The sequence below is a fragment of the Lepeophtheirus salmonis genome, chromosome 5 (genome assembly GCF_016086655.4).
Source record: "Lepeophtheirus salmonis chromosome 5, UVic_Lsal_1.4, whole genome shotgun sequence".
Taxonomy (NCBI): domain Eukaryota; kingdom Metazoa; phylum Arthropoda; class Copepoda; order Siphonostomatoida; family Caligidae; genus Lepeophtheirus; species Lepeophtheirus salmonis.
In genome coordinates, this window is record NC_052135.2 from 56,526,576 (window position 1) to 56,670,754 (window position 144,179).

Genomic DNA, 144,179 nt, shown 5'->3' on the forward strand with positions numbered 1-144,179 from the left:
TGAAATGTCCGGCAATGAATTTAGAAAGGGAATAAATTTACCTATCCACTTCTCATTCATGGCTATAAATAATAATTTAAATCCGGTGAATTTTTTAGCTGGTCCGTTTTTTCGGAAATGGTAATCTGAAGAAGAAATTTTACTTTCCTTAGTAGTTGTCATTATTATTTAATTCCTGAGTATTGAACATCCTTCCCTAAATAGACTCAATTATATTCAAAACCTGATTGAACATTCGAGTATGCTCATAAAAGACGGAGCGTACCCCTGTGTATTTGTTGCAGAGCTATAATTGTAAGTCCTTGTTGGACTCAGAGTAGAATTGAGAATCGACATTGGAATCATTCTAGCAAATGCTGTTGTTTATTTCCTTCTCCCCTTCCTCTCTTGTCGCAGCTTATTGTAGCTGTTCCAATGAAAAATCACTAGCATGATTATTTCTCTCTTCCAAAACATTGCTCAACATTTGTATATATTGTTTCTTTTTATAATATGCCCATTGTGCACAGGGTTATCATCATTAGTTATAGACGTTTGAACAATCAAAAAATGTATGAAAATAGCTGCCATTATTTTTTTTTTATTTAGGTTTAATTAGAGCACTTATTGGTCATTAATTACATTGATGTATATTAAGATGCCTGGTTGACCAATTGTACTCAAGAATCAAATCCTACAGGAAATAAATAGAAGAAGCTGATGAAATTGGTACTGTGAACTTGGACAAGTTCAAACAAACACAATCACCATTGATTTGAGCTGAATGAAGGCCTGGGAAAGCTCTCACTAAGACCAGAGATTAAGCATTAAGTGCCTCTATTGGACTGAATTATTAAATAAATACTTACACTTACAGGAGAGACACTATCATTACAGATTGACATTTAGATAAGTTCAAATAAATCATTAAAAATCTTTAATTATATTTTATTCAACGATTCACATTGGTGAGTTACGTCGTTCTCTATATTGTATCTCGCACCCTTTACTCCAAAAAGAAACTCAAAAACTTCCAAAAATCACTAGATCCTTACACAATTCTTTCCAACAATGGAATTATTATTTAATAATGATTGGGAATTGTTAGCTGAACAAGAGAAAACAACCCACGTTCGGAACACTGATAATCTTTGTATTTGGAGCACATCTCAAGGATTTTATATTTAAACTTATACAATTTTATGAGCTGAATCCGATTAGCACACTTTCATAAACATAAATTCCAGAATGGCCAAGATATTGGGGTTTAAACTTAGCTAACAACAAAAGTAAATGTCAAGTTTTATGTAAAAAGGGTAACGCCGTGTTATAAATACATACCTCGTAGATGGATTAATTGATGATGATGTCACTGTCTGATATCTATAATGATTGAGTACAGTTTGTTCATTGGTTATTCTTGTGTGTCCGATTAGGACAGAACTGGATGAAGCATCAAAATTTTGGGACCGATATATCCCCAATAAATATTTATAAATCAAAAATGGTAAAATTACCTCATTTCATGGATTATCGGAGTGATTGTATTATTTGTAATTAACCAGTAAAACTTTTACATTAAATATTTTTACATAAAAGCCGTGTACTTTTATGTTATGTGATCGATAATTAGCAATATCGTATAAGTATGCTACTTCTGCATGACTCAAACAATAATATATTAATGAATTATAATAGTTAAAGATGAGTGTGAATGTATGAAGAAAGCTGTTGCAGCAATTGACACTACCTCACACGCGCCATGTCCATTGTCCATACTTTATTAAAAAATAAAATTTATATTTAAAACTTTTTTTTTTTTTTGATGGACTATAAAAGACAAAGCTCGATCTGATTTGGTAGTCAGTCTTAATTTGCATTGATTGCTCATTACTTATTAACTATCCTTCATTTGGTAAGTTCTTAAAACACGCTTTCATCTTTATAAATATTTAAGACCCGTAGGATAAGAAATTTTTCTTATATAATTTTACTACTCCAAATTTAGATCAATCATGCCCGGACACGATAAGAAAGGAAAACCTGGTGAGCCAGATCCAGATCCAGAGCCATATTTGGTTATTTCCATGGAGATGAAACGTGAAGACATGTTGAAGCCCTATGATCCAAAGAAATCCGTTTGGGCTCCAGATGGCAACGGTGGATTCAAGGAGGGTTTGCTCGTCTCTGATGAAGATGGAAAGGCTCTTGTGATGATTGGTCACGAGGTAAACAAAAATTGTCTTATTTAGGAGTCTCTTGGAGATTTTGTACTAAGGGCATACAAAAAGTTAATAACGTTTCGTTAGTAGTTGTAAATTGAGTTGATACAACTCTGTTTGAAAATTATTTTAATTCGAAATCAAGGCGATTCAATTAATAATTGCTTTTAAAATGTTGCTCATTTTTTGTATGCTCTGGCAGAATATGTTGACATTAAAATCCGATCGATATGTTGTCTTCAAGTTAGTTGGTACAGAATCATATTTCATATAATTATTATTATTATCAGCCGACTTATGGGCATATATTTAAGGTTAAGAAGACGAACATAAAATAATTTTAATTTTTGGGAAAGAAAAAGAACTTTCAAAAGACAAAATTTGATTTGTCGTAAGATACTCTCATTTTTTTAAGTATATAAAGTTAACAAGCAAAATATTATATCCATCGGTCTCTAATTGCATGCTCCACGTACAGTTTTTGTAAGTGGGGGGGGCAATAACAAAAACAAAATTTGCTGATATATGATAACTGTAAATTCTAAAAAAAAGTGGAGAGGTTATACCCCCTCTATTATCCTGATATAAATGTACAAATATTGATGGCATCCTAAAATAGTTTTAATTATTACTTCTAGAAAAAAACCTTTAAATCCGAAGCTGTTGGTCAAATTAATCCTCCCAAATTTGAAAAATGTGAGGATATGGCTAATTTGACTTACCTTAATGATGGTTCAGTCTTCCACAATTTGGAGGCTCGTTTCAAAGCTAAGCTCATTTACACCTACTCTGGTCTCTTTTGTATTGTTGTTAATCCCTACAAAAGATATCCCATTTACACTCCTCGTGTGGTCAAGATGTACTTAGGCAAAAGAAGAAACGAAGTACCTCCCCATTTGTGGGCCATTACTGAAACTGCCTACCGTAACATGTTACAAAATAGCAAAGATCAATCCATGTTGATCACTGGGGAATCCGGAGCAGGAAAGACTGAGAATACCAAGAAAGTAATTTCCTATCTTGCTATGGTTGCTTCATCTGGCAAAAAATCACAAAAGAAAGTATCTCTAGAGGATCAAATTGTGGCTACTAATCCTATTCTTGAGTCCTATGGAAATGCCAAAACTTCAAGAAATGACAATTCCTCTCGTTTTGGTAAATTCATTCGTATTCATTTCACTCCCAACGGTAAATTGGCTGGTTGTGATATTGAGTCTTATCTCCTTGAAAAGTCTCGTATTACTCAACAGCAATCAGTTGAGCGATCCTACCACATCTTTTATCAACTCTTGCAACCCTTCGTAGCGGATATGAAATCCAAATGCTGCCTCAGCGATGATATCTATGACTACCAATATGTATCACAAGGAAAAGTATCCGTGCCCTCAATTGATGACAATGAAGAATTGGAATTCACAGATCAAGCTTTCGATATTATCGGCTTTACTGAAAATGAAAAATGGGATTGCTACAAGATCACCGCTGCTGTTATGTCCTTTGGTGAAGTTAAGTTTAAGCAAAAGGGTCGTGATGACCAAGCTGAACCTGATGATCTCACTTACCCTAACAAAGTTGGAGAACTTCTTGGTGTTAATCCTGATGAACTAATGAAATCTTTCTGTAAGCCAAAGATAAAGGTCGGAACTGAATGGGTAACCAAGGGTCAAACTTGTGAACAGGCTACCAATGGAGTTGGTGGTATTGCAAGAGGTTGTTTTGATAGGCTATTCAAATGGCTAATTATCAAGTGTAATGATACTCTAATTGATCCTACCATGAAGAAGTCCCACTTTGTAGCTGTCTTAGATATTGCTGGCTTTGAAATTTTTGAGTACAATGGCTTTGAACAAATCTCCATTAATTTTGTCAATGAGAAACTTCAACAGTTTTTTAATCATCACATGTTTGTCGTTGAGCAAGAAGAATATGTTTCTGAGGGTATCGATTGGGCGATGGTTGATTTTGGTATGGATTTAGCTGCTGCTATTATTATGTTTGAAAAACCAATGGGTATATGGGCTATTCTAGAGGAAGAATCTCTTTTCCCTAAGGCGACTGACAAGTCCTTTGAAGAAAAATTAAAGGCTCAGCACTTGGGCAAATCTGCTCCATTTGCAAAGCCTCAATCAAAAACTGATAAGAATGCTCATTTCGCTATCATTCATTATGCTGGTATTGTGTCTTACAATGTTACAGCGTGGTTAGAAAAGAATAAGGATCCTGTGAATGACACAGTTGTTGATGTCCTCAAACGTGCCAGCAATGAGCTTCTCGTCTTCTTATGGAGAGAGCATCCGGGACAGTCTAATCCACCAGATGATAAGGGCAAGAAGAAGAAGAAGGGTGGTGGTGGCAAAACTGTATCCTCAGTCTATTTGGTACAGCTCACTGATCTCATGAATACCCTTCATTGCACTGAGCCTCACTTTATTCGTTGTATTGTACCCAACACACATAAAAAGCCTCTTGAAGTAGAACCTCCTTTGATCATGCATCAGTTAACCTGTAATGGTGTACTTGAAGGAATCAGGATTTGTATGAGAGGATTCCCAAACAGAATGTTATACCCAGATTATAAGTCCAGATATCAAATTCTTGGAGCACAAGAAATAGCCACTGCAAAGGACAACAAAACTGGGGTCTATGCTCTCATGGACAAAATCAGTTTTCCAAGAGAAAAGTACAGACTTGGACATACAAAGGTCTTCTTCAGAGCTGGTGCCCTTGCTCAGCTAGAAGAAGATCGGGATTTGATTGTTTTGAAACTCGTGCGATGGATACAAGGTCAATTTCATGGTTTTATCAGGAGAAAAGATTACAAAAAACGATTCGATCAAAGAGAGCTCCTCAAAGTTATCCAAAGAAACTTCAAAAAATATATGAGCTTGAGAAATTGGGGATGGTTCATCATCATTCAAAAGACTCGTCCTCTTATTGGTCAATTAAATATGGAAGAAGAACTAAAGAAATTGGAGGAACAGGCGAATGAGGCATATGGAGCTTACACTGAGGCTTTGAGTGTGACAAAGGAGCTTGAAGAGTCCAATTCCACTATCAAGGCTGATATTAATGGTTTGTCTAAACAGCTTGAGTCAGAGCAGGGTAATTTGAGTCAATACCAAGATCGTCAAATCAAGGCCAATACTCTTAAAGCAGAGATTGAGACTGAATTAGTTAAAAAACAAGACCTCCTCGCCCAAGAAGAAGTTGCCCGCCAAGAAATGGAAGTTAATAGGAAGAAAATGATGGGAGATGCTCAAGTTTTGAAAAAGGATATTGAAGACATTGAGATCGTGATTCAAAAAGTGGAGCAAGAAAAAAGTAACAGGGATCACACCATACGAAGTTTGAATGAAGAGGTAGCTGAGAGTGATGAGCTTATCAATAAAATCAACAAGGAAAAAAAGCACATTGGTGATAATCAATCTAAGGCTGTTGAAGATTTGCAAGGGACAGAAGATAAGGTCAACCATTTGACATCAATCAAGTCTAAATTAGAGACAACCCTTGATGAACTAGAAGATTCGGTTGAGAGAGAAAAACGCCAAAAGTGTGAGGTCGAAAAAATTAAGAGAAAATTAGAGAGTGAACTACGTATGACTCAGGAATCTGTGAATGATTTGGATCAACAAAAGAAGGAACTTGAGGGTACCATCTTAAGAAAAGAAAGTGAAGCTTCAAAACTGGCTTCTAAGTTGGAAGATGAACAGAGTCTTGTTTCCAAAACTCAAAAGCAAATAAAGGAATTGCAAGGTAGAGTGGAAGAATATGAGGAGGAGCTTGAAGCTGAAAGACAGGCTCGTGCTAAAGCCGAGAGACAGAGATCCGATCTTGCTCGTGAGATTGATGAATTGGGAGAGCGTTATGACGAAGCGGGAAGTGCAACCCATGCTCAAACAGAATTAAACAAGAAGAGAGAAAGTGAAATCCACAAATTAAGACGTGACGTTGAAGAAGCAAATATTCAACAAGAGTCCCTCCTCTCAAACTTGAAGAAAAAACATCAAGATGCCATTCAAGAAATGATGGAACAGATTGAACAACTATCAAAAATGAAATCGAAAATCGAGAAAGATAAGGTTAAGATCCAGCATGAAATTGCTGACGCCCGAGCTGCAACAGATGAAATTATTCGTGCAAGGTCATCTTCAGAAAAGTCAAATAAAAACTTAACAGGTCAATTGAATGAATTGAACAAAAAGCTGGAGGAAGCCAATTTGACTCTTGGAGATTTCGAATCAGCCAAGAGGAAACTTGCAGCTGAGAACTCTGATCTTTTGAGAGTGGTTGGGGATATTGGAAACAATGTCAACATGCTCCAAAAGATGAAAGCATCATTGCAATCCAACCTCGAAGAAGCCAAGCATATAGCTGATCACGAATCTCATGAAAGATTTATTCTTGTTGGTAAATTCAAAAATCTTGAACATGAACTTGATGGAATGAGAGAACAATTAGAGGAGGAAGTTTGTGCAAGAAACGATCTAACCAGACAGATTAGCAAATGTGAAGGAGAGGTCAATCTCTGGAGAAGCAAATATGAAACTGAAGCCGTTGCAAAATCTCAAGAGTTGGAGATGTCAAAGATGAAATTAACTTCCCGCCTTACAGAAGCAGAGAGCACCATTGAGAACTTGAATAGTAAGCTTCAACAAATAGATAAGTCTAGACAAAAGTTACAAGAAGAATATGATGAAATGTCTTACAATTTTGAGCAAGCTCAAATTCTTCACAATCAAATGGAGAAAAAAGCGCGACAATTTGATAAGATTGTTAATGAATGGAAACTTAAGGTTGATGGTCTCTCGATGGACTTGGATGTGAGCCAAAAGGATTGTAGAAATACATCATCTGAGCTATTCAGAATCAAGTCGGCATATGATGAATATATTCAACAGCTTGATGAAGTTCGCAGAGAGAATAAGCACTTGAGTAACGAAATCAAGGATATTATGGACCAAATCAGTGAGGGTGGAAGATCTATCCATGAAATTGACAAAATTAGAAAAAGACTTGAAGCCGAAAAATTGGAACTGCAAGCAGCCCTTGAAGAAGCTGAGGGTGCCTTGGAACAAGAAGAGAACAAAGTTCTTCGTTCTCAACTAGAACTTACTCAAGTTCGTCAAGAAATAGAAAGAAGGATTCAAGAAAAGGATGAAGAATTTGAAGGAATTAAAAAGAACCAAGGCAAAGCTGTTGAAGGAATGCAAATGGCTCTTGAAAATGAGAGTAAAGGAAAAGCTGAAGCCTTGAGAATGAAGAAAAAATTAGAATCCGATGTTACAGAGTTGGAGATGTCTTTAGAACATGCCAACGCAAATAACATTGAAACACAAAAATCTATCAAGAAATACCAACAGCAAATCCGTGAATCCCAAGCAAAGTTGGAAGAGGAGCAACGTGCAAAGGACATGGCTAGAGATGAGCAAGTTATATCTGAAAGGCGAAGTCATACCCTTCAAAACAGCTTGGAAGAAGCTCGTACTCTATTAGAACAAGCTGACAGAAATAGACGAACCTTGGAACAAGAATTATCTGATTCTAACGAAGTATTGAGCGAGTACACTGTTCAAAATCAAGCTATCGTTGCAGCAAAAAGGAAGCTTGAAAATGAACTGCAGAATCTCCAGGTATGTTAAAAAATATATAGCTATATACCTATGTATATTTTTCTAGAATCATCTAATTAAAAATTTTTAATACAATAGGCGGATCTCGATGAAATGAATGCTGAGGCTCATCTTTCCGATGAAAAGGCTTCAAAGGCAATGATTGATGCCGCTCGTCTTGCTGATGAACTCCGAAATGAACAAGAACACGCCTCAAAATTGGAAAGAGACAGAAAATTGATAGAAAGTCAGAGTAAGGATATCCATATGAAACTTGATGAAGCAGAAAACGCTTCTCTAAAGAATGGTAAGAAGGCTATGAACAAAATGGAGACAAGAATTAGGGAACTTGAATCTGAGCTTGATGCTGAATCCCGTAGAATGGCTGATGCTCAAAAGAACTTGCGTAAATCTGAGAGAAGAATTAAGGAGCTTACCTTTGCATCTGATGAAGACCGTAAGAATCATGAGCGAATGCAGAGCCTTGTTGACCAATTGCAATCAAGAATCAAATCCTACAAGAAACAAATAGAAGAAGCTGAAGAAATTGCTGCTTTGAACTTGGCCAAGTTCAGACAAACACAATCACTATTGAGTTCAGCTGAAGGAAGGGCAGATCTGAGTGAGCAAGCTCTCGCTAAGACCAGAGCTAGAGCACGTAGTGCCTCTATTGGACCTAATTATTAAATTAATGTTTATATTTAGAATAATAACACTCTCGTTACAGATTGAAATTTAATAAAGTTCAATTAATGCATGATAAATATTTACTTATATTTTATTCTACGATTCACATTGGTGAGTCGGGTCGTTTCCTTTATTGTATCTTACAACCTATCTGTTTCAAAAAAGCTACAGACAAAAAAGCCCAAAATCCATTTACAGGTGTTTGGCAATTCATCTTCCTGCTAGGGAATTATATTTCAATCATTATTGGGAATTGTTCCGAGCACCTTAGCAAGAGTTAATTCGAGTTTAACCAACCACACCACTGATAAGGCAGAAAAAAAGCCGAAACATCGCCATCTTAACACATAATAGAGTGTGTATTTTTGTGTTAGTGAGAGGATACCGTAAAGTGCGTGCGAATAAACAAAAATGGTCTAACATGGATTAAAATATCACAGTACCACTTAATTGTTATTGAAGTTATTTGTTTATTAGATGACCGGAAAATTTGCCCAGGAATTTTCGCTCTAGGAACTTTCACCTTTATATATATATTACTGCATGAATGTAGCTTAAAATGGATCTTACTTCACTTGAAGTCCCTTGTAATTAATTTTTTTACATGGAATAACTTGAAATGAGGGCACTTTAATTCATTTTTTATACTCAAAATAGAAAATATCAAACATGGATGTTGCAGCTTTTTATACAGAGTTCTAACCGATTTCTTTATTAAAGTTAAACACTATTATATTTGTGGTTATTTTGTTATTATAAAAAAATAAAAGGTCTTAATTGAGAATAATAAAGTACTTTCTAATTCAATAGCTATAAAAAAGTTTGATATTCTCTATTTGAAATATATTAAATTGAATTAAATACACTCATTTTACACTAATGAATGCAAAAATGATTTACAAATATCTTTAATTGGAGCGATCTCCATTTTAAATCATGTGGGAAGACATGTTTTTTCCATAATATATATATGAGGGAGAAATATCTTAGAACCGTTTATTAGTATGAATTCTTAAGTAGATAAATATGTACAATAAAAAAATTTGATTAGAAAAGTCTCAAAAAATTAAAAGTTTGTTGATACAAATCGAAACAATAAGTAAAAAAACAAAATGAAATCTTGGTTTTAAAATAGATATTATTAAACAAACAAAATACTTGAGCTACAATGTTCAAGTGTTTATTACCAGAATTGCACACGAAATTTATTTTTGTAATTAATAACAAAAAGTAAATTAATTAATTATCTGCCTTAAAAACACTTTTGAAGTACCTACCTATTATATATTACTACAATTTTAATTCAATGCTAGTTTATATTAGAGTTATAAAAAATATAACCAGTTATCCAAGGGCGCCCGCAGGATTTTATTTGTGAGGGGGCTTGTTTTTGAAATTTTTCAAAAAAAAATAAACAAATTAAATTTTTTATAAAAAAATTTCAAAAATTTAAAATATAATTTTTTGAAAAAAACTTTCAAATATTAAATTTCTTTGAGAAAATATTCGAAAATCCATAGGTATTCACAGAGAAGTTAAATTTTTTGGCAAAAATTGAAAAATTTAATTTCATTCTAAATATTAAACTTTCTGGTAAGAAAAGAAGTTTTTAAGGGGGATACAGCCCTTCCAGCACACCCCTTGTGGACGCCCCTGTTAGCTGTCATAAGCTATTAAATTACCTGCAAGCAGCGATGGCAGGTCGAATAAGGAAATAAACACAAATCCCACAACTAATCTACTAAAGACATAGTACGTCGTTACCTTTATTTAATTACGCAACCTATTCGAAATAAAGAAACAGAAAAATGCCCAAAATTATCTGGTATTTAAACAAATAGGTCAATTATACCAACTACTATTTATCTATTACATACTCCCAGACAATGATTGTCATATGACATTTATCATCAATTTGTAAAATGAATTATATGTATATATTTCATAGTATTAAAATTCGACTACATGGTATTTTATTCAATACTGTATCATAATATCGTATAGTTAGGGGTATTTGCACGATTACATTTGGAAAAAAAACATATATTTATTATTTAAAATGACCTTATTTATAGAAAAAGTCGATCCGTAAACAAAGTAGGACTTCGGACGATTTTGGTCGCTTCCGTGTCAAAAAGCTTAAGAGAATTCATCGTCAATGGATTTTTACCATTCTGCTTGACACGCCAAAAACGTGTTGTCGATTTTTCTATTTAAATTGCACAAAATACACAAAACTGCTTAGTTTTTTTGTTCCTGATTAATGAAGACGAGGTTATGTTATGGTAAAAAAGCATAATGAGCAACTGATGGAGTAGATTAACATCCTTATAGGATTTACTCTCCATTAGTGGATTTTTGTATTAAAAACTATTTGTAGGGGGATAGGATGAGGCCAAAGAAAATTGCAAGCGTTTACATGAACTAATCTATTATTATTTAAAAAAAAAAAAACTACAGACCCAGTCTGTTTGCAGAAAAATATTGAAAATATGTCAAAAGTAATGTTCGAATTTACGTATTTCGAACAACATAATATGGTATCAAAAATTTCTGAAATATTTTTATGCAGGAGATGGAAAAGTGAACCAAATATTTAAAAGAAAATAATATTCAATTGATTACATCAGGGTGTGAAATATCCTTAAAATTATGCCCCCTTTCGTCCAGCCTCTTATTGATCCTTCAAACAGTGTTTCTCTGGACTCAAAATATCCTTACGATGCTCTTGTTTTCCTCTCCAGCAAAGATCCGCTCCACGATTTTTTCGTGCAACTGGTCCATAGTCAAATATCTCAATAAGGAGACGGAATCAAAACAAACTTATTCTTACACAACATTAATTAAGATTTAATGCAACCTCTCGCAAAATTTTAACTTTTTGCGACAATTAATGATAAAGTTACAGGGCGCCAAAGTCGTGCACCAGCTACTCGTCTTCCCGGCCCGGTACATAACAATAGTATTCTCGAAATAAGAATGTAAGATCCTGAGCATCATTTTCGGTATCTTAGGATATCAAAAGATCGTATTAATTCAATATATTGCATTCAACATTTGCATAAATACAAAATACTAGATGTGAATATTTATATCCTCTAGGTTGGGCCCCTTGTTTTTCGAAATTGATTTTTGTGCTCTTCAAGTACTCCTATAACAGCAGCTGGAAGGTTAGAAGAGAGTTGGCAATATCGTAAAAGTTTTTTTTATATCAAGCATGATGATAAGTGATGAATGATTCAAATTTGAAAAAAATGATCACAACTCTGTGACATTTGTACATATCATCGACTACAGTGGCATTGGACTGGAAAATATTGGCAGAGTAGATTATACATTGTATAAATGTGTATGTATGAAAAAGAAAAGGAAAGAGTGTTCTTGTGTTCACTTAGCTTTAAGGTTCAAGTTGACGTGACTATGGTTTTTACGCACGTTTTGAGTTTGATGATATGACCCCTCAGGAGGCTTTGCCCCCCGCCTCTCTTCACGTTGTATCGTAAACTCTCCTACTCAGTCATATCACACGTTCTGGCCATATACATCCTACTTTAAACTTTAAATATCGTGTCTCTTTGAAAAAGGTTATGCTGAACAGCTGAAAGGACGTAGTTAGTAATTACGTCATTTCAGCTGTTGTAGTTACTATTAAAGACTGGTTTAAGGACTGACAAATTTAATTGGGAGCGGATTTATAGGACTGCAGTCTTTATTGTTATTTTTAAACCACTCCAATACAAAATACTCAGATATGCAGTGCGTTTTTAAAAAATGCGGAAAATTTACCGAGCTACAAAAATTGGATATTTTTTTAAGGCCTAAGCTCTACAAGGCAAATATATACTTAATTTAAAGGAGCATAAATAGCTTTTAAATTATACCATATTAGTTTGGAATCAGATTTCTGGTTGACCCTTGAGATCAGAATAAAATTAATTTTGTATTAATAAGGGATTTAAAATGCAATTGCATGCTGTGATCATATACTAGAGTCTATCCGTCAGAACTTTAGTTGAAAGCAAAAGCTGTCAGATGCTACAATTTGCATCATTCTTAGCCCCTGGGATCATATCCCGATGACACTTTCAACCCAAAAGGTATATTTTCTCTAATACGTTCAAAAAGGAATTTCTGAAAGTTTGTGCTGAGTATAACTTTTAAAATCCTATTTTATAAAATACAAAAAAAAAATATCAAGGCTTTCAGACGAGTTTCTTCACGTTAGATCGGAGTTCCCTTACTTAAGTTACGAACGAAAATGAAAATAACCCGGGAACGTGTTGCAGCTCTCTTAGCCAAAGTCAAGGACATTTGCAAGCCTGAAGATGTTGGTAAGACCCTTTAGACAAAGTGAAGCAACTTGCAGAGTTAGGAGAAGGGTTCAATCACAAGTCTGGGTCGGGCTGACCTTCCAATAAGACTCCGGTCTTTTAAACGTATTAAGGAAAAATACATTTTGGATATAAGTGTAATGGGAGTGATACATCAGGGACATAGAATAAGGTGATTAGTCGCATCTGACAGCTTTTCAACTGGACTCATGTTTTCAGTCGGATAGATCCTAGTATAAGGTCACAGTAAGAAATTGAATTTTAAATTCGTTAATGATACGGAATCAACTTCATTTGATCACAAGGGTCAACTGAAGCGATCCAAATAATATGGTATCATTTAAAATATCTATTTAAGCTCTTTTTAATGAAGTATAAATTGGCCTTGTCGATCTTTTGGTTTTCAGCAAATTACCAATTTTCTAGGACATGTTAATTTTTTGAGCTTTTTTAAACCACACTGTAGATATTAAATTAGTTTAAATAAAATTTTGGAAAATTGTCTGTGGAAATTTTTTTCAAATAAAAATGTAGGAGGGCTTTATACAAAGGTTTTAACATACGCATTTTGGATCCGAAAATGATGATTACTTGATCTTCATTAAACTATTAGTTTAAGGGAGTAGTTCTCAACATTTTCATAATTGAAGAACCTTATATCATCTTTTGATATCATACGACATATAAAAGATGTACAAACAAATGTGTTATGCATTGTTAGTAACCAGGTCAGGTCGTCTACGGAGTAAATAGATAGATAGAGCTTCATGTTACTGCACTATAATGAATATAATTAAAATATTACCCCAGAAAAGAACACTCATTAATTTACATATAAAACAGGTATTATATGTAAATAATAACATTGGTATATTATATTATTACACTACTAGCGGCAGTACCTGGCATTGGCAAGATATATTAGGCGTCAAATAACAGACAAACATTGATTTAACAATTAGAAAATAACTCCCTAACAGATCCATGGTGTGACTCTCCCTTTTTTATGAGCACACTCACACGCAGCTATTCACTCAATACTTGGACGTTCTCTCCTCAAGAATAAAAAAATAATAATAGCAGCTTGTGAAAAAAAAATATTAATATAATTTGATGAGCCAGGGATTACTTCAACTCGTTGTTAAAACTCTTTTAAAGCCCCATTCATTTTTTTTATTTTTCTAAAAAGTACTTCTTTTATATACATATAATAATATATATAAATATATATTAGTTTAAATAAACGCCTGCAAGATTTTATTCATTTTATACCGTGCACCCTGTATTGCTTTTTTTTTTATTTATACTGTATTGGTATACGAATAGTGATGAAAACTTGAGTACAATGGGCATTTAAAAAAAAAACGAAAATCAACATGGTAATCCTTTCAATTTGAAGAATGTTTTGGAGGAGAAAATAAATAATACTCATGGGGTTTCAGTGGATCAGCTACAATCAGCTTTGACAAGGGAGGAACGAGAAAAGGATACAAATAAGGTCATTTGCTGGAATTACGCCGATGTCGATCCCCAACTCTACTCTGAGTCCAACAAAGACTTACAGTTACAACTCCACAACAAATCCTCAGGGTTACGCTCCCTCTTGCATGAGCACACACAAATCTTCAATCAGCTTTTGAATATATTTAGAAAAGGATGTTCACTATTTAGGAATTAAATAATAATGACAACTGCTGAGGAAAAGAAAATTCATTCTTCCGATTACCAATTCCAAAAAAATTCACTATATGAATATAGTTATGTTATGTTTATGGAAGAGACCGTTCTTTTGGCACAATATCTCTATGACAAACTCTCTTCGCAATCATTACCCTACGGGTTCTTATAGCTTAAAACTCCAAAAGTTGCATTTGTCAAAATCATACATTATAATATGAAAGGGCCAGACATTGCTGCTTACCTGGAGGTGGAAGAAGACCTCTCTTTCAGAATTTTCTGTAACAACATCGAGCTAAATAAGATCTTAGTATTACATTGTATAAATTCAGAAAATAAAATTAACTCCGTCACTGAAGCCATCAATATTGCTGCTTTTCTGTGTTCCACGGACGGTCAGACAGAGAAAGAGACATTTGACAACATTTGGGAACAGCTTCTTAACTTTTCTAACTCAGCAAAAATGGACGGAAAGGAAAATCAAACTTATAAAATGGTTTTATTTTTTACAACAACAGGAATGGCCAATTTTTACCAAGAAATAATTAGCATAGTATATGCACCAATTGAGGATGACGGAAAGGAAAATCAAACTTATAAAATGGTTTTATTTTTTACAACAACAGGAATGGCCAATTTTTACCAAGAAATAGTTAGCATAGTATATGCACCAATTGAGGATATCTGCCTCAAAAATAAAATCTAGTTATTGAAAAAAAAATAACTATAAGTGAATTCTTCATCTTCTTATTGTAAGTCATTTAATACCATTATAGAATATCTCCTAACTATAAAATTTTATTTTCAGGATCTTCCAAAAACAGCAAGGAATAGTATTTTATATATATCCCTATTATTGTTAATACCCTAATGGAAAATTCTACGGAAAGGAAAATCAAACATATAAAACGATTTTATGATTTACAGCAGGAATGGCCTCTTGAAGAAATAGTTAGCATGGTACATAAATCAATTTAAGATATCTACCTCTAAAATAACAAAATGATTCTAGCTAGTGCAAAAAAGTGAATTCTACTCGTCTTATCAAACTGTGATGCCTATATCAACAAAAATAAATTAGTGAATATACTTAGTTGTACTTCAGTGAAAAATTGTTTATTTAAAAATATCCAAAGGATAGTACTGAAACGTAAATAGTTTCCTTATTTGACACAATTCAACTTATTCAAGTCGATCCATACAAAGCCGAATAAAGAATAATTTCTATAATGTTAAGCCTGAAAGTAGATCAATATGATATGCAAATTGAGAACATTATAGGGAAATCGATTACTATAGACTCGATTGACTTTTCTATATATAACGTGTTCATTGTAAGAGATGTGAAGGCTCTCGCATAACAATGGTCAAAATTTATGGAGGAGAAGGAAGAAGGTAGAAGGAATTTATTCTGGACCAATTTTTAAAATATCGAAATACATCTATTTGCATCCTCTTGATCCATATTCCTGTTGAACGGAAGTTTTCTCTTTTTCATACGCTTTGAGTGTGGAAAGTGTTGAAGCAGCATCATATCGTAGTCTAGACCCCACTTTACCTATTACTTATTTACTAGTTTTTGAAAAGATATATATATATATTTTATAATGTGCCACAGACTGAGAATACTTAAGAATTATAAATTTTTATTAGAAGAACAATAAATTACTTCGTAATATTTCAAATATCCCACGGAATTTAAAACGTTGTATTATTTACTTATAACAAAAACATTAAATTCCTCATTTAAAATTTGGATTGCAACTTGAAGAAAATCACTATTTACTTGTACGATATATGTTGGCACATATGTATATTAATAAATACATAATATTAAATATCGATTATAATTTGTTTTGAAAGTTTTTCAGTTATTATCACTACGGAAAAAATATCCTTAGCACATCAGGTCTTTAATGATTTAATAGATATTGTATATTAACTGAATAACTCTGAACCAATTTTCAGAATACCTTAATCAGTAGTCGGCAACATGAGAGGTTTTCTTCCGACACTTCAATTTAATGTCTGGTATTTCGCTATCAAATTAAATTTAAATAGAAATAAACAGAGGTTTACTTCTTGTTAAGCTGCCTTTTGAAAAGTTCCATTGAATTTGTAGAGGAAATTTTTTTTCTAAAATCAAGATCTTAAGTCATATCGTATAACATTTTGTTGAAAGTAAAGAAAAAAAAACATGTTTCCATTAAGAATAGAAACTTTATTATATACAAAAAATAATTGTGAATTCCTTATTTATTCCACTAAGCATTCAAAATAAAATGCATTTTAAATGCTTCGGACAGAGCGTTTAGCATTCAAGAAAGTTTATTTTTTAAATAGTTAATAACATGGCCCTCTCACCCTGAAAGATTGCCGGCCCTTAGGTAGAAGGAATTTATTCTGGATCAATTTTTAAAATATCGAAATACATCTATTTGCCAAAGTTTTGCGATTATGAATAAAAATACTATCTTGTTATCCATATTATTCTGGCAACTCCAAAAAAAATAAAACAAATTGGATTCGTTTATGTATTTATTGGTGGAAATGATTTGAGGGTCAATTCAATTGAAAACATTTTTAATTGTATTGTAGTTAGGAATCATATATTTATGTAAATGGTAAAATGAAAAGATCTGTAGAAAAATCAGAGAGGTTCTTAGGATGGATTTTTGGGTGAGGGATGATATCCTATTCTAGCATTGAGTCTTTCTTCTCTTGTGAGTTGAATATCAACCTCAATGTCTTGTGGTGCAGGATGACCCAGGGCGGCCTCTTTCTTTTTAGCTTCTTTTTTTTATATGTTCCTCAAATTCAATGATGTCCGTCAAATCGGATTCAATCCGAGTGGGTTCTCTTCGTAGCATGATTATAAAAATGATCTAACTTTCAATAACGGGTACAGAGATCTTATCCATTAAATCATCAATACGGTCCTGAAGCTTAGGGAGGATTTCAGGGGAAATGAAAAGATGTGTGGCGTCCAAGTCTTGAACAACAAAACGAGTTCCTAGTTCAGCTCTTTCGTCCAGATAAAGTAAAAACTGTTTCATAGCAGGGTCACACTCCACCAGCACACCTCGGGTCACATTCACCATAACCAGGATTAAAAATATCGATAAAGTAAAGACCACCACCAGAGTCTCATAGGATGATTTCAATTACTTGGCCTTTAAGAATAAATATTAAATATTCGCAATCAGTAAAAAAAAATAATAATTAATAACTCACGTGACGTAATGATTTAATGTTAATATACAGCTAGTGTCAACAGAAAAAGTAAATATAGAGGCGACAAGGATTTCTACTTGGCTGGTTGGCTTTTGTAGGCAGTTTAGAATAAATATTTTGTTCCATATATATTTAATGCAGCTATTGTCTTTGGTTTTCTAGTAGATATTATATTAAAATCCGGCGAAAAAAAATCAGCTTATTAAATTGATGGCTATTTCGGCTAAATTATACCTCATTAGCATTACAAAGTTAACAGCTGAAAATAATGGAACAGTCTTCGTATTCCATAGACCATTTCACAATATGAATATATTTTTATTTCTAACTCTATACTGAGACAAGGAATACAAAAACTACAAACTTGTATAGTATTCCCGGGCTGGGACATAGCAAACATAATAGGCCTAATAATACGTCACTGAAGGACACATTTTGAGTCTTTCAACCTCTCTACTTTGAAAGAATCATATTACGTCATTATTATAAATTCAAGCAAAATTAAATTCCAGTTCAATAAATCCATTTTCAGCTCAAGAACTAAAATAAAATTCTGAAGAGTTGTTTCTAGAATTTCGTTTCTGCATAAGAAACAAATTAATAACTATTAAATATGAATTATAATTGTTCTTCGATGAATATTGAATGTTCTTTTTGCCACGTGACCAAACATGTCTTATCTTCTTTATTGTTGTTATTATATTCAAATAAATAAACAAACCTATGTCATAGGTTGCGTTATTTAATTAATTCTATCTTGCTCAATAAATAATAATAGACTACGAGCTTCCCGTCTCTCGTTTCAGATCAATAATTTCATTCAGGAAAAATGAGTTCGCTTATTGGTTATTCCTTGTTACGCCGCTTATCTGTAGTGCCAAAGGAGCTGTCAGCTGGTAATTATAGCCCAACTAAACAATAATTACATAAATTTGATTCTTTTTAATTTTAAATTTATGTCAATAATTATTAATTAATTATATATATTTATAAAATGTGATTTGAGAACATTTTCTCCTTACACATAGACTCTATATTTAAAGCATGAAAAAGTCATAATACCAGTATAAGCTCTAATGTAACATTTTGATAAATAGAAAGAAGCACATGCTTAATTCAATCTGATCACTCTATAAATATATTTATGTGGCCTGTCAACACAAAAGCAAGTTAAAGTGCTTTTATTAAAATTGAGTGTGAATTAAATTTTTATTCTTCGACGAATTATCGTCAATTGACAATTTCTATTAACCAAATATTCTGTTTAACCCAAATTACACTTGAAATTGATCGTCACAATAAAAAAAATGAGAAATTGTCTGATAAATTATAGTTGAAAGGTCATATCGGGGCCAATTTAAGTCTCCTTAATCAAATAAAGGCTCTAAGCTATAGCTAGAATTCTTTGGTATCTTAACCCGTCCTACAAATTTGAACACAAAGCTTATAATTGACTCAAAAATGTCTGAAATATTGGACTGTGTGCACATTATGTATCAATTACAGGACTAAATTGAGATTTTCTTGATTTTTGTTCAATATTGTTTTAATATTGACTCACCACATATGTGTCTTTTTAATAAATAATGAGGTATTAAGTATTATATTTCCTTATTATGTATATTTATTAAAAGAGCGGTATGTTGGACTCCATTATACTTAATCTATAAAAAGGAATCATAAATATCCCTTAATTAATAATTTTCACACTTAGAAATTGTTTCCAACCTTTTCAATCCCAATCATACTTTATTTTTAAATAACAGTTCTGACATCATTTAAGCTCTATTGATTTGTTGGATATAATATGTGCTATGTCAACATTAAAAAAATCTTGAACAAAAATTAAGAATGGGGAAAAATCCGATTTTTTTACTTCATAGACATATTTGTGTCATTAAAGGCTTTGTATTCAAATTTTGTGGGATGAGCTAAGATACCCAAGAATTTTAACTATAATTGAGAATCTTTAATTGATACTAATATTGGCACCCATATAGTAAAATCGATCAAGTTATCATTATTTTAATGTGACGATCAATTTTGGTTACATTCATTGCAACTTGTGGCTCCTCCAAAGAGTTAATCAGAATTATTTTGTAATTACAAATTGACGGAAATTTGTCACAGAATACAAATATAATCCAAACTCAATTTAAAAAAAATCATTCTAGCTTGCTTTTGTTTTATTGGTCACATATATAGAGTGAGTCACTTGTCTCATTTAATTATGTACAGAAGGTATTATTCTGGTTTTTTCCTCCAATTGCGCACACGTATCAAACATCAACGTGAATGAATTAAATGAGCAACCATATGGACTTTTTAGACTAAAAACGGATAATCCTTGCTTCGTTCCTTCCTTCCTTTCTTTTCTCTACTCTACTCTTGAAAGCTTATTTGAAATTAGAAAGGCTTATTATTAAGCGAACGCATGGACTGGCTCTTCTACCAATAAAAAAAATGAATTATTCAACTCTATACTATACTGTTATAAATGAAGTCAATTTAGTATTTTGAGGACTCAGTGTGGTAGTAGTATTATTTGCAAGACATCATCCATTTTATACTTACCTGCTTTCATGAGTTATTTGAAAGGATAATTTTATATATAAAAAATAAATAAAAACCCTTGGAAAGTTAGTTGATCAGGAAACTTATATCTACTGGGAAAGTCGGTAGTTGTTCTTACTGCTATTTATTCCAACCCTCCTACTGACTCTCTTTTTCATTTTTCACAACTTCTTCCTAGAAAAATCACAAGGAATATGGGTAATTTTTGAACATCTGTAATCTATTTTGGCCTACAATCTATGCTGCATATAATAAATTGTATGTACTTACCATAGATTTCAAGCTATATTTTCAAGAAGAAATACCCTTCGTAAAGAAGAAAATATAATGATTAGAAGATGTGAAATACGATGCTGAAACATCTTATTTCCTTATACTTTATTCTACTACTTGTATTCTCAGATGGGAGGGAAGTATATTATCATAATCAATTTGCTTTACGTATTCCTTCTGGTGATCCATATCGAATCGGTCAGAGACACGACCTAAACTACATTGGACCTATTTTAAATGACTATCATTTATTTGAGGTTCATCATATTCATAAAAGATCTTTAGAACCACATGAGGATCATCAGTTCCATGAAGATGAGGACATTACGTGGTATGAACAACAAATTGAAAAAAATAGGATTAAGAGAGATAATGATGTAGAAAGGACAGACACTATTTTTCAACCCTCGGATCCACTTTTTGAGAGACAATGGTTTCTCAATCAAGGTGCTCATGATGGAAGTGACATGAATGTCGTTGAGGCATGGAAGCTGGGTATAACGGGAAAAGGTGTTGTTGTAACAATTTTAGATGATGGTATACAAACCAATCACCCAGATTTAATAGATAATTATGATCCTTTGGCTTCTACGGATATTAATGACAATGATGATAATCCTATGCCTCAGGACGATGGAGACAATAAGCATGGTACAAGATGTGCTGGCGAAGTTGCAGCCATTGCATTCAACGACTATTGTGGTGTAGGAGTGGCTTATAATGCGTCGATAGGAGGCGTGAGAATGCTCGATGGAGTCGTAAATGATGCTGTTGAGGCTAGGGCTCTCAGTTTAAGACCAAATCATATCCATATTTACTCTGCTTCTTGGGGCCCAGAAGATGATGGTAAAACTGTGGATGGGCCTGGTCGCTTAACAAAAGAAGCTTTCATTAGCGGAATCTTAAAAGGTCGATCAGGAAGAGGCTCAATTTTTGTGTGGGCTTCAGGAAATGGTGGCAGGAGAGATGATAACTGTAATTGCGATGGTTACACAAACTCTATTTATACACTATCCATAAGTTCTGCTACTCAAGGAGGCTATAAACCCTGGTATTTAGAAGAATGCTCTTCGACTCTTGCTTCAACATATTCTAGTGGAACACCAAGTCATGATGCGAGCATTACAACTGTGGACCAAGATGGTAAATTAAGACCTGACCGATTGTGCACATCTTCTCATACAGGTACATCCGCATCGGCTCCTATTGCAGCTGGAGTATGTGCACTAGTTCTTGAAGCAAATACGAATTTAACTTGGAGAGACTTGCAATATTTGGTTGTTGCATCATCAAATCCATTGCCTTTAATAGGTGAGTCAGGATGGTATGTGAATGGAGTGGGAAAACACTATAGTCATAAGTTTGGTTATGGTCTAATGGATGCAGGTACTATGGTCAAATCAGCATTGAATTGGAAATTAGTTGGACCTCAAATGGTTTATAAATCCGAAAAAATATACCCTAATAAAACACTACGAAAAGAGTCACTTGGTGAAGTTGTTTATGCTTTCATTTATATCAAAGAATCAAACAAACTTATGAATCACTTGGAACATGTGCAAGCAGTTATTAGTATAACTGGAAGTCCTAGAGGATCTTTGGAACTTGTGTTAATATCTCCTTCTGGAACGAGATCTATTCTTTTAATGAAGAGGTCAAAAGACACAAGAGACGGTTCTTTTGAAGATTGGCCCTTTTTATCTGTCCATTTTTGGGGCGAAACTCCTACTGGAAAATGGACTCTGGAGGTCATTCGTCATGAAGATATTCAGCCTGAGAATAGTAATAGAAAAGATGGAGTACTTAAGGATTGGCAACTCATATTTTACGGGGTTGAGGACAATCCTTTGCGTGATAATGTGAGAGCTAATAATAGCAATTTAGGAGAGCAAGTCGAGTCATATGATGAATATGAAGGCTTGTCAAATGACACGGTAGGTGTAGAAGTGTCAACATCAGATTGTGATAACTCAGAAAAATGTTTAAAGTGTAAAAGCTTTATTTTTAATAACAATTGTGTTGAAAATTGTCCGAACAAAACATTTCCTGCTCAAGGATATTGTAAACCCTGTCATTTCAAATGTAATACATGTTATGGACCTCAATTGAACCAGTGTTTGACATGTACTGTTCCGTATCTGTTTCTACCAGAAAGTTCTTCGTGTCATAAGGTCTGTCCTTCCAGCCACTTCTTAGAAAAAGACTACAACATTTGCCTACCATGTTTCAACTTCAAAAATTGTCTTCAATGCCATCAAACAACAGGAAATTGCATTTTGTGCAATACTGGTTTTTTTGTCACTCCTGAATCATATTGTTCTCCTTACTGCCCATCAGGTTTTTATTCTGATTCTAAAGAAAACCAGTGTTCAACTTGTCACACTGTTTGTGAGGAATGTTTTGGTCCTAAACAAAGCCAGTGTATCAGTTGTAAAGATGGGAAATTTTATCACGAGAGGACATGTCTTGAAAAATGTCCCTCCAGCCACTATGAAAATAAAGATCTTAAGGAGTGTACTCCTTGTTCGAAAGGTTGTTTAGAATGTCCTTTACATCCAAGAAAGTGTCAAAAATGCGAAGAAAATTGGATCTTACTTGGCAATAAATGTTTTCCTGCCATACCTAATAAAAAAACGTCCTGTCCCATGGGAAGCTATTATGATTTGAAAAAGCTAGAATGTTCTTCTTGTCATGATCAATGTCAAAATTGTTTTGGTCGTGGTCCTGATCACTGTATAACATGCAATAAGGATAATCCTTTTCATCATATTTCTTCTTGTCTACATACGTGTCCTTCTTACTTTACTTATCCAGAAGGCCTTCAATGCAATCACTGTCCCCACTCATGTCGATCATGCACTGGAGCTAAGCAATGTAATCTATGCAATTCAGGAAGTGTTCTTACGTCAGATGGAAGATGTGTTGCAAAATGCCCTCAAGGGTATTTTCCATCAATTGAATCCCTCAAATGTGAGCCTTGTCATAGAAATTGTAAATCTTGTATTGGAATCAAGGAAAATGAGTGTATTTCATGTTTGGATTCCTTTGTTCACGCCCCTGATGGTTCTTGCCGGTCAACCTGTCCTGATGGGTTCTTCTTGCAAGAGGGAGAATGTCGCCCTTGTCATGGTCGTTGTAAAACCTGCTTTGGCCAAGAAAATGATAATTGTTTGTCATGTTTCAAGGGGCTTTTATTTGAAGGTAGTACATGCTGGGCCTGCAAATCTGGAGAATATTATGATGATATAGCTGCAAAATGTCTTAAATGTCATTTGTCGTGCAGACAATGCTTTGGTGACTTGGCTAATGAATGTCTTTCTTGCAATAACCATAGAGCTTTTAATAAGTGGAATAATACCTGTGAAAAATGTTGCATGACTGATGAAAATGATTGCTGCGAATGTAATAAATCCAAGACTATATGCGTCAACCCTAATTTGAACAATAGTCGGAAGCGAAGTTCATACACCATTGGGAGATCATATCAACTTAACAATAACCAAATGAAGAGAAATGAATCTGGAATATTTTATATATTTACAGCTTCAACGATTTTATTTGTTGTCCTTGTATATTTTATTAGAAGAAATCGATATAAATGTCGAAGTAGATTTTATAATCATTACCAAGGCTATACAAAAGTTGCATACGACAATATTTCAGATCATGTGTACCTGAGTAATGAAAGCAATGAGTATGAAAGTGATGATGATAATTTAGTTTTCATGAATTAATATGACTGTGATAGTCGAATGATTATATTTAAATTTAAGTCATAAAAAGATATATATTTATATATTGTACTTTTAGTTATTTTCATTGTATTTCATATACCTACATGAATAGATGTGTTCATCAAATACAGTGTCCCAATATACATAGTGTGGTCAATCAAAAAATGTTATTATTTATTATTCTTTACTTTTAAGTCATTTTGCCTGTGCGAAATTATAGGAACAGATTTATTCGACCAGCCCTGTACGACTTCAATCAGCGGCAAGAGAAAATCAATAAATCCAAGAAATTATTAAATGAATCAGAATATTCAAGAAGAGCATTATTCTCTGATTGGAATTATGATGTAGAGTTGTTTGCTCTCGGGGCACGACTACGAGAAAGTTTTAACTTTGAGCTAGTTAGAGAAGCTTTGAGAGATCCTACGTTTTACTTGGTTTCAATGAAGGAAAAAATTGATTTAAGTTTAAAAGACTCTGAGGCGTCAAATACAAGACTCGTAGAATTGGGAAGGGAAGTAATATCTGCATCACTAAATGATTTTTTGACTAAAACATTCCCTAAAGTACCATCAGACGGAATTATTGCCTTCCAAGAGTACCTAATGTCACCATATGTATTAGCTTCTAAAGCGTTACACATCGGACTCAAGGACCTGGTGGTGTCTCAAGTTAGTATTGTGGATTATTCAAAATTACTAATAATTATTTTTTCCCCTGGTAACTGTTCATAGGAATATCCACCAAGCAAAAATACTTTGTCAAACGCTTTCTGTGCTCTTATCGGAGCTCATAGTGAGAGTGGGAATAATCGAAGACAATCGTATCAACTTGTGGTAGATTTAGTTGCAACTCAAATCATTGGAATGGATTTACATGATGTTTGGAAAATTCAAAATCCGATGGATTACTTATCGAAAATACTCGCTGAAAATAATATGAAAGAACCAGAACCCAGACTTCAATGGGCTAGTGGTAAAAATACACTTTTGGCGTCATATCACGTAGGCATATATTCCAATCAAAGTTTAATTGGAGAATGTGAGTAACTCACTCAAGTATTATATTTTTTTACACGTATATTTAATGTTTTTTTTAAGGTACTGGTGAATCCATTGAGACTGCAAGGGATATGGCAGCACTTGATACGCTTAGAAGAATGTTTGATACTGATTTATCAAAAAGGGATATTTTCTTTCATTCAAATCATGTTGAACCATCGTCGTTAGAATCATAAATTAGATTGCCATCTCTGTTTTTTATTCTTACTCTGCCATTGGAATATTTGGTCTCCTGTTTCCCATCGTTATGTAAAATTTTAACTGTGCCATCTGTGTATTGTCGTTTCTAAATCCATTGGAATACAAGGAAGAAATACTTATTTAGAGTTAGACATATTTTCAAAGGATAAATATCTTACTTTATATTCAGGCATATGCGTTTCAACTTGTCCGTTAGGAAAAGAAATAACTTTGTGTCCATCGACTGTTACATTGACTCTTGTCTTGTCGGGAAATATAATTAATTCAGATTTATTAGGTAAAACCTTTTTCACGGATCCATCAGTGAATATAATTTCATGTGTTCCGTCTTTGTACCTTATTTCCTGCTGTCCACTGAAATACAATTTATAAAAAAATATTGTGTCATCATTCCCATATCAAAATCTTACTTTTCAAACTTGAAAACTTCCTTATCTGTGTAGGTCAGATGCCACGTTTTTGTCTTGGAGTAGTAATATTGCACAATTTTCTCGGATATCTCATTAATTTTTACATCACCATTATAGTAATACACCTTTATTACGTCATCCTTACACTCCTTTCGATTCCCATTGGCGTAAGAAACTTCCACAGTTCCATCTGAATAAGTTTTTTCAGTTGTTCCCTTTGTAGTGTCGTGCTTTACGTCAACCAGAGTAGCATTGTCAGAAGTCTTGGATGCTAAGGAATTATCAACCAATGTAATTTCAGAGTCGAGAGACTCAACTCCGCTGTAAGTAAAGGGGATGGCTTCGCTATCAGACTCTAGTTTGGTTTCAGAGTTATTTGCAGGATTTTGTCTGAACCTCAAACTAACATCTTTATTACTCTCTGCCTGGTGTATTTGGGTACTTCTTTGATAATTGTGTATTGGAGATTTTATCTTATTCATCTCAACCCGTGTTTGACTCTTTTGTAAATCAATACTTTGAGTTTTAGAAGACAAAGATTCTTCATTGATTTTTTCATCATCAAGGCTAATTTCTTCGTCAATCTCATCTGTGCCCTTTCCAACTTTTTTAAATTCTTTATAAACCTTTTTAAAAAAAGTAAGTATATTAATATTGTAACCAGGAATTTTAGGCTTAAATCATGAATATACCTTAGAAGATGGGTTCTTCAGTTTTAACTTGTGATTTTCTACATGAAGATTTTGATTTTCTTTTTCCAGCGTTTTAATTCTTTCTTGCAATTTTTTGAAGGTATTATTCCAACGAGACTCTTTCTTATTAAATTCTTCCTTTAAAATCTTCATCTACAAATAAGATGGTAATTTTGTAACTTAAAGTTGAAGTGATTTTAAATAACAAACAAGGACTAAGTTTCTTACTTTACTCTGAATAAATTGAACTTCTTTTGATGAAACATTAACCTGAGAAGCATTAACTTCTTTTTTGGTTTTTTCGAGCAATTTTTCATCCCGTTTAATCCTTCGTCGTTCCTCATCAAGTTTTTTTTTCTCTTCTACTTTAGCTTTTTCAAAATTCTGAATATCTGTGGCGAGTTTTCTTTTTTCAGTCATTAAATTTGCTTTGAATTTATGTAGCCTAGTATTTTCATCTTTGTATTTAATTATTTCTTTTTCCAAATCAGAAATTTTTGAATTGAATTTTTGATTATCTTGTTTTCCCGTACGATCTGTACCGAACGTTAACTTTGCACGGGACAATGGACTAAAAAGTAAACTTGTATTGTAATATAATAAACTATAATTGAAAAATTAATGTCACCTATTTCTATCCTTTTTATTACTATCATTGTTGATGAACGAAAGGATATTTGGGGTTTCACAATCAAATGGAAGATTGTTTTCATCATCCTTGGAGGAAAATGTATTTGAAATATTCCGCAATTCTCGATCCTCGGCTCTATGAGACTTATATTATAAGAGATTCAATTAATGAGGAAAATTTATACTTATGAGTAAGAGTGTTATCTGACTCCTCATTTAAAGAACTATCTTGACTTAGGGATTCGTTTATATCATTTGCTAAGATATATGTGTTCCTTGACTCATTACTATCTGTTAAAAACCTTGGATTATTACAATGTCTTATATTGATATAGCAATACAACATACTTATTCGTTTAGGCGTTGAAGTTAAAGAAGTTTTGGAACTAGCGGATTTAATTAATTTTCGTACAACGGATGAATTTGAAGAAAATGATATATCAACTGCAGCTTCTTCTAGAATTTCGAAAGCAGCAAGCTCATCTTGCTCTTGCTAATTCATCATTCATACAAAAACGAAAATTGACATTAATTCTTTTACATGTAACTAAAATTTTAATTTAATTAACCTTCTGAAGAGTTTTTATTTTTTGCATGAAGGATAACTCCACAGAATCACAAAGATCAGTTATTTCATCATTATTGTCGTTATGGATGACTGAAACTTCATGTGCTGGACGAATTATTTCCACTATATATTATAAAAATGAAGTTTTAATGAATAAATTAATAATCACAACATAATTTCAAATAATACCTGACTCATGAATAGATATTTCGCCTTCCTCATTTAATTCCTGCTCTTTTGTTGAACTTTTATACAGCAATTTTTTGGGTGTGAATCTTTGAAGACCCGAACCCTTTCGCAGAAATACATGTTGAACAGTATTTTCTGGAGTTACTGAGGCTTTTTCGAGGGAGAAGGGATCCTTACGCAATTCTTCTTCTAACAATTGTTCAAAAGTTTTATGAACAACAATGGGTTTTTCATCGTGTGCTTCTTGAACATAAGGAAGTTCCTGTTCTATGGTCGTGTCATCCTCTTCCTCATCTTCTTCCGAAGACATTGAGGATATGATAGAAGACTCATAGTCATGATTATGGACTTCTATTTAATCGTGAAGTAATAAATGGAGAGAATTAGAGTATTTTGAAATAATTAATTAATTACCTTCATCAAAGTGAACGCCACTCTTCTTTTCCTCATTTAATTTCATTTCCTGCTCCTTTTGCCATGATTTAAGTTCTTGGAGTCGATGTAGAAGGAAAAGGGTATTATTTCCGTCCTCCATCACACTTGAGTCCATTAATATTCAATATTTAGGATAAGGGAACTTGAGAAAGCAGGAGAATCCTTTAGTTTACAGGTAATGTCATTATGAATGCAACTGATTCAGAATACAAAACTAAACTCATTATGAGCTGGAATCCATCTGTCAAACTAAGTGAACTAAATAAGTAGGATAGCCAGGAGAATTCAATTCAACCATCTTTTCCCTCCTCTTTTTATCATTTTGTAGCAACTGAGGATCACACAAGTGCTGCGGCAGGCGCTACTTATAAAAGGTATATATATTTGACATTATTGTCAGATATAATCACTTTAGTCTATCAATTGTCGATCATTGATCAAATTGTTCATTTACATACATATCAATTAAACCAATACATTTTTGTAATAATATATATATCTATTTTATTTACTTCAATCATGTATGTACGTACATAAATTTAACTATCTACAATTCTGTAAAAGCTTCTTGTGTTGTTGCTTTCAAATGATCCAGTATGATACCTACATTTGTGGATATGGACTCTTCTCCATCCAAAAGATAATAACCTTCTCTCTGAATTATCCTTCCTTTGTACTCCTCATGATAGGGCCAGACCACAGAGTCAAAGTAACCAGGAGGGTCAGGTTCAAAGGGATAGTAACTTTTACGTGAGCGTCTTTCTTTGCATAAATCATATTCTAGTTTTATGAAAAATCGAATATCACAAAGGGACTCCGTCAATGGGTCATCGAAAATGGTGATACCCTCCAATATATTAAATGACTCTAGAGAACGGTGCTTCAAATCATCATTCAACGCCCGGATATCAAATGCAGATTTGACTTCCCAGTTAATATAATTATTGAATTGAGGACATTTTTGATGTCGTAGATCATCTTCTTTATAATAATAATCGTCTTGAGAGTAGATGCGAGTCCTTTTTCCTATTGTTTCGGACATGGAACGAGCTATAGAGCTTTTACCAGAGCATGTAGGCCCACTTATACCTATTAGAATCCCTCGTACCATACTTGATTGGTAGTAGTAATATGGCGATATTAATTACACAATTGCTCTTATCAGTTGTTTGAAGGAAGGAATAGGCTATTTCGAATAGTTGTACTTGGGTCGTATTTGATAAATAAAATAATAAGATACTAGTGCAAATTCAAACCATTAGATATTGTTGCATTTATTCGAATCAAAATAGATGCAATTTATTTAGACTAAGGAGATAAGCCTAGGTTATAACTGTTGGATTGCTTTATCATTTCTAATATCCGCATATTCAATCGACAATAATACAGCCCTTGCATATGTATGACAAAGAAGGTTGCGTTAAATATAATTTAAATATCCATTCAGTTTGTTTATTTTCTATTTGAGCTGCTGATTTTTGGTTCATAAATAGATAAATAAGATAATAAATAATTGCATAATCTTTATGATCGTTTCTAATTCCTCCATGCAGAATTGAGAATGTTATTCTTGATCTGGTTTCAGTAAGATTATTGACATTAGTTTAATTTGCGAACATTTTTTTAATATAATATTAATAAATAATTAGTTTTTCCCACGTTATTCCTATGGAAATATATTCGACGAATTATTCGTTATATTTATTTTATATAATCAATTTTTTTATACTTACTTCATAATAAACTTTTTAGAATGATGTGCAATTGTTATTTTGTTTTCTAAACTCAAAATTAATTATTTCATTTATTCTGTCCATAATAAATCTATCCCATCATCTTTGTTGCTTATGAAAAAAGAGATTAATTATCTCTAAAGTTGTATATCGAAAAAGATGCAATCCAACATCAGATCTCTACGGTTTCCACCCTTAAACTTTTATTCATCTATTCCCTCCTGGACTCACTACAAAACTCTAGAAATAACTCCGGAAGCTTCTTCTAATCAAATCAAAGAGGCTTACTATAAACTATCCAAACTGAATCATCCAGACTCTTCTGTCAAAGACGAAGACAAAATAAAGAAATTTCATGCAGTTACAGAAGCTTATCGCATTCTCGGTACTCCACAATTAAGACGTAAATATGACATGGGGAATCTTGGACTTGAGACATCACTTGCTGAAGTTCACAAAGTGACTCATAAGGTATGAGATTTGATACTAATTACCTTATTATTATAAAAAATTAATTAAATTTTTTTTCGTCCTGCAGTTTGAATCTCAAACTTTCTACAAGGATCGCTCCGCTTTACAGCGAAAATTTCGTAATAATCCGCATATTGACGATTATGTTAGTAAAAACAGAAACTCGGAATTTAGATACCAGCAAGCAAATATAAAGAATATACAGGATAGGACTGATGCATCTAAAAATTACAGGCAAGACGTGGCCTTGGGACGGATCATAACAAAAACCATGATTTTATCTATTTGTTTAGTACTTATTGTATCACAAGTTCTTAAGTAATGACTAACATTAAATCATTATTAATTGATAGACTGTTATATAATTGCCATTTCAGTTTTTACATTTGGTTCTTTGTCAAAGAGTTGCAACTATATATTAAATTTGTTAGTATTTATTTACGCATTAGTTAACCTTTCGCAAATGGAAGGAATTGTTCTGTCAAATAAATTAATTGTTAGTTTTAGTTGTTTATTTAATCTATCTTTGAGTTTCGTTGTTAAATTATGATTTATCTGAAGAAAATATACTCGATGGTAATTCCATGTTTTGAGATTTCAAATTTGAAAAATATAATCATATTATAATTGACTAACTTTTCCCCTGGATATAGATAATACTTATGCATGAAAATTTGAGATCAAGCAGTTCATTAATTGCAGATATTTTTTAAATCTTAATTTGGCAAAATTAAACATATTTTTCTAAAAAAAGGCGACGAAACTTAGAATCTCACTTCAACATCAATCACTCGCTGATTTTTTATTGAATTATGTTAAAAATTTGTGTATATCTCCCCTTATAATGTATTAAAAATATCATTTTTTCCCACTAGGGGACATTGAATATTACTCCATAACTAGAGATGGGATATGTGTAAGAGCCCTAGGAGAAGGTGTGAGCAATACATATGATATTAATAAATTACAGACTATTGTTATTATCATCTGCCTGTTATATGATATTGGGGGGAGAAAATGAATTACTACTATAAAGAAGAGAACCTTTTACATTTAAAATAGCATTATTGCAGGGAAAATATTGTAATTATATTTAAATTCATATATATTTATTTAATTATGCATTTTTAAAACCGCTTATAACAAAGATGGGCAAGAATTTTTCTTTCAGAGGGAGATGTTAACACACCGATGACTAATTAAATAATGAACAAAAAAGAAGAAAGAGCACACGCAACAACTTTTTTTCTTTTATGATGATCGCTATATTTAGTTTTTTCTTTACACACATCCCATTTAATCGTTATACGATCTTATTTCCATGCTGTAGATAAAAATTAACAATTATAATTCAAAGAATAATATATTTTTCTCAAATTATACTAATTTTCTTGTCCATAATCGATTAAAATATATATGAATAAATCTAACCATTTTTAGTGCGTATTATTTGGATATAGTTCAAATAACAATGTTTATCATTTGAATCAAGTAGTAAGCAATGCAGAGGTTAAATCTTTTATATTCTTAAAGCCATTTGATGAAGTTTCATTAAGATTTGGTTGGTAAATTGTCCATTTTATGTAGTAAAAATATCAACTTTGAAGCCCAAAATGTCGTCTCCTACAATTATGATGGAATTTACGACGCAGGTAAATTTGTTCTATATTTAACTTCTCAATGAGTATCTTAATTTATCCCACAAATTTCCTAATTGAGTGAAATAAGTCCATGAAATATTGGCTGTGTGAAGTAAAAAAATAAATCGGAATTGTCTTATTTTCTTCATCTTTGTTCAAGATTGATTTTAAGTTGAAGTACCACATATTATTTGTTGTATACAACCATATAATGGTTTCTAGTATCCAACATTAAATTCCCATTTCCCACATGAACACAAAAACCTACTTTGTATATAGCAATTAATCATGGCCAATGATATAGACAGGAATTACTAAAAGTTAAAAATTAATCTCGTCTTAATCTTAAGGCTCGTCGCATTGTACTCCTTTAGTAACGGTTGAAATAAAAACAACATTAATTATATATTTTTTTTATTAAGTTCACTATAAGTTTTAATGGAGCTACCCCTCCGAAATTAGGAAGTACACAGATAATATAATATATATGTGTGGCGATAACATAAACCAGCTGGGATTTTTTTTGATGAAACAGAGAAAAATGCATTATAAATTTTTACTTCAATGAAAAACCGAAGATGATTTTTTTATGAGTCAAATACAATATTAAACCACTGAAAAACTGTAATATTATGATTCATATTTGTTTAAATTTTTACATGAACATATTATAAACAAGTAAAGTCAATTTGATCGCGCGGTATTTGAACTTTCAATCAAATTTTGATGTCATCAATATAATCAATTTCAGCTTGTTAGGCATGTTGTTAACAACTAATCCCTTTGTTATTTTCGTTATTCTCGCAACGTGAATACTTATACACTCATCTTAAAATTTGATTTTCACGTCATTACGTCTCAGTATCTTTTATGATCAGTGATAAGAAATACCCGATTTTTATCAGGTTCAGTTAACCTTAAAAACTGCGGCTCCTAAGGACTCTATCACTTTTTGAAATAAATAAAAATAAAAGTACTCATATCGACGGATACGTCGCAATATTGAGAAAAAGTATCTCAGCTTGCCTTTATATTATCCCCACACATATTTAAAAAAAAAATGAGAGGGAAAATATGCATCAACCTTCTAATAAATTGAGTGACGTCAATCCACTTAATAATATAGTTTTATTTCGTGATCCTCTTTTGGGGATTATGAACAGTAATAAGTAATTGATTAATGCTTTAATTATTTTACACACTCTGGAAGCTTGAAGACGAATATTGAGGGTGTTCATGAGAAGATAAAAAAATTCAAATGTATAGTAAAATAACTTGAACAGTAACTACATTGGAATTTTTTTATCTTCTCATGAACCATCATAATCTTTTCGTATCGCTTTCGATACTAATATTCATTGATGATATGGATTGCATTTGCTTGGACTGATTTCTGATCTCCATAGAAGTAAGATATAGCGCATGCAGATGTCCTCGAGAGAAGCTGACAAGCCATGCGGACTTATGCCGTCCACTTCCAATGACAATGAGATGCACTATAGATAATTTATGATGGATCTTAATCTCTCCGTCATCTGGACCCAAAATGTTCCTAAAGAAAATGTAAAAAGTTTATCTTTTCATTAGGAAATTGAAAACCTTTGTCGAAGAGATGATTCGGATGAGTTAAACTAGATGAGGGGCATCTAGAAATTTGTCAGGAAACATCTGCTGGATTTACAAACGAGAATTTATCCGAAGCAATTAATGAAAGTTATTTTACCAGAATATGGTTCCGAGATCAAACAGTATCGCAAAAACCTTTAATCATGCTCTTTCTAGCTTCAGGGTTATGAAATTAAGTAAATCCTTATATTCCTCGGACTTATTAAAATCATGAAAAATGATTACTTCCATTAATTAATCAATCCACAAACAATAACAACATGGTATCTCTTATTTGGACCAATTAGTCTTTTGAGTCACTTATCATATTCATATTTCTTCTTAATATAAATTTCATTGAAGCAAACAACTGCTATTTTGTCAGAATAATTTGGATCGGCTTGGCTCACTCCCCATAAGATGTCTTCCTGTAGAACTGGTTTAATAATAAAGGCTCGCAACCATCTTTTTGGGTTATTTTACTTGGTAAAGGCAAGACTTTTTGGGGGGGCTTACGTACTCAAATGACCGGTTTCTTATGGAACTAAAGTATATTATTTACATGATCATAAAAACCACTTTTTAAAGAAATAATAATACTTAAACAAATAAATTTTTACTTCCAGTATAGTGTTTCCTTTTCGTTATTGACCAGATTTGCATCCAACTCCATTTTGATGAGAGCTTATAATTAATTACTAGGATTCTTGCTATCAAAATACTTAGTTCTTGCGTTTTTATACCGTTTTCCCCGTGCAGATTTGATTGAAGAGTCACTAGGTATATTAATGTAAAGAATAACACCTGAAGAGACTAAAATATAGCTAGACTGAAAACAACATGGAAATATGACTACAATTTAAAAATAAATAAAGGAGAAAGAGGAAATCCAAGGAGGTCAAACTTACATTACATGTTTTAAGACAAGGACAACTAAAGAGAGTGACATAATTTTTTTCATCTGTACACAAGAGGGAAATATATATTACAAGAGAAGAAATAAGTTCATTTTGTCTATTAATATATTTTTTTAAATAATATTAATAATACAATACGATGGAAAATTATTTTGGAAGCCATTAAAATATTATTTTCTGTTTTTTGACGACGAGAATCATTTCAAAAAATTTCTTAATTGTCAATTCTGATCCGATGAAAATTATTTGAATCAAACATTTGAAAAATATGGCATCTTCCATCGAAGTACATATTGGGCCCATTGAATGATTGCAATTGAAACATTTTATATATATAATACTTTTTAAATCCATAAGCTTTTTGAGAATGAACTTACAAAAAAACAATTCATGTACTTCTGGAATTAATTAGGAAATGTGCAGACAAGATACTTTTCACTATATGACGTTATATATAAAAAATCCTAATTTATAAATTAGGCTTTGATGACTAGTGATCCTCTTCTCGAAACCATATTAGGATTACATAACTTTCAAATATTTAGATTATTGATGATTACATAAATTCTTATTGTATTTTCATTTTCGAAATTCAAAATTTCAGACCATTAGGGCATATTTTTTTTTAATGAAGTGTGAAATTAACCCATAAACAAAGAAAACTAAATTTTTGGTGTTGAAATCTTTCCTATCTGAATTATATAATATTTTTAAGAAGTTTACACTCTGCTTTTATTTATTCACGAATTATAAAATCTGTTTCTTCGTTTAATTTATGATTTCTTCAAGTTAAAACATGTTTCTTTAGAAACTCATGAAGATAATTTCTCAATCTGCTAATTTTTTATCCAAGTAGATTTTTTTCTAAAGAAATATATTTGGGAAGTGATGTTATTGGTTGAATTCGTTTTTTTTTTCTAAATAATAAAACACACATTGATTTAGTCCAAGCTCTACAGTAATTTCACCTTTTATTCAACGAAGAGAAAATATATAGGGAAGACAGAAATAGCTCAATGTCATCAATTCTTGAAGCCTTTGTAAAATCAATAACGTACTTGGGGGTTTAATTGCCAGGTAATTTGCTCTTTAACGCTCATATTTGAAGTTGTAACTTTTCATCATCCATTTAAAATGAGATATCTTCTGATATGTTTAATATTGACTTAAACCCCTCAGCGTAGATGGATGAGCTTCATTCTATAATTTTAGAAATGAAGGAGACTTTATAAAGTTTTCCTAGTTGACATAAGAGTTTCCTTGGCATCAAATATTTTCTCTATATGCGGAAAAAAATTCAGATACGATTTAATTATTAGGTTCAATAATATTTCAGGGATATCTAGATGCTAAATAAAAGAGAGTGAGATTGTCTTTTTCATTCAGAAATATGAACCCTTAAGGAATGATTGTATTTTGTATCTTTTTAAAAAGCTTTCTCCAAAGTATTGATATTAATCATTTTGAAGTTCTAGACTCCTTTTATATCTTGATGATGAAGTACTGGATGTTGCTAATCATATTCACTAAAATGCTTAGAGCAAAAAAATACATTTTTATTAGGTGGCTTCGATGTTGATTATCAATGAACTAATTTATTCGAATCCATATTTCTCATAACTGTTTTTGCTTGGAAATTTAGCAAACGATATTTTTTGGGAAGGATATTTTGTAATTTGACTCTAACATCTTTGAAAACAACAATTTTCGCCAGTCCAGCATGAAGATTTATTTATTAATATAAAAATGTAGAATTATCAAAGTAAAAATGAGCTTAGACAAAATAAAAATGATGCTATTCTAACAAAATGAAAGTTTCAACTAGGATGATATCAACTTGTTCGGCTTAAATTATCAATCCCTCTTGTGTACGCACTCTTGAAAAAATAAATGTGTGTTGCTGTCCTTCTCTTTAGTTGTCCTTATCAAGGACTACTAGAGAGAAGGACTGGAAACAGAATTGAGTTGGCTGTTGACTGTAGTCCTTTTACTTATTTTTAGTTGTGACGTCATAAATGTGATACAATAACAAACAAATCAAAGAAGAGAAAACAATAATGAATTGAATATGAGGACTGCAGTCAATAGCTGTCTCAGTTTTGTCCCCCGTCCTTCTCTCTAGGAGTCCTTGAATATATATGTTAAGAAAAAGGGATAAGGTGAAGACACAACAAAAGTATTTTCAACTGTTATAAAAATTACCTTAAAATACTCAAAATTGAATTAAATACACTTTGACTTTGATTTTTAAGCAAACAAAGCTTTCAATCGAACTTTTTTTTATGTCACTTGTACCGGCACCCTAATTTTCCTTTTATTTTAAGTTGCCAGGAACACTGAATTAAATGTCAAATAAATATGGGGTTGACGGGAGTGCAAACAATTTCTCATATTTATAAAATAAATAGGAGGTGTCCACAGGAGGTGGGCTGGAGGGGTTGAAGCCCCAAAAAATAAAGGAATTTTGGCTTTTTACTTTTAACTTTTTTCGTCATTCGGGCAAATTATACAGCAGAGCAAAAAATTACACATTTGAATTTTTTTCAAAAAATTTAATATTTAAAATTTTTGTGAATATCGGTAGATCTTTGAATTTGTTTTTCGAAAAAAAAATCATATTTGAATTTGTTTTTCGAAAAAAAATCATATTTGAATTTTTTTCAAAAATTTTATTTTTGTGAATATCTATAGATTTTTAAATTTTTTTTCATAAAAATTAAATTTTCTGTGAAAAGCTATAGATTTTTGAAACTTTTTTCCTAAAAAGTTTTGTGAATAACTATTGATTTTTTAAATTTTTTTCCCAAAAAAATAATATTTGAAATATCATGTTGGAATTTTTTCCCAAAAAGTTTAATTTTATGTGAATAGCTGTAGATTTGTGATTTTTTTTTCCAAAAAATTAAATATTTGAAATTTTTTCAAAATTTTTATTTTTTGTCAATGGCTATGGCTTTTTGAATTTTTTTCCCGTTTCGAAGAGTCATTTAATTGATATGCATTACATTTTTCCTTCAAAGGGCCCTGACGAGATATAGAAATCTCTACATACAACAGGTATTGTTACTAGAGTTATTGATCCGGATCAAGGCAAAAATGTTTAAGCGAATATTCCTAGAACCAGTTTCGAGAATTAAAAAGTAAATGTCAAAACGTTTCAATAAATTATTATCAAATTTGTTGCTTATATTATTTATTTCAATATCAAAAGGGAAACGGTTCAAAATGACCTCTACGTTTATTTTAGTGCTAAAGTCATGTGACAGTACAAAACGCCTTAAAGAATGTTGTTTGGAAACTATAAAAAACCTTGAGATATTTAACATGGATGAGAGACATTGGTTAATATTAAAAAAAATCTTACAAATTGAATATTACACAAAATAATATGTATTTATATTTGTTAGCAAATTGATTATATACCGAATATTGTGGATATAAATAGTAAAGTAATTGCAAAAGTTACAAGGTTTGTATCGAAGGTCACAGAACAACTTATCAAGTGTGTCTTTTTTCTCAAAACTACATATCATCAGGACAACTTTTTTAAATAAACAAAAATGCAGTGAATTTTCGTTTTAGATGTTTTCATTAATTAGTTGACTCTAGTATGATTTAAAGAAGATGACTACGTATTATGAACTCAAAAAATGTATTACATAGAATTTTGATTTCTATATAATTTATATTAATCTAGGACCTTCCTTTATAATTCGTTGTCATTCCACACTCAGTAATTAATATAATTATCAATTCAATGTATGTAATAACTAGTGTTGGATCGGTCTAAAAAGTCTGGAGTCTTATTAGTCCACTCCTGATTAATTTTGTCAGTCAAAGGACCGGTATTTATTGGTCTTTTATGGTAAATCTTAAACAGGTTAAATGACGTAGTATTTATGGTACACATTTTATTAATTTCAATCCGAAATAACACTTATGCAAAATCACGGAGGAAGACAACTAAACATCTTCTTTCTGAACAGAACAAGCTCTGACGGTTGGAAAGAGCAAAGAAAATTCTAATTCTTTTCAAGGTGAACAAAAATTCGGCCAAAGTTTTGCTCTTTTTTGAGGGAAAAAAATCACTGTTGATACCACTGTGAATAAGCAGAACACCCGTTACATCACTACCGAACATCAAGCAATATATCAGCTTCAGTGAGACATGTCTTCAGAACAAAAAATCCAGTGGCCAGCACAGGGGAAGTCTGCCCTCCCATTTTTGTGTAGAGGAAGGATCAACTCAATTCAGGTGCTTACATTGAACATCTGGATAAGAAAGTGCTACCTTGGGCCGTTGAAAAATTCGGGGACAACTTTGTTTTAACTCAAGACAGAGCTCCGTTTCATCGCCCCGCTAAGACCCAGGCCTCCCTGAGAGACAACTTTTTGGACTTTTGGCCACCTCAACATATGGCCACCCTCCTCTCCAGACGCGAACCCTTTAGACTATTCTATCTAGGTGTGTCTGGAGGAGAGGGTGCTACTCCTTACAGGAGTGCCCAGGCTCTGGAGGTTAGAATTAATTTTATTTTCTTAAGCTGTTATCATTATTTAATTCCTGCGAAGTGAACTTCTTTCTCTGCTACATACAATCTGTCATTGATAGTCATGTAAGTCTTGTGTATTTTTTAGCTGACCCGGTTTTTTTGGATTTGGTAATCTGGAGAGTAAATTTTCATATATACTAAGCATTGTCGTTATTATTTAACTTCTTTTCCTACTAAATTCAAAACCTGATTGAACATGCGTGTGTGATCAAAAAAGACGGAGAGTAACACTGAGGATATATTTGGGAGTTATTACGAGTGTAAGTCCTCATTGGACTAAGAGTAAAATTGGCAATATCATTGTTTAATTCCTTCTTCCACTCCTCTCTCGTCACAGCTGATTATAACTGATCTAATGAAACATCATGATATATAAGCTGCTCCTCTTCAAAACATTCTTCAAATTGTCAGGGTTACCATACTGATTTTGGGTTTCTTTTTTTTTTTAACATGCCCAAAATACACACAATTTTCGTCACTAATCATTGATCTATTCGAAACATTTGTGTCTTTTTGTAAAAGAGGGATAGCAGAGTTATCATTTTAAGTCCTTGTTGTACTCAGAGTAGAATTGAGGATCGACGTCGGAGTAATTCTAGACTATGTCCTTGTATATTCCCCCTCCCCTCGTCACTGCTGCTGGTAACTGATTTGATCAAACGTGATGACAGCTGAGCTGCTCTCGTCCAAAACATTCTCCAAATTGTTAGGGTTACCATGCTGATTTTCGGTTTCTTTTTTCAACATGCCTAAAATGCTACCAATTAACATTTTTACTCTCCGTCTTTAATGCGCACAGACACTAGTGATTTCTTTATACTTAGATGCAATCTTTTCAAAAATTAAATAACAAAAATACTCTTCAGATTATCAACTCTTTAACGTCATCACCAAAAAAGAAGCATTGGTAAAAATTTTCATTGCATTTTTTATTTCACTGGGACATTCATGTTTTTTTTTACAGACTCCAGTTTTTTATAGGGGTTTACATAACGGTTGAGATGTCGTTTCAGAATTAAAGTGCATTTTAAAGAGCGTGCATAGATTTTTATGTATAAAGCTGAAAGAAAATATATTTCTATACATACTTAACTGTCTGTGAACTGAATTCACAAAACCTTAAAATTAAAACATACTTTCAAAATTGTAAAAAATTATAAGATTTTATTTATAAAAATACATTTGCGAATACAAAAAAGGAAGAAAAAAATCAAATAAATTGCAAACTTTTGCAGAAATAAAATTGTTAGACTTGTTCAGCTGTCGGGTGGTGCGACTGCATAATTTTTTTTTGGGCTACTAGACCCACTACAAAATTCAAAGCATTATTGGTTTGCATTCGAACGTAGGAAAACTATAGTGTTCCACGAACGCTACTTAAAATACGGAAGTAATAGACTGGAGGAAAATCTAATAAAGAAGACGATTAGATTAAGGGTTCAATCATACACTGAATTATATTTGTAAGGGATTACTTATTTAAAGGATATACATAGATTGATAATAATATATAAATATATATACAAGTTTAACTCTTCTTGGTAAAAGGTACATGCATTGAACATTGTTAAATGCTAATCCCTACGTCACTAATAATAAAAGTAAATAAAAGGCGAGAATACATCACAAAAACCATGAATTTTTGATAATTCCATCGGGAGACACCATTTAGATGAAAGGTTGCATTATCCCTACTTTAAGTGGCAAATGCCCACAGACGTCATACTGCACATCTAGTTGGGATTGTTAGGATCTTGGAGCATACCGTTTCTGCTGATGTACATTTGATGGGGAGGAGGTTGATGGTACGCCAACTTTGGATGCTGGCTTGTTAGCTTGCTTCAAGCTGTGGGCGACGTTAAACTTATACAAATTTGCAGGTTTGTACCGGAAATATACTGGAAAGTATCAATTTGTAAATAAACACATTTTTTGTGCCCCATACATTTGAAATGTAGATGGATTTTACCTTTACCTCTAAGTGTCAAATAGAGCTTTTGGTAGAGCTTTTTCCCAAAAAGTATTAGAACCCCTTTAAATCTGTCTTATATTATATCAAGCTACACAATTTTGTTCAGTAAGGTCTTAGACACTATAATATGCTGAAAAAAAAAACATAGCTGATCTTTCAACAATTTACCAATTAGTGTCTTCATGTGAGGAGTGATTTCTCTGTTGATATCTTCCTGTGAAGAGTCTAACTTGCAATACATGCTACTTAAAAAAAGAATGACAAGAAATTGATTTTTTTTTTAGCATTACATACATCAACTAAATATTAAAGATTGCTGAAATAGGTGGAATTAAATAAAAACACATTTTTCAATAAGATATAGTTACTCAAAATGTGCTCTACCAAACGTTCGAGCAGGCGGTTAAAGGGTTAAGGTCATATTTTATACAAATCTTATTATAGATAGATATATGTATGTAGAAGCTTTCTTGCTTTTTGTTATTTTCCTTTCCTTGGTGACCCTTCCATTCCATATAAATACTTTCAAATACTTTCATTCATAGATCAATGTCAAAATAAAATTATATTTGCTTCACTATGACAAAAAGGCATTTTATATACATGTACTTTCTACATAATATAAAAGAATATATTTATATTTATATTGAAAAAGGAGAAAACCTTGAGAATATCGAAAACTAGTAGTCGTTTTTAGAGTGATAAAATACACGTCCATAAAAACATTACAATATTTAGCCCCACATGAAAACCGCATAGTTGATTGAATTTGGAATAATAAGACTATATTCTATTATATTTATATTTAGTCTTCATTCGTGTGTCGTAATATTTCCTGTGGTCGCCAATTAAAGAGTTCGGCCATATTTTCTATGTGTAACACATAGGGTGAAAAGTCCCAATTTGTGTTGTGTCTTGACCAGAGTCTTATAAGTGGAGGCACATCACCGGGCTATCAGCTTTGACGATAGCTGAATTCCTCATGTGTTTGAGTCACGGCCCAAAACATTCTAAATTTAATACAATATTTTAGATGAAGAACTCTACAAAGCGATATATTTTGTTGAAATACCCCAAGTATGCCCGCTTGTCGTATACCGTAGATTACAGAAATCTTTCTTGAGCTGAGAGGATTTCCAAGGGAAACATTCCTTGGAAGGCAATGTCCTAAAAATGAAATGAAATCTTTGGAACCCATAATATAATTCTCGATTGTGCACAAAACATTTTGATGAAATAAGGAATTCAAACTCTCAAGCCATTCCAACATTGTTTAAATATCTAAAACCTAAAGTTCCGAGGCTCACCAAAAACTCCAACAAACCTATTTTCATTCGGGAGAACAATGCTGCTGCTGAGAAAATTTAATTATTAAGGAAATCTTTAGCAACTTTTTTAGATCAAATTAAATTTTAGGTCAAAAAAGATCTTCACAATTTTAGGATCATACATACTTTACTCCTCATTTGGAACCTCCTACTTCCGAAAATAGGTAAATAAACTTAGTGGACATGAATCTAATTTCATCAACAATAGAAGATGAAACTTCTTATAATTGTAATTTTGGATTAGTTACCTTATCTTTAAAAAATATGGTATGTATTTCATATATTTCTCCAGAGGTAAAACATCTAAATGATATTAATACCAACCTACAAATTCAAAAAGGAGTCTATGAAGAAGAAATAAAGGAATTAAAGAAGTGTTTGAAGGAGAAAGACGCAGAATCAAAGTTGAAGTCTTTAAAAATGCACCTCCCTCCGGTATTTAATTCAAACCAATTAAAAATTTTAAGTTGCAAGTCTTCACATTCCAAAATCTGCCTTTGGTCTAATAAAACCATTGAGAAATCACTTCAGTTAAGATCCGTTGAGGAACTATATGTTGTCCAATTAATCTATTGCGCCAAGAACTGTTTGGATCAATTTGCACAAATAGAGGCTTTATTCAAATCTTATGTAAATCAATTCCAAAAAATGAAAAAAAAAATTGTAAACTCAATAACTGAAGTAGCGGTTCCATTAATTAAGTCGTCTATAAGTGTCGCCAAAAGTAATAAAATTTTATTTTTTACTGTGTCTAAGTATGATAGTATAAGAATGCACATACATTTACGAATGCAAACTGCTATTATCAAAGAAAATAGAATAGCTTCTTCTACCTTTGGAAGACAAAGAATGTGTATGCGAAATTAAGTAAGTTAAATAAATTATTACTAAAGTAATTATTCAATTTTTTCCTAATAATTAAGCTCAATAAAATTAGATTTTTAGTATTCATTTATTGTATTAAGTTCTTTTTGGGCTCCATTAAAATATGAACACTTTGAATTTTAAACTTCAACAAAATATAATTTATTCATTAACCAAAGAATTTCAACGATAAATAGATGAGTAGCTGAGCTTTCTTAATCATTAATGAAGCCGCCCATAGCAGCAATGGTGGTTTTCAGGTGGCAGAATAATGTTTGGCACCCGCTGCAGATGTAGTTTTCTGTCATGGCGTCCTTGCTGGATGACAGTGGTATTGAGGGCCTTGGACTAATTCCAAAGAGTCTTGCAACGAAGGAGATGGGTTCCTTTCATTGTTGGTGTCAAAAGTGTCCTCTAGATTCTCACAAATCTCTTTCCACCCACTTTTTCTTATAGCTCTATTGACAGTCTGATGTGAAACCATAAGATCTCTTGTATTGTCCCTCATGGACTTTATGGGATTGGCCGGGGATGTTTTCTTTAACTTCTCCGGTCTTCAAGGGTATTTTTCTCAACTTGTACTTAAGCTAAAGAGCTCAGGTTTATTCTCTTTTGTAAATATTTGTTTATGTTTTAATATGTTTGGAATATGAATTAATTTATATTAATCAACCGTCATTAATTATTGAATTAGTAAGTTGAATTAGTTCAGCTTTCAACAGACCACCCTTTAGCTAAGCTTCTTTCCTCCGAAACATTATTCAGATGGTCAGAGTTACCTTTTTAATTTTCGGTTTCTTTTTCTATAATTTATAAGGAGGTAGGTATATACAATATACATATGCTACACTTAAAACTATAAATTAATTAGTTTATAGAGAGACCATAATATTTACACTCATGTTAGTCAACGAAATTGTGGTTTTATTAATGCAGACTTTTCGACTATTAATTAGTAACTCTCCGCAGATAAAAATATTATTCTAAGGTAGAGTCTAAGCAAATATTTGGCTCCTTTACATTCATACAAAACGTTATGTATATTAAAAAGTTGAGTTGTATTCGAGTATTACTCAAAGTCGAGAAAAAAGCAACTCAACTTTACCAATATTATTTGAAATGGTCCTTGGCGTTGTGGCAATTGATGGAAAGAAGATGCCTCCGTTCTTTTTGAAGGCTGGACAGAAAATCTGTCAAGAGGCATACTATAAGGTGCTTATGTTTACTATCTTGCCATGTTTGAAGACCAAATACCAGGAGAGTGACATTGGGTGAATTTAGGACGGCGTCCCCTCTCACACGTCCGCCAATTCCAAAAAGTTATACGCAGATTATGCTCGATTCTGGTCCAAAGAGATATACCCCCTTCCTCAACAGATTTGAACCCACTTGACTTTTCTATATGGAGCACTTTGGAGAGAGAAAACAGCAAGACCTCACACCCAAATGTGAACTCACTGAAGTCCTCCATAGTGGCTGCATGGGACAACTTGTCAAAGAAGTTAGCCATAAACTCCTGCATAGTCTTCAGGTGACATGTAAAGGCTGTGGTTGATAATGAAGGTGTCCCTACTGAGTGAAAAAAGTTTTCCAATAACTTTGTCAACATGTTTTGTTAACATTATTTTTTTTGCTAATATTTGAAAATATAAAATTATTGATGTATTTCTAAATCCATCTCTCGAGTCCACGTTTTGCTGCCTAGACTGTATATTCTCTGCAAGGTGAAATGACACTCTGTAGCTAGTTGTTTTAAAAAAATGGCGCATCCTGACAAAAATTTTCATAGGGCCCTTTATTTGAATAACATACATCTATCACGACGTTATCATTTCCGCCTCTATTATTTAATATTAATATAATATTAGATGCTGAAGAGAACTGAATAAAATGCCTTAAATGACGTCGCCTTCTGTCTAGATTTCTGAAAATGGAAGCCAACTCCGCATTGAGTGATAGTCGATAGAGAACTGAATAAAAGGAATTTGGAAAATAAGTACTCCCCCAGGAATAAGAATTGGAAGAAATACTTATGGCACAGATGGTTTGTCGGAATTGTCGATATAAATGTGCCTTTAGGGAGTATAGAATTACACGCCACTCATTATCCTTATCTCATATCAAGAGCATGGATATTTATTTATAAAATCAAGTTAACGATGAATACATCAAGTTAGATTTTAACTTTGATCTCACAAAGATGTTTATTGCATGTAATATAAACTTATCCATTGCTAATCATCTACGTTCAAAAAATTTATGGATAAATACACGGGTAAACTATTCCCTTCCCGAGGAACCATCATTAATTAATGGAGGATGTTGGTAATTATGTCATTTATAGAAATACCCCCATTGTAAATTGTGAAGTTGAGATAATTTTCATCATGTTTAGAGTTATTCATACCAAATTACGAAATATAACTCTGAATTTTGTACCATCGAGCAGTAAGTATTCATTTAAAAAAAAATCTAATCATGAAAAATTATTCTATTTTAGCTCAAATTATCAAGAATTATGATACACAACTCATTAAAGGGCAAAAAAAAGTGCTTAAATGGTCACAACAACGGGGGTAGTAGCTTTGGATGGTTCACAACTAGTTTGTCTGACATTAGTTTCTTCACTTAAAGACTTGGGGTATGATTATTAGGTTTTCCAATGTTACATTGTCAATAAGTATTACTTTTTTATCACTTAAGGATTAGCTATGGTTGATAAGCTCCAAGAAAAGGTGTTCAGACAACTCATAAAAGGAAAAAAACAACTGCTTAAATGGTCGCAACAACGGGGGTAGTTACATTGGGTGTAGCATTATAATTAGCAATTGTGCGTATCCTTGATGATAATAGTATACAAGCATAAATAACTGGGGGGGGGATCTTTTTGATGCCCTTAATAAGGAGTAATATCGCCGGACATTACTACATAATTAGCTTTTGCACTAAATCTTTACGATGGATTTAATTCTAACATTTTTTTTATTAGTATATTTATTGTCTAATTTTATTATTTTGACATTTACTTTATTATTAATAATTATTTAGATCTCATCGATATAGATATATCTATCATGTGCACAATTGTATATAGCATCTTCCACATTAGGAAAAAGGGTGATGATCTTTTTGATTAAACTCCACGTCTCGCTTGTGTTTAGCAACCTAAAGTTATGACATATTTAACTGAATTCCGATGTTAGAACAAGAAAAAATTATCTGGATCAATCTATTATTTCAATATTCTGTATTTATAATTTATTGTTATTATTAGTTATATGATTACAATTGTTTAATTTTGTATATTTAACATAAATGTATGATGGTTTATTTTTTTAGTATGTAAATTATATTTAATTTAAGCCTTCTTTTTAAACTTGGAACTTCAAATATATTTCGAAATACTCTACTTTGTCGTTTCATTAGTTATTATTTTGAGAATATGGTTCATAATGAATTACAATTTCATGGAGTGTGACGTTTTCAAATCTACTGTAACGGATAAAAAACGTCTAAGTAGTACGTAGTATATCTTCATTAAGCATTTTGCTAATAAATACTTTCGTTATACCCTCAAAAATCATAATAAAGCAGGCAGCTGACAATCACATCAGTATTTTAAACAATGATACCATCAGTCTTTCTCCCCCCTCCCTTCTCCTTGCACGCGTTTTTCTCTACAGAATTATCAACTTTGATTATCAGTTAGTACGTCGTATTTTTATATCTCACTGTTATTCTTTAGGAGATACCATATATGTATTGAGTAACTACGAGTGAGTTTGCTCATCAAAAATGGTGAGTAATACTGAGAATTTCTTAGGTAGTTATGTTTTATATTTTTAAAGCAAGGTTTGTCTATTACGCCTAATAACTCCGGGCAATGCCGGATACACTGATAGTGCATAATGAAACAATAATATGTAGGACACGGCAACACAACTTCCTTTTTTATAATGCGTGACAATCAGGATGTAGAAGTGGCCGTGGTTTCATTTTCGAAGCAAAATTCTAAAGTGTTTTTTTTTTTAATACAGTCAGTCACTATCATGCATTAGAGTAGTTAGGAACATACGTTTGCGTTCGAAAATAAATATCGAAAAAAAATGGTTTGACAAAATATTTTCTAAAATTAAACTAATTGCAATTTAGCTTCTGAGTTTTTTTTGAGGTAATCGAAAGTGGATATTTTCTGAAACCCCAACATTTTTACGACTAATACCCTAATCATGAATATGTTTGAATATAATTTTAAAATATTTTCCCCGCAACAATGCTATTTTACATGTTGAAGGTTCTCCCCTCTAAAGCAGTAATATTTGTTTACTCCTCCAAAATCATATAATAGGCAGCTGATGTTAGCTAGGGTCTTAATTCAGTAGAATCATAAATATCACTTCTACCTTTTCCTCAAAATGACCATCCCTCATAATTAGAGATGTGAAAATTGTTTAAATTCTCCTAAGTTAAATAAAAGAGAAAAGTATATTTCGGCAACTTTGGTAGACGACCTATCTGTTGATAGAGATCCCTATAATTCTCCTTACCCGCTAATAAGTTTGAAATAGGGATACATAATTTATAAGAGTACTAGTATTTTGTAAGCATAGATTAAAAACGGTAAGAATATTTTTCTGTGTACTATACATTAGTCGTCTTAACATTCCCTTCTTATTTCAATAATTTTAAATACTTACTCGCTATTTTTAAGAAATGTTTCACTCTTTAATTTTTGTGAGAATACTAGATCGTTGTATTGCCCAGGAATGGGTAACAAGTCATTTGGGTTATGAAAAAGTAGAGAATACATTATGTTCACATCGAATAACAATTCATAAGTATTCACAAGAAATTTTGTTACAGAAAAGGGGGATCATGTTTGGCAAAATAAAGTTTGATAAGAAAGATTGTACTACTAATCAAAGAAACATATCAAAATTGAATGCTGCATTGTAAATATTTATTAGTACATAATACGAGCCCCTCCGTCTAAAATGCAGCATTTTTTTAAATGGGGTCCCTTTGTCCTTTTTTTTTATAATGCGCTATTTAACCCTTATTGTAAGGAATTGTCTAAAGTAACTGTAAACAAAAGATAAGAAAAGTCAGCCGAAAAATAAGAGTATTATAATCAAAAACATGGAGCAACGCAGAGCTGCAATTTCGGGGCTATCTGTGCCTACAAAATCTGGGCTGTAACCACTCTACTGTGTACTCGTGACCGTGAGACGCACACCAAAAGCTTCCACAAGCTCCAGATAAAGAACATAGAAGCCAAAATAATTTATTGAGGCCCCAGTTGAAGGCAGAAGAGTCAAGCTGACAGTCAATGGCTTTGTTATTGAATTTGAAAGCAGTCAGACCACCATGAGCCTCATTGCGAAGCAACACTTAAATCTTAATGCCTACAAGATAACTCCTGATCAAGGTTTGAATCCTTTGGATCGAGTAAAGCAAAGTTCCACACTAAATTGAAACTAGTCATTAAGGCAAAAGCTGGCTATATTGATTGAGAATGTGAATAAGTTATCCTTATTATTATGAATCTTGTTATTGATCTCATTTCCCGAAAAAAGTTCAAAATATCGAAATTAAAAAAAATTATAGGATAAATTACTATGTCTGTTATAACGACTAATGTATTTGTTTATTTTTCCTGTTCATCCCTTGTTTGTAGATTACGAACATATAACATTCTAAATTGTATGCTCATGATGATTTCGACCCATTTTATGATATTTTAAATTAAAAAGCAGGAAAATGTTTGTTGATTGATCCTTTGATTGCTTTGCTAAATAAATATTTTTTTTAAGTAAGTAGCTATGAGCGATTGTTATAGTCCCTTGATACAAAGGCCTTCCACTTCAATGCATGTATATACTAAATTGAGTCCTCTCAGGAAATGTATATATTTAATAGTTATAATAATACTATAAAGATACTGTAAAAGAAACGAAATAAAAACATATAAAAAACTAAATAGATATAAGTGTATAATATAACTACTACAGCTATTCTCAAGAACTTTGTGAGAGGCGCGTTTATTTCGTGGAAATCAAATAAAATAAATTATACACATAATATGTATGAAGAACCGTCATTTACTTTCTTGCACATACTTTTCCCTACATTAAGTGCAAAATTCAATAGTTACACGAACTTTGTCTTGAAATAAGGATGTCTCCAGGGCCTTCTATTTCTTCAGAAGATCCATTAGGAGATAGTTTGTCAAATTCCTCTTTAGATAGTTCCTATACATCATCCTCACAATCATTATCTAACGTTGAAGACAATGACTCTAATCGAGACTCTAAGAAACATTCGAATACATCCTTTGATGAAGATCAAACCAATGCTGAGCAGGTATTTTGAATTATTCCATTAATATTAACCATATCCTTTAAAATTTCAAATCTATCTGATTTTTAAATGATTGACTTAAAGGGGATTAGGCCGGTGAATACAGCCAAGGGTTCGAGTTTTAGGGGAATTCCAGGCTCCATTATTGACATATTTTTTTAAATAAATACATTGTTCGGATGGGGCCAAGTAAATTGGTGATGAAAGTTGTGTATATTTTGACCATGTTAAAAGAAAAGAACCCTGAAATTCAACATGATAACCCTGACAGTTTGAAGAATGTTTCATAGAGAGCAGATTAGCTACCATCACGTTTGATACGATCAACTAAAAGCAGCTGTTACAAGGGGGAGAGTGAAAATGAAATAAAAAAAGAAATAGGCAAAAATTAACAGATATGGGCAGAAAAGTCCCGGGCTTCACAAAGAAAAAATGGTTTTTTTCGGTCAAAATTGAGTTTTTAAAATTATTATTATTATTCGCTTTATAGAGGTGAGTCCCCCTAACACTTTTCAAGCCATTGATTATTTTATACAGTACTTTTTCTTATCAAGGAGCAGTGTAACATTAAAACACGAAAATGTTTTGATCCATGTTTTTGGTAAAAACAAAAGTAGCATCACGGTTAGCACAATAACTCACAAACTAAAGAACTGATTGTCATGAAAATGTCACAGCTAAAAACCAAGCCCCCTCCCCCTCCTCTCCATATAAAAAATATATAATCCTGAGGACACCCCTGCGTAAATAAAATCTAGTCAAAATAAAAATTCCTTAATTTGTTTGGGGAGCTACAATCCCTCCAGCACATCCATCCCCTGCCGACACCCTGTCTGGTTGTATTAAAATTTGACGTGTTTAGTCAATCTAGCTCGGAGTAATTGAGCCAAAAACAAAAAGGATCTACTGAACAATTATTTTGCAGAGAAAAAGGCTGAGTACTATTTGGACGGGTTACTGAGATGGGATCCTCCCGGGGAGAAGTGTGTAGAGTTACAATGAAACTATGTTGAAAAATAAAATTTCAGAAAAAATGTATTTTATTTTTGTTCGTTCGGAAGCCTTTCAGACCCCCCTCGTACTTGTACTTAAAATTTCAATGAAGTAATTGACTTAAGTACATTTAAATTAACTTGGCTCAATTCCTAGTACACAACAATGAATTGATTAAAAAGGCCATAAAAGTATAAAAGAATTGACTTTTTATAATTAAAAAAAAAGTCAATAATTACTTTTTTCTAAATAACAAATTAATAAAGGAAGAACAGAAAAGGACGCCGTTTCATTGCCCTAGACTCCACTAGGCTATTAACGGGTCTGCTGGTGATAAAATATCGGTTTATTTTGATAAATTTTGAAATATATTGTGTAAAATGAAATTTTGTCCTCATTATTTTTCATCAGGATGTAAATGCTCTTACACAATAAAAATAGAATATAAACATAGACATCTAGATATAGATAATTAAAAAGTTTAAATTAAATTAATTAAAGAGCGGAAACATTCATAGAGGTGTATGCACTTCCTCATTTGGATGATCATCTCACAGTGAGACTTTTTATGCCAGATGTTACTGGCATGTTAAAAAGCTTTGTAAAATTGTTGAGTCCATTAAAAAGTACAGTTCTTTATTAAAATAATTGATAGATAACAGATAAAACTTTATCAGCCCATCCATTTTGCAAATCATAATAATTTTTTCCAATTTGACACAACAGATTTATTTCGATAGTCGCATTTTTACCCCCTTCGACGGGCCCAAAAAGAAAAGTCCAGGTCTTTTCTACCCAAATTCAATCTTCGTTCCAAGTTTTCTAAAATTTGCTCTATTCAAAGAGTCCGTAAAAATATGTTATGGTCGGTCTAGTTTTCCACATGTCAAGGAGCACAACTTTCCTTCCGGCGTTTTTCCTATAAAATAGTTGCACAATTAAGACTTGTTGTTGGTATGAGTTTGCAAATTTCAAGATAGTCTATCTCCAACATTTTTGAAAGACCTGTAAATGTTTTAAATCTTTTCCTTTCCCTCTTTATCATCCAAGCAAGCACAATGCGCTTTAAAAATAGGACATAACTCAGGGCTAAATTTGGAAGAAGTCCTTTTAAAGTTGACTTGAAATACAGTTCTTCGTAGTGCTGGGTGTAGGCTTAGATTAAAAGTTGTTTGTGTTCGTTTACCAATGGGGAGCTTTAGCTTATTCAGTACGTTAGTCACTTGGTATGCAATATATTTGTTTGGGTCATCGCACTTTAGTCCCGCCATCAGGTGATAATCGTTCACAATATTGTTCAATATTGTCTTCCTCTCTACAGCAGCCTTTCTTCTGCTCTCACGCTCTTCATTCCTCTTCTACGTCGTAGCAGTTCTTCAACCTTTACGAATATTGGAAGATCTTCATCCTCAAATAAGCTCCTTCCTAAATATCCAATATCCACGTCCTTCAATTCAGATGAGGAAAGTAAATTTTCCGAACCAAATAAAAGCAACTTAAAATCACGCGTATTTCTAAAAAGGATCATACATGGAATTTCTTCCTTTAAAATTCTGACAAGCATTTTTCCGAAATTTTTGTAAATAATATTCTCCGGTGAGTTCAAATTAAAGCCGCCCAAACTCCTTGGAACTTCTAAACGTTGAATGTTTTCTTTAAACATAATTTTGTTGTCATTAGTAGAAATAACTTATTTTTGTTATTTTTTGTGAGGCTTGATGAATTCTGATTTATGTTATTTAATAAAATCACATTCAGCCTGGGTAATTTAAAAAAAATATTCATTCGAAAAATAAGTCGTTTAAAAAAAAAAAAGGTTTAATGTAGTAATCGTTAAAGTACTTTTCATGGTGTGACTGCCCAATGGTCGGAACTCAAATATTAACTTTTTAGAGTTAAGCTTGGAAACATCATTCTTTCATTATGAATAGTGATGCTGCCCAATTTTTTTACAATAAAAGCATCGATAAATAAATTCTAGCAGTCAGAATTTCTTTGTTTTTAAATATTATACTTATAGCCAGGATGGCATATAGGTAATACGAAGTGGGCTACTGATATCAGAACACTTACAAATTCAATAATTAATGAAGGTTGAGTGATTCAAATTTATTCATATCGATATATTAAAGCATAAACTATTAGTTGCAAAATAAAACAAACCTTAGCTCTCTAGCTTACGTAAAAGTCGAGAATATAACACTTGAACGTGATCGACAAATTTCCATTCGTGCACTCCAAACGTCTCCAAGACCACAGTCTACACCGTCAATAAGTCCAAAACATTGAAGTGGAAGTAGGGCTCTGTCAAAAAGGCCATACTGGACACGGAGAAGTTAAAGAAAACATCCCAGACAAATCCCCTCAAGTACATGAGGGTCCATGCAAGAGATCTTATGGTTTCACATCAGACTGTCAATAAAATTATCAAAAAAGTGGTGTGAAAATAACCTTGTGAGGGTGGAAAAGTCACTTATGACACCAACAATGAAAGAAACCCATCTACCTCCTTGCAAGTCTCTTTTGAATTCTTTTGAACCATTTTTCGACACTGCCCCCCCCCTATGGGCCCTGATGCCAACCCCTCGACTAGACTGTATGTCATAGGAAGGCCTGCAGTGTCTGTTATTCAAACACCGAGGCCTCAAGGCAACTGCCAGTTAGCACTGGGACGCCAGGACAGAGGACTACATCTGCAGCGGGTGCCAGGTATTCCCCCGCCACCTAAAAGCCGTCATAGCCACTAAGGGCGGCTATAATACATATTAAGATAGCTCAGACAAACATCTATTTATAGTATTCATTTTGTTGGAATTCTATTGTTAATTAATAAATTATATCTTGCTCAAGTTTAACATTCAAAGTGTTCAAATTTTAATGGACCACTCGGTTAATATTTGTAATTTTTGAGTTAAGATAATCTGGCTCACACCCTTGATTTAGTATTTGTTCTTGATCTTATAAATTCATTACAATATATCAATTAAATTAGTCAACAAAATTTCAATTTTTTATTGGCATTGGATTAAGATGTTTCTGATTGTTTTTACATAAAGAAACATGAAAATAACCTTTATAACGGAAAATTTCTACTTTTATGGTCTACAGAAGGTTTTTTTAGAAATATCTACATGGTTTAGTCATAGAACTCTAGATACCTGGAATAAAAACGATATTTTTTCTTTTCCCAAATGAGTCATTTTTTCATTTATTAACACATGGGCTGAAAAGTTTTTCAATTAGTGCCAACTTTCAAAAGACAGCTGTCAAAATGTAATTACAATCTGATTTTCAATTTGTGAACGTGTAACGCTACTTTTGTTATTTCCAAAACAATGGATCAAACAATTTTGTGCTTTAATTTTACACTTTTTTTAAAATGGGGAAAAAATACCGTTCAAGCTAATTAATGGCTTGAAAAGTGTTATAGGGACTTAGCTCTATAAAGTGAATAAAAAAATAATAATAAATAAATACTTGTTTTCTTTGTTAAACACAGGACTTTTCAGCCGTGTGTTATATACAAAAAAAAAAAGTTATATCAGAGTAAAAAAGGTCTAATTATGTATATCGTGTTTAATAGTTTTTAAATATCTAACTAGAAATTTGAAAAAAGATTGGTGTTCCCTACATTTTTTCAATCACAAATTTTAATTTTAATAATTATTTTTGACAAAATATTAAAATTTTAATTAAAACCCCCTTCATTTAGCATAGATGCCGTTTAATATTTTTATTTCCAAAAAATTACCAACGAAAAATGTATCTAAATATAAATTATGCCCTAAAACCTATAAGTGTATACAGCAGGAACAAAATTATTTTAAATCAGTAAATGTTCGAAAATAAATTTCAAATATTAAATTTTTTTGGGAAACACTTTAAAAATCCATAGCTATTTACAGAAAATTATTTTAATTGGAAAAAAAGTTTAAAAAATTTAAATAAATTTCAAATATTAAAATTTTTTCAAGTAAAAAGAAAATTAAATTATCATTTTTTTTGATTTTTTTATTTAGCCAATCCCCTGCGGACACCCCTGGTTATATATGTCGTGTACAATTTTCAAAAACAAAATGTGATGAATAATTTTAAATGAAGTATTTACAGTACATTGGATGAGGACAATGCAATAATTGAATATTACATTAATGAAGGATGTCTTAAAATGGTATCATTTATGACAGTTTTAATAAAAATAATATCCATAATTATTCTGTGTCAACATTATCCACAATTATATTACACATAAATACATGATAGCCATTTTATTTTCATAGGCTAAAATGGAATAATGGTATCAATATATAGGTGGCAATTAGAATTACTAATTTTGAAAAATTACATAATGCGTTTTATAACGAAGAAATTGCAGCTTGTACAGTTTCCTTATACAAATTGTAACTTTTACACACATTATAACTTGTACACAACATATAAATTTGCCAAAGAACTATTTGAGAAATTAGCCCAAAAATGATAGTAGATATATTGATAAAACGATTGTATATTTTAATTCCATTTAAAATTATAGTATGATAAATAGTTATTGTTCAAAAGCTTTATATTACACCATCTAGGGAAATTAATAAGTGTTGCTTTCCAGAAAAATATTTTTATATTAATTATATTCATTAATGATAATTTTATAAACACAGTAGAATGTGATTCAAATCTAACGCTGACGCGTTTCTAAGTACCAAGGATCTCTTCTAATATGCTATCATACATACCGACCCACGGGTTGTATAGATGGCCTACTGTACCCCGAGTTAGATTAAATTATCCCGCTTCCTTGAGCATCAAGAAACCCTCCTAATATCCCAAAATACACCCTGACCCTCAGGTTGTACATATGTAGTACAGGAACAAAAGACGTTTTACTGTACCGCCGCCACATTTCTAAGCACCAAGTACCTCTTCTAATATGCTATGATATACTCTGGCCCCTGGCTTGTGCACAATCCATCCTTTAAAATGGGGTATGTATAATACTTCATTAGTCCCATAAATGTTAACGAATACAAGTATAATACATACCTATTATATTTCTAAGTATATAAATTTATATTTAACAATATACATCACGTAAACATTACACTAAAAAGTACCAAGTACTTTCGTAAAAGTAAATGATTCACAACCTGTGGGCCAAGAATATGTCATAGCATATTAGAAGGGTATTTTGGTGCATAGAAACGCGACGGCGGTAGACCTTAAACTACCTTAGTGTCCAGCACTTCACCTGTTCAATCTGAGGGCCGAGGTGTATTTTTGGATATTAGAAGGGTTTCTGGATGCTCAGGGAAGCGGCGGCTGAAGAATTTAACCTACCTCAGTCTAAAGAGCTCTACTACACATACGTGAACCTGGGTGTATACTAGCATATTCGAAGGGGTCCTTGTTGCGTAAGAACGCGGCGGCAGTGGAGTGTAAACTGGTTTGAGGCCCAGTACTTTAACTGTACAACATGAGAGCCGGGGTTAATTTTTGGGATATTAAAAGAGTTGTTTGATGCTTAGAAAATCTGCGACAATGGAATTTTACCAACTTTAAGACCCAGGTGGTCACCTGCATAATCTGTGGTTCTAGATGTGTTATAGCATATTCTAAAAGAGTCATAAAGGCTTAGAAACGCGGCAGTGATGGATTTTAACTACTTTGGGACACACCACTTCACCTGTACAACCTGTAGGCTGAGGATATTAACTGGGGATTTCATAGCAAGTTTCTTCATTATTCAATAAGTCTAACGTCCAAATATAATATAAATTAAACGAAATTGCACACGAAAATAATGTCTTGCAATAAAATGATTCAGAATCATATTGCTTCCAGGGATGTTCCTTCACTATGATATTAACAGTAACAATTTCGGCTCACAAAGATAATGCAAACTACAATTTTACCACGCAACGACTTGGTCCGCAAACTTTTTACCACAATCACTTTACAGTGAATCACTACTGTGTTATGATTATATTATGTTCATTAATGAATAACAAATATTTTTCTGCAAAAGAACACTCATTAATTTCCCTATATGGAAATATATAAAGCTTTTGAACAATAGCAATTTATCATAATATCATGTTAAATTGAATTAAAATATGCAATCGTATATATCAATAAATTTAATTTAATTTTCACCCAAATGTCCCAAGTGGTCCTTTGGCCAAATGCTCGTTCTGCAAAATGTACATTCGGCAAATTGTTCTTCTGTGAAATGTACGTTCGGCAAAATGTTTTCGGCCATAAATCCACTCAGAATATAATATATATGATAAAAAAGATATGAATGTCCATAGTATAATGTTAAGAGCGTCAAAATTTCAATAAAAAATAAAGTAAAAAATCAGTGATTTTTTTAAAAACTTTTATGTGAACAGTCGTGGATTTTTGAAATTTTTTTCCAAAAAGTTCAACTTTTTATAAATAATTCTAGATTTTTGAAATTTTTTTGGAAAAAATTTAATTTTTTGTGAATAGCTGTGAGATTTTGATTTTTTTTTCCAAAAAATGTAATATTTCAAAATTTGTTTCCTAAAAATTTAATATTTATAATTTTTTCCCCAAAATTTAATTTTCTTGTAAATAGCTTCGGATTTTTGAAATTTTGTATAAATGCAATGGATTTTTGATTTTTTTTTTAAATAGATATAACCTTGTGAACGCCCCTGAAAGTATATATAAGAAGAAGGGTCTGACTCAAGTGGGAAAGAAAGGAAAGTCAAATGACGTCGATAGACTTCCATGTATCTAGAATTCCATGATTTAGTGTTATTTCTATCCATGAAAGATCTAAATAAAGAAAAAAAAAACATAGAATTTAGTTTCTAGGTACATGTTTCCAGATTTAAAAAAATTTGAATGATGTATGTATCTTTTTCTGAATTGGAGAAAAGGCATTGTTAGTTTCAAAAAAACCCTTTCTGTTAAAGTACAATAAATTCTTCAATTTTTATCAAAGTTTTATAATTCATAGTGGAATGTGTCGGTCCTTCGGACTGTCAGTACTAGAACTGATAAACAAATTATGTGAAGGATAAAACTTTATAAGTTTTAGGACTGAACTGGACCTGACCCAGACTTAACTGCACGGGATTATAGTTTTTAGTCTTAAAATATGGGCTGAAAAGTCCCGGGCTTCGCACAGAGATGGCGCTATTATTTTTTTAATTTAACTACTTTTCAGTTTGTACCAACCATCAAAAGACCGCTGTCCAAATTTTAGCTATGTCAGCTATTGTGCTAAGTGTGACGCTACTTTTGTTAATTCCGAAACAATTGATCAAAAACAATTTCGTGTTTTAATTCTCAATGTTTTTTTATGGAAAAAAAATATCATTTAAGCAGTTGCTTGAAAAGAGTTATAGGGACTCTGCTTCATAAAACGAAATAATAATAATTTAAAAAAAAAAAAACTTTAAACAGAAAAAACGGATTTTCTTTGTTGCACCCTGGACTTTTCAGTCCATGTGTTTAATAAGGACTTACGCAAATCTAGTTAGTAGTGAAGCGAAGACCTCTCAAAATAAGAGCACATTTAAAAAAATAATATTTTAACAGTCATTTTAGATTTGTTGATTAAACAAAATATTTTAAAATAAATATTAAACTATCAAGCTGTTAATAGTATAAAAAATGTTGCTCCTGTAAGCCACAAAAGCATCAATTTTTTACTATACTTTTCGAGGTAAAGGGAGTCAGAACAAACAATTTCAATCGTAGGGAAAAAATTTGTTGTCTAGTGTTATTCATAATCTTACATAATCAATTAACTCCTCACTTCTTTTCGCGTTAGACTCGACCAACATCAAAGCATAAAAAGGAGCCAACAAATAACAGCAGTCATAATAACATTCATAAACTTCGTTCAAGGTTACGAACTGTGAACCATATTTGGGTAAATGAATTTGATTTAGAGTTTTGCTCTGACGGAGAAATATCAGATGCCTCTGTCGTATGGTCAGACTATGGTGATGAAGTTATACTTGACGAAGATGAGCTCACTCAGTACACAAATCCATTTCAATTTAAGCTCTCCAAGAAATTAACCTATTCTGAGATGAAATACAATAGATCCGACTTTCCCAAGCTTCCAAATTATTTACAAGGACGACCTGAGCAAAAGAAAACAGAAAAAAATAAAAAGTAAATTAATTATTAATTCATATTTTATGTTCCAATCAGCAGTGCTGGAATGTGTGTCAAGGGGTCCACAGGGGTGGGTATGAGGGTTTGTACCCCTCCCCCCCCAAAAAAAGGAATTTTTGCTTTCTACTAGAAAATTTAATATTTGAAATTCAATTTGATTTTTCAAATGTTTTTTCCTAAACAAATTGTTTTTTAAAAAAAAATTTGTAGAAAATTTAGAGATTTGTCTCCAAAAATTTAATATAAAATTTTTTTTCAAAAAATTTTATATTATAAATTTTTTTCTAAAACCATTATTTTTTGTGAACAGCTATGAATTGAAGTTTTGCAAATTTGTGAAATTTTAATTTTTTTCAAAAAAAAAATATATATATAATCCTGCGGACGCCCCTGTATGTGTAAGTGTAATGTGTATGTGCCGTGACTGCAATGTTTCCAATCTTGACATAATGTATTTTTTTAAGTATAAAACTTGACAAATATAGAGTTAAATTTTATTTGAAGATACTAAATTTGAACCAATAACTTTTCTTTAGATGGGATAAATTGAAGATTTATTGATTTTTTTACTACACCTATTTTATAAATGGTATTTATTTGATGATTGTTTTTAGAGAGGAAATGGTTTTAAATTTATTTTTTATAAAATATTTTATTTATAAATTTATTTAATTTTATTCAAAATATCTTCAATGTGTGGAGCACCTATTTATTTACAATCATGTGCCCTCCCCCACCCCATGAAACTGGCAATGCTCATAACTCTAAGTGAATAATTTTATACCATCGATACATTTTTTTAGAAAAAGTCGAAAATTAAGGGAACGTCTTCAGTCCTTAGGCTCATCAACGATTGGAGTCGATGAGGAACTCTTTGATTGGTTTGAATTTTCAGATGTATTTAGAGAAGTAAAAATAATTCGAGTAGATACTGGATACAATATTCTACTTAATTAATATTGCAGGCTTTAAATGAGGGTAAACAGGATTTGCTCCAATCTAATTCTGTGCTATCTTCTCCCAAAGTAAATACCTCCAATTCCAATGACGATCCGAATATGAAAAATTCTATTTTACGTGGAAAATTAAGTTTCAAGAGCAAAAGGGAACAAGATGAAAATCCTGAAAATCCAGAACGAATAAAGGAGATTAAGCATATAAAGAAACATACTTCCGGTCCAATGTCCAAACAATCAGTCAAACAAAAAATCGAAAATTGGGACAATCTCTCTGGTTTGTCCATTTTTATTTATTCATTTATGCATGATTAGGAATGTGAAAATTGTCGAAATTCTCATGAGCATGCATTTAAAAAATATGTATATGTTGGTAATCTGAAAGATATTAGTGCTCTTACTAATTACTAGCTGTAATACCCGGCATTTCCCACAGTTGTTATCCTTCGACGAACATACAAATTTTACTTTAATAATATAGAAGATCACAAATCTTACAAATTATTTTGGGTTACTCTCCTTTTTTCATGAGCACACTCACACGGTGCTACTCACTCAATATTTAAACGTTCTCTCCTTAAGAATAAAAAAATAACAGTATCAGAAAAAAAATGATTAGGTGAGCCAGGGAGTAATTTAGCTCGTTGCTAAACCTCATTTAAAGTCATATTTATTTATTTTTTTAAATAAAATATTTCCTTTTTTATCTTATTTTATATGAGTCGAACTAATCGACTGCGTGATTTAATTCATTTTATAAAGTGATCCTTGTATATTATACTCCCTTTTTTCTTTATATTGTATTGGCATATGAATAATATATATACAAAATCATATTATATACATCAGTAGTGATGAAAATCATGTGTACAATGGGCATGTTAAAAAAAAAGCAACCAAAAATCAACATGGTAAACCTAACAATTTGAAGAATGTTTTGGAGGAGAGAAAGAATCATATTTATGACGTTTCATCAGCTACAATTAGCTGTGATAAGGGAGGAAGGAGAAAAAGATCTAAACAAGAAAATTTATTAGAATTACTCGGATGTCGATCCCCAATTATACTTTGAGTCTCTAACAAAGACTTACATTTATAACTCTGCAATAAATCCTCAGGGTTTCGCTCCGTCTTTTATGGACTCACACGAATGTTCAATCAGGATTTGAATATAATTGAATCTATTTATAAAAGGATGTTCAATACTCAGGAATAAAAAGATATTGACAACTGGTAATGGAAAGAAAATTCATTCTTCAAATTACCAATTCAAAAAAAAACGGGCTAGCTAAAAAATTAATCAGATTTACATCACTGTACATCGGGGTATACTATATAATGCACCTTGTGAGTGTTTTTCGAACATTTATACAGATAAGCTTTGTTTTATTTATAAAAATGCATCCCCCTTCTAGAAAATTCAAACGTTTAGTGAACAAAGAACATATCTTTATTGTGATCGCTGTCAGCAGATATGTGGAGCATCAATATAAAACAATCTTAAACACAAATCAAGAAAAGGAATATCCCAATTGATTTTTTTAAATCATACATATATGTTACCGGCAATATGTATAATTAGGCATTGTATAGAATACCTAGGTAATGAATATAATATGATGGTGTCAGGCAAACTAAATAATGAATGATTTTTTAATACTTTTCCTATGTATTCTATGTAATAAATAGGTATTACATAGAATACCTAGTAACTGTTTAGGCAAAATATTAAATTCTGACAAGATGGGATAGAAAACTTTATTATTAATTAGGCATTTGAAATAATAAACCTTAAAAATAGATATTATTTTCAGAATAACATGATAGTAAAACTGAGACTGAAAACGGAAAAGCTGAAATGACACTATGTAGTTATTATATTATTCGCAAAAAAAAATATACTGACACTCTGATGTTACACACAGATACATCTTTCGATTAAAATACCGTGTTACATTCGGAGAAGCAGACTTATCCATATTACTTTGGTATTTTGTGTTGCATATACATATATTTGGCAAATCCTTTCAAAATCTTTTGGTACCTTTTTGTTTTTTTCTCGCAGGGCTCCCATAGTTGAAGAAATAGTTCAACAAAATAACGTGTAATGTTCTTGTATTTTGGAGCAAGTTCTTTCAACATTCTGTCTCTTCTACCGTGACCGATAACCCAATGGGTGTTTTGCAGAATGGAAAATAACTCAGAGTCTGAGATATAAAACAGAATATTACTCGAGTTTTCTTTCAAAGTAGATATTATTTTGGTATTATTCAAGACTATCATTAAGTCATAATGTTTAAGAAGCCAATATACCCTTGGTATCTTTCTAATTATTGCTTTGCTTTGTTCACTTCATCTATTAACATTTGGTATCTAGTTTTAGAAAGCGAAACACTATTTTTAGCAACGTTGGCTCTTACTAGAGACAATTCATTGTAGATGCGTTGTTGCATGTCAGCCTGGAGTGGCTCATGCTCAGGCACTACACTGTCTTCCGACATACGGGCACTAGAAACCATATTGAGAAAATACTTTTTTTATAAATGATGAAAATAAATATATTGCGTAAGTTCCAAATAAACAGGACTTGAAGAGTTGTGTTAACGCAATCGTACCCCCAAATACTATTTCAATTATCTAGTCTTTTTTTCTAATACACCAAACACAAGAAACCTCTAATCATAATTGATGCGTAATTTCTAATGATGGAAAATGATACGCTACTATCAGAATGATACTCATCATTTTAAAACTCATCAAATATTACTGCATTTTGATGACGTCATCAAAATTTATCCCTATAAATTATAACTTAGAAGGATATAAAGCAGATTCAAGCCCGAATTATCTAGGTTGCCCATATAAAAACTTCAATTTGTGCGGTAAAACTCCCTTCTTGCATCTTCGACTATATTTTTAAGGTTTGGGACAATTATTATTATATTTGAAAGTAATCCCCATTTGTCCAATTCAAATGCCAGTTCGATGAGTATGTAATTGAAATATGTTGTTGATTACAAGAAATAAGTTAACGCGGACAAAGCACAAGTACCTATGCACTATGATTGCCTTTGTATTGTTATTTAGTCTGTAACCTATATGTATATTATACTTTGCCGACATGTGACCACGGTATTATACATATGTAATACCTAGTTAATGTATAAAATGTCGTTTATTATATAGTTTGCCTGAGACCATCAGGGATTATATACATTACCTAAGTATTATATATAATACAGTATTTTCATACATTGCCGGTAACATATACATACAGCTCAATATTTCCTAGACATTTGAGTCTATGATAGGCTTATTATTAAAATTTGTGGGAAGAGTTAAGATACCCAAGAATTTAAGCTACAGTTTAGAGCCTTCATTTGATTTAAGAGACTTATGTTGGCCCCAATATTACCCCTTTTAAATAAAATCTATCCATTTCTTATTATTTTATTTTGACGATTAATTTTGGCTAATTTAAGAGTAATTTGCGACACCTCCAATAAAAATAAATTGTTGATAGAAAAAGACGATAATTTGTCGAGGAAAACAAATGTCATCCACGCTCAATTTTGATTTTTTTTTTTTTTTGTGTGTTGACAGGCGACAAATACAAAACTTGAGGTGTCATTAATTCCATAAATTCCCTTTAAAACATACACCTTCATATAAGTACGTTTTATTCTGTAAAAAAATATTCAATAAAACAATACCAGCTTAAAAACATTCTACTCATTATAAGGACCTCCTCATTTTGACATTATTTTAATACAATAAAAATCTTAATAGAAGTCATTCAGAGTATGTAACTCCTAAATTCATTGACTCATTCATTAATAAAAATTATGTCATCCACACAACATCCTTCTAACTTGCTTTTGGGGTGACGAGCGACATATCTGGTCTATCAAAGTTACCAACATATACTTTAATTTTTGATTTACACTCACGAGGATTTAAACGATTTTCCCATCCCTATACACAATTATATAATTTTCTTACAGGCTTTTGGCGAATGGTTTTATCCGAAAATAAAATGATCATCACGCCCATGAACTATTCCCGACAGCTAGACCATGAATTTCGACAGAAGAAAGAAATTGTGACTATTCAAGAATACGAAACAGCAAGGGAAAAATGTTCAGAGTGGATTGATAAATATTCAGATTTTTTTACCGTTTGAAAAGTCCTTATTATTTCCCCTCCATGATCTTTTGTAACAAAAAAAAATAATTTTATAAATACTTAATTTTTATATTTGAATACATTTGTATATCGTATATACATAATGATAGGTATGTTCAAAAATTAAAATTAGGAATAACTTTAGTTCGTTTCATTTTGCGCTTTGTACTTGAAGATTCCTTGAGTTGTATCTCTGGTTCATGCTCTGATTCTTTTGATTTACTTCCTATAATAGGACTAGTATGCGGGCTTTTTTTCTCTTCTTCATGAATGATTTGATTCTGTTTTTCTTCAGTGTTGGTTGATGTCTCAGCTAAACGCATTCTTTTCATAAGTTTTAAAGTATTTAGAGAAAAGGGAGCTTGCGTAATATTGTATGATCTCTTATTTTTTGGACAGTTATTGCTTGTTTTGGATTGAAAGTAAGGGCTTTGAGTGGATATAGTAGTCGTTTTCTTAGTTTCTTTAATAAAATAAATACTTTTATTTTCTACAGTCTCAATATCACGATTTTCCCCGCTTAATCTATGCCGTACTGTTTTACTTTTCTCCAATATTGAATTGATTTCATTGATACGGAGAGAAGCATTAGAATGCTTTGAAAATACATCTTTTGAACAACCTACTAGGCCTTCGTGGATGGAATTGTCCTGTTTTAGTCTAGAAGGCTGTGTATCATATTTATTCCTTGTAAAAATTGACCTAAAATTGGAATCAATATTTTCCTTCTTTGTAGTAAAGTTTTCTTTAGCTGTTTGATCAGTTTTTTCAGTTAGTTTTTCATAAGTTTGACTGTAAACGTTTTTAGAAGATTGAGTATATAAGGATTTCTCTAGTTGAAAATTATAACTCATTTCTTGAATTGGAATTGTATTATTGAGTACAAAAGCAGAGCTTTGGCCTTCTAAAAATGACGCCTGTGACATTTCACATTCTTTTGAGACACCATTCACATTGGCTCGTATTGGATCAGTATTTTTGACAGCTTTAAATTCAATTTCATCTCTAAATAAATTCAATTTTATGTTTGAACTGGATTTTTCATCTGTAGTACTAAGATGTAAAAAGGACTGATGCCTTTCATTAACTGACTTGATATTGAAATCTACATCAACTTTTTTTGAATTATGAAGATCCTTTTGTTCACTTATTTCAGACGTTTGGACTAGATGAAGTTTCTCTTTTTCTAAAGTATTTAAAAGATTATTTGATTTAGATTTATCCTTTATTAAGTTTTCATTAAGTAGCAATACATTTTCATCAGTGAGATCATCGTTCAAGTTCGCTCTTTTAATGAGTATATCCTCATTATCAATTGAAGAATCCATATCTTTTGATTCGTTCAAAAAATGGTTGATGGAAGAAGATATTTGAAGTGGTTCAGGGTGAGAATTTGAAATCTCAGTTTTGTAAGCGATGTTGCTCCTACTTTTAATGTTAAATTCATCCATTGATTCACTGATAAATAAACCATTTGATCCCCCATTACTTGATGCAACAACTAGTTTCGGTGTTTCTTTCATAGTTGAAACGTTAGGGGGTAATTTCGCTATTATCTCTTTTTTATTGAACACATTATTTATTTTTGCATTAGCTTTTGTTTCATTTTTCATTAATGAAGTTGACTCAAATTGAGTTTTACTTTGAGAATTTTCAGCTGAAGGATCAGAAGATGGACTATCGATATTAAGTTTCAATTTTTTATGATGTTCAACGATTAATGAGTTGATCGGAGTATTAGGATTTTCATCAGAACATAGGCTCTGTGACACATTATCTGTCGTTTTAAGAGAATGGGATATGGTATCATTAGAGTAGTGATTTTTGACGTCCGTTTTTAATTTTTGAAGCAAATCTTCAACGATAAATGAGGCCATTGAATTATTAATATGGTTCGGATCTTCATCAGAACAAAGGCTATGTGACACATTATCTGTCGTTTTAAGGAAATGAGAAATGTTATCATTAGAGCAGTGATTTTTAACGTCAGTTTTTAATTTTTGAAGCTGATCTTGAACGATACATGAGGTCATTGAACTATTACTATGATTAAGACTTTCAACAGAACAAAGACTCTGTGGCACATAATCTGTCGTTTTCAGGAAATGAGTGGTGGTATCATTAGAGTTGTAATTTTTGACGTCCGTTTTTAATTTTTGAAGCTGATCTTCAACGATTAATGAGGTGATAGAACTAGTACTATGGTTAAGACTTTCAACAGAAGAAAGACTCTCTGGTACATGATTTGTCTTTTTAAAGAAATGAGAGGTAGTATCATTAGAGTTGTTATTTTTGACGTTAGTTTTTAATTTTTGAAGCTGATCTTCAACGATAAATGAGGTAATTGAACCATGACTTTCGTTAAGATTTTCATCAGAACAAAGGCTATGCAAAACATTATCTGTCGTCTTAAGGGAATGAGAGGTTGTATCATTAGAGCTGTTACTTTTGACGTCAGCTTTTAATTTTGGAGGCTTATCTTCATCGATTAATGAAGTCATTGAACTATTATTATGGTTAGGATTTTCATTAGAACAATGATCCTGCGGAACATTATCCTTTGTGGTAGGGCAATTGAAGGTGATACTATTGGAACCGTTATTCTCGACACCAATTTCAGGTATATTGTTATTATCATCCCTCATGATAACACTTTCTTCCTTTGAATTATTTGACTCTTCTGGATTAGATAATAAAACATAATCTACGATTTCATTATGTAACAAGAATTCATCCGTTAAATCACTGAACAATTGTGTAATAGAATCATTTTGAATCTCACAGAGAGTGTTCGAATAAGTGTCGTCTTCTATTAAAAAATCAGGTAATTCATACAACGATAAAAATACATCACAGACGTCTTCTCTAATGAAAGAAAATGGATCAACTTTATAATATTCCAAATTGTCGCATACATTTTCTGATAACTTGATTATTGTTTGAGCATTTCTATCGGATAAAGTAAGGATTTTTGACATCTTTATTAATGGAAGGAAAGCTTCAAGAGTGTCATCTGATAACTTTTCAACCATGGTGGTCTTTGGCGGAGAGATGTACGGAAATTCAGGAGTTTTATTCAAAATGTCTTCTTTTTGCTCCAAATGATTTCGAACATTCTGAATATAATCAGTATTTTGAACATCCTAAGAATAAGAGCAAAAATGATTTAAGCCCTCCTAGATTATTCAATAAAAAAATTAATTATCAATCTTAAGCAGTGTTCCTCAAACTGTGCACCACAGAAGAAATGAGCAGCCCAGAGCATATCAAAGTGTGCTTCAAGATTTATGTCTCTCTTATATCTAAGAATACAAAACGAAACACTTTGTTCAATGGTGTGATCTATTCACTTGGTTGTCACACTAATACCCTCTGGGATAAAAAGTTTGAGAAACACTGATGAAGTAAAGTAACGCGGTTTAGAAACTAACGTTTAGATCAAATGGAGTGAATTCTATCTCTTTGGGAAGTTTCTCATGAATATAGGAATTATACTCTTGAGATTTCTCAATCCAAAGTTGCTCAGATATAAGAGGATGATATAAACGACGAGAATCATGGATTTTTTTGGCTCTTAGAAGGGTTATACGGGATTTATCCGTTGGTAGAAGAGGTAGAAATGGTACGCGGGAAGACATTTTGAATTATTTTTCTTTTCCTCTCTTTGTTTCTCTCTGTTTCTAACTTGAGTGCAGTTGATGACACGTACTCAGCTTGCGGATTCAATTCAGTTTATTTCTATTTTTATTTGTTAATTCTATCAATGATATGGTATATTTTGTAGAATTGATTCTCTTTCTTGTGAACTTATAGTGTACCATTATTGTATTCATTGTATGACTATTAAAAATGTAAAATAACGTTCATATCCCTTTATATTTTAAATATGATGTTTATATAATATTTTGACTGTTGACGTTGTAAATTATAAAACAAGATAATGCTGTAAATCCCCTAGTAAAGAGTTTATAGTCCATAGACTAATAAGTAATGATACTATGTGCTTATCAAATACCGAGAAGTGATGACTGATTAATTGACAATGTTTAATTTATGGAATTAAATGGACACTACTGTCTATTCATGTTAATTTGTGAATGGAAATGATATGTGATGGACGGTGTAGTGGGTTATGGGGCCGGCTTCTGCCTACTCTTACGCTAATTTTGACGTCATCATTTTATTTGAGAATGAGAGATTTCAGATTACTTAGTTATGTTAGTATTTGTTGTACTTTATTTTGTACATGATTAAGAATTAGTCTGTATGTAACAATTGTAAAACTCGCTGTTTTCATTCTAAAAAGGTGAGTGCAATCTTTCCTACCACTGTCCTTACCTCTCTTCGTTAAAGGATGTCTCTACTGCCGCAAACAAGTCGAACACTTGGATACGTACGGTGTTAATAAAAATAAAAGCTTTTCTCCATTTAAAAATCTATTAAAGCGATTTCGTGGAAGGTTTCAATAACCATTCGGGCGAGCCCGTTTATAGACAAACATGGCTCATAGGCCTATATGTATGAACAGTGAACACTATAGTGTGCAGTAATTACCTGCCTTTAAAATAATAATTTTAAAGGGATAACACGAGTCCTTTCAATATCCTCATTCAAGGCTGATAACTATTTCTAATGTCTCGTGCAATTTTGGAAGGTTCCGAGGAGATATCCCTCTTTGACAGTGATATATTTAAAAAAATAGACTTTTCAAACTATTCTAACAAATTTGATCCTCCAATATCGGTGGCAGATCCAGGACCTGGTCTTAAAATTAGAGCATTACAATCAGGAGATGATGAGCGGGGTGAAATAACTTTTGACAGTTGAATGAAAATCATAAGCTAATGGTCATTTATTATCATTATTAATTATAGGCTTTTTATCGCTATTGAAACAACTTACAACTGTCGGTGATATATCGAGAGAAAAATTTGTAGGTAAGGAATGACTTTGATTGTATATTTTTACTCTACATAAATAATATAACATTTAGATGCATTCGAATCCATGAGAAGTAAGAATGGAACCTACTACGTCATTGTCATTGAGGATACAACAAAGGAAGAGATCATTGGCTGTGCCACTCTTCTTATTGAACAGAAATTCATAAGAAATTGTGCTAAAGTAAGGTTGAATTTATATGAAAAAAAATTTAAAATTAATTCACTAATTGTTATCAGAAAGGTTGTGTTGAGGACGTTGTTGTAAATAGTTCGTATCGAGGGAAACAGTTAGGGAAATTGTAAGCCATGATTAATGAGTCAGTGTAAAATAATGAAGCATTAAATTCAATTTTTTATATTGATAGAATTGTTATTACGCTTAATCTCCTCGCCAAGGAATTGGGTTGTTACAAAGTAAGTTTGAATTGTACCGACAAAATGGTCAAGTTCTACGAGGGAGTAGGGTACACAAAAGAAGAGGGAAACGGAAACTTCTTAGTTATTCGGTTGTAATTTTATTAATTAATTGTTCGAGTTATATAGCTTATTTATACATCTCCTGTTACAAATTGCTTATTACTGTTAAAATAAAGAAAAAGTAAATAATTTATTATTTGTAGAATTCGTATTCATTCTCTGTTTTCTTAATGTTATTCTTGTAGCCTTTTTCAAAATCTTTGGGAAGGACGATGTAACGATTCTCACGGATTGCCTGCATGCCTGCCTCTTGACAAATAGCGTTAATATCTGCACCTGAGATCTTATCAGGTCGCGCAACAAAATCTTCTAAATCTACTTCATCAGAAAAGTTCATTTTTCCAGCAATAGTAGCAAAGATAAGTCGTTTTTGTCTCCGGTCGGGAAATGGGAATTCAATTTTTCGATCAAGACGACCAGGACGTAAGAGAGCAGGATCTAGAGTATCATGCCGATTCGTGGCCATGATGACTTTAACATTGGTTGCTTGATCGAAGCCATCCATTTGATTGAGTAATTCTAAGAGAATACGTTGGACTTCTCGGTCAGCACCTGTCTGAGCATCAAATCGCTTTGTTGCAATGGCATCAATTTCGTCTATAAAAATGATGGCAGGAGAATTTTCTTTAGCTAGTCTAAATACATCCCTCACCATTCGAGGGCCCTCTCCCAGATATTTCTGTACAAACTCCGAGCCCACAACTCGTATAAAAGCAGCAGTAGTGTGATGTGCAACTGCCTTGGCCAACATAGTTTTTCCACAGCCAGGAGGTCCATACATGAGAACTCCTCGAGGAGGGTCAATTCCGATTTGTTTGTAGAGATCGAAGTGAGTGAGTGGGAGTTCTACAGCCTCCTTCATTTCTTGCTTTTGCATGTCCATGCCTCCAATATCCGCGTAGGAGACATCGGGCTTCTCATCTGCTTGCAACATGGAGATGGAAGAATCCGCCTCTGGGGGAAGAACGTCCACGAGTGCGTTCGAGTGCTTGTGCAAAGCCACAGAGGCTGCAGGCTTGAGCAGCTCCCGGTCCAGCGTCGAGAGGATCCGCACATAGTAATTGGAGCCCGTGGTGGACCCCACGATCCCCGTATTCTGATCCACCGCTTCCAAAAACTGTCCAATCACCAGGGGCACGGACTGAATGCGCTTCACCTCTTCCTGGGCGTGCAGGTACTCCTTCTTCAGATTCCGTTGCTCATCCTTGATGTAGTCCTCTTGGACCTGCAGAAATTCTAACTGTTGCTCAAGCTTCTTGTAGCGGGTGTACAGATCCTCCAAGTCATTGTTGCTCGTCTCTTCAGGCGTGCTCTTGGGAATCTCTTCCAATGGGGCCTCCGCCAACACTATTCCGATCTCTTCCATTCTTAAAATCTCTCAAAAGTTATTTATTCATCAATAGAAACGGAACACAATTCTCAATCTCTCACTAGTTTTCGTGATTCAGCAAAATTACTCTTCCTCTCTCTCTCTCATATATCAATTTCACTCCTCCTCTTCTTCTTCTTTCCCTTTGTTTAATTCTTAATTGTGTACCTATGACGTCAATCAGCTTCATAGCAAAGGAAAAACATAGAAAAGTTATTTCCCCACCAAACCACATCCGACAGAATCCTCTGCTCACTATAATATTTAATTTAGGAATTAATATTAATAATTGATTATGTTGCATATTATTTACTCTGCATCATTTTGAGTACATATAGGATCTGAACGTCACCTTCACTCTTTAGCCAATCAAATTTTTTTTGGCTGGCCGTTTTTTTATTAAATTGGTAATCAGGAGAATCGGAGTAATTCTAGTAAATGCCCTTTTTTATATGCTTTTTTCCATCCTCCCTTGTCACCGCTGATTGTAGCTGATCTAATGAATCGCCATGAGAACCATTCTTTATCTTCTCCAAAGCAATTTCTTCAAATTGTCAAGGTTACCATGTTAATTTTCGGTTTATTATTTTTTTTTTCACATGCCCCTTTCTACGCTGGATTCTCATCATTAATGATTAATCATAAGTCACAACTTATAAATGATACAGCTTCTAAAATAATGTGTGCTTTCTTCTAAAGTAAGCATTCTTGCCTATTTTTGTTGTAACCTGTCTTAAAAAATACATAATAAAATAAATATATACAATTATAAATATAATTACAATATTTTACTTTGACCTAGTGCTATTTTGAATGTAGAAGGAAGGTAATTATGAGTTTTATAAATCATCAAAATTTTAATACTAAAAAAGAACTTTTTTTTTTTACTAAAATAGATATGTATGACATATAAGCTTAAATATATATTTCCACTTAATCCAATGACAAAAAAATGGTAAAACACTGAGTTTTAGTAGTTTATTTTTACAATGAATTTAGGAATCGATTTTTAAAGGAGAATGAATGTACATATTGATGTTATTATAATAAATGTCTGAGAAGGGATTTTCGGATAAATAATATAGAGTTGACAGGGTATGCAAAATGAGAGCTGGTCACCTACGCCCTCCCATTTTACCGCAGCATTTCAATCCCTAAGCCCTTTACCCCTATCCTTTTTTATCATTATTATTCAGAAGTACAGCTAGTAAAATATAATATGAATTGTATTCATTGTAGGACATTAAAATAAGCATCCCCACTTTCATATTGCTTAGAATAGGTTGTAATACAGATCAATATTAGTTCTACAACTATCTCTAAATATTATAATTCCATCCTCAAGAAACTATTCGAATCATACTTAAGGAATTAGATGCAAAGTCTTAGTGTCTAAAATAATAAATAAGCATAAACAATTTCATTAAAACTATACACATCTAAAAATAAATTAGTCAGTTTAATGATATTTTGAACATTGACGTTAGAAAGCCCTTTTAATATAACTCTACTTTGATTTTGAGTTGTATACAATAAGTCAATCCCTTATTTTTTGCTCACAAACAATATTTTAGGATTTCCAATATTATAATTAATTATTTCTGGAAGAGTTGCTTAAAGCACCACGTGACGTTGATATCTCTAATCATAACTACTACAAAAATTATAGCTTTATAATTGTACAAAGTTCATATGAGCGTACCAAGTCGAATTTGATGTTTTTCACGACAACAGGTTGCGTGATTGGAGCTTGTGCTCCTCCAGATAGTATTGGAACTTATTGGAATATTCCTAAAAAGTCTCGTTATATTTCAAGTTCGAGTCTTAATACTTCCTACTCAATGTATGAAGCCACCCTACCCTCTGTTTGTTTTTTTCCAATTTTTCCTTTCCCCTATGAATTGAGAGTGGAGAGGTTGAGAGTGAATAAAAAGAAAAGCTAACTGCATATATAAGTTTCTTTTCTCCATGTATGACGTCATATAGATCCAGTGATGCTAATATACGACGATGAGAAACGATTTGCATGAGATTTGAAAAGGATTCAAGTTGTGAGTCAGGACTGCTTAGCTGCTTAGCCTTGATCATCGCCTATTCCGGAACATTGGAGGTTAAAAGACCTCTTTAGACGAAGATGACGGGGCACAGAGAATTGGTGAAGAGGAAGCATGTGTCCGTGAAGCTGAAGCGGCTCCGTAAGTTGCGTCTCTATTGTGAATGCCGAATGGCGCTTATTTTCTTGTTTTTAGGGATGCCTTCCTCTGACTCGAGCTCCAACGGCCTCACTCTGAATGTATCCTCCATGAAGAAGAACAACAAGCTTCTTGCTAGGGCACTGAATCAGAGTCGAGAGAAGATCCGCGATTTGGAGCAATCTATAATGTCACTGCGGACAGAGAATGTGGAACTCAGAGTCCAGATTTCGGATCTCAAGGCTCAAGTTCATGAAGCGAGTGAAGGAGGAAAGAATCATTTAGTCAACTATCTAGAGCCCTTGAAAAATATCTTTCACGGGGCTTTGAACCAATCTGTAGCACTAAGTGCAGAAATTAATCGGGCTTTGACATATATCAATGTACCACAAGTGACAAGGCACAGATCTTCAGCATCATTATCTAATGGATTTTCTTCCATTAAATTCGCTGAGAGGCCTCGAAACAAAATAAAAAAAGTATCTCCCATGGTCTCAGGACATGTCGTTCATAAGCCTGATATCAAAATTAAAAAATTAGATATGAACACTCTACTCGGCACAGCTCAAAGTCAAGGTCTAAGGTTCTCAAGGGGAGAACCAGAATCAGACCCGGATCCAACACGAATACTTGAGAATGAGGATGTAGAAATTGAACCCCATACGGAAAATATTGTAGATCTAGTTGAGCTTCCTGAGAGAGAAGAAGATGAAGTAGTAGATGATCATTCTAATGACGATCAGGTTAAAAAGTTTCTTACTCGAACCTACCAACCTCGAGTGTCTTTACGTCCATTCGATCTCAGTTTAATTGAGGAAGAGGAGGAAGATGAATTACCACGAAGACGTAGGATTTCTCGAAATAATCAATCTGATGTCAGAAATGCTCATATCAATAATAAATCATCGACGGAGGAAGATGATAGTAGTAATATTATACCTTGTGTTGATCTTGTAGAGGAAGATGCAAATGAAAATGATCGGAGTAAACTAGAGTCAACAGTTTCAAAAGAGACCACTCATTCTGAGAGTAAAGAGACAGTATCTCTTGATGATGATGTCGTTATAGTACCAAAGGAAGTTTCAAATGAACTTACTCATCCACCTTCTCAATCTCAGTCTTCTAAGACAAAGAAACAAGCTGGTACTGCTACCGATCGACGAGAAACATACATAGTTAAAAGTAATAAAACCCATATTGAAGAAGAAACTCCTAAATCAAAAACTGACATTTCAGAAAAAATGTTTTTAAACGTAATTGAAGATGATCCTCAAGAAGGTCCTTCCTGGCTTTTTGAAGACTTATTCAATCCAAATAAAAAAGGGGTCGCAAATAGGCAATCCTCTCGGCGTCCATTGAGGAGAAAAGCAAGTTCTTGCTCCAAAAAATTATCATTTGTCAACTATTGTCCTGATCCTAGAGAGTTACGACCCTATGATGATGGAAGTTCCAGTGATGATCTTTCATTTGATGAAGATGAAACATACAAGGCTCCACCCAAGTCTCAAAGTCAATCTAAACTCAAGGGCAAAAGAAACAGGGTGGACTCCATTGAAAAATCATCAAGTACAAAATACAAGCGCTCCAAAATAGAGAAACAAAGGGTGTCGACTATGACTACTACGTCTTCACTTGATACTAAAGGTGATTCTAATCATTCTAAATCAAAAATCTCAGATTCCACATTTTCCGAAAAAACTGAAGAAAATGAGACTACTGCAGCAGAGGATACCTCATTGAACTCTAGTAGAAGGCCCAAAAGAGCAGCTGCAGCTTTGGTTGCTAATATGAAAGAGCCTTCTCTGAATATGAAGATGCGCAATCCAAATAAAATGGGGAAAAAAGTGAAAAATAGTACATCCAGAAAAAAATCCGAGTAGTCCATGGTTTTTCCCTTCCTTTCAGGTGCATTCTTGAAATCCGTATGGATATATATATGTATTTCCTTCAGGCATTATATAAGTATATAATTCAATTTTATACCTAAGATAAAACTAAAATTCAACTACCACCGGAATGTATTACTGATAATACATTAATATTTTGAACGATCTAATGCATAAAATAAGTCTAATATTATGCAGTGCCTTGTATAAAATCAAATTATTATTATATCACTAAAAATTTCATAAAAAAGCTGCTACCTCACAATTGCTATTTCTTCACCTCATTCCATTGTACCGGATTTATGTTATTGAGTCATAATTAATTAGCTATTTCATTTGTGAGTCATCATCAGATTTATCTATATTTCTCAATAGACCAAATATATCCTTTTGAATTTAATTCCTCATTTCCCTTAATAATGAAATCCATTGGCAGCATTTTAATAATGTTGAGAGCATAACGAAACACATAATAGAATGTCATCATCCACGTTTCTTTGTTTAAAATCATGGAACACAAGCTTAAATTTTATAAGACCTTCCTGTTTTTAATTCCGAGTCTCTTAAATCTACAATAAATTAATTTGATCAATGATTATATACATCTTTTTCAAGTCATAAGGTTTCTAAAATGTGAAACACTCGCAAATTCGAATAAAGCTATTTTGTTGTATATAGAGCTTAAAAGGAATCATTTTTTTGGGCTTAATCAATCAATGCTCCCTCATAAAGAATTAAGAGTTGTTTGATGTCGTATGACAAATTTGAATATTGAATACATTTTTACCATTATTTATTTTTGTATTTTATCAATGAACGAATAAACGCATATATTAATTGGAATTTTTAAATCAACTATCCCTTAATTAGTGTTCTCCAATTTATAGTTTTACCTTTCTGAAAGGAATAGGTGGTGAGTTGACAGAAAACAATCTCGAAATGTTGCTTTTCGTTTAAAAAGAAGAATAAATTGGGGTTTTTGAAAACAAGAAATCAATTTGTTCTCGCTCATTAACAGAAATTGCTTAATTAATCCTCTCTCTTTTGGACGTACATAGTATTAGAATGCATATTTTATTATTTTATGCAATTCCAAAAGTGCTGAAGAATTTACTTAACTTGTGTTGTTTCTTTGAAGCTTCTGGATTGATCATCTTTCGAAACATAATGGTTAAGTGCATTCAGCGTGGACTCGTGAAAAACTTTACAGAAAGATCAACATTACACTTTTCAATTGGTTGGTTGAGGAGCAATTACTTTATGATTAAGTTTGTTAGCTAATTTCAATCTCTGGCCTAGCTCCATTTTGTAGATTTGACTCACATGCCCAAATTCGGTTCATTTTAGTCTCTTCTACTACTTTTATTATGAGGGCTTAATATATCTAATCAAATATGAGATATGAATCATATTCACTTAAGTCAGTATTTTGAAACTTACTATTACGAATACGCCGTTATATTACTTGTGAAGATTTGGAATGATCTACTTTACCATATTTAAGTGCATTTTTTTATGCTCAAAAATCATATAGCAAAACATAATTTACTTAGTACAATATTACAGCCGTTTTATTTCATCAGCATCAGAGTATATATGCCAATTCACATTCTATAAATTATAATAATTAATTATAGTCTATAATTAATATAGTTTGTTGTGTTTATATGTAGCAAGGAACATGAAAATGAATATGGAACGCGCTCTTTTTTATTTTTTTCCAAGATTGCAAATAAGAAATGAATATTTCATTTTTATATGTTCATTTCAAATGATTTTTTAGTTTTTGTGTAGTTAGAGACTTAGTGGCTAAAGTTATGAACCTATTTTTGTTTTCAACAATTGTTATATATCTACTTCTATTTAGTAATTATAAACCTTTACATACAGTGTGTCATTCGAGGACCTTAATTATATATAAAATATATGATATATGTATTACATTTTCACAGGAATTATTTAATAAATTTATTAACAATTTCATCTTATAAATTGATATTTTGCATTCATTATTTTAGGCAAAATGATTTGCTGCTATCCAGGTTGTAGGACTAAGAAAAAAACTCATCAAAATCATAGTGAGGAAGAAATTGTTGAAGAAATACATTATCTTCATAAGTTTCCAAAAGATCCTGAACTTATGAAAGTATGGGTCAATATAATCACAAGAAAAAAACTAGGGCCAAATCAATTTTCAAAAACCTGTAGCAAGCATTTTCCTATATCTGCTTGTATTCATGAAAGAACGGATACAAATTCAAGTCGGCAAAAAAATTATAGTACAACGATATAAATTAAAATCTGATGCAATAGAAAAAAATGCGGATATTCCAAAATAACTTGAGAAAACAACGGGCGACAACTTTATTTACTTCTATTAAAAGGTAATACTTCAAAGTAGATTAAAATGCATTGTTATTTTTCAGATTTGAGCAAGACTTTGTCTTAATTCTCAAATTGAACGTTTATTTCAAGGAGATGAGATAAAAAAAAAACCCTGGATAAATCGTGTTTACCCAAAAGTATCAAAGTAATATATAATGAAGACTTGGTCATATTTTTCGCCCTATCCTCACAGGTTCTTGTTCCTTACATTTTGTTTGGTTTAAAAGTGAATTATTCTCATTTTTTCAAAATGACTTTCTATACTTAATGCCGAAGTGAATCATATGTGTTCATCAAAGAGTCTGATCCGTTATTCTGATATCAATAACATTTTAGCATATTTAAAAAATAAACAGAATGAACCGAAACTAGCTTCAAGCATCAAGTATGTCATTGAGATATTGGAAGAAGCAGTATATCATCAAGACTTTAATTCGCATATCTTCTTTATTATAGAACAACTTCACCTTCACTCTTTAAGTGCAAAAGGAAGAAGATACTCTCCTGATTTTTATGAATTTCAATACTTTGGCACAATACAAGCCCAGCTTCATATAATCAAATTAGAGAATCTGGCATTATTTACTTGCCATCTGAATCGCAAACTTAAATTATTAGATGAAAAGACAAGTATGTTTCTATAATTAACCAATACTAGACTTGGTTAATTATAGAAACTAAATTCACAGATAGTTGAATTTAGTGGTTGCAATTTTTTCCACTTCCGAAGGATAAAAAAATATGTAATTAGGTTCGTTACATATCCTCAAAATAATTTATAACAAAATAATGTTATAAATGTTCATGTCGATCTTTTGAAAATGAAGATACCATTCTTGAAACCGAATTTGGGCATGTGAGTCAAATCTACAAAATGGAGCTAGGCCAGGGATTGAAATTAGCTAACAAACTTAATCATAAAGTAATTGCTCCTCAACCAACCAATTGAAAAGTGTAATGTTGATCTTTCTGTAAAGTTTTTCACGAGTCCACGCTGAATGCACTTAACCATTATGTTTCGAAAGATGATCAATCCAGAAGCTTCAAAGAAACAACACAAGTTAAGTAAATTCTTCAGCACTTTTGGAATTGCATAAAATAATAAAATATGCATTCTAATACTATGTACGTCCAAAAGAGAGAGGATTAATTAAGCAATTTCTGTTAATGAGCGAGAACAAATTGATTTCTTGTTTTCAAAAACCCCAATTTATTCTTCTTTTTAAACGAAAAGCAACATTTCGAGATTGTTTTCTGTCAACTAACCACCTATTCCTTTCAGAAAGGTAAAACTATAAATTGGAGAACACTAATTAAGGGATAGTTGATTTAAAAATTCCAATTAATATATGCGTTTATTCGTTCATTGATAAAATACAAAAATAAATAATGGTAAAAATGTATTCAATATTCAAATTTGTCATACGACATCAAACAACTCTTAATTCTTTATGAGGGAGCATTGATTGATTAAGCCCAAAAAATGATTCCTTTTAAGCTCTATATACAACAAAATAGCTTTATTCGAATTTGCGAGTGTTTCACATTTTAGAAACCTTATGACTTGAAAAAAGATGTATATAATCATTGATCAAATTAATTTATTGTAGATTTAAGAGACTCGGAATTAAAAACAGGAAGGTCTTATAAAATTTAAGCTTGTGTTCCATGATTTTAAACAAAGAAACGTGGATGATGACATTCTATTATGTGTTTCGTTATGCTCTCAACATTATTAAAATGCTGCCAATGGATTTCATTATTAAGGGAAATGAGGAATTAAATTCAAAAGGATATATTTGGTCTATTGAGAAATATAGATAAATCTGATGATGACTCACAAATGAAATAGCTAATTAATAATGACTCAATAACATAAATCCGGTACAATGGAATGAGGTGAAGAAATAGCAATTGTGAGGTAGCAGCTTTTTTATGAAATTTTTAGTGATATAATAATAATTTGATTTTATACAAGGCACTGCATAATATTAGACTTATTTTATGCATTAGATCGTTCAAAATATTAATGTATTATCAGTAATACATTCCGGTGGTAGTTGAATTTTAGTTTTATCTTAGGTATAAAATTGAATTATATACTTATATAATGCCTGAAGGAAATACATATATATATCCATACGGATTTCAAGAATGCACCTGAAAGGAAGGGAAAAACCATGGACTACTCGGATTTTTTTCTGGATGTACTATTTTTCACTTTTTTCCCCATTTTATTTGGATTGCGCATCTTCATATTCAGAGAAGGCTCTTTCATATTAGCAACCAAAGCTGCAGCTGCTCTTTTGGGCCTTCTACTAGAGTTCAATGAGGTATCCTCTGCTGCAGTAGTCTCATTTTCTTCAGTTTTTTCGGAAAATGTGGAATCTGAGATTTTTGATTTAGAATGATTAGAATCACCTTTAGTATCAAGTGAAGACGTAGTAGTCATAGTCGACACCCTTTGTTTCTCTATTTTGGAGCGCTTGTATTTTGTACTTGATGATTTTTCAATGGAGTCCACCCTGTTTCTTTTGCCCTTGAGTTTAGATTGACTTTGAGACTTGGGTGGAGCCTTGTATGTTTCATCTTCATCAAATGAAAGATCATCACTGGAACTTCCATCATCATAGGGTCGTAACTCTCTAGGATCAGGACAATAGTTGACAAATGATAATTTTTTGGAGCAAGAACTTGCTTTTCTCCTCAATGGACGCCGAGAGGATTGCCTATTTGCGACCCTTTTTTATTTGGATTGAATAAGTCTTCAAAAAGCCAGGAAGGACCTTCTTGAGGATCATCTTCAATTACGTTTAAAAACATTTTTTCTGAAATGTCAGTTTTGATTTAGGAGTTTCTTCTTCAATATGGGTTTTATTACTTTTAACTATGTATGTTTCTCGTCGATCGGTAGCAGTACCAGCTTGTTTCTTTGTCTTAGAAGACTGAGATTGAGAAGGTGGATGAGTAAGTTCATTTGAAACTTCCTTTGGTACTATAACGACATCATCATCAAGAGATACTGTCTCTTTACTCTCAGAATGAGTGGTCTCTTTGAAACTGTTGACTCTAGTTTACTCCGATCATTTTCATTTGCATCTTCCTCTACAAGATCAACACAAGGTATAATATTACTACTATCATCTTCCTCCGTCGATGATTTATTATTGATATGAGCATTTCTGACATCAGATTGATTATTTCGAGAAATCCTACGTCTTCGTGGTAATTCATCTTCCTCCTCTTCCTCAATTAAACTGAGATCGAATGGACGTAAAGACACTCGAGGTTGGTAGGTTCGAGTAAGAAACTTTTTAACCTGATCGTCATTAGAATGATCATCTACTACTTCATCTTCTTCTCTCTCAGGAAGCTCAACTAGATCTACAATATTTTCCGTATGGGGTTCAATTTCTACATCCTCATTCTCAAGTATTCGTGTTGGATCCGGGTCTGATTCTGGTTCTCCCCTTGAGAACCTTAGACCTTGACTTTGAGCTGTGCCGAGTAGAGTGTTCATATCTAATTTTTTAATTTTGATATCAGGCTTATGAACGACATGTCCTGAGACCATGGGAGATACTTTTTTTATTTTGTTTCGAGGCCTCTCAGCGAATTTAATGGAAGAAAATCCATTAGATAATGATGCTGAAGATCTGTGCCTTGTCACTTGTGGTACATTGATATATGTCAAAGCCCGATTAATTTCTGCACTTAGTGCTACAGATTGGTTCAAAGCCCCGTGAAAGATATTTTTCAAGGGCTCTAGATAGTTGACTAAATGATTCTTTCCTCCTTCACTCGCTTCATGAACTTGAGCCTTGAGATCCGAAATCTGGACTCTGAGTTCCACATTCTCTGTCCGCAGTGACATTATAGATTGCTCCAAATCGCGGATCTTCTCTCGACTCTGATTCAGTGCCCTAGCAAGAAGCTTGTTGTTCTTCTTCATGGAGGATACATTCAGAGTGAGGCCGTTGGAGCTCGAGTCAGAGGAAGGCATCCCTAAAAACAAGAAAATAAGCGCCATTCGGCATTCACAATAGAGACGCAACTTACGGAGCCGCTTCAGCTTCACGGACACATGCTTCCTCTTCACCAATTCTCTGTGCCCCGTCATCTTCGTCTAAAGAGGTCTTTTAACCTCCAATGTTCCGGAATAGGCGATGATCAAGGCTAAGCAGCTAAGCAGTCCTGACTCACAACTTGAATCCTTTTCAAATCTCATGCAAATCGTTTCTCATCGTCGTATATTAGCATCACTGGATCTATATGACGTCATACATGGAGAAAAGAAACTTATATATGCAGTTAGCTTTTCTTTTATTCACTCTCAACCTCTCCACTCTCAATTCATAGGGGAAAGGAAAAATTGGAAAAAAACAAACAGAGGGTAGGGTGGCTTCATACATTGAGTAGGAAGTATTAAGACTCGAACTTGAAATATAACGAGACTTTTTAGGAATATTCCAATAAGTTCCAATACTATCTGGAGGAGCACAAGCTCCAATCACGCAACCTGTTGTCGTGAAAAACATCAAATTCGACTTGGTACGCTCATATGAACTTTGTACAATTATAAAGCTATAATTTTTGTAGTAGTTATGATTAGAGATATCAACGTCACGTGGTGCTTTAAGCAACTCTTCCAGAAATAATTAATTATAATATTGGAAATCCTAAAATATTGTTTGTGAGCAAAAAATAAGGGATTGACTTATTGTATACAACTCAAAATCAAAGTAGAGTTATATTAAAAGGGCTTTCTAACGTCAATGTTCAAAATATCATTAAACTGACTAATTTATTTTTAGATGTGTATAGTTTTAATGAAATTGTTTATGCTTATTTATTATTTTAGACACTAAGACTTTGCATCTAATTCCTTAAGTATGATTCGAATAGTTTCTTGAGGATGGAATTATAATATTTAGAGATAGTTGTAGAACTAATATTGATCTGTATTACAACCTATTCTAAGCAATATGAAAGTGGGGATGCTTATTTTAATGTCCTACGATGAATACAATTCATATTATATTTTACTAGCTGTACTTCTGAATAATAATGATAAAAAAGGATAGGGGTAAAGGGCTTAGGGATTGAAATGCTGCGGTAAAATGGGAGGGCGTAGGTGACCAGCTCTCATTTTGCATACCCTGTCAACTCTATATTATTTATCCGAAAATCCCTTCTCAGACATTTATTATAATAACATCAATATGTACATTCATTCTCCTTTAAAAATCGATTCCTAAATTCATTGTAAAAATAAACTACTAAAACTCAGTGTTTTACCATTTTTTTGTCATTGGATTAAGTGGAAATATATATTTAAGCTTATATGTCATACATATCTATTTTAGTAAAAAAAAAAGTTCTTTTTTAGTATTAAAATTTTGATGATTTATAAAACTCATAATTACCTTCCTTCTACATTCAAAATAGCACTAGGTCAAAGTAAAATATTGTAATTATATTTATAATTGTATGTATTTATTTTTTATCTCTAGAGATCATTCACCTTACTCGAACCTCCCATCCGAAAAAAAAGATGACAACCCCAGACATTTAAGCATTATTAATTTCAAAATATGGATATAATTCGCGGAAGATGAAGAGCATGAGTTTCTTAAATTTGATCATCATTTGAAATAACTCTGACTATAAGTTGACAATCTGATTGATGGTTTATAAGGGGTATGAAAGTCCCCTTTATTAAGATCAAATTGTAAAGCACACATTGTCCACAACATAAATAAACATTCTATTGTCTGGCTTGGTGACCAAGTGTTGCGTCTTGACGAGGGAGAGACACAAACTTATTTATAATAGGAGAGATCCAGGATGACCAAGAGACATGAGGAGAAGAATTCACGTGGAGGAATAATGTAACACTGTTTATAAGATCATGTGTATTCTAACTATACTCTAATTTATTTACACAATACGAGACTATTTATAATACGTAAAACACAGTACTTATAATACATAGACGAATATACAAGAAGTTAAGAACATGTAAGGAAATATTAAATACATAACACCAAGACACATGATTTTAAGCTAGCTTGCTTGGGAGCAGAGGCCCATGATAACAGATCATAATGATAGATGCTGCCACTTATATGAAGTTCCGATTTAATTAAATTCACAACCAGTCTCCTTATTTTTTTTATAATAAAATAGTTTTAGTAATATAATAACTAAATAATATATAGCTTCTTTTTTTTTTTTGAAAGACTAGAATATGTGATAACTGATAATTAAGGGTGATAATTTTGGTAAGAATAGAAAAGCGTGCGAGGAGAAAAGAATAAATACGCATGGCATCATTGATTAAATAATAGACATCTTCTTCTATCAATCAAGAACGTTATCATTCCCGCCTTTATTATTCAATATTAATATAATATTAGATGGTGATAGTCGATAGAGAACTGAATACAATACCTAAAATAACGTCGCCTTCTGTCTGGATTTATGAAAATGGTGGCCCAGGAATTTGGAAAATACTTACCAAATGAGAAACAGATGGCTTGTTGGATATGTCGATATAAATGTGCCTATAGTCCCTTTTCTCGAATAACACGCCACTCATTATCTTCATGTCATATCAAGAGCATGGATATTCATCTAAAAAATCAAGTTTATGATGAATACATCAAGTCAAACTTTAACTCTGATCTCACATAGATGTTTATTGTATGTATATACCCTTATCCATTGCTAATTATCTACGTTCAAAAAATTTATGGAGAAATAAATGGGTAAACCTATCCCTTCCCAAGGAACCATCCTTAAATTAATGGAGGATGTTGGTACTGATGTCATTTATAGAAATACATATAAAAATGTTTTGAGTCATCCACACCAAATGACGATCAAGTTATGAGTAAAAAGTATTTACTAATATCGAAATGGAACTCTGAATGTTGTACTATCTCACAGTAAGTATTCATTTTTTTTTAAATCTAACCATAAAATATGATTCTATTTTAGCTAAACATATCAAAAATTATGATACACAACTCATTAAATGGCAAAAACAACTGCTTAAATGGTCACAACAACGGGGGTAGTAGCTTTGGATGGTTCGCAACTAGTTTGTCTGATACTATTTTCTTCGCTTAAAGACTTGGGTATTTTCATTAGGTTTTCCAATATTACATAGTCAATAAATATTACTTTTTTATCATTTAAGGCTTACCTATGGTTGACAGGCTCCAAGAAATGGTGTTCAGAAACCTCATAAAAGGCAAATACAACTGTTTAAATTGTCACAACAACGGGGGTAGTTACATTGGGTGTAGCATTATAATTAGCAATTGTGTATATCCTTCATGATAATAGTATGTTGTTATATAATCATAAACAATGGGGGAAAAATCTTTTTTGATGCTCTTAATAAGGAGTAATATCGCCGGACATTACTACATAATTAGCTTTTGCTCTAAATCTTTAAGATGGATTTATTTCTAACATTTTTTTTATTTGTATATTTATTGTCTAATTTTATGATTTTGACATTTACGTTATTATTAATAATTATTTATTGTTACTTATATGATTCCAATTGTTTAATTTTGTATATTTAACATATATGTATGATGGTATATTTTTTATCATGTAGATTATATTTAATTAAAGCCTTCTTTTTTAAACTTGGAACTTCAAATATATTTCGAAATACTCTACTTTGTCGTTTCCTTAGCTATTATTCTGAGAATAAGGTTCATAATGAATTACAATTTCATGGAGTGTGACGTTTTCAAATTTACTGTAACGCATAAAAAACGTCTCAGTCAAGTATATGTAGTACATCTTCATTAAACATTTTGCTAATAAATACTTTCGTTATACCCTCAAAAATCATAATATAGGCATATGATAATCACATCAGTATTTTAAACAATGATACCATATGTCTTTTTTCCCCCTTCTCCTTGCACGCGTTTTTCTCTACAATATTATCAACTTTAGTGATAATATAAGATATTGATAAACTGGAACCACGTGTTAACGTCTTTAGTATAAATAAATGTTGAATTGATAGGAAAAGCGACATTTAGCCAAAAAATATGAAAAATACTGACCATACTATTTTCTCGGGTCAACTGTCGCGTTTCGCTACTTAGTTTAAAGCTTTATTCATAAGTAACCAAGTGATTTTTTATTGGTCCTTACAAGTTTCATGACGTGGTTAGTACCAGTGACGTCCCTATTACATTATATATAATATAATATAAACAAACATATATCATAAATACCACACATAAGCAAATCTAGTTTGCCAAAAACAACACATCATAAATTACCATATTATATGTATCGACATCGTACAGATATTCTGTAAAGAAAGTAAGGGGCCATTCACAAGCCACGAGGCCCTAAAACGAAGAGCACATAATCAATATTTGTGTAAGGTAGTGCTCGTAGATTTATTTCTTTTTGTCTGCTAGGAGCGTTAAATATACGCAGGCTCCATGAATTCGCCCTTCTAATGAATTAACGAGTTAAATTCTGCAAAGGGGAGAAAAAATTCCATACGCCATAAGGAAAAACGACAAAATGATAAAGTGACGTCATATAAGTGATTTAACAAGTAATTATAAAGTAATAACTAGTGCGTTTGCTCATAAAAAACAGAGAGTAACAATGAAGTTTTGCTCGGGAGTTATATCCTAGGTTGTGCTCTGCTCAGGTTCAGCTATTCTATCGGTCCCGGTCTCGGTTCTTTCATTTCAACGGTTCCGGTATCGGTTCCGGTCTTCGGTCTCAGGTCTTTTTTATAAAGGCTTAGTTTGGTAACTGGCACGTAAAACAAGGAACATCCTTAGAAAATTTGGGCCCAGGAAGTTATATTACATACAAATAGTGTCGCAGGTACCTTATACACAGAGTGTTATGTGCTCCAAGTTCCTACAATGGCCCTCGAAAACTAAGGTTGCTTATGACAATGGTTTTCAAAGTGGGGGCCGTGAGGGGAGGCTAGGGGAAGGGGTGCAGGAAGATGGATAATTGAGGATTGCTTTCAGTCTATACATATATACTACACATATTTTGTAAAAATGGGGCCTCAGCTAAAAATGTATTAGTGTGGGAGGCCTTGGTATAGTAAAGTTTGGGGAACCCTGGCTTAAGAAATATAATAGTTATCATATTATTGCGGCCTGACAAGCTTAGTAGCGGACCTGGATCCAAAATCTACTCCACCCCTTCACTCTTTTATTTACACTGTCTGCTGTCTAAAACTACTTTTCTAGATCCATAAGAAACCCTTAGCTATTTGGAACTCAGATAGAGCTGTATCACCCTGGCGACATAAAAAAATCATTGGAAAACGCTGCAATTGCACACACACAAAAAAAAAAAAAAAACTCAAAAAATAGACTTATTTATTAAAGCTAATTTATTTTTTTATAATATATATAGGAACAAAAGCACAAGAACCGAGACCCATAAGCAATATATTGCGGTCTCGGTACGATTTTGTCGTTTCCAGATCTAGCGGTTCAAGAAATGGAACCGCAAGATCGCTAAGGGCACAACATTGGTTGTAAATATTAGTCCTTGTTGGACTTGGAGTAGAATTGAGAACCGTCAACGGAGTAATTGCAACCTATAGGAGGTCCCCGCATAATGCAGTTTTAAACATCTGAGGATTTCGTATAAATCGTATTTGAAATTTTTCTGACGTATAGTGCGGTATATTCCCCTCATATTGCATTTTTTTTTTTATGATTATTAATTATAAAAAAACTATATATTGAGGTAAGCAAAATTTTTGTAGCCTATATATTCATATAATATAAATGGGCATATCCATAATTAGTGACAGGACATTCAGAAAATATTTTGGGTTATGCAAGAAAACTTTAGATCTAAAAGTGCTGAAAGGGATATAATTTGAAAGATCATTAGCTCAGCGACGTATTGATGTAATTATTATCTCTTTAGCATGTCTAGGTGTGTTGCTATAGTCGATTACATCCCTTAGTGACGGAACATCAGAGAAATGTGTAGATTTGACCATCCATCAAATTTTTAATAAATTCTGCGTCTTTGTTTGAAGTATTCACTATTTCTTTTTAGAGTTTATTTTTGAGATATTACTGCTTTGGATAGTTAGTTGAACAAGCATTCAAATTATATTGTTCATCCTCCAGAGCCAATTAAAAATCTTAGTGACAGGACCCGTGAAATCTTAGGGACGGACATTTGTGAAAATCTAATTGAGAGCAAGCCAAACAGGTATATCGATGTAATATCAACTTGCATGATGCTCTATTTGATCACTATTAATGCTTTATTGAAGTGTGAGACTACAAGTTTGTGGATAATAATGATATATTTAGTATGTTTTATGAGTATGTAAATAGAAATTTTAATCTAACATAATGTTTGATTACAATAATTATGTTGTTTGAAGTAATGATTATATGTTTGTTCACTTTTTATATTGCTAAATTCAATAGCATATAGTTGTGTAGCTTTGGCATCATGAATCTATGGAGTGCCTTTCAGCATAGGAACATCCACCCAGCGCTGGTCTAGAAAAGTTTGATTTCGGGAGGTGTTATTGCAATGACTTTAACTGTTGAAGTCTTGCACTCCTATGCAAATTATGTTACATTGGAAATAACCACTTTCCTTCTCAAGACACGCCTTCTCACTAAACGCTTCAACCCCCACCTAGACCATTTACTGGACCCTTCCTATGAGATGTGGCGAAATAGTTCCATTCAAAGTTTTCTAGATCATCGTTGTTTTTAAACCAAGAAAGATTAGCCAGGAGGTACTTGTTCTTTAACTGTACCGCTGAGGCATCGGGAGAAAACTTTGATATCAGTTACCTCCTTGAGTTCTTCTTTGACAATAGAGAGAAGCCGGTCCATATATACATTTAGAGATAATTTGTCGTGGGTCAAGCAGTCGCTCACTAAGCAAATACAGGGTGGTTCAAAACGAGCGGTTTTTTCCAGTAGGGATTTTTTGACAGGCACGCGCGAGTTCCGTCATTTTTACTCAGTATTGTTTTACTTTTCTTCATGGAAAGATATACGCCACAACAACGTGTACAAATTGTTCAATTGTACTAAGAAAATCAGCGTTCTGTGAAAGAAGTTTTTCGCAAATTACGCCCAACTTATGGTCCACATAATCGACCTTCAGAATCCACAATTCGCAGAATAATCGAAAAATTTGAGGGGGCAGCAACTTGCTGGGATGTCCCGTCGTCTGGTAAGCCACGTACAGCTCGCAGCGTAGAAAATATTGTGGCCGTAGCCGAAGATCGTGAAGAATTGATCGAACGTTATCGCCCATGGTAACATACTTTTTGGTACCTCAAATTGAAGCACATGGTCTTCACGATATTTGGTTCCAACAAGACGGTGCCACATGCCACACAGCGTGCGTAACAATGGACTTATTGGGACATCATATTGGTGAGCAATTAATTTCACGTTTTTGCCGGTGAATTGGCCACCAAGATCGTGTGATATCACACCTTTGAACTTTTTTCTTTGGGGCTATGTAAAAGTAAAAGTCTATGTGGATAAACTAACGACGATTGAAGCATTGGAAGCAAATATTGATCGAGTTATTCGTGAGATTCCGGTCAAAATGCTGGAACACGTCATCGAAAATTGGCGCGAAAGAATGGACCATTTAAATGCCAGTTGCAGCCAACATATGAAGGGGATTATTTTCTAGAAACAATTGTAAAGGATTGTTTTTTCTGTTTATAATAAAGTTTTGACCATAATATAATATTTTATGTGTTTTATTTCTACAATCCAAAAACCGCTCGTTTTGAATCACCCTTTACTTGAAACATCTTTTCCAGGCCGCAACATGCAGTAGGTGAATGGGGAGACTTGATTGTACGCCCAGTGAGCAGATTGAATCTCATTCTGATGGAAAGTTTGATAATTTTCAGTGAAGTACATTTGAATACCTGCTTGAGTTCTGGTGAGCTCTTTTTTTGTTAATTCATAGTAAGACGCCTAAACATCCTTAAAGCAGCATTGAGTTAGAAATTGGGGCTATTTCTTTTCCAAGAGCTTTAGAGCGTCTGCTACAACTCCTTCCACTTTCACTTTCTGAACTCTCTTATCGACTGTTTTCCACTGAAAGTAGGTTGTTTTGGGTTTCAGATCTGGAATTTGCTGAGTGTAATAATCCCGAATGGAAATGCACCCTTCACACGAGTTTTTAAGTGCGTACATACACTTTGAAGAATTGCATTCGCAGATCAAACGTTTATGAGCTCCCGTCTCGAGGTAGACAAGTTTTGATTTCCCAATTTTAAAGCACCGAAACACACAACAGGATGTTCTCGTGGATGGTACAGCCGCAAACATTACGAAACATGTTGTTTAATGGTAGAACGTTTTCTGGTCGCAAAGCTGCAAATTTTGATTTACCGATCGGATGATTTTCTTCGTTCTCCGATTTGTAAACTTCAAATGTTTCGCTAATGTTGCGGTACAAATGACGTGTATAAAGTTTTACTCCTTTAATCGTTTTTTAATCTTTCATTCCCAGAGCTGCTCGAGAAATGCCATCCCGGTTGAAAAATTCGGTGAAATGCTCCATTGTTTCATTAGGCAATGGTTTTCTGCCTCTTGTTTCATCGCTACCATCATTCCCGATGTGCAATCCAAGATGGTTTGCATGCTTTCGCACCACTTGTCGACTTTTTCTATGACTTTTTGAGATTGCTCTCTTTAGCCACTTCATGGTTTTTCCTTCAGACTGACGAGTTCTAAATTTGGCTGTTAAATAACAAAAATCTATTATTAGAAAAGCTTAAACTTAAATCTAACTCAAATGAACTAAAGTTTTAAATACTTGTTGAAAAAATTAGCAATTTCACTCGCAAATGTGTGCCTTTTCTCTCTGTGTCTCCGTTTTCTATCTCTTTCCAGTTGTCTCTGTACCTCTAGTTCTGCTTCTGACATTGCTGCAGTTTTTTAACACGGCTTGCACGTCGAGATGCTGCTTTTTCATTTAAATAAATTGCATTTTTATCCGGATCGGCCCTAATTTTCTCGCAAAAAGTCAGGGGATTCTCTGTGTTAGTTTTAACCATCTTTACTGAGACTAAAATACTGGAGCTCGATCTTCTATACTAGAAAAACGATAATGCTTTCATGTATGTATGGGGCCCAAAACCTTTTTTTGTCTGAAAAGTCTATAGGAATCATTAAAAAAAAATTATTCGCGTGAGATATATTGTCTTCTGAGAATATTCCAAATTTGACATTTTTTTGTTGAAGAACAAACAAGATGAACTGTTATCTGGTAATATTTAATGAACTTTGTTTCTTCTTTGTATCATGAATATGAAGAAAAATTGGTATGATGAATTCTGATTAAGATTTTTTTATTTTTTTCAGTACAAACTTGTTCTTGGAACGCCGTTCAATTTTGCGTTCCATTCACAAGCCTGGTTTCACTAATATTAAAGTAGCAGACAAGAAACAAAGGCAAAGAAGTGCGTATAGCTCCGCTTCTAAGTCTGTCCTATAACTAGGGTGTCCGATCTACTGTAACAGATAAAAACGTCGAAGTCAATTATTAAATACCGTCGCCTTCAAAATCATATTAAAGCAGGCAATATCACTAAGGTTATAACTCGATAATAAAATGTTCCTATTGTTCAATTGTTACATATTGTACCAACATTAACATGGTTATGGAGAATTTAAAATATCATTACTATACAAACTTTAGTTTTGGAGTAACATGAACTTATTCATGTATTTTCTTAGGGATAGGACATATAGAGAACGTCACTTTGCACCACTCTAGTAGTGGGGTTAATGGAGATAATCCTATCAAATTCATCTCATATATTCATTTTAAGAGGATCTATCGAATACAGCAAATAGGTTGAGGATAATTGCATATTTAATAAAATCATATGCATCAAAACAGCACCCATTTTAACACTAAAATAATTATATATGCTCTCTAACTAGTTGTGCTTTATATAAATGAGACCTCGTCCGATACACAAACAGATATATAAACTTTTATTTATAAATATAGATATTGTTCATTGCTGGAACACCTTCTGAAGTTGGTGTGACGCCTGTTCATTGAAAACCATAGCAGAATAAAAATGCGACAGGAAATGTATGCATACTGACAGTTTAGAATTAACAATTTATGCAATTTGACAGTTGGTATGCTGCATACCTTGATTAAGGGGAATTTATGGTTGTGCCCTGTTCAAAAAAAGTATATACATTATTAAAATTCATGATGGCACTTGTCTAAATACAGACACAAACTTGACCTATGCAAAATTGAGTTGTGTCAATTAGACATATACAAGTACGTCAATATGTACTATTTTGGACTTGATTAAAAAAAAATTTATCTTTCAGGTCTTGATACGAGGAAATTGCTAAGACAAATGTGAACGAACGTACAGAAGCCAAACAACATGTTTATATATAATTTTCTGATACATTAATATTATTGCTCTCGATAACTTTGTCTGAGAACTCCATTTACTTCTTAATTATTGCCTCGTAGTCATCAGAGATGATGGTGTTGCAGATCCCCTCTAACTTAATCTTGACAGTATTACTATTAATGGAGGTCCCAAGCAGGGTTCTTTGTCCTTGGTGGTCAGGAATATGTATGCCAACGTCAGGTTAGGTGAGTAAGGAGGTTGGTCTATCAATCTGATCAGCGGCAAAACAGGGTCGTTCACAGGATTATATAATATATATATATTCTTTTTTAGGGGGGAGGGGGGGCTTGGTTTATGGATATTTTATTGAAAAAATATCCATAAATTAATTTTTTTGGAAAAATTTCAAAAATCCACTGCCATTCACAAAAAATTAAATTTTTTGGAAAAAAAAAATTCAAGAAGGAAATGTATCTGCTGACGTAAAAAAAAAAAAATACGAGTTTATTATTTGGGGAAATTATCATGAAATTTTGTGACATTTAGGAACAACTTTTGATTGATTAAATTGTAATAGCTTGTCACGCGTAGTATAATTGATGCATGGGTATTGTACAATTGATAGAGTTTGATACAATATGACTCTATCGCTATAATAAGAACCCAAAAATTAACGTGTTAATCTTGAATATTTAAATAATATTTGGGAGGAGAGCAGCTTAGTGTTCATGACGTTTTATTAGATCAGCTGCCAGCCCCCGTAAGATGAAGGAAATAAACACAAATCGCACTCCGTATATAGGACAAACATTTAGACCAAAATTACTTTTATATTTATCCTCAATTCTACTGTTTGGGTATGACAAGGATCCGAGATGAGTATTCCCAGTAATTATGAATAAGCTCAATAAAATCAAATCAAAATATAAGCATCATATTTGGATGGGCCATTCAACAGTATTTAATTAATTATTTGTACCAGTATTTACATCTATAAATCATAATATATGGTTTCAAAGTGTTAATTTAATTCAGCCAATGCCAACACCATATTTATCATATTACAAACCAATGAATACTTAAATAACAACTTACTTAAAGTTATTAAGATATTATGGTACAAACCATAGAGCTATTACCATAATAGAGTGACTAATGGCTATAGTTGATAATATTGTAGAGAAAAACGCGTGCAAGGAGAAGGGGAAAAAAAAGACATATGGTATCATTGTTTAAAATACTGATGTGATTATCATCTGCCTGCTTTATTATGATTTTTGAGGGTATGGATTGAAATCTAACATTATTTTATGATTTACTTTATTATTAATAATTATTAAAATCTCATCGGTAGAAATATATCTATCCTGTGCACAATTGTATATGCAACTTGCACATAAGGAAAAAAGGTGATAATCTTTTTGATTTTTGATTGTCTGGCTTGTATTTTGCAACCTCAAGTTATGACATATTGAACTGAATTCCGATGTTAGAACAAGAAGATATTATTTGGATCAATCTATTATTTCAATATTCTGTATTTATAATTTATTGTTATTATTAGTTATATGATTCTAATTGTTTAATTTTGTATATTTAACTTAAATGTATGATGGTTTATTTTTTAGTATGTAGATTATATTTAATTTAAGCCTTCTATTTTAAATTTGGAACTACAAATATATTTCGAAATACTCATATTTTGTCTTTTATTAGTTATTTTTCTGAGAATATGGTTCACAATAAATTACTATTTCATGGAGTGTGACGTTTCCAAATCTACTGTAACGGATAAAAATCGTCTAATTCAATTATACGTAGTATATCTTTATTAAATATTTTGCTAATAAATACTTTCGTTACACCCTCAAAAATCATAATAAAGCAGGCACCTGATAAATACTGATGTGATTATCAGTGATAATCACATCAGTATTTTAAACAATGATACCATATGTCTTTCTCCCCCCTGTCTCCTCGCACGCGTTTTTTCTCTACAATATTATCAACTATACTAATGGCACTGTTGTAGCAGTATATTGCGGTGAATATTATCCGTAGCTCAGTGAGGGCAACCTTCTAAATTTAACAATAAAAGCTTGTAGTAAATTTGTAATTTATAAAGGAGATTCGCCAATTAAGAATCCTTTGAATATCAATTGAGAAGGAGGTAAAGTTGCTGTAACTCAATTAGTATTAATAGATTAATTAAGGTCAAACTATAAGAGCTGAATTAAAACATAGCATAGGAGTTGCTGAGCAAGAAGCAAATGTCAAATTGTTTCATTCTTACTAATTTAGGCACAAAATACAATCTAAACCGTCAATTAGAAATCTTATTGCTTTGATTAATTTATCTTATACATTTGTTTGTGAATGTTTCAATTGAAAACAATTCTTTTTAATATTGAACCAATTTCTTAATATATGTTTTACAATTTTAGCTTGTAATTTTTAAGAGAATAAGACACTTATTTTCATAATCAACTTAAGAGTATATTTATATTTAGAAAATATTATTAAATAAATTTAAATAGATAATTTTACTATATCTTAACATTATAAAATACCTAAATAATGATCCAGTGCTGATTATTTTATACATGGGAGAATATTCTTAAACGGTGAATATTGTTCCCAGAACGTTTTTGAAATGCTTTCAAACTCTTTCAGGAAACTTTTTAGGCGTATATTTAAATATTTTTTAATGACAAGATGAGTAAAACTCCAATAATTATTATCTGCTCCTATTGCAGTTTTGAGATATGTGACTTTATAAGATTTGGAAAAGGGAAAAGTGTTTCAGCCAACAAAATCTTTTGCAACAATTTGTCGAGAGCATTTTTGTTAAAAGCAAGATATTAATAGCGTCGAAATATTTTACTCCAAGTGATGCAGTAATTGGCACATACTTCCTGAAGGATAACGTAGTCATTTATCACTCATCTTGGAAAAGACGACATAACTCTTGAAAAGAATTAACGATTCCTCCTTGCAGTGATCACCCTCCCAGTGAGTAAGTCCTAACTTACAAGTAGGACATTTAATTGACTGACTTATTGTGCGTACCAAAAATACGTCAATGTAGTATAAAGATGCAGTACATACTTTGCGTCTGAAAAGAAAAGTCACATACTCTAAAAATATATACTCATAAAGTGTTTCAGTTCAGAGTTGTTGTTCTCATTATACGATTGTATTTGATTCTGGAACATCTGAATTCATTGCACATCTTTATTCATCTTTGTCTCATTCTGAGCATGACGAACAAGAAGTCGGCGTCTTTTCGGACTAGGAGGACATAGTCTATCGGAAATACCTGGGAATACTGACAGAATACTTCCTTGTTTGAGACAATGTTTTTGTACAACACCATCACGATCCTTAAAATGTTCTGAACACAAATAGGTGTGTAGTGATGGCTTAAAATTTTCACGGCGAATTGCCCGTAGCCATTAAAATCTTAATTGAGGATCTTATGGAATCCGATGAAATTAAATATGGTTTAATTTCACCTTGTCCGATCCATGACGATTACTATATTTTATTGCACAGCAACTTTGAACCTTTTTGCCTTAAAGTAAAATAATCAATTGATTATTATTTATTAAAGCGCGTAGTTTCAAACTCATTCTTCTTTCCCCCACAGTCGAGCCAGGTCAACAATTTTTCATATATCGTTCTTTGATAGGCCAGTAAAGAGGAGAGTAGTCACTCTACTTATGCATATTCTCGATGGTACAAACCCTTCACCCTTACATAACAAGGACTTACATAACTCATTATTACACTCCATCTTGCATGAGTACACGGACTATTTATTACTATAGACTTAGATGTTCAGTATTTAAGAATTAAATAATAATGATAGCACCTCTCGAAAATAAAAAACTTTATTCAGATTTCCCACTACGAAGAGCTCCTCCCGCTTTCCAGAACATATATTATGCACCTCTGCCGATTACAACATATTCTTTAAAGAATATCAAACTGTTAATATTATTATTTCATTCTTGAGGAGAGAACATCTATTATGTTATTTATTCATGGGTATTTGATATTTTCTAGAGTTGTATAAAATATCAGCTGCCACTATGCTGAATAATAATTTAAAAAAGACCAAAAATGAGCATGGTAATCCTGATAATTTGAAAAATGTTTACAATATGCCACAAAATGAAGGTCTTGGAGCAACCGCAGGCTGAAACCCAGATTGTTGTTTAAACCGTAGAACACGAATATGACCATAAAAACTTTCAACAGATATAGGTTTGGCCTTTAAAGCCTTTTTTAAATTCAAGTTTTAAGATATAACTACGATTCAGTGCCATATTTCAACATGAATGAACTATATAGGAGAAAATCAAAGTAAATAACAAATTTGTACAAACATTTCAGCATTTGAAAAATGGATTATTTATTACTTTATATTGATAACAATTAATAAAAAATGTATATGACCACCAAAAAATCGACTAAAATGAAAGGCCTTACATAGAATCTAATATCTTTTTTCTTCAAGTGCTTTATATCCTAGATGAATTTATATTTCAATTTAAAGAAATTAACTTTAAAAAAGGTCGATCTTGATTGAATTTTGGTCAATTTAGTTTTAAATATTTATTAAGATATTTAAATTTAATAAGTTCGTCAGGTTGCGTGAATATAGATTACAATAATATTCCCGAGAGGGGGGTGGGGAATTGAATCGTTTATTATAAATAAAAATAAAAATAATTAATAATAATTTAGATAGAAGGGGATTAAAACAAGTTTATAGATGCTTCATATTCAAAATAATTGATTTATTGAACTCCTAAGCGATCTTTTTTTTCAGAATAGTAATGTAATTTATATTCGTGTTCTACGGCTTAAATAACAATAATAAATGTGGGTTTCAGCCTGCAGGTCAAAATGCTGATGCATGGTGTTATGAAGAAAGCAGCTTAGTTGTCATGCCATTATATTAGACCAGGTCCAAGCAACCGTGAGAAAATGGGCGGAACACAAATCCCAATTCGTATCTAGCAAGGCCATAGATTCAGAGTACTCCGTTTTGACCTTCCATTTTAATTTAATTACACTTAAGTATCCCCTAACAAATCATTCAATTTTGGTTGTAGTGAAATACTTATTCAACACGATATCAGAACAATGGCATTTGGCCCCCACTATTGTAGACTTAGAGGAGTGGTTATATGATAAAAGTGTAAAGTTAGGTAATTATGGTGAAACCATTATTAGGGGTGTCCCTAAGGGGTGAGATGGAGGGGCTGTAGCCCTCCAAATAAAAAAGGAATTTTTAATTTTATTAGAATTTTTAGTTGTCAGGATAAAAAAAAATTACGCGAAAATTGGGGTAATTTTTTTTTTTTGAAAAATTTATTTTCTTAAATAAAGGGTATTTGGACAAATTATGCAGCAGAGAAAAAAATTTAATATTTGCAATTATTAATCATCAAATGAATATTGGAATTTTATTGTTTATTTTTTTTAATTCTGTTCTGAATTATAGTTCTGGAGTTTGGCAATTTTTTCAAAAAATTTTGATATTTGATATTTAAATTTTTCTTCCAAATGATTTAATTTTTTTGTAATTGATTTAAATTTTTAAATTGCCTGGAATTTTTGAAAAATTTTGATTTTTTTTTAAACTTAAAAAACCAAGCCTCTCTACCCAAAATAAATAAATATATAGTTATTTAATCCTGCAAACTCCCCTGCTAAACAATTTTGAAAGTCAATAGAAAATATATGATAAATGATTGTAATATATTTCTATGTCCATCTTAAACGTCCATTTAGAGGAATTTGCTGCGAGGACAGTAGAAAACAAAATATGCCTAGTATTGTATATTTCCTACAATAACAATGCAAAAATTGCAAGTACTTTTGCAATGGAAAAAAATAAGTTCAAATATTAAATAAAAGAGGTGCTAATGGATTTATTGGGAATGCTTATTTTGAGTAACTTGCAAGTTGAAAAAATATCTATTATATTTGTCAACTATAATCATTATATTTCATAAACAGAAAAAAAAAAAATATTTATTTTACATTAGTTTTAAAACATTTTTTTTTTTATGTTAATACCAAAGTATTTGTTTTAGATTGTTTGTTTGTAAAGTGACAATGTGTATATAGTATATGTAGAGTTGTGTAAAATATGACCTAAACGCGTGTGAGAATTTTTATAGTCGGCCATCTGATAAGGGTTTTTTTATTTTTCAAAGCTATTATTATTATTACTTAATTCATAAATAGAGAACACCTAAACATAAAGTAATCACTAGTGCCTGTGCTCATGAAAGTTGGAGGAACCACTAATAATTTTTTGTGGAGTTATAAGCATTGTTGTAAATCCAGTCAATTTTTTAGCTTTCCCCTTTATGGAAAATAGTAGTATTAATTATTATTATTTAATTCCTGAGTGGTGAACTTCCTTTCCTAAATAGATACAATTATATTTCAAACATGATTGAATATTCGTTTGATGAACAAAATTCATCAAATTGTCAGGATTAACCTGTTGACTTTCGTTTTTTTTATAAACTTATATGTCATTTGAAGATAAACAAACAACTTCTAGTAATAGTTTATTATAATTAATTATTTGTTTATATTAAGGAAAAACATCACAAAAGTAAGAGTGTAATTAGTCTATTTCTTTTACATGTATCATAAGTAATGTATATAATGCGTAGGTAAAGATCTTATTTTCAAAGCGTTATTTCAATTACTCAATACCTCTGATTAGGTCCTTTTATACATTATATTATATGATAAATAATCAAAGTATCCATAATAATCAAGATAGTTCTACAGGGCTGAATGAGCTGACGTAGGGTCTTAATTTAAAAAAAAAATACTCAAAATGCAGGATTGAAAAAGATTTATAGGTGTTTAAAATAAGAAAACGGTGTAATATATCATTGAATCTAATTTTATTTATATTATAAAATTCAGTGGATATCTAAGGAAGTTAAGATGTTTAAAAAAATATATGAAATGACACTCTTTTGTTCTAGAAGAGATATCGATTTGATTTTTTAAGTCTTTAATACTAATATATTATGAAATGTTTACAGCCTAGCCCTCCTTTAAACTTATATTGTAATTTGCATGTGGACACTACGTCAAGACCAAGGACAATAGAAATTCAAGGTTAGACCATCTTGTGATCGGGCTTGCTAGAATTTTCAATCTGAGGTGCATATTGTACCGACTACTGGGAAAGACAAGCATATTTTGACAAAACACGCAACCACTTATAGTCTATGACGTCACTATTGCTATAATTTTCAATCTAATGTAAAAAACGTATATTGTCCGCAAGGTGGTGTGAGCTTGTTATTTTAAAAATGAAGCTCAGAAGAATTTTGACCGTCCGTCTACGTGAAAAGCATACTTTCATGTTTATTTTTCATTGAATAATATCATTATTCAAGGAGTTACATTAGTATTTTGCCACAATGTAATAGCATTTTGGCGCACCTGCTAAAATCACATAAATGATTGTTATTTAAGTCATAAAACACGAAAATGACCATTCAACGTTCAAATCCAATAGGTTGTTCCTTTAAAGCCTTTATTGAAAAAGGACGTTTTTCAAGTATAATTTCGATTCCGAATGGACGCTAAGGAAATCTACAATGTTAATCAGTGGAAAAGCTTAAGTGTGAAAAGTCTTATAGATAGTGGTATATCATCAATTAGTAATTTTCATCAGAAAGTTCAAAAATTGTACAGTTTATCAGAGATAGGAAAAATTCCTTATTCTGCAAGTCCAAGTGGGTCTCAATTATCTATTTGTAATATACAAGTTCTTGAATATTTTCATCGAGTCCAGTTCAAATCCTCAGAATTCTTTTGATCTTTGTGCTCATTTCAAGTACATCATCATTTAAAATATAGGCTTCATAGTGTTAAAGCTTTTTTCAAGCTTACTATGAAATATTTTAAGAGTGTAAGTTGAGTCTTAGATTCTGTCCTTGGTTACTTTTATTGTACTAGGTAACCATTCATAGGAAAGAAACTGAAAAATGGCTCAAATTCAACTCTTCCAAACTATGGAATTGTTGATAAGTTTTCGTAACTAAAAAATAGCTACATCTTATTCAACTAATCAACGTTTAGAAAACTGATAGGAACAATTAATATAAAATGATAGCATCAACTTATTGTTGATAATTAACTATTAAAATGGCGGAAGTTGTAATCAAATATGATGTGGAAATTGCATCTTGTATAATCTGTTTTACAAATCCCATCTTCTACACATCATACATGTATATCATAATAACTAATAGTGTGTAATATTAGATCGTGTCTGACTATCTACACGTATTAGTGTCTATTATTAGTGTCGTAAAATGAGCCACCTGTTTGACGAGGTAATGCAAGGTTTTCTAATAGGTAAAAAGATAAGAAATGTGTATTTACAAAAAATAAAAACCCTTCCATAGACAATGCAAACATGTGTTGTGCTCAAGATTCAAAATATTGGATGGATATATGAAGAGTAGTAGAGCCCCTAAAACTTGGACGTATGTCAGTCTTTAAATACCTATATCGTCAAATGTGCAACGAGAATATATATACGATCTACTTTTTTAGGAGATAAAAACATTGATGCATTACTCGTCGTTACCTTTATTGTTTCCCGCAAACTTTTCATCAAAAAAGAGAATGAAAAAAGACCCGATATCATGATGTGGTTATCCACATAAGTGAGTCACACCAACAGCTACTTATTTCTTAAGTATAATAATGATAATAAATCAAGTAATGAAGAACTTGAGCTATCTTTCAATGAAAGTAAATATATTCAAAGGATAGAGTCCTAAGGATATTCAATTGTAACTAAAAAAACGAGTTCTAAGACAATGTAATTCAAAGTTAAAAAATATAGTCAAAAATTTGTTGTCAGCTTTTCTAATTTTTCTACTTCTTTATTCATTATCAGTGTTCTGAATAGTGAGTCCTTTAATTCGAAATTAGCTTTTTGTACACGTAGTAACCTTTATTGTACATCGGAAACTTTCCTCCTCCAAGAAACAGAAAAAAAGCCAAAAAATCTTTGGTAATTAGACAATTCTTCTCCATAGGACAAGAGCAAACTACAAAATATATACTATTCGCAATGTGCTATGACCAGTGATGTAAATCTTATGAGTTTTTTAATTGCCCCATTTTTTTTTTTTTTTTTTGAATTGGTAATCTGAAGAATGAATTTTCTTTTCCTTAGCAGTCGTTAATATTATTTAATTCCTGAGTACTAAACATCCTTTCCTAAATACATTCTATTATATACAAAACCTGATTGAAAAATCGTGTATGCTCATAAAAGACGGGGCATAACCCTGAGGATTTGTTGTGGAGTTATTATTTTGAGTTCTTGTTGGACTCAGAGTAGAATTGGAGATCGACATCAGAGTAATTCTAGCAAATGACCGTGTTTGTTTTCTTCTTTCCTTCCTCCCTTGTCGCAGCTGATTTAATGAAACGTCATAAGCATTATTCTTTCCCTTCTCCAAAACATTCTTCAAATTGTCAGGGTTACCATGTTGATTTTCGGTTTCTTTTTTTAACATGCCCATTATACACAATATTTTCATCACTATGTATGAAAAATCTGTACCTTATTATTTTTAGTAAATGCGTCCTACTCAAAATAATTTTAACAGCGCCCTCTATTTGAGTAATAAACAACAATATTTTTTATTAAATATTATTCAGACTTGTATTACATTGCCACAAGACACTCTCTCTTGCTTTGTATATACAGCTCATGCCTCCTTATGGAAATATTATTCTATAATTTTGGGAGTTGTGTGTTACTTAACAAAAACTAGTTCAAGTTCAACCAATCCGTTTTTCGAACACTGATTATGAGTAAAGATTCAAAAATATCGACAGCTGGCAACAAAATACACTGTAAATTTTTGTGTTACTTAGTTAACATCGTTTGTAAGCTTTTAACAATATCCAACATTTATTAAACAATAATAGGGACTGATGCATGGGGCTAATATTGCGACAAAACTCAATAGGATTTTACACGATAATGGAAGTATTATGAAATGTGAAGAATCCATGTTCAGTTTATATCACAAGAAAGTGATAGAATGGAGTAATTTGTAGGTTTTTACATAAATTTGACTTTTTTTAATGTTTAAAATTTGAGATCCTGTCAGCTGTAGCTAGATAGAGGGCGCCCTAGTGACTATTCTTGTAAATCAAAGAGTAGGGTGGAGCTTATTTTTTAAATGTTCGATCTATAAGGTCCTAAGGGTCTCAAAATATTACTTTTATTAAATAGATACCATTGCCCAACTTTGAACTTTTTTGAAAATATTAATGAACCTAGGCTCAACGGTGCTAAATTTTTGAAAAAAACATGTGTTCTTTTTTAATATCATCCATAAAGTACACATTACAGATTATGGTGACAAATAAAAAAATGCTATCAACAATATTCTATAAATTTTTATGAGATTTCCGTATCTATGTAAGTTTCCAAACCAAAAATAAGTGTCTTGCTATGAATTTTAGACTTCAGTCTATCTGTTTGTTCTTTAGCGTATCACAGCCAAGCGATTCAATTGATACATACAAAAATTTGCAAATTCACATATTGTTTACTAAGATTATCAAAAAAGTACATGTTTGGATGACCTTGACCTTTGGTACCTTTTTATGACCTTTATTTGTAGAAAAATATCTATACAACTAAATTTTATAAAATAAGTTAGAAATGTTTATAAATAATAAAGTTTAGAAAAATAAATTTAACAGGTGTATATTAGTGTAAAAAATGCCATTTGAGGTCAGTTGAGACCAAAAACAACAACGATGTTTATCATTTTAACTAACTACTAAAATGTAGCAGCTGAGATATATAAAAAACATCTAATGTAATTATTAAAATATATTTCCTAGAATGACATATCACTTCTTATTGTTAACCAATATTTTGAATCTTTGCATTTTCTTATTTTTTTGTATAATTACAATTTAGACCGAGTATGTTTCCTAGAATTGGGTTACAAACGTCTATGATCTTCCACTACTTGGAAGAGGAGTTGCAGTTATGATTCATCGGTTGTTCATAAACAACTATACCTATGTATTCTTGAATTAGACCCACTCCACACTCGACTAGATTTTTAACAACTGTTAGTTGCTCAAAAGTATTTTAAGTATCTTTATAATCAGTTTTGCCACTCATACCTTTGGATTGACCAAAACAAAGTCTTTGAGTCATTTTAATCTCAGGAGAAGATGTTGATCACATGCATGATTGAAAAACTGAGCCAATTATAAGTTCTATAATATTGTGTCTTTACAGAAGGTGCACGATATCTTTTCCAAATTATTTCTAGACGAAAACAGGATCCGAAATCCCTACCTGTATTTCAATTTGTTATGCCATAGCCCATACCGTTAATAATGTACCTATGCCCAGTCTTTAATGGTTTTGCTTACAAAATGAGGTTGATCCTCATATTTTTCGGATGAAAGCTTGGCAACATTAAGTTATTTAGAAATTATTTCCCCTGAAATGGATAAGGGTAGTCGATCAACCTTCTTTTCCCCTACATAAAACTAGGAACCATTGTATGATACCAATAAATTACACGAACAATGTTACTTTGGAAATCTGTCTTTATTTTAATAGATTTTGCTCGTCAAAACTCTATTTATTTTCAGCGAATTGTGTCTTTATTAAGAGAAAATTAATCAATTTTCTGGTTCATTACTAAAATAAGTACAGCTTTTCGATCTTAGTACTAGTTAAATTTATATTGTTTTGTCAGTCGTTGCCCTCGGCCTCAAATGATCTCAAAAGTAATTTGTATATAAAAATAACTCCAGCTAAATTTATTTTGCAAAACTTTTTTATTATACAAAAAATTCTGACCTACTTTATAAAATTTAGTTATATAGTTTTAAAAAAAATAAAGAGCACAAAAGATAAAGGTATTTTCTACAAAAAAACTTTAATGTGTACTTTTTAGGTGATATGAACACAAAAACATTTTTGTTCTGAAAAAGTGTAAAACTTCAAAAGTTTAGGGACGTTCAGCTATCTCTAAATATTTTTCAGAAAGTTCAAAGTTAGACAATGACATCCTTATACTAAAAGGAAGATTTTGAGACCCTAAAGACCTTACATTTTGAACATTTAAAAAATAAGCTCTACCCTAATCTAAACAGTCCTTATTCCACAGTTTGAAAGAATTGCCTTATTGCTACCAACTAATTTTGAGTTCTTTTTCTGTTCAATAATGAAAGGAAGTTAGCGAGTTAAAATAAATATAACAAGGTGATATGTCAACACGAAATTGTATTCCTGTTGTTTTGGAAGACGAGCAAAGTTATAGATTAACGTATAACTTCATTTTTTATGACGTAACAAGTGTAAATTTTTGTGTTGGTGAGGCATCGCCGTAACCTAGATCGCTTATATGTTAAGCAACAAAGCTCAACAGAATGGCACTCAGGACAGTATGAAGCTTGTTTCTTTCCCTCATACCTTGTACATACCGGTTCCGGCGAAAAAATCTTTATACTTTGTTTTGCTAAATAAATCAAGGTTTTTGTAATACGGTAAAATTTTCCGGTAAAATACTAAAAAAAATAGATCTTCCCATGTGTCTTAGAAGTCGAAAAAATGCCCTCTGAACGTGACCAACGAATTTCGGTATGAGCACTTTTGGACACTGGCAAGAAACTAATGGAGAATAAGTTTTTTACCATGGGTCCTGACCAACTACCCGGACATAAAAGTGGTGCTCCGGCAGGATGGTGCGCCTGCACACAATTTCAAATAAACCCAGAAGTGGTTGGAGGACAACTTGCCTTTCTGCCCATAAAAAATTTGGCCCCCCTACTCACCAGATACCAACCCATTGGACTTCACTTTTTGGGTTCATTTTGAGTTCAAGCCCTGCACGTCCATCTCCCCAATATCTACAACCTCAAAGACACTGTCAACCAGCACTGGGATGCAAAGTTTGAGGACTACATCTGCAATGGGTGCAAGGCCTTCCGTTGCCGCTGGAAGCCATCATTGCTGCCAAGGGGAGCTACATCTATGATTAGGGTATCCAAGGCATCAGATTAGTTATTTTTATTTTATTGACATACCCTATTACAACTGGTTTCTGAAATACATCTTGATAAAGTTCTAGATTGAATGTGTAAAGATTTTTTCTCTGCAACCGTTATACAAGTATGAAAAAGTATTATTAAATAACTTTGTAAGGGTGGATACATTTTTTGGCAGATACTAATGTTATCAATTAAGTTATTAAGTGTAATTATTTTAGAAGTTGTTAATGGTAAGGAAATTGATTTTAAGTGCACATAGAACTTAATTAGGCATGGATAGGTGTGCGTTTAAGTTCCTTTTCAACCAATTGACGTAGATTGTATGTACTCCATTACCATCAGCCCTTGTTACACTTCCTATTTATCATGTAGGGAAACTTGGTCTTGTTTAAGATATAATAATAGTGATCGATGATACAGATAAATCAACCACACAAGCTATTAGCTTATAACATTTATAAAAAATGATGATGACCTTATCCTGGTACTATATCTTATCTCACTTCTTCCCCGCAAAAGGAAACTATAATGGCAACAGACACACGGAACTTGGTTTTAAAGTCAAATATCATTGATTACGGGGGTTCTCAAATTCTCTAAAGCACTTGATTATATGAAACTAAAGCCTTAAAACGGTTCACTGTAAAATGATTGTGGTAAAAAGTTTGCGGACAAAAGTCATTGGGATAATATCGTTGCGTGGTAAAATCGTGGTAAACATTATCATTGAGAAACATTATTGTTGTGGATAATATCATTGCTTAAATTAAGCAATATGATTGTGAGTAATTTAATTGCACGAAAATATTATTGTGTGTAGTTTCATTACAATTATATTATATTTAGGCAATCAACCTATTGAATGTTAAAAAAATTACACCTGAGCATATAATATTTCTAATACAAAAAAAAAATAGATAAATGCCTTCAAAAAAGTTAGAGTCGACTAGAATTATATATCCAATACTAAGAACTCTCTAATGCTGAATTCCTTAAAATATGTAATCAGAAATGTTGTTCAAATTTAGTAGTTTTGTTTGTAAACAATTACTATGAAGATATTTGGAAAAACCATATGTTCAGAAAATTAATTATAAATTCGGAAAGTAATCAATCTTTATTTGTTGCTGCCACTACTCAGAAAATTGAGGAGGAAGATTTAATAAATATAATATCAAAGGAGAATGAAGATTCGGTCATAGTTTCCGTAACAAACCTATCTACATTTGTAAGGAAATACTCTTTGTATCCATTATACATTTTGTTACAGAAAAGAGGGATAATGTTCAGCAAAGGCTTAAGGGAAAAAAACTTTGATAAGAAAGATTGTACTAAAATTATTGATCCCCACACAACTATTCATGTATACTCTATAGAAGGGATTCTCAACCTTTTTAGTGATGTACCACTTGTAAAATATTTATTTAACACAAGTATCTCCTTACCAGCATAAAGTATTTTTAGTTTCAGTGACAGATGCAAGTTTATATTTTGGAGGAGGCTTGGTTTTTGGATTTTTTTTAAAAAAAATCCAAAAATTAAAAATTTTTGAAAAAAATTCAAAAATCTATAGCTATTCTCAAAAAAATTTCAAAATCCATAGCTATTTTCAAAAAAATTTCAAAAATCCATAGCTATTCTCAAAAAGATTTAAAAATCCATATCTGTTCTTATAAATTTCAATTGTAAACAAAAAATTTTAAAATTAAATTTTCTTCAAAAAATTTAAAAATCTATAGCTATTCACAGAAAATTAAATTAAATTTTAAAAAAATATAAATATTTCAAAAATTAAATTTTATAGTAAAAAACAAAAAATCCTTAATTTTTTGTTTTTTTGGGGTTGGGGAGGGGGGGACTTTGCTACAGTCTACCCCTTTAGGATGCCCCTGAGTTATGTACCACTTGTAAAATATTCTTTCAAAATCTCAAGTACCCCCTGCAGTCCCTCATGTGGACTGAAATACAGCTCTGAATATTGGATCATGACCGATACAGTTTTTGACTCTATTTAGAATGAATAATTATTCATGGGATATGAAAAAGATGTAAATGACTATGCAAGATAATTTATAAAAATTACGAATATAGGTAAATACGAGTATAATATTAAAAAGGTATCTTACTATTTGGTGTCTTATATTGATTGTACTATGTAGGTTTTATTGATGATAACCTCGTAACCATTATAGAAGCCTCATTCATCAGTACTTATTTAAGTTGTGCGTATAAGTTTCACTATAAAAAAGGTCTTATATGCTGTGAATGGACAACGTTATTACTGTTGACTTATCGATTGTACCACTATTTTATCCATACCGTTATGACTGAATTGAAGTGCTCAGCGAAGTAATCAATCGTATTCGATCATGATAATTAATAAACAAAAATTTTAATTTACTTGGTATTTTTGAAGTAATTCAGAGATAGCATTTCTATTCTGTCCAGAACCTGAATGAGTCAAGTGACATTCAACATCATTTGGAAATTTTGCTTAAGAGTTTTGTCTGATTTTATAAAATAAGCTGTGTCATCGATAATGAAAACCTTTAGTGTTTTACCGCAGAAATCTGAGCCAAAAATGTTGTTATGACTTTTGACTTCAGTTGTTCTATTGTCAGCCTTCTTAAAATCTTTCAAGTGTATTAAATATGGGCAACCTAACAATGCCCATACAGAGTACCAATCAATACTGCAATCATTGATCATAGTTTTGTCCAAGACAAGAAGTTCTTGCGTAATCTTTGACGACACTACTTTACTTAGGGACTCCAATTACTCTGCGAAGGTGTAGCGAGAAAAAATGGCTTTGCCGGTATAAAGTTTCATAAATTTTACAAGATTTGGATGGCTATCATATTGAAGTAAGACATTGCAGGAGACATCCATTTTGTTTATATATGACATGAAATTAGAAGCATCAGAACTGGATTTAATAATACTTTGAATAAAGCTTCAAATTATTAACGTCAATTCAGATTTTCTTATGCTATTAAAATGTGAATTTTTTAATTGCTTTTGATCCCAAAACCACAAAGGCCACGTGACAAAAATCTTGAAGCCTTGCCATAAATCTAAAGTTTTTCTACTTCTTTATTTTCGAAAAAGAAATTAAAATTATAAATGTACAACAATTATAAAATGAAAATTAATGGTTTTTAATGTTAAGAAATAAAATATAATTGTTTATTTATTTTTTCTTGTTATATGTTAGAATTCTTCATAAGAAAAGTATGTAATATTGAAATTGTAGGTCCAATGCATTTCAGAATAAATACACTTAAAAAAATTAAACGACTATAATATACGCATTATATTTTAACTGTGTATGTTATGGGTATAAAATATGTCTTACATTAGGGAAGACATGCTATAAAATTAACATAAGTTTTCATTTTTAAATTTGATATCATTTTTAATCAAACTTCGGTAATATCCGTCATAGTTATACATTTAAACAATTTAAGTTGTCCTTTTTTGGGTTTTGATGATGACGATGGAATTGTTCTTTGACGTCCTATATATTATTGAATCCGATTCTTGCCAATAATAATTTTGAAATTAGGAAGATAATATGATTTCGATATATAGAGGACATGACAGTTTAATATTGTTATATGAAGGATCCATATCGTCTATTCTTCTCATACCCTTATTGAGAGTTTTAAAATTTTAAGAGACAAGTGATCTAGGACTGGATCTTTTTGTTCAAATTTGAACATTTGTTAAGTCATTCAACCTTGATAAAAAATGAGTGAGATAATGGATTAATATTATAACCATTCTTAACTATACAACATTGGTTGGAAGATAATAATTATGGTTATGATAAAAAGACCTTGTTGGACTAAGACTAGAGTTTAGGATCGACTCCAAAGTAATTTTTAGCAATGTTTTTACAATAAATGTTAGATACAGAGCGAAGTTAATAGGTTAATAGAAATACAAGGCTAGACCATCATGTAATCAGGCTTGCTAGAATTTTCAATTTGATGTATCGTCATGTTTTTCCCCATCACTTTCATGGACAAAACAAACCGCTCCATTTCGTTCAAAGCATGCATTTGTTCTTCCAAATGCATGCTTTCAAACCCACAGGAAAGTTTTTTTTTGCTGTATGATCTACTATGATTTACTAGCATTCATAGAGCCAAACCAATAATTACCTATTTGAATGATTCTAGACTGAGATTCTTTCTTGTACCCATAGATGAATAAAAATGCTTTGGGCATTGTGTTAGATAAACAGTTCTAACTAGTTGTCTTGCATTTTCATTTCATTTAAGATGGGATTCTTTAGTCACTTTGAAGGTTATCTAATCATCTTTAAATCCCCACAATCTTGTTGAAGAAGGTCTTTGAAGTCCTCTTTAGTCAAACTTGCAGAATTACCATCCAAATTATTGAAAATGTATCCATAATCTAATAAATAATTTGAGTTAATGAGGACAGTCAAGGATGGCATAAATTTGGTGTTTTTTATCCACAGGGTTTTCAAATGAAAAGTTGTCCGGAGAGAGCCGTAGCTGGGAAATTAATGATTTGTTACCTAAATCAAAAGCAATGGCTTTGATTAAAATTCCAGCTTGTTCAAGCCGTTAAATTATGGAGAACAACAAATTATTTTTCATATGTGTGTCAAATTTCACATTTATTGGTTGCTTCCACGCAACAAAAAAGAAGAAAGAGTGCACACAACAAACGTTTTTATTACAAAAATGTCAACTCTAATATTAACTTATTAATTTGCTTATTTATCCACACACCCCCCCAAAAAAAAAATGAAAAATAGCTATGACATATCAAGTGGGACAAGGAAATCAATGGCTGAGAACAAAATACCATAGGCATTTTTGTTTAACGCCGTAATCCAGACCAAACTTATATAAAGGACTGAATTAGTTCGGTACATTAAAAATTGTAACAAATCTCTGAGTAGTCTCAGATTTTGAGACCGGAACCGAACACTAGTTGATCCTTGTTTCCATGTTGTTGTGAAGAGATACTAGACTTGTTTGTTCATCTGGTGTTTAATGATGGTCTGATAATTGTTTTTCACAGAGTGAGAGAAAACATGAAAAGGACATATTTTATCAATTAAGAAACCTATTAAGTTTGGATCGTGTTATTTCTTGTTTACAAGATGGAATCAATTGTCAGTTGGTTACAAACAACACACCCATATGTACCTATCTATAAATGTTGGTATTTTGATCATTAAATTCTTTGAAATACTAATAACAAATAATATCTTTAATCAATCATATTGCGACTTCGAGTATTTAACTTAGTGTTGGATGTAGGGGTTCGGTCTGAAAATCTTAGATCTGTCTGAGAGTGTTATAATATTTAGTGGACTGAACTAATTAAGTTCTTCAAAGAAGTTCGGTCTTAATTGGTCCAAAAAAAAATCGGTTGGGATCGGTCTACCGATTGGTCCATAAAAATCTGAACACTTTCTTTGACTTTTAAACTTCAATAACATATAATTTATTAATTAACAATAGAATTTCAACAAAATTGATACATAAAAAAAGTGTATCTGAGCTCTCTTAATTATTAATGTAGCCGCACTCAGCGGTAATGATGGCTTCCAGGCGGTGGTGGAAGGCCTGTTATCCGGATGTAGTCCTCTGTCATGTCGTTCCAGTGCTGACTGAAAGTGTCTTTGAAGGCCTTGGTGTTTGGATGAAGGACAATGCAGGTCTTCCCATCACCAAGCACGAAAAAGGTGTGTTGAGGAGGCTGGCACCTGTACCATAATGGGCCAAAAGGGTCAAAAAGTGTTCAAAAGAACTCAAAGAGTCTTGCAACGGAGGAAATGGGGTCGGGCTTTTTTCTTTAAATTCTCCGGGTCCAGTTTGGCCTTTTTGACAGAGTCCTTATTCCTCTCCAACGTTTCGGACTTGCTGAAGGAGTAGACAGTTTTCCTGGAGACGTCCAACATCAAGGAGTGCGCGAATATAAATTCGTCAATCATGTTAAATGTTAAATCATCTCTGGAATTGTAGATAAGCTAGAGAGCTCAAGCGTGTTTTGTTTTGTAACTATTTTTTTTAACATATCAAAATATGAATTAATTTCAATCAGTCAACCTTAATTAATTATTGTATTGTTAAGTGTTCAGATTTCAATGGACTGCCTAGTCTAGACCGATTCTATAGATGAATTGTTGTTGATGTCATGTGTGCTTCAAAGTTGTGAACATCAGAGCAATAACGGAATATGAAGTTATATAATACTTTTACAACTCATAAATGGGGATAAGGTAGAAAATCGGTATAGATATTGATACAGAAGAAAATTGCTATATACAGATTGGGGATCCAAAACTTACAGCAGCATGTGTAAAAATGTTAGAGTAACAAAACAAAAGGCTATGCGTGTACGATCTCCTCTGCACTTTTGTAAGTATCTAAACCGTTGGCTCTCCATCTGGATAACCTACAAGAAGTTCATTACACCCCCATAACGCCAAGAAAAACCAAAACTTATTAGCAACAATATGGCAGACTTTTGGCTAACCTCCATTTGTTTTCCACCAGTCCTGACATTAACCCCCAGGAATTAGCAGTTTCGAGTTTCTAATTTATTCATTCTACTGCAAGTTTTGGTTCCCATTCAGTATTTTGAGAGCGAAAAAATCTGTCAACGATTTGAAAACCATTAAAGTTTGATCTATGGTCTAATATGGCTGTTTGGACTGAACTGTTGATCCAAATCGATCTATAAAAATCCCTTAAGACCGGACCGGAAAAAAATCGGTCTTGGACCGAGTCTGAACACTATTATTTAAGTAGAAAGTGTGATTTATCTATATATGTAGGAGTACCCTAATATATACCTATATGGAAAATCAACGACCATATTGTGTTTTATATTTTATATCTATTATAATATAACGAACTTTGATTCAAAATGACTCTATCACGTCGTTACAGGCTCCCAAACAGGGAAAAATAATTGAATGGTGACTATAATCATCAAATAAGTAATATTCAAAGACTTATTTTTTTTTTATTATTCTCCGAACCAAAGACAAGATCAAAGCTAATATCAAGTGATGAAAAAACGATTACAATATCAATTTTGTCCAAATTTAGTTAGCTTAATACTTTATTTACCGCTTGAGGTAATGACACTATCATCACTTACTCTCAACTCAACTACGCAACCTCCATAAATTAATAAAGTCCATTCAGATTAAAAAAATTGCATACAAAACAAGAAATTTAGTAACGTCATTTGTGGTTAATTAAAATAAGCATCTCGCGAGGGAAAAAGTTTATTCCTAGACAAGTAAATTTGATCAAAAATTGGTTACATGGTCGTCGTTTTGTTACAAAAAAAAAATAAACGCCTGAACGGAAATTTTTCAGAAATGAACGGAGATAAATCGATGTCAAAGCCCTCTGCAAGTTTATTATTATTTAGGTGGAGGGGTTTGGTTCTTTGATTTTTTTTTTTTTTGACTAAAATTCAAAACTTAAATTTCAAATATTAAATTTTTGGAAAAAAAAAATTTTTTGGAATACAATTTGAAAAAATATATTTTAAGCATAATATTTTTGGAAAGAAATTTTCAAAAATTAAATTATTAGGACAAAAAACTTCAAGTGTTAATTTTTTAAATCCTTTTGATTTTAGATTAAAAAGAAAAGCATACGTTGACAAATTTGATAGACGACATATCCACTAAAAAAGATCACAAAAATCGCTAATACCTTTGAATTTCCAAAATAGGGAGAAATAATTAATAAGAACAGATTACCAACATATACTTTTTTTTTTATGAAAATCAACATCAAAAATATTTATATGATATACATCCTTATACACATCCGATGCAACTTACAAAACGACTGCAAGATATACATTGACCACATTGTTATGTCCTAGATCAAAAATAACTTCATGTAGTTCAAAGATTCATGTATACACACATTGATCTTATCTAGTGGCACACATTTTAATATTTATTTATTATTTTCAAGAATGACAGTTTACAAAATCACGGAGGAAGACAACAAGACATCTTATCTGTGAACAGAGCAAGCAAGATTCTAAATTTTGTCCAGACCAACAAAAATTTTCACCACCATTGATGCGACTATGAATAACCAGAACAGCTGCTATTTTAGCACCGAATATCCAGACAATTACTCAGCTTCAGCGAGACATGTCTCCGGAACAAAAATAATCCATTGGCCAGTATAGGCGAAGTCTGCCTTCTCATTTATGTGGAGAAGAAGGAGCGGCTCAATGCAGATGCTTACATTGATCTTCTGGACAAGCAAGCTCTACCTCCGGCCAGATAAAAGTTGGAGGACAATTTCGTTTCATTCAAGACGGAGCCCCGTCTCATCGTGCCTCTAAGACCCAGGCTTTCCAGAGATACAACTTTCCTGACTTTTGGGTCCTCAACATGCCCTCCTCTCCAAATGTAAAACACTTGGACTTCTCTATCTAGACGCATCTGGAGGAGAGGGTGTTTGTTATTCCTCACAGGAATGTCCAGTCTCTAGAAGCTTCCATCAAGAAGGAGGGGATTAAGCTCGAGTCTGACTACATAGTTAAGGTCTGCGATGGATATAGGCCTCTTATCGAGGCAATTGTTAGAGTTGAGGGCTCATATATTTAATAAAAGTTGTGCCGAGCACTTTTTTTAGTTGATTTTGTTAAATAAATGTCCTTACAAAACCTATGGCTTAAATTTTATTATTGAAAATAATAAAATATGTACCACTAAATAAGATCAACCCGATATATATACATGTAAACTTTGTTTTATTAATATAGATTCATAATTAGGGAAGTGGAAATTTCGAAATCATCGTGAGTATACATTTAAAAAGAAAAATATAAGCTGTTAAACAGCAAGAAATATGTGCTCTGATTAATTACTTCTCCTTATTTTGACAATTCGAACGAATAACTATAAGAAATCAAGGAACAACATAGTTTTTATAGGCATCTTTGTTCCTGAATATGTCTTCTATCAAAGTTGCCAGCATAGACTTTTCTTTTTTCTTTACACTCACGAGGATTTTGACAATTTTTTCATCCCTTTACGTAATATATATTGTATACACAAAATTAGTATGGTATTTGAAGCTACTCTAAGTCTTTTAATGTATATGAACTTACTCAAACCCATCAATTAAAGTTTCTTTTCTATTCTCTCTCAAAAAAACAATAGAAAAACAAAGAAATGTAAGTAAATAATTAATGAGTTAAAGCAGGCTTTAATAATATATCTGTATAATATGTATTCTCTCGATTGGATTAAAAAAATAAATAAATAAAAAGAATAAAAAGTTAAATAACAAAGAGTCTATTAATCTATGCAAAACTCTTTTTTTAGCAACAACTCAAAGGAACCGAAATTAAAATTAATTATTCTCCATAATCCTCTACATATTTGCTAATGAATGAACTTTATATTCCTTTTTATCCTATCAGTAGAGTTGACATTTTTTGTAAGGAAAAAACTAAGTTTAGAAATTAAAAAAGGAATAAACTATGTTTAAAATGGTCCTTTGGCTTAAAGAGGCTATGACATCCCTAATATCAGAGATCTGGCCCGTTTATATTCATTAGCATCTGTACTAGTTATTAGTGTATACTTAGATTTTCTCTACTAGAGAAGTTTGTAAGCCTCTCCTCTTTTGGATGTCTATCACTTTATCCTAAGCGATTATTGTGTATATTGAAAGCAACCTTTCAATTTTTATGCAGTAAAATGATGGAAGGGAATAGAAAAAAATGGAGAATAATTCATAATAAGAAGTGAAGGCCCAACTCTCACCTTTTTTTTATTTTGCGTTTGGGTATTGTTCTGTTAATAAGTGAAGAGTAGATTTGAATATTGTATTCGAATAAAAACCATGTTATTTTTTGTGCACATTGAAATATCAACTTGGAATGTAGAATTTAAATAATATAAACATTGAGTCATTTTATACCACTTGAAAGAACTTCCATTGATGAACCTCAAAGTAAACTTGTCTCTTGCAGTATTTTTTTAACAATGGGGTATTTTTCTTTCCTCCCCACTTATATATAAATAAATTTTTGATTTTTTTTATTGTTGAAATAGGTTTAAATGAAAAGTTTAAAAGAATTTTGCCATTTTTCCATTTAGACACCTTTTCCCAAAAAAAAAAATTTAATTTATCTTGATTTTAAGAAAAAATGGCCTTGACATTTTTTCCGTTGCCAATGGCTAGAAAAAAAAAAAGGAAAAGAGTTTAAATGGAAAAAATGTGAAGATTCTTTTAAAATGATATAATATCTATCACCAATAAAATATATAATTAGAGGAAAGAAAAATAAATAAACACGACAGCGGTTCCAATGGAAGGAGTGCTAACCAGTCAATTCTCCGTTATTAATTACAATATCATTAGACCTGATGGACTATTCATATTGGACAAGACTCTTGGATTGACGGACAAGCATTTGCAAAATGCATGCAAGAGCATGATTTCTACTTCGTTATGATATAGGTGGTTTTGGAGCGACAAACCACAGAGGATTGGCAGTTTTCCTCGTACTCTACAACAACTCGACCTTTTTAACAGTGGTTTGTCGCTCCACAGCCAACCACTGTACTGTGAAGGTCCATAATATCCAAGATGAATGTTTGATTTATAATTAATTATTTCCTTTTGTCTCTTCTACTTTTAAATTATTTTAGCCTTCAGGAAATGTATAAAATCGACAAGAGTTCCTTGTATGACAGGTCAATGATTGAGAAAAGCTTGAGGCTATGAGAAATGTCAGGATCCAAAACAATTTTCCTTGAGGAATTATAGAATCTTCAAGGTACTTTCTTTATTCATTATTATACATTACATAGACAACGTAAACATATTTTAAATAAATTATATCAAAACATTCCCTGCCTTCAATGATGATAAATCCAATTGAAACAAATTACTTGTGGGGCTTATGGACTTCATAACGTAGCTCAACTTATACGTAAATCATTTCCAAAGATAAACGAATTATTTTGTTACAATTTGTTTGCTTCACTTGCCAACAGATTCATTTCCTAAAGATACAATAAAGCTTTAAACTAAGTAGCGAAGTTCGACCGTTAGCTTGAGGAGATACAATGGTCAATATTTTTAATTAATTTTTTGTCCCTTTTCTATGACGTCACTCTGTTATATATCTTACGTTTTAATATTTTGAAGAATAAATCTGATTTTTTTTTACAAGAACATGATCAAAATGAAAAAATTATCTAAAGCCCAACGCTGTTCCAACCCTAACATCTGAGTTTAAACCGGAACCTGATGATACTTATTACATGAAAGCAGATGTCAATACATGCTTGAGAGGAGAATGGGATGTAGTGGAATCAAAGGGAAGGATACAGTCCATGATTAGGATCAAGCAGCGGAGGAGGAGCCCTGACACTGACCGCAAAGCTGGACAAGGTCTGCAAGGCCGCCGTCACCTCCTAAAGAGATTATTTGGATGGAAGTGAGAAATAAGATACTTGATTCCCCACAGACATCTAAGGGCATAAATGGCTTCCTAAAGAATAAAAAGAACCAAAGAAAGTGAGAGAAAAGATTGAACCGAATCCTCCCAGAGACCAGGAAGCTAATTTGATGATCTTTATAAGCCATCAATTAGTTCGGAGGCTGAGTGACTTAAAATGGTGTTCAAATTTAAGAGATTCGAGTAATTTCATTGCAGTCCAAAGCATCATTTACATTATTAAGGCCCAAATTCCTTCGTATCTCCTTAGATACGTGAATTTTGTGCCAATATATATTCTGGATCCTCGTTTTGGGTACGAAGTTTTCACATGGAATTTGATTAGTGCTGTTCACGAAGATTCCCTTACAGGATACATATAAAAAAAATTTACATGGAAAATTAACCTCAAATGCATTCATATATCAGGAGCTTGCGATACATGTGATCGTATAATGTTTTAATATAAATTCCAAATAGATACAGTGATGAACGACACATCCCATATAATGAAAACCAAAGGAACACAGCATTAATGCAAACCACTATAGATAGATATATACTAAAATTGCCAATTTTCGATGTTTCAATCATTGTTTTTCATTATCATTGAGTGTTACATCTTGTACAATGTACACAGTAGGTAGATTTTTCATGAAACGATCCTCTCCGATGGAGATACATGTGTTATGTGAGTATTTGTCCATAAATGAATCTAAAATTCAAAAGCAAATAAAAGCTTTACAAGTTGAAAAGAAGGAACAGAAATTCAAGCATAATTTAAATACTTTATTTCTTTTAATTTATATAGGAATATATATCCTTCGTCTGAGAGAAACTCTAAAAACTTAATAAATTCCGAATTTAATAACGTCCTTTTCTGTAGCCTCCTCTTGGAGGTCCCATTAATCTCTTTCGCCTCTTGTCTAAAAAAACGAGCATTTCCTTTGCAGACCAGTAATGAGCTGTCCCAATTTCCGAATTAACCTCAGGAATATCCATCAACTTATCCACTTCCGGAAAGACCCCAACAAATTCTTGCATGAAGGAATTAAAGATGGAGCCTTGAAGTTCCAAGCCTTTATGAGCGGGGATTTCATTCTTAATAAAAGCCAGGATCTCTTCTGAGAAATAAATCGCCGGTTCTTTGGCCCCAATAGAACGGAAATAACCTCGTGAAAGCCTTTATTTCTTAGGAGAAGAAAAGAAAAACAAAACAAAATTCATTTCAACAGAGTACGGTTTATATTTTATTCAAATCTTAACATATACGCAAATTAATTATGATCCTACATAAGAGACCAATAATAAAAACAAACAAAAACAGTGCTTATACATACATGCACACCCCTATAATATTTCATTAACACATTATTATATCTTATATCAAAAATATGTATATGATATTGACCGGTAATTTGATTTCCAGTAAATTCATTCCCTTTCTCTTCATTCCTAGTGATTTCATTCTCAGTAAATGCATTCCCTGTGAAATTCATCCCCGGACATTTCATTCTCACTTTGAAGATGGGTATTTAGTGATGTCATGCGGAGTATGTTTCTACACTAGTTAGTAGTTTTTGTATAGGGCTATAGGGGGAGGGCTGGACATTGGGCAGTCGGTACTGGAGATGAGTTATGACACGTGATGGATGGGAGACGGATATGAATTAGTTATGGTGTTTATAGATTAGAAATGACGTCATGATAAATCTTTAATAATGAGTGGAAATGTAATCCCGATCCAGGGATAATATATATACCTTTGGAAATAGCAGTAAATCCCGGCATTACTCTTCTTCTTCTTCTATTTCTCAAGGTATAAACACCATAAATCATTCATATCTGTCTCCCATCCATTACTAGTTACCGTTATCTCATCACTCATCTCCAGTGCCGATTGCCGACTTCCTTGCCCTCTCCCTCTACAGCCCTACACAAAAACCACTAAATAGTGTGAAAACATAAACTGCATGACGTCACTAAATATCCATCTTCAAAGTGGGATTGAAATGTCTGGGGATGAATTTTACAGGGAATAAATTTACTGGGAATGAAATTATTAGGAATGAAATCACCCAGCACCTTATATGATATACATCAGGGATGTATACAGTGCACCCTGTATACATGTTCAATGTTCTATACACACACATGCAATATTTCATTAAAACGACTACAATATTATTTCTTAAATTAAAATATGTTCATGAAGTACATCATGGAGCACTTTATAATGTGCACCCGGTGATTTGTTATTATATAAACAGACCGAAAAACAAACTTTGCTTTATTAATATATATAAGCATTAGTCCTCTTAATTATTGAATATATTAATTTACTTTTCCTTTTTAGACTTTTTTTACTTACAAGACGAAGGATGAGGATCCTACAAGAAATTTATAGTATGATAGGAATAGCACGGATTTTGTTTCTACTCATGATTAGTATATTTATTTGTAATAATAATATTTCATTTAATTTTGTATGTATTTCTTGGAAAAAAAATAATTCAAAAATCCAGAGCTATTCAAAAAAAAAAAAAAATCGAAAATTAAATTATTTTGAAAAAAACTCAAAAATTAAACTATTTTGAAAAAAAATAAGGAATCCATTACTATTCACTAAATAATTTAATTTTGGGGAAAAAATTTCGAATATTACATTTTTTGCTCTGTTGCATAATTTTCATGAATGAACTTTCTTTTTAAGAAAATTAATATTTCAAAAAACAAATTTTTACCCCTATTTTAGCGTAAATTTTCTTCATCCTAACCAATAAAAAATTTAGTTATAAGCAAAAATTCCTTTTTTGGGAGAGAGAACGTCCCCTATACGTATAATTTACATTTTTCTCTAATCATTTGTTGAATCCCTTTGCAATATTTAAAATTAATAGCTTATATGTCGTATCTTTTGTTTGATTTTCTGTGTATAACTTCGATTAAATTTTTTAATTAATATTATTAATAGTAATTTATCGTTTTTTAAGTTGATTTACCACTACTTATTTAACTACTTATCACAGATATACTTGATAATGCTTTACTATTAATCCATTGCCACAGGTAAAATTATCATCATTAGTTTTTGATTATCATCGTGTGCGGCTGGAACTTATTATTATACGTTCTAGCTATCATTTATTATTTTCTTTTTGACTTCAATACTTGTAATTTCTCTATTGTCAGCCTTAAATATAACATCTTCCTTATTTATGAAATAATGGCAACCTATCAACACTGAAGTCATGAATTGTAGTTTCTTCTACCACAAGAAGATTACCATTTCCTACAAGTTCTTTCTTAATCTTTGATAACACTGTTTCACTTTGAGACTCCATTGACGTTGTAATGGAGTAGCGAGAAGGAAGGGTTTAACCAGCATAAAGTTCCTTGAATTTTACAAGATTTGGATGACTATCAATATGGAGTGGGACATTAAATTGCCAGTTAGGAAAATTGCCCTTGAGAAATTTCATCCCTCAAGGGAGAACCTTCAAATGTGAGTAATATTTATTACTCCTTGCAATTTTTAAACCCCTGAATCCTTAAAAACTACCTCCAATTCATTCAATACATTCAAGGAACCTATGTAAACCACAAACTATTTAAAAGACCTCGGTTTATTGGTTGGGGTACTGGAGGTAGTGTGAGATAGTTAAAAACCACCACCAAAGCATCACATACCTCCAAGGAACCCATCTAATATATAAAAAATAATAGTTCCAAGTCCTCAGGTTGCGCGGGGAACTAGAAGGTACCTCTGGATCCTTAAAACCCACCGCCAAAGCATTATATACATCCAAGGAACCCCTATAATACCAAAAATAATCGTTTAAAGCACTCAGGTTCATGTTTTTTGAGACTCCAGTTGCTTTTTGATTTGTAACTCAACCCCCTATCTAGTCTCATTGAGCTCCAAACAAGAGTTTTTGGGTTTAGAATATTCCTCCTTACCTCACAAAAAAAAAAAAAAAAATATGACACCCTGTCTTAGACTGACCAGGTTGAAAAGAGTCACCCATGCAAAATTTCAGCTTCCTAGGTTCAACGGCTTGGGAACCCATAGAGGACACACATACAAACAGACACAAACTCATAACAGACATAAATTACAAAACTATACATAGATACAGCAAAGAGCACGACCAAAAAAGTGGTATATCAATATGTACTATTAGAGCATAAATTGATATTAAGTCTGACTTAATTTTATTGTTATTATCAATAATTTGTAAGCTATTTTATATATATTAAGATTACAATATTTTTCCTGCCTAACATCTTTCAAATTTAGAAGGTTCTCCTCTTTATAGCAGTAATTCATTTTCTCCCTGCAAAGTCATATAACAGGCAGCTGATAGTAACAAGTGTGTTACTTCAAGTGTACCATACGTCTCGCTCCCGCCTTCTCCTCACCTTTTTTCATTAGAAACTACTCAACTATACAAATCACTAACGAAACTAAATTAATTATAAAACTATTCCCTTGACAACAGCTGACGTAATCTTATACTACAAGGACCCACTCAAGTAAAAATTCGTCACTCTATAATATATTCAGTGATGAAAATCCTGGTTATAATGGCATTGTAAAAAAAAAAAGAAACCAAAAAGTCAAAATGGTAACCCTGATAATTTGAGGAATATTTTGGAGGAGATCAGCTACAATCAGCTTTGACAAGGGAGAAGGAGGAGAAGGAAATATACAAGAATATTGGCATGAATTACTCCAATGTCAATCTTGAATTATATTCAGAGTCCAACAAAGACTGACAATTATAACTCCGCAACAAATCCTCAGAGATACTCTTTTATGAGTACACACGAATGTTCAATCCGCTATTCAATATAATTGAATCTCTTTATGAAAGGATGTTCACTACTCAGGGAAAAATAATAATGGCAACTGCCAAGGAAAAGAAAATTCATTCTTTCGATTATCAAATTCCAAAAAAAAAAAAAGGCCCAACTAAAAAATTCACGAGATTTACATCACTAAATATATTCTCCCCAGCCTTAGATATCAGCATAAAGTATATAGAAACCTCAACCTTCAATAAAAAGTCTAGCAATATAGTTTTAGCAATGGCAAAGGAGGAGAAGAAAATTCTGTCGAAAAATTAGTATTACTTTGTTGCTATCGAATAAACATTGGAAATATTCGCATGCCTGTAATTGTCGGTCCCTCGGACTGTCAGTACTAGAACTGGGTAAAAAAAGAAGAAATAAAATTGAGTGGGTTCATCAAGGACCAAACTTTACAAGTTTTATGCCTGATCGGCAAGACTGGATCGTACCGGGATTGAACTGTACGGTTCTGTAGTCTTCAATCCTAAATAAGGATTGACATAATACACGGCGTTACCTCCCTAACATAAAATACTCCATGTATTTTGTTGTCAGCTATCGATTCCCTCTTCTCCCTTGATACGTCATGGCTATTTCATAATTTATTATTTTTCATAAATATACAAAGTAATTAGTTATTCAATGCATATGCTCCGTTTCCAAAAGAACAGGAATACCATTTCTTGTTGATCCTTCGTCCTGTATATAACATATATATTGGCTATTTAATTATTTATATTAAGAAATTTTGGCTATCATATAGAAATACAAATGTATAGTTACACTTTTATTACTAAGCAATAAAGTATCGAATAAAATAATATGTAGATTTTAATTTGACAAAATATTTATATGTAATTCATTTGAAATATGGCGAAGAAATAATATGAATGTGATAGTCTAGGAGTTCATAACAGAAATATAGAAGTTGGTATGATTTACTTATTTGGCTAACTACCATTTCATCGTTATCTCTATTGTAACACGTAACGTTTCCTCCACAAAGAAACAGAAAAAAGACCGGAAAACCTCTGGTAGTTAGCCAAAGTAAGTCAATCATACCAACCGCTATTTATATCTTATATACTCCCAGACTATCACTGTCATATTATTTCTCCGCCATTTTTAAAATAAATTATACATTATTAAATCTACATAGTATTTTATTCGATACTGTATTATAATATTGCTTCGTAATATTTGATTAAAAGAGTAGTTATGATTAGTTATTATATTATTTCTATGAAGAAATAGCGAAAATTTCTTCATAGAAATAATAAAATGACCAATATTATATATAATATAAACGACGAGGGATCAACAAGAAATATTATTCCTGTTCTTTTAGAAACGGAGCATATGTATAGAATAGCTGATTACTTTCTGTATTTATGAAAAGTAATAAATTATAAAATAGCCCTGACATATCAAAGGAGAAGAGGGAATCGATAGCTCACAACAAAATACATAAGGTATTTCATGTTAGGGAGGTAACACCGGGCCATATGATTTCGGGTCTCTTTTCTGTTTTTTTGGAGAAAAAGTTGCATGATACAATAAAGGTAACGATGTGAAAGCTTAACAAATAGCACTGGTTCAGAATTAAATTTTCTTAATGACCCGGGGAAAGCCGGGAAAACCTAATTAAGTATTAATGATATTTTGTATCTAGGAGAAAAGGAAGTTCACTCTTCAGAAATTAAAGTATAACAACAATTAACAGCTTGAGAAAATAAAATTCACTCTTCAGTTTGCAACTCAAAAAACGAGAGCTAAAAGTACACCTAATTTTCTGGACTAATCTCGAACATTCTTTCATATTTTTTTCCCTCCTCTTCCTCCTTTTCCACTCCAGTTAAGATTAATCAGTCATCATATTGATACATGCTTAAAAAAAATATGCGGTTCGATTGCAATGGGTTCATTAAAGAGAATCTTTGTAGTTTGGTATCCTTGGTCATATCTTACATTAAATGTTGCTGATGCTTAACACTTTTCTTCACGTTTTGGAGTGGAACAATCTTTTTAAGGCGAATGATTCCTTTCATTTTTGAACTTTCTTCTGAATAAGGACAAATTACTTCAAAGCCTTAGATCTTGATGTGTTGATTCACCCTAAATCTAATGGAGGGTTTCTGTTTGAGATCCTCAAATGAACTAATCCTAATCTATGACATGCATGTTCTCTGGAACTAATCGTTAAGTCTGATGAGACGCTTGATTTGCTTTTGGAAAAGTATTTGAGTATATCAACAATCTCTTCATCTTTAAGTATATCTGGTGGAATTTCTTCAATCCCAAATTGTGACGGAGATAGAATAGGGAAACGAATGGAGTACAGAGCAGGTCCTAGAATACCTCGCAAGTCTCGCTGTCTTTATCTTCCGTCTGAGATGATGCTCAGTGGAGAGTAGTTCTAAAGACTTCAATCTCATCCATATCAAGTTTATCCGATGGAAAAAGGTCCTCGAGAATTGGATTATCTTTTATTCTAAGAACAGAGTCAGAGGAAAATGTAAGAAATGGATTTAGTACAATTTATGGCCCACGAGAGTAGGTCTATAGAGGGAACATAGGTTATCATCTAAGACACATGTTTTCAAGACATAGCGTAGCCCGATGAGTATATATCCATCTCAACGTGTCCTTGAATCCAGAGTGAGTCTCATCCGAAACCTCCGGCTTAAGATTATTGCCCTCAATCCCAGATCCTTTCTAGTCTCCAATCAACATTCGTAGAAGTACAGGATTATTTATGACGTGTATGTATGGCATTTATATTAATATCAAAGTATATTTCTGTAAGTGATTTAAATCGAATGACTTTTACTCATTTTATATCTTAAAAACATTTTATGAGGGAACAGCGTATGTATATTCAAAAAATAATTCATTTCTTCATTTCAGGTACACTTTAAATAGAGTGAGTCTAACATGACTTATCAGTCGGGATGGACGTAAAGAGTCGGAACTGATTCTTCTGTTTTGGTTAAAATAAATAAAGAAGAGTATGCCTATTTAGGGGTTATGCCCATAAAACATTATTGGATCTACTAGTATTGTATTTTTACGGATGTTCAATGGAGATTTGAAAGAAGGATGGAGGTCAATAATATTGAGTTTGATGTTTCGGATGTGACTCACTCTGGGTTAAGGGATATGTTGACATGGATATACACTAATCGTGCTACGTTGAGTCTTGAAAACGTATGTCCTAGATGATGACCTATGTTCCCTCTACTGTCATTCTGAATTGCTTCAAGTCAATCATTTGGTTCCTAGGCTCGTGGGTCAACTTGTAATCAATCAATTTCTTACACTTTCCTCTGACTCAGTTATTGGAATCAAAGACAATTCAATACTCGAGGACATTTTATCATCTGATAAACTTGATATAGAGGACATAGGAGTCTTCAGTACTGCTCTCCACTGGCCATAATCTCAAACTGAAGATAAGCAGGGAAACTTGCGAGGTAATCTAGGACCTGCTCTGTACGCCATTCATTTCCCTATTCTATCTCTGTCTCAATTTGGGATTGAAAAAATTCCACCAGATATATTTTAAGATGAAGAGATTGTTGATATTCTGGAATACATTTCCAAGAGCAAATCAAGTGTCTTGTGTGACTTAACTTACAATTCCAGAGAATGTGCCTGTTGAGATTTGGATTAGAGGATTTTGAACATCTTAATTACCTGGAACACTTCATTGGATTTAGGGTCAATCGATAAATCAAGATTGGTGTTGGAGTAACATGTTTTTATTCATTAGAAAGATAAAAAATGTGAGGAAGTATTCATGTGTAAAGGGTTGATCCACTTTAAATGTATTAAGAAAAGTGTTAAGCGTCAACAACATTTAATGGAGAATAGGACCAAGGATACCAAACCATAAGGATTGTCTTAAATGAAATAGCATTTGAACCACAGGTCTTTATAGAGCCTTTCTTGAAGACGATAATTTAACTGGAATTTTTGGAGTGGAAGAGAATGAAGGTTTAAAGGGATAGAAGATGGAGTTAAGTTTTACTTTAAGAATAGCCCAAATTGAAAGCGACTATGCCCCAAATGTTCGTAAGGGTGAAATTTCATACTTTGTCTTTGGTTAACTTCCTTCAATGAAACAGACTTGAAAATAATGTATGTTATATATATGTTCCTTGATAACATTTTTTTTATTGTACATAATTTTTTTAAGTTAAATAAAATGTCATTAGTGTTTTAAACTATATTTTTATTTGTAGAGAAACCGGGAACATTTACAATACTTATTGTTTTTGACTCTCTAAACGTGACAGCAACATATCTACATAATATCAGCTATTTTTATTTTAATAAAGCAAAAAAAACTATACCATTCTATAGTTAATTTTGAAATTGCATTATAATTCAACCTGTAAAATGTTTGTTAAAACAGTCCAGTTGATGAGCAGTCGTTCGTGTGCGCGAATTAGAGTTCACTCAAAGTATCAAGCAAATGAAATACCGTGCGATACTTGAATATGCTTTTATTTCATAATAACTTAACAATAAAGTCAAAATGGATATAAATATTTGATTGAGTGATATATTCTATATATGGGAAACTTACGGTATTGACGAACGAATCATTCATGCAACTTAAAGCTTAAAACTTCAATGCAACTGAGTCTGTTCACTAAAAAGATTCGTTATAAAGAACGAAACGTTCGCGAACGCCACAGCACTACTCAGTACTGATAATGGTTAAAAATAGTTACTTATAGATAAATAGTGGAAGTCAAGGGAGAATAAAAAAGTATCGAATTGCGTGGAAAAACATTAAATTGATATAGTGATTTGGATTTCGTACGAAGGATTTGGAAATATTCATCCGCATCCACCCATGCTTTCCGTTCCTAGGAATTCATATTTTTTCCATTTGGATATCCAATAGCCAATACGTCTTCTGATCCTCTCCGCATTGTACAAATGCGCTTCAATTCAAGGTCTATGATGGTGACTTCTGATTTCGTGAATCGTTGCCTCTATGCTTAAGAATACATAAATTATTCCAGATCTTCCACGGAGTCAGTGTATATATCTACATATAGGAACTACGGAGTTCCATAAAACGACAGAATAATCTACTGAAAGCCCAAGTGAGGAACAGAAAGAGTTCTCATCCTTCATTCACTGCTCCTCAATTGAAGTTCTTGAGTCCTTTTCTCCATAAGTCATCTCTGCTTCATATTCTACTCTAAGAAAACTAGTTCATTGATATGTGTCCTTGATGCATATAATCCAGAAATGTATGGTTCATATGGATATAACCTGGTCACTTTAAGCCTAACCACGGATTAGTGATTTCTTATTACTTGTGAGTCCTTTTTTCGATTGGAAAACAAGTAGAAGATTATTCTAAACTTTAAAGATAACGTGTCTTTCTTTTCTTGATAGTTTTGTCTGCAAAGCATATTCTATTCTGATATATTGCTTATAAATAGTTATTGGGAACTATTAAGTAATTAATTTAAAAAAATATAAGTGACTTCTTAACTCCTGTAAATTTTACTGGAATATTTGAATGTCGTTACAATTTACAAACTTGTTGACTCAGGAATCCTCTTCTAAGCAGCTACATTTGCTGGTTTGCATATGGAAATATTACTATTTCTAAAATCTTGAATCTTTATAAAAATAAATAAATCACTAAGTTTGTGCCATACAAGCTAATTATAAGTTGTTTGATTTAAGACAATATTTAAAATGTATCAAAATTACATTATGATTATTTGAATCATTCGATTTTATTTTGAACTTATAAATTCTATTTCCTTATTGAGATTCTTGTCAGGCGAGTAGAGACTTCTAAGTCATTCCTATTATTAGTTAAATAACTATTATTGGTTTGTATTACTAACTATTCCGTGCTAAATTAAAGTGGAAATGCTTTAGAAAACTTGATTTCCCTACCATTATTAAAACAATGATAATAATTAAAATAAATATCTAGAGAGAAGAGTCAAAATCACGAGGGAAATGAGGCTATTCAAGGCATCATATTTGGCATTTACTTTTATTATATTCAAGATAAATGACAAATTAAGATTTTATAATTAGTTTATGTTTTACAAATGAGCATTTTATATTTAGTGCATAATATCCACTTATTCTTGATTTCTTCGCTTTACTAAATTTATTTGAAAATATATGTACTGAACTATTTTTTTAAAATTCGAAACAACTTATAATCTATTTTTTAATTATTTTTAATACCTTAATCGTCGGCAGGAAAAATTTATGGTAACAGAATTGTCTGATAAAATAAAATACTATTAGGTATTTGATGTATTAATAATTAATGTTATGTAAATTTGAATTTCCTACTCAATTGACTCATCTGTGACGTCATCAAAATAGCCATTACAATTGTAAACAAAAGCAAGTATATCTCTTATCAACAAACCTTATATATAGTCACCTCAAGCCCACCTCTCTTGATAAAATTGGTGTAACTCTGTTTAAATTCATGTGAATCTCGAAGTTCCTCTTCAACTTTTTCACTATTTCTATGTCTTAAATTCATTTTTCTATTTCCATGGTATAATCTTCGATACAGTCAATATAGTTTGATGGAAAGGAATCATACTCAGCTTTCAGAGTAGCAAAACTATTCTGCAAATCCGAACATGTTTTGAATTCTAAATGAATATTCAATTTTTTAAGGGTTTTTTTGCTAACAAGTATGGGTCCTTTTTACACAATAAATTTATGTCATCAAACACATTCACACCAATAGATATAATCCCTGAAAAATATAAATGAGTCAACATATATGAGATATATGGTAATTATAATCATAATTTACATCATCTACATCATCTATATCATGTAATAATAATGCACATATCTAACAGAAAGACATGTTTCCTAAACCTTTACGAATTTTTCAAAATAATTTTGTTGCTCAAACATAATTAATGTAATTCAGAGCCGTTATTATAATTTTAGCAAATTATGAATTATTCAGTTTTCTTTTTGATACTTTTGTAAGAAGATAAACTTTGGGGTGAAACCATTTATTACTTGGACTATTTTTGATGGTAAAATTGAACTAGATAATTTCACTAAAATATCCTCCAGAGAGAAAATCCCAATTTCTCTAAGAGATTGCGATATTTTCTTTGATAGTCCTTTCCTCTGTTGTCACAATTGAAGTTCTTGGGAACTTAGGTACTTCTTTTGATAAATATGCTGATCCAGAAAACTTTGGGGGCATAGGCCCCCCACCCAAAAAAAAAAAATATATCAGCTAAGGGGCTTAAATCTAATTTATACATCCACTTTAGGATTTTACTGTGCGCGAAGAGCGCAAATGATATCGGTTTGTATACGAAGGATGTATAGCTTGAAGAGGGCTAAGGCTAAAAGAGCATAACATCAATATCGATATAATTTTTTTATTTTTATTTTAAAGCTTATCAGTACAATGTTGTGTTTGGGCCACACAATTATGTTCTATCACAATTCAATTTATTTTATTTCATTCAAACGAAATATTAAATAATACATAACCAAAAAGGTTCAAAATTCTATCCACCGGTATGTTAAAAAAAAAAAAGAATCCGAAAATTAACGTGGTAACCCTGACAATTTGAAGAATGTTTTGGGTAAGAGCAGCTCCACTGTCATTGATGTTTTATTAGATTAGCTGTGAGCAGCCCGGAGAGGGTTGAAAAGAAAGTAAAGAAATCCTACCTAACTATGTGTATAGTGAAAATATGGCCTGGAATTACTTCGAAGTCGATCCTAAACTCTGGTCTTAGGCCAACAAAGACTTTTTATAATGACCTTAATCATAACTTCCCAATCAATGTTGTATAGCGAAGAATAGTTACAATATTATTTCAATTAGTTTTTATCAACGCTCTGGAAAATTCGATTCACGAACTCATTGAGACACTGGATGAATTCAAAAAAGACTCTGCCCTATCGATTAATATCGAAAAATCCAATATAATTACAACTGCTGAAGATTATTTGCAGCAATTTTATCCAAATTTCTTATATACGATCTCAACAATGTTGCTAGCAATCCATGTTTCCTTGACAGAAGAAGGCATTCAAAAAAAAAATATATCATTAAGTTATTTCACAAATAACTAAATATACAAAATTTTACCTTTACCAGAAATCTGAGTTCAATTTCTTAGACAAAGTTACGACTTGGAATGCCAATATATTTCCAAGCATAGTTCATCTTCTTCGGTTCATCCATTTCCCAGAATAAATTAGAGGAGATATTGACCACTTTAAAAGACAGTTCCTCTGGAATGAAAAAAAACACCTTTTATATCGGAAGAAAGACTTCATACTCCATTTAGGGATTGGGGGTCGGTGTATGTAATACCAAAATAAAGTGGAAGTCCTTAAACTACTCCTGGCTTAGACGATTAAGGCTGAGTCCGGATTTCTGGGCTAAAAGATTAAGAAATTATTCTAAGAACAACACGGGCATTTATTTTGAGGAAAGAATTACCATGGGTCCAGGAGAGCTTTTTTCAGCTATCCCTAAGAATGAGGCTTACTGGAAAGGGCCATTGTCTTCTTGGAATTCATTTTTGTTGGCCGCTCTTCCACTGTTGGGAGATAAAGAGCCTGCAAATTTTAATGGCCTCTTCAAAAGTAGAGATGAGCTAATGAAGCATTCGGGAATTGTCTCCTTAGGGCAAATAAACTCATTCCTATGTCTGTCTTCTTTAAATTTCGTAACAACCAACTGTATCATTTCCATACGACATATAAAAAAAGAAGAAACACCCCATTTTACATGGCGTTGGAGGCTCTTAATATACAATATATTCGAAAGGAGCTCGTGCAAATGAAGGTATCAACCCCCCCCCCAATTATTTTAGTTTCCAAAAAAACTACTCCAAAAAGCTGAATAAAACGAACACAGGGATTGAGATTGGTCATGAGAAATCCATTTACGGATTCAAGAGAGAGATGGCTAAGACATCGTCTGGCTACGTCAACAATGTTCATCAAAAACTCGAAAAAAGATTAAACGGAGAGGCTCTGCTCTTTCTGCAAGGATCGCACGGAGTTATCCTTCCATCTTTTTTATGAATGCAGTAAAGTGGCACCTGTAAGGGAAATCGTGGAACTGAAAATTAGGGATGCACTCGGAGTATAACTAAAAAAAAGAAAATTGTCTGGTGGCAATGCCATCGACGACACGGGCTGACCTAAAGACTGACGCAGTCATCACGAAAGTTATCTGCATTTTATACTTCACCCGGACTGTGGGCTCTATAATAAAGACAACAGGACTCGAGGATTTCATTGACGGACAACTGAGGGTGCTGCAACCTTTTTAAACAATGTTGTTGATAGATATGTATTTATGAGAACAGGATCGAGATATTCTCTTCTATTTAGTCGCCTATCAGATCTACCGGTTTCTATATGTTATAATAACTTATATGATATAAGATATATGTATATATCAAGGGTAGCTATATTATATAATATATTTATATCGCCTTTCTTGGTATACATATTGAAGAGCAAATTGAGGGATAAATAATTATTTCATATATTGAATGTTAATTATTGTTTTTATTTATGATATATTTTCTTCTTAAGTGTTTATAACCGTATTACAAAATTTTTGTAAACTCTTATGATTCAATATTATGTTTAGAAGAATAAATGGCTAGATAGTTTGAAAAAAAAAAGAAGAAAAAATGGCTACAGTATTAATCCATTATCTTAATCAGTTTTTGTCAGGGTTGAATGACTAACCAAATGTTCAAATTTGAAGAAAATGATCCAGTCCTGGACCATTAGTGTTCTAAAAGGGCTCTCAAAAAAGGTATGGGAAGAGTTGACGATATGGATCTTTGAATATATAATAATAAATTTAACTGTCTTCTAAATATTGAATTCACATTAGCCTCTTAATTACAAATTTGTAATTGCCATGAATTCCATTCAATGTTATGAAGAACGTCAAAGAAAAATTACCTTGTCATCATCAAGACCAAAAAAATTGTTATATAAAATATTAATTTTAATTCCTTTTTTGGCGATAATGAAGGAGAAAAAGTCTAGATTTATGGCATGCCTTCCAGGATTTTGTCATCAGGTCTTTTTGATTTTGGGAGTCAAGCCTTTAGGAGATTCGAATTTCAACACCATATTTAAAAGTCGTATTCACGATAATAATTTGAAGCTTTATTCAAAAGAATATAATTGAATCAAGTCCTGATGCTTTTGATTTTATGTCGGATATGAACAAAACACATCTCTCCTGCAATGTTCCACTCCATACGGATAGTTATTCAAATCTTGTATGGAACTTTATACTAGCAAAGCCATTCCTACAACAGATTTTCATCTCTGCATAGGATAAATATGGTACTGTAACAACCATTTTCCCTTTTCTAATTTTTAAAGGTAGTTTTTTTATTACAAACTCTCAACCCTAGTTATGAAATAGTTACTTAGTTATATTATTCTAATTGTCAGGATTACCATTTTGATTTTTTTGTGTTTTTAAGCATACTGGCAGGTCATATTCTATGCAACACTACCACATGGACACCACTGCCACTGTGTTACTGCTCGTAATCCAATACCTTACTGTCCTAACGTACAATAACCTGTAACATAATGTATAAACATAATAAAATATTATCTCATTTGGCTCACTCCCACATTTTGGGGTCAAAAACAAACAATTTCCAAAACAATAATGAAAAAATGAACCAAATAAACGTTTATGTATTACATTATATCATAGTGCCAACATCCAAGTTTTTCTTTCATAACTCCCCCATCTCTCATTCCCATCTTCTATTAACACACTGTACAAATATACAAATGTACACATATATGGTGGCTACATCGTACAGTGATACATTGACATACGAGTTTAATACTGGAACGACGATTGTATCTTTTTTGATACCATTTTGACTTTGCCTTCAAATATTATCTAATGATCAAACCCTAGCCTTCCCAAAAAAATTGTATTTTATAAAATTATGTGAACACTACTTCTAGAGAAAATTTTGGAGCCATAGGTTTTTTAAACATACCATAACAGTTTGTCCAACCATTGCCAGAATTTCAATATTTTGGCACAATATAAGCCCAGCTTTATATAATCAAATTAGAGAATCTGGAATTATTTACTTGCCATCTGAATCGCGTAATAGAAGAATAACAACTGTGTTCTCAGTTCAAACAGGAGTGCCAGTCTCAAAAATTGATTATTTAAAATCTAGAGTTAAATTATTAGATGAAAAGACAAGTATGTTTCTATAATAATTGACCAAGTCTAGTACTCACAGATATTTTAATTTAGTGGTGATTTTTTTGGATGTGATAGGAATGGAAACTATTTCTAAAACCTATGGTACTAATCACAAATATTAAATCTTCCATTATAAAACAATAGTATATGAAAGTTCTTAAAGTAGTTAAATATCTTGATCATATTTCTATTTATGGATAGTAATTACTTGTAAAGCCGGCGGTACATTGGAGGAAGAGAAAAGAAAAAAGATATGGCACTCGTATTGTTCTTGTTTTTTTTGTTACCTTGTAAATGTTAATATTTATTTGATATAACTATATACTAGTAGATATGAAAGTTCTTGAAGTAGTTACCAAAGTTGCCCTACAACCCGTTGCAACCATTACGGATGTGCATGCCTCAAACAGAAAATTCTATGTGGATGAACAAGGAAATGAAATTTTTCCTAGATATATACTGAATCCTTTTTCCACTTCCGAAAGAAGAATACTTATGTTATTCGATTCTGTACATATCTTCAAAAAAAGTAATAACAACTTTACTAACAGATGAAAATTATCATGTCCATCTTTTGAGATGTTATTCTTGCAACCAAATTTGGGCAAGTGAGCCAAATCTACTACATGGAGCTAGGCCAGGGATTGAAATTAGCTCACAAGCTTAATCATAAAGTGGTTGCTCTTCAACCAATTGAAGAGTGTAATGTTGATGTTTCTGTAAGATTTTTTCATGAGTCCAATCTGAATACACTTAATGTGTCAAAAGATGATCAACTCAGAAGCTTCAAACAAACAGCACAAGTTATGAATGTTCTTAAGCGCTTTTGGAATTGCATAAATGTGAACTCAAATACTATGTACGTCCAAAAGAGAGACGATTCATTAAAACCAATTTCTGTAAATGAGTGAAAACAAGTTGTTTTCTTGATGAAGTTGTTTGCAGAATTGATTAAAAAATGGGAGACACTCTGAAAGAAACATGGAGGTGTTTTATCTTCAGATACCTTTCATGCCACCTATTAAACATCTATAGGACTAGCCCATCTATTTATATATTTACTGGATAAAAATAAAGTTAAGTTTGTTTTTCTTTGTAAAATTAATTCGGACCTAATAGACTGGCGTTTTGGGAAGTATAGACAACTTACTGGTGGAAATGACTATATCAGCTGTTGGCAGTTTTTTGAGGCTGAAAAAAGAATCGTGTTAGCCTACTTATAAAATCAATATAATCGATTGCAGCAATTTTAGTCAATACAAAAGAGCCGCTCATTTGTTTTATATTTGGCTATCTTACTCATTGTATTTTAAAAACGTTAAATCGAGAGTGCTGCACCATGTTCTTATCTTGAGATTGAGATATTACTTTTTCAATGGATAAATTGGGAAAATTTCCAGAATTAGACTCCTTTGTTAATGAAATTAGTAGAGGTAGTCTAAAAAAGCCCAGTGATGTAATCTATCTTCTTGGAGGATATCTCTATGAGCTATTGCAACATATTTTTTCAAATAAAGAAAGGCACAAGGTTATTTTATCTATGGCTACTCCAAGAAGTGTTTTTGTAAAAGGTGCACGTAGATTTTTTACTTCTAATTGTAATAATCATCTTCTTATCAGCAATTTCTTTAATCAAATTCCATCCAAAATGTTTAGTATGCTTGCAAATTTTTTTGTGTCTGAAGCAAACAGTCATCTTCATATAAATAAAAAAAGGAAAAGTGCTTGTAAAAATTCTTCTAATTCTAAAAAAATTCAAAGCTGAAATCAGATTGAATAGTCAATTAGCTCCTTTTTTTCTTCAATGCATTTGTATATTGTACATATTATATTTGTTTCATTATAAAATTAAGTTCAATTAAAATTATGTGTTAAGTTTACCATAAAAAAATTAAATTTTTAGTAGTTTAAAAGCAGTTAAAGTTTCTATTTACTGCATTAACTTTATTAATATGATAAATGATAAATCCAATTGCACTCTAGTGAAAAAAGCGCACGCCAAAAGAAGATATTGTTTCATATTCATTTCAGTGTTCCCTGGCTACCCTATGCTTTTCGCTTTTTTGACAGGCATACTAGTTGGTACTCTAAGAAGAAGAATAAAAAAAAGGGGGGAAAAAGATGAAGAAAGAGATGTGAATGAGAGATAGCGACTTACTTTTTGACCGCCAAACTAGACGACACAATAAACCAATGAAAGAAAACCACACATTAGATTAAATGGCTTCGTCAATAATGGTTACAAGATAGAGAGAATGAGAAATGATGACCTCTCCTGTTTCATTGGTATCAGACGACTCTGTTATCTAACAACTGATAAAGGATTAAAAAGAGCAAGATACTGTAGGAATTCCGATATGGATATGTTTTTTTTAAAACAGATGAGGAAATCTATGATGCATACAACTGACAGGTAATTGAAGCAGTGTGCCAGAACGAAGTAAGATATGTTGGCATGTCGATTTCCAACTCATTTGCATAGAGCCAGAAAACAGCCGGTAAAAGCCATTCTCGGACCGGAAGCTGGATTGAAGTGAAAACTACGTGGCGGAATTTCTCGCTATTTTCCCTTCTGAAAATAGGTTGTTTACGACTGATATATCAAGTTCTATGCTGATTTTGTTCGTACACGGAGGTCCCCCTGTTTATAATATTTTCTATTTATTATGTATATATACAAATAATATTTGATATTTATACTTGACAAAACCCTACACACAAACAAATTATTAATTAATCCAAAATATATATCCACTTTTCACAACCACAGAGAGAGAAAAAAAGTCGTTATATCATGCACGCACTAAAATAGGTCATGATATTTTAGAATTTAATATACATATTATTATCTAAATAAAATCACAAAGGCATTTGATTAATTAATTCCCTCATTATGTGAAATATTTGGTGCTAAAGTGATTCATTTTCTCTCTCTTATTGCAGCGATTAAATCTATATAAAGGTTTTAGTAAGATTGTCCGTAGAAATATTGTCATCATAAAATACTAACTTTGTTCCAATTATACCACATTTGTAGTGATATATATACCGATATGTTCCATCAACAGATGGATCTGACCCATGCAAGGACCTGCTTATAGTTTTCACATCTGCAGATGAGAAACAATAAAATGACCCTTCTAATTTCCAAAATTGCACCCCAGACACACGGGATTTGTGTAGGATAACCGCAGGATCTCGAGATAGATTCAAACCTACCATTGCAATTTCAAAGAACCCCTTTATAATCGCTTATATTCTATGTCAACGGAGTGTGTAGTATAAGCTTTTAGCCTCAAGGAATATTAAAAACTACCGCCACTTCTTGATGAACCATAAATTACCTCTCCCAATTTCGGAATACTTTCTTTTACAATGGTAGCTTCGACGGCAGCTATCTATGTTCAACATATTTTCTGCAGATGCAAAAACTATCTATGTAGTTCGGATCTGGAGAGGATAGCAGCTGCATGTTGAGGTCTCAAAAGACCGCAATGTTGTCTCTCAGGAAGGTCTGCGTCGTAGCAGTGCGATGATATGGCCTTGAGAAAATTAGAATCTTCTTTGCTCTTTCCAACCGTTTCAGCTTGGTCAACTCAGAGATAAGAGGTCTTGTTGTCCTCCTCCGTGACTTTGTACCTAGTTATTCCGGATTGAAAATAATAAAATGTATACTACTAGATGAGATCAACCCTGTATATAGTATAATTGCGAACAATTTTCCACAGAGGGTAATATTATTTTAGGGGCATTTTTCCAATGGCATTATTCCTGCAGACAATTTTCCTATAACCTTTCAATGCCTTACATCATGAGTTCTTGTTCGAATAATCAACATTAAGGGCAAGAGAAATAGAAAATCTTAAACAGACAAAAAAAAACATACAAATAGTCGATCATTAGATCCTATCATTATGAAAATTGATTCCAATTATACTACATCCATAATTATTCATGTACTGATCGGTTCCATCTACGGATGGGTCTGACCCATCTGAGGGTCCGTTGATACTTGGTCTAGTTGTAGATTGGTGACAATCTAATAATCCTCCTAATTTCCAAAATTGCACCCTAGACACACGGAATTGGAATAGGATAACCCGGGGAATAACTATATAATCTTTTATGTTCCAGGTCAACTGGTGGTGCAGTATAAACTTGGGGATTTGAGGGAGATTAAAAACCACTGTCCCCACTTCAATAAAGAAAAAGAAGAGAAATGGATCGATGTAGCTCAATGGACAACGCACTCAAGATAAATTATTCTCTTGAATTGAATGTGTGTAGGTTCGCACCCGATCGTTCCTAGAGAAGGAAATATATAAAATGTGTATGGACTTCAAAAAAGATTCCTACGTCAGATGAAGTAATTGTAATAATATAATGTTTAGTTATACTTAATCATTGCAACTCCATCTGACCAATTAAAAAAACACAAAAAAAGCAAGATAACCTTCTAATTCCCCTATACTTTTTACAATACCAGCATTGATACCCGCTATCTATATTAAACGGTTATTCAGCAGATGTAAAAACTATCTATGGATCCTTAGATGGGTCGGTCCCACCTATATAATTCATTGGTAGATGAATTATATAGGTATAATTGGCAATTTTCCTGAAGGGAATTTTCTATTGATGGCTTTTCCTGATGGTAATTTTTCGAGGACAATACTTCAGAGCGCAATCTTCCTTGAACTTTTATTATAAATATCTCAAATTTTTCCCTTAAACCCTTAAAAAAGGTCTAAATTCACTGATATTAGTGTTAATAAAGACTATTTTTAAATAATAGTAGGGAATTAGTTAGTCATTTTTCATCTATTTTTTTTTTTTTTTCAAAAACGAAGGGAAAGAGTACCGCACATTTATCTTTGTTATAGGTTCTGACCCTAAAATTAGTCTCTGAAATATTTTCTAATAGAGGTAGTACCCAGCATTGCCTGGACTTATTAGGCGTCGTAAAACAGACGAACTTTGCTTAAAAATAAAGAAGATTACTGTGCCCAATTAATCCTCAGGGCTACTTACTGTTTTTTATGACTACACTCAGACGTAGTTACTCAATACATACATGATAAACGTTTTCTCCACAAGGATGAAAGATAATAATAACAGCTTGAGAAAGAAATAATAATATGGCGTCATGACGGATGACCCATTGAGGACGTAAGTCTCTTTACAATTACCCGTCCAACCCTTAGGTATATACGCTCGATGCTACATGCAAAACGTCTGCAAGATTTCATTAATATGACTACACTGATATTTCTTAGATCATCAGTATATATATGTTATACACGAGGGAGCACTATTTAAAATGTATCCTGTAGACATGCTCGATGCTACATGTAAAATTAAAGAGAGATTTCATTGACTACATTTTTATTCCTCAGATTAAAGAAAGGTATATGATATATATTGGGGAGTACTAATTACAGTAACCCTGTATACACACTCAATGTTACATGCAAAACATTATTTCTTACTCGTTAGATGGATCTTAATTTGAATCATTGTTCCTATTTAAATACTTCTTCAAGATTATTAGCAATATTTTTTTGCAAAAGAACACTTAATTCAAATTATAAAACTCACTGAACACTCAAATTGTATTTCATAGTCTCATAGTGAAATGCCCTAATTCTGCTAATGAAACATCCTTTTAAATTAAAGGAAGCAAGAGTTGATGTTATTAAAAAATACCCAGGAGTGAAAATTATACTAATTAAATTTTAAATAAATAATGTATTTTAACACGAAGAAATTGCGACTTGTACAGATATCCTTACTTGTATACAACATATATATAAAATACCGAGTGGTTCATTAAAATCTGAACTCTTTGAATTTTAAACTTCAACAAGATATAATTAATTAATTAAGAATAAAATATTAACAAAATTAATATGATAAATAGATGTGCGCCTCAGGTCTCTTAATCATGAATTTAGACACTCTTAGCTGCACTGATGGCTTACGGGCGGCGGTGTAAGGCCTAGCACCTAGTGTGGATGTAGTCTTCTGTCATGGCGTTCCAGTAATGGCTGACAGTGGCTTTTGAGTGTTTGGTTGACAGATACTCCAAGCCTTGCCCTCGACATACACCCAATAGGTGTAGTTGTAGGGGTTGGCATCAGGGCTGAAGGGGGCCAAAGGTGTCAAAAAGAGTTCAAAATAATTCAAAAGACTCAATCTAACTCATTCAAAAGAGCCTTGCAACGGATGAGATGAGTTGCTGTCATTGCTGTTGTCAAAAGTGGCTTCTCCTCCCTCACAAGGCTCTTTCCACCAAATTTTTGATAGCTCTCTGGACAGTTTGTTGTGAAAACCCTAAGATCTCTTGCATGGACCCTTATGGACTCGAGGAGATTGGCTTGGCTCTTTTCTTTAACTCATATGGGCCCAGTTACGCCTCTTTAAGAGAATTCTTCTTTCTTTCCAACGTTTCAGACCTGCTGACGCGGTAGACAGTGGTCCTAGAGACGACCAACTGCTTGTAGTGCGCCAATATAAGTTCATCGATAACGTTCAAGTATCATTTTTACGACTTGTACGTATTCTAGGGAGCTCAGGTTCGTTTTGTATTGTTCTAATTACCTATGTTTTTATGAATGAATTGAATTAGTAATTATTTCCATTTCAATGGACCACCCGGTATATTCTATTTTTGGGACAATTTTTGGCTGCAATTCGGAGGGTTCTCAAAATTTAGAAGGGGACTAATACATTCGAATTTATTTGGATAATACTGTGTGGTGGATCCAGTACTTTATCAATCATCACCATTTTAGAAGGAGAGAGGAAGAATAAGACCAATATTATAAGCCATCTAACAAAAAAACAAAAATGACATCGTCATACCTGTGTACAAGGTAGACCCATAAATTACGAGGGTTTACTTATCTATGAGAATGCCTCTGTGTATTTTAATACGTTTATGTACTGTCTATTATGTTTTCTATATGGTTTTAAGGGCAATTTTCTATTTCGTCTATAGGAACAACATACTAACGAAAAAAAAAGGAAATTATTTTTTGCCAATGGACATAAATAAGGATTATATTCTTTGTTTCTTTCTAAGGATTTTAAATGAAGAAAATAATAGAGCTGTAAATTATTATGGAGGGTGAAGAAAAATACATAATTTAAAGAAGGAAGAAATACTGGTCATATTTTGTTGTTGAATAAAGGAATTTTATGTTCTGGCCCTACTTGAGAATTTGTATGAATAATATTGTTCTAAGAAACCACATGTTATTATGTAGGTAACTACAAGTGATGTCACGTGTCCGTACCGGTTCACATGCAACTAAAATGCAAAAAGCAGGTTATTTGCCAACCGTTTTTCAAAATATACATAAGAGTTCAAATAAATCGTTCAGTTAAAAAGATATGATATTGCACCAAAAAGATTACCTTTGACCGTTTCAAAAAAGTAAGAAATTGGGCACTGTATATTTTTGTCAGCTGTGAATATTTATGCTTGTTTTCATCTAATCGGGGGTTTGAACGCTGATGTGTTGAAATAGAATTAGTTTCTTTTAAGCACTGTATAATTCCAAACAATTATTGAATAAGAATGGTTCTATAGTAGGAAAGAATTGGGGAAGTATCCATTGATTTTAGGCTATTTTTTCTGGTTATTTTTCCAGACGAAAAGTTGTGTGATACAATAAAGGTAACGACATATGGTGGCTTTTGATGTTTGAATAATATGTTTTACAGAAAGATATGCATTGGAGATATGAGGTAACTAAATCAAATGCCCTCTAACCTGTGGTGGCCGATAGTTTTTACAGCCATGGGCAGAAAAAAAAAAAAAAGTTTATTTTCTAAAAATTGAAAAAAAAAAAAAAAAAAAAATTACTTAATTCACAAAAATATTTTGTTGCCCCTCTGATTATGCTGTTGGTATTATATTGGAGTACCGTAATCACGATTTCGTCAACATACTTAGCAACAAAATATATCAGAGATACTGTTTTCTTCAAAAAAAGATCAAAAAGCACCCCCAATTTTTGGAAGTAATAGGTATAAATCGTGCAAAAATAAAAAAGGGACCACACTCCATATAATTGTCTATTGGACACTCAACGCACTCAGCATATTTATCTTCTTTCCGTCAGATTTGCCTGACGTGGTTGAAAAAAATAAAGATTATTATACCTTGTCTCAATGTATCTTGAGTTATGTTATGTTATTGTATATATATTCAAATACTACTAATGATAATATTTTTGAGGGGGGGGGGGGTCAGCACACGGTAATATGGCCTTATCAGTGGTACACAAAATAGGGTAAGAACGAATATAGTCTCCATTCTAATCAAGGAACCGGCATCGGAACTGGATCATAATCGTTAAAATTTAGATGATGAACGGTCAAGAACGGGAATCTTTAGAGCAAATAACTCTATGGATCTCAGAGCTGTAATTTAAGGATACATTACATTACCATTAGGAGTAAATATTCGGTCGCCTGAGAAGTTCCTAGGACGACACATAGATGGTTCCCCTATAATGAAACCATATGATGCTTATTTAGTATACACTTTCAAACGATACGTGTACAAGTTAATCAGCTGTCTGACAATTGGTTCCTGAGATATGGCATTAGGAGACAAGAAACTTTTGTTCTTGTTAAAATAAATGGATAAAAAGAATTTCGTGTGTTAACGAAGCATTGCTTTTTGGTAAAAAAAAGTATTGTTGAAGTCAAGGCTTGCTCGATAATCCTTATTCGGACTCTGCGCCAGCGAAATCAACCGTTGAGAAATAGTTTGCTAAATTTAAACGAGGCGAAATGAGTGATGAAGATGATGTACACAGTGAATATCCGAAACGGGCAGATAACCGATAAAAACTTCATAAAAGTCCACAAAATAATTTTGAATGATTGTAAAGTGAAGTATATGGACATCGCTGAGACTCTATAGCTATCAAAGGAACTTGTAGAACATATATTTGGACATGCGAAAGCTATGTATAGAGTGAGTTGTTTCATCAAGCTAATTTAATGTGTCACAAATAATTTAAAACGATGACAAAACTGCATGGATTAGGCTATGAATTGTTATAATTCATTCAGCGTATTCTGCAGATCTGATTCCAAGTTACTTTTTTTTGTAATGAAGAGATAACCGCCAAAACTGTGGCTTATTTTGAAACTAAAGATTAATCGTACTATAAAAATAGCTTCGAATGTAATGACATGGAATAAATCAATCGAATTATGACAAATAAATATATTAGCCTACGAACTTTTCAACGGCCCTTTTATAACCAAAGAATAGAATACGAATATTTTATGCAATCAACCACAGTTACTACTAAGTAGGTATGTATATTATGCATATGCCGTATTGAATTTAATAACATGTTCATTCACTGCACAATGCACATTGACAAGGTCTATCCCCAAATACATAATATATTATGCATAGTATTATGGTATGTGGGATGGGAGTTGATTTATGATTTCCACACTTTCAATTTCCAGAATGAATACACAGAGCTGATGATGATGACTCCATGACTCTCTCCACATATCCTTGTACGGGAACAATGTAAAGCTTTGTAAAGTAGAAGAAAAATCCCATTGAATGATTAATGAAAAGGAGTTACGTGACATCAATGTACGTACAAAGTGGCCTGTCAACATAAAAACAATCTTGAACACAAAAATTGCATGGGAAAAAAAAATCCAAATTAATTTTTTTACTTCGTATATACAGACAGCCCAATATTTCATAGGCCTATTTGAATCAATTATCGGCTTATGATTCAAATTTGTCTGATAAGTTAAGATATCCAATCATTTTAGCTATAGTTTATAACCTTTATTTGATTTAAGATACTCAGGCATATTTAGTGTTGGGCAGTCCTTATTCACTTGATCAAGTCCAGTCATAGGACCGATCCTATCGGTCCGTGAGACCAGTATTTATCTGTCAGTTCTTGGACTTGTTCCTACAAATTTTGGCTTTATAAGGCATGAGGCTTATTAAACCAAATAAGATATTAAGAACATTGCAAAAATTGATATGGAATTTTCAAATAAAATACGTTAATTTCGCATTTTTTTATGACAATTAATTTTTCCCAATTCAATTGCAATTTGTGGGACACCCAAAGAGTCAAAAAGCAGTCATGCTAATCGTCAGCATTTGTTGGCACTCTCAATTTTTTCAACTTGGCAACCTGAAAAGGGTATTTTCTTTCCCTAAACTGCTGTTATTGTTATTTAATTCATAAGGAAAGAACTTCCTTATCTACTACATACAAGCTATCATTGATGCATACAATCCCGGGTTGAACATTTACGTGTGTTCATAAAATATAGAGGATTTGTTGCATAGGTATAGTTTTTGTACTCAAATTCACATCGGAGTCATTCTTACATATGTCCTTCACCCACACCACCCCTCGTCACAGCTGCTTGCGGCTAGTCTAATGAAACGTCATGACAGCTAAGCTGCTCTTCTCCCATACAGTCTCCAAATTGTCATGGTTATCAAGTTGATTTTCTGATTCTTTATTTTTAACATGACTCAAATGGTAACAATTGTCATCATTATTAATAAAAATAATTTGTTAATACTAATTGATAATTATTATTTGTCGATGAAACCAATTGGAAACCACACCCTTCCAGCTTGCTTCTGTGTTGCTGGGACACACATCTTGTGATTAACACATTTGGAATTAGTTTTATGAGCGATCATTTATGTACATATTTATCATAAGACCATAATAATGATTTGTTTGCATTGAATCCCCCATAATTTGAAGAATGCTTTAAAGAAGGTTCATTTGGATCGGTATATAAAAATATTTAAAAGTACGCTCAATGTACATATATCAAAGGTTGTTTCATCATCTAAATAGGTAACAAAACATGAAAATTTAACAAAGACATAAACTAAGTGTATGATATAATAAATGATTGGCTATTTCTCTGATAATAAAGGTCACGTGGTAACAGTTTTGTTGCAGTCATTTTGGATTGATGCAAGTCCATTTTATTGCTAGAAATCTATAGAAAAGTCAAACAAAAGGGGAATCATTTTTCATCAAATGTCATGACTAGATCTGGGATTTACTGACCTAAAACACCGTGAACCAATGTTTATGCTAATATCAAGTTCCTGCTTATTAAATTTTTACTCTCGTTTGACAGCGTCTGTATACGTTGGTCTACATATCCAGAGTCTTTTATGTTTCCCAATCGTGACTAATTCATTTTTGATCACAGAAATAACAATGCAGTTATATTCATGAAAAATTGCGGGCGTTTTGTATGTAACATCGAGCGTATAACAGGCTGCACTGTAAATAGTGCTCCCTCATGTATATCATATACATATTTTGATCTAAGAAATAACAATGTAGTAATATTAATGAAATATGGCTGGCATTTTTCATGTATCATCGATCATACATATCTAGCTTAGGCTCACCCTGGAATGCTCTGAAGCACTCTCTTATACACGCTGGCTCATCAG

At 32.2% G+C, this 144,179-nt stretch overlaps 11 protein-coding genes, 6 long non-coding RNA genes and 1 pseudogene across 19 annotated transcripts; 9 read left to right on the top strand and 9 right to left on the bottom strand.

Moving 5' to 3' along the window:
- Positions 1-1,030: 1,030 nt before the first annotated feature.
- On the bottom strand, positions 1,031-1,640 carry LOC121118172 (uncharacterized). Its single transcript, XR_005864362.2, has 2 exons — positions 1,321-1,640; positions 1,031-1,256 (listed from the first exon to the last, which is right to left on the bottom strand). It is a non-coding gene; the product is annotated as an uncharacterized lncRNA (long non-coding RNA).
- A 92-nt stretch (positions 1,641-1,732) lies between these two features.
- Positions 1,733-8,574, top strand: LOC121119016 (myosin-4). 2 transcript variants are annotated; one of them, XM_040713627.2, is made up of 4 exons: positions 1,733-1,894; positions 1,988-2,207; positions 2,840-7,831; positions 7,910-8,574. In XM_040713627.2, exons 2-4 carry the CDS (start codon positions 1,995-1,997, stop codon positions 8,495-8,497), a joined length of 5,793 nt encoding a protein of 1,930 aa, XP_040569561.1. In that variant the 5' UTR covers positions 1,733-1,894; positions 1,988-1,994; the 3' UTR covers positions 8,498-8,574. The 2 variants fall into 2 exon arrangements, with proteins under 2 accessions (XP_040569561.1, XP_071744914.1); XM_071888813.1 differs by lacking the exon at positions 1,733-1,894 and having other exon boundaries at positions 1,965-2,207.
- Positions 8,575-17,030: 8,456 nt separating this feature from the next.
- Positions 17,031-18,123, bottom strand: LOC139905500 (uncharacterized). The gene is made up of 2 exons (XR_011780306.1): positions 17,740-18,123; positions 17,031-17,678 (listed from the first exon to the last, which is right to left on the bottom strand). It is a non-coding gene; the product is annotated as an uncharacterized lncRNA (long non-coding RNA).
- A 338-nt stretch (positions 18,124-18,461) lies between these two features.
- mRpL44 (mitochondrial ribosomal protein L44) lies at positions 18,462-25,701 on the top strand. The gene is made up of 4 exons (XM_040713647.2): positions 18,462-18,635; positions 24,516-24,991; positions 25,055-25,361; positions 25,421-25,701. The coding sequence occupies exons 1-4, from the start codon at positions 18,569-18,571 to the stop codon at positions 25,555-25,557; spliced, it is 987 nt and encodes a 328-aa protein (XP_040569581.1). The 5' UTR covers positions 18,462-18,568; the 3' UTR covers positions 25,558-25,701.
- Positions 19,595-24,515, top strand: LOC121119030 (furin pseudogene; annotated as a pseudogene).
- LOC121119031 (uncharacterized) lies at positions 25,316-28,922 on the bottom strand. The gene is made up of 11 exons (XM_040713646.2): positions 28,486-28,922; positions 28,072-28,422; positions 27,884-28,005; positions 27,663-27,807; positions 27,500-27,605; positions 27,313-27,450; positions 26,913-27,255; positions 26,685-26,837; positions 25,993-26,618; positions 25,741-25,936; positions 25,316-25,667 (listed from the first exon to the last, which is right to left on the bottom strand). The coding sequence occupies exons 1-11, from the start codon at positions 28,619-28,621 to the stop codon at positions 25,527-25,529; spliced, it is 2,457 nt and encodes an 818-aa protein (XP_040569580.1). The 5' UTR covers positions 28,622-28,922; the 3' UTR covers positions 25,316-25,526.
- Positions 28,923-28,984: 62 nt separating this feature from the next.
- On the bottom strand, positions 28,985-29,617 carry LOC121119034 (nicotinamide riboside kinase 1). The gene has a single exon (XM_040713652.2). The coding sequence runs from the start codon at positions 29,615-29,617 to the stop codon at positions 29,054-29,056; it is 564 nt and encodes a 187-aa protein (XP_040569586.1). The 3' UTR covers positions 28,985-29,053.
- Positions 29,618-29,970: 353 nt separating this feature from the next.
- LOC121119033 (uncharacterized) lies at positions 29,971-31,216 on the top strand. Its single transcript, XM_040713649.2, has 3 exons — positions 29,971-30,090; positions 30,364-30,710; positions 30,778-31,216. Exons 2-3 carry the CDS (start codon positions 30,399-30,401, stop codon positions 31,030-31,032), a joined length of 567 nt encoding a protein of 188 aa, XP_040569583.1. The 5' UTR covers positions 29,971-30,090; positions 30,364-30,398; the 3' UTR covers positions 31,033-31,216.
- Positions 31,217-32,747: 1,531 nt separating this feature from the next.
- LOC121118498 (uncharacterized) lies at positions 32,748-34,878 on the bottom strand. Its single transcript, XR_005864478.2, has 2 exons — positions 33,950-34,878; positions 32,748-33,902 (listed from the first exon to the last, which is right to left on the bottom strand). It is a non-coding gene; the product is annotated as an uncharacterized lncRNA (long non-coding RNA).
- Positions 34,879-49,743: 14,865 nt separating this feature from the next.
- On the top strand, positions 49,744-64,380 carry LOC139905501 (uncharacterized). Its single transcript, XM_071888815.1, has 5 exons — positions 49,744-49,952; positions 58,747-59,096; positions 59,903-60,008; positions 60,065-60,332; positions 64,060-64,380. Exons 1-5 carry the CDS (start codon positions 49,767-49,769, stop codon positions 64,236-64,238), a joined length of 1,089 nt encoding a protein of 362 aa, XP_071744916.1. The 5' UTR covers positions 49,744-49,766; the 3' UTR covers positions 64,239-64,380.
- LOC121117090 (uncharacterized) lies at positions 64,289-67,990 on the bottom strand. The gene is made up of 2 exons (XM_071888814.1): positions 67,672-67,990; positions 64,289-67,383 (listed from the first exon to the last, which is right to left on the bottom strand). Exons 1-2 carry the CDS (start codon positions 67,876-67,878, stop codon positions 64,357-64,359), a joined length of 3,234 nt encoding a protein of 1,077 aa, XP_071744915.1. The 5' UTR covers positions 67,879-67,990; the 3' UTR covers positions 64,289-64,356.
- Positions 67,991-68,196: 206 nt separating this feature from the next.
- Positions 68,197-71,113, top strand: Gnpnat (glucosamine 6-phosphate N-acetyltransferase). The gene is made up of 5 exons (XM_040711389.2): positions 68,197-69,044; positions 69,115-69,177; positions 69,234-69,364; positions 69,421-69,482; positions 69,549-71,113. The coding sequence occupies exons 1-5, from the start codon at positions 68,873-68,875 to the stop codon at positions 69,694-69,696; spliced, it is 576 nt and encodes a 191-aa protein (XP_040567323.1). The 5' UTR covers positions 68,197-68,872; the 3' UTR covers positions 69,697-71,113.
- Positions 69,676-71,026, bottom strand: LOC121117091 (26S proteasome regulatory subunit 6B). The gene has a single exon (XM_040711388.2). It carries the CDS (start codon positions 71,024-71,026, stop codon positions 69,794-69,796), a length of 1,233 nt encoding a protein of 410 aa, XP_040567322.1. The 3' UTR covers positions 69,676-69,793.
- Positions 71,114-72,974: 1,861 nt separating the features above from the next.
- On the top strand, positions 72,975-75,950 carry LOC121117776 (uncharacterized). Its single transcript, XM_040712269.2, has 2 exons — positions 72,975-73,224; positions 73,279-75,950. Exons 1-2 carry the CDS (start codon positions 73,164-73,166, stop codon positions 75,099-75,101), a joined length of 1,884 nt encoding a protein of 627 aa, XP_040568203.1. The 5' UTR covers positions 72,975-73,163; the 3' UTR covers positions 75,102-75,950.
- Positions 75,951-78,828: 2,878 nt separating this feature from the next.
- Positions 78,829-81,759, bottom strand: LOC121117868 (uncharacterized). Its single transcript, XM_040712387.2, has 2 exons — positions 81,552-81,759; positions 78,829-81,497 (listed from the first exon to the last, which is right to left on the bottom strand). The coding sequence occupies exons 1-2, from the start codon at positions 81,610-81,612 to the stop codon at positions 80,488-80,490; spliced, it is 1,071 nt and encodes a 356-aa protein (XP_040568321.1). The 5' UTR covers positions 81,613-81,759; the 3' UTR covers positions 78,829-80,487.
- Positions 81,760-81,807: 48 nt separating this feature from the next.
- Positions 81,808-85,148, top strand: LOC139905502 (uncharacterized). The gene is made up of 3 exons (XR_011780307.1): positions 81,808-84,442; positions 84,495-84,634; positions 84,697-85,148. It is a non-coding gene; the product is annotated as an uncharacterized lncRNA (long non-coding RNA).
- A 37,576-nt stretch (positions 85,149-122,724) lies between these two features.
- Positions 122,725-125,615, top strand: LOC121118285 (uncharacterized). The gene is made up of 2 exons (XR_005864387.2): positions 122,725-124,190; positions 124,297-125,615. It is a non-coding gene; the product is annotated as an uncharacterized lncRNA (long non-coding RNA).
- Positions 125,616-128,796: 3,181 nt separating this feature from the next.
- On the bottom strand, positions 128,797-130,232 carry LOC139905503 (uncharacterized). Of its 2 annotated transcripts, XR_011780309.1 has the most exons (3): positions 129,890-130,232; positions 129,533-129,828; positions 128,797-129,455 (listed from the first exon to the last, which is right to left on the bottom strand). It is a non-coding gene; the product is annotated as an uncharacterized lncRNA (long non-coding RNA). The 2 variants fall into 2 exon arrangements; XR_011780308.1 differs by having other exon boundaries at positions 128,797-129,828.
- Between the last annotated feature and the right edge of the window lie 13,947 nt (positions 130,233-144,179).

Bases quoted from the DNA above. Each gene is read 5' to 3' on its own strand.
- Gnpnat (XM_040711389.2), top strand. From the start codon at position 68,873: ATGTCTCGTGCAATTTTGGAAGGTTCCGAGGAGATATCCCTCTTTGAC. The intron at 69,045-69,114 runs GTGAAATAACTT...TATTAATTATAG, and splicing joins ATCAGGAGATGATGAGCGGG to GCTTTTTATCGCTATTGAAA. The intron at 69,365-69,420 runs GTAAGGTTGAAT...AATTGTTATCAG, and splicing joins TCATAAGAAATTGTGCTAAA to AAAGGTTGTGTTGAGGACGT.
- LOC139905501 (XM_071888815.1), top strand. From the start codon at position 49,767: ATGTCTCCAGGGCCTTCTATTTCTTCAGAAGATCCATTAGGAGATAGT. The intron at 59,097-59,902 runs GTAAATTAATTA...ACATTTTTTTAG, and splicing joins AAAACAGAAAAAAATAAAAA to AAAAAGTCGAAAATTAAGGG. The intron at 60,333-64,059 runs GTTTGTCCATTT...ATTTTCTTACAG, and splicing joins AAATTGGGACAATCTCTCTG to GCTTTTGGCGAATGGTTTTA.
- LOC121117091 (XM_040711388.2), bottom strand. From the start codon at position 71,026: ATGGAAGAGATCGGAATAGTGTTGGCGGAGGCCCCATTGGAAGAGATT.
- LOC121119034 (XM_040713652.2), bottom strand. From the start codon at position 29,617: ATGGTACGAGGGATTCTAATAGGTATAAGTGGGCCTACATGCTCTGGT.
- LOC121117868 (XM_040712387.2), bottom strand. From the start codon at position 81,612: ATGACGGGGCACAGAGAATTGGTGAAGAGGAAGCATGTGTCCGTGAAG. The intron at 81,498-81,551 runs GTAAGTTGCGTC...TCTTGTTTTTAG, and splicing joins CGTGAAGCTGAAGCGGCTCC to GGATGCCTTCCTCTGACTCG.
- LOC121119031 (XM_040713646.2), bottom strand. From the start codon at position 28,621: ATGGACTCAAGTGTGATGGAGGACGGAAATAATACCCTTTTCCTTCTA. The intron at 26,838-26,912 runs GTAAGAAACTTA...TCTTATTTGTAG, and splicing joins TTCAATTTATTCAGAGTAAA to ATGAAGATTTTAAAGGAAGA. The intron at 26,619-26,684 runs GTATATTCATGA...TTTTTTAAAAAG, and splicing joins TGAAGAACCCATCTTCTAAG to GTTTATAAAGAATTTAAAAA.
- LOC121119016 (XM_040713627.2), top strand. From the start codon at position 1,995: ATGCCCGGACACGATAAGAAAGGAAAACCTGGTGAGCCAGATCCAGAT. The intron at 2,208-2,839 runs GTAAACAAAAAT...TATTACTTCTAG, and splicing joins TTGTGATGATTGGTCACGAG to AAAAAAACCTTTAAATCCGA. The intron at 7,832-7,909 runs GTATGTTAAAAA...TTAATACAATAG, and splicing joins ATGAACTGCAGAATCTCCAG to GCGGATCTCGATGAAATGAA.
- mRpL44 (XM_040713647.2), top strand. From the start codon at position 18,569: ATGAGTTCGCTTATTGGTTATTCCTTGTTACGCCGCTTATCTGTAGTG. The intron at 18,636-24,515 runs GTAATTATAGCC...TTTACTTTTAAG, and splicing joins GCCAAAGGAGCTGTCAGCTG to TCATTTTGCCTGTGCGAAAT. The intron at 25,362-25,420 runs GTGAGTAACTCA...GTTTTTTTTAAG, and splicing joins TCAAAGTTTAATTGGAGAAT to GTACTGGTGAATCCATTGAG.
- LOC121117776 (XM_040712269.2), top strand. From the start codon at position 73,164: ATGACGGGGCACAGAGAATTGGTGAAGAGGAAGCATGTGTCCGTGAAG. The intron at 73,225-73,278 runs GTAAGTTGCGTC...TCTTGTTTTTAG, and splicing joins CGTGAAGCTGAAGCGGCTCC to GGATGCCTTCCTCTGACTCG.
- LOC121119033 (XM_040713649.2), top strand. From the start codon at position 30,399: ATGCAATCCAACATCAGATCTCTACGGTTTCCACCCTTAAACTTTTAT. The intron at 30,711-30,777 runs GTATGAGATTTG...TTCGTCCTGCAG, and splicing joins TTCACAAAGTGACTCATAAG to TTTGAATCTCAAACTTTCTA.
- LOC121117090 (XM_071888814.1), bottom strand. From the start codon at position 67,878: ATGTCTTCCCGCGTACCATTTCTACCTCTTCTACCAACGGATAAATCC. The intron at 67,384-67,671 runs GTTAGTTTCTAA...TCTTATTCTTAG, and splicing joins TCACTCCATTTGATCTAAAC to GATGTTCAAAATACTGATTA.